The following is a 120,666-nucleotide window of genomic DNA, read 5'->3' on the forward strand; positions in this document are numbered from 1 at the left end:
GCGCTACCTCTGCGCGCATGCCTGCAGCCCAGGGATTCTTGGGGTCACAGGTGCAAGCTGGATTGTGAAGTGGTAGGGAGCAGGGGTGGAAGGGCACAAATGATGTTTGAACGTTTGCAATACAATTTTACTTCATCTATTATTTGTGACAAGGAAACAAAATGTACTTTACAACCCGCTCTGACTCAGTAAATTGAGCAAAACCAGACAAAGTGGCAGGTTGTCAAGGATATTTTGGGTGTTCCTTTAAAGCAGTTATTTGTGCAAAATCTATTGACAGCACAAGTGCACTTTATATATTACACGAAAAACCTTCCCTTTGAATTATTCATGTCCATTTATGAATGCCTCATATTAGTTTTTATTTTTGAAATAAGGCTATGAAACATATAAAAATCCATCAGAAAAGACTTGACACACAAAAACTCCAGACCTGTGTTTGGGTGGGAAGCCCCCGCTTAGGTGCTTTTAATGAAGACCCTGCACAGACAAGAGACCCCTGTATGCTGGTGCCTTTTCTTTTAACTGTGTTAGTACAGTCAACCTCAGTTCTTGAAGGTGATCCCTTGTGCTATTGATTTGATAGACAGATTTGTGCTTTGAGGAGTCCCTGGACCCAACTGTTGTCACCACCTTCATTTCACAATCCATAAGTGATTCTTATCATCCGATAGGATCTACCATCTGGGTTTCCCATTACGAGGGACCTTAAAACTTTCTTCCCTATTCCACAAGGCATTGCCATCCACCACTACTGTCCCTGCTTCTGCTTTTCATAATGTGTTTTTCATTCCACGAAGGATGTGATCTGCCCCACCATTACCACTCTTTCCGTTTATTTCATTCTGTGAGGACATTTTTCATCCCTCTGCATATTTGCCACTTCTGTTTTTCATTCTGTAAGGGGGTCCATCGCCCCACTACAAGCAGTTATTGTTCCCTGAGGGATTCTCCTGACCCCCATCACTTTCACCATCTATTTTTCATTCCAACCCTCCATGTTTACTCTCATTTCATTTTTCCTTCAATTAGCTATTTCTCCATCCCAACAAGTGTCTCCACATTGATTTCTCATCTACATAAGGATAATCACCACCCCATTCATCCCTTTGCCTCCCTTTCTGGTTCCACTGGGGAGTCCACCAGCCCCACCAGTGTTATGCTCTCCATTCCTTAGTGGACGTCTCAGACAACCGAGGTTGCTGTCTAGATGTCCTGCCCCATGACCAATTCCCTTGAACTCACTGGTGTAATCATTTGTGTTCCTTGATCTAAAATGTATTGCCCTACCCCCACAGATGCCACCATTACTGTCTAGTTCTGTGAGGGATTCCTCCCTTCTTACCACTGTCGTCACCTGTGTTTGGTACACGAGTGATGTCCTTAATACCCCTGGTATCACGGTTTCTCGTTCGATGGCAATTCCTCAGACCTGACCAATGTGATCGTTTCCAATTCTCATTCAATAAACTTGACCCCACCTATGTCACTGTTTCCGTCGCTCTTTCCAAGAAGCTGCAAGGGCTGCCACTGATGCAGAGTTTTGATACAGCAGGACACCAGAGAGAGTTAGGGCTGTGCCAGCCACCCCCAGGAAGCTGACTGGTCCCCCAAACAAGGCTTGGGATGCCACCACATTGCCCAGCACTACCAGATTCCCCAGTAGGTGTAAGGTGACCGCTGACGTCTGCTTGACCACAAAGAAGCTGGACAGGTTGTAGAGAACCGAGCTGGCACAGCTGAGCAGCAGTGAGAGCCAAAGTCGAGGACTGCCCCGCATAAGGAGCTCCCAGAGTGCTCCGCTCTCAAATAGCAGGGTTCCACAGAGCAGTAGAAAGAAGCTTGGCAGAGACATGACGTACAGAAGTAGTATAGTGTCGATGTTCTCCTCCTGCAGCAGAACTCCTGCAAAGAAAATACAAGAGTCATTAAGACAGATATTCAGAGTGGTAACAAGTGCACTCTCTTGATTTCTGGCATACATCCTCGTTCCTGCCACACATCTGTGAAATTAAATGGATCTGCGTGTGCACAAATCCTGGAAAAGTAGGGACAGAAATGTACAAATCCTGCTCTTAGATGATAGGTCATGGGAATTGTTAATTCTACGTGGGTTCCCTCCCGTATGAGATTACTCAAGGACAGTAAGAATCCACAACTTGCCCATGACCAGCAATGCACCCAACCCCTAAGCAACTCAGTACATTACCCATAGCCAACAGCTCAGGAAAGTCCCCCGAGCACTGTGCCAAGGAGGAATGGACATAACCTCAGAAAGTCCACGATGGTTTAAACCCCTCCCAAATTCTAGGGTTCCCTTACCTATTATAGCAGACCCTACTTCAGCTACACGCCTAAACATACAATATATTCTATCCTGGGAGGGGGATTCATTGTGTGGACCCGAGGTAGATCTGTGATTAAGACCTACTACAGAGCATGGGAACTTGGAAAAACGGAGAACGATTTGTTAATAAGCTTAATGAGAAAAGCAGCGAACTCACGCAATGCTCTGATGCATCCTGGGATATGGGGACGGACGGACGCGTGGGGGGGTTGTAGACTTTGTATTTAACATGTAAAAAGCAATAAAACAAGTTATCTGTGCCCTAAGAAATCGGAAATCACATCTCTTAAAATAGGCACAGTTAACATTACATCTGCTATCAAAAATACCAATAATGTCTACAAGAGTTCAATGTGCACTTCTTAGGAATTGCAGGAATATGGTTCACTGAAAAATACCATATAGTCAAACTGGCTATAAAATAATGCTCTCCATTAGAACGAATAAAAGAGATGAAAGAGCAGCTCATGCCTATTCAGAGAGATCAAGGCTATCCCAGGTTGGCATGCGGACCTCTCCCAGTTTTGAATAGTATGCCAATGCTACATCAAAAATAACATCTCCACTACGTTTTTGTGGTCTGCCGCCCTCGAGGTGTCAACCCCTCCTTTTCCTGAAATGGTCAGAGCTACCGGCTAGTGTACGAGCCTTCTCAAATAAAAATTCTTTTAGTTGGGGATCTTAAGCAATGGATCGACCAACCAGAGCAATCTAAAACATGCAGAGAGGACATCAAAGTCACTGAATGACAAACTGGTGTGCAAAATTAATAGCAGGGGCTTCCTTGGGACCATGGTAACAGAGAAAACAACTATACTATCACAACCATATCTCTTCTGCACAATAAAAGACCAAAGACGTTTTTCGAAATTAACAAATAACTAACCAACCCACAACTACCTACCAATCACCTCAACACCCATAGCAACTGGCAAACTTTCATGCTGGGTCGTTCAGGATAGACTTGCCCAAATGGAAACCTATATTGATCACCAGAAATGATCAGATGGAGCAGCAACCATAAACCAGGGCCATCCGCTTATCATTGCTATGATATGATGTGCTATTTATACCGCGCTGATTACCCAGAGGTTTCTAAGCGCGGACCCGGGACTCAAACCTGTGTTGCTCTGTGTCGTCTTGCTTCCAAGGCGAGCGCGTTGCGCTGCGCTATCCTCCCGAGACTTATGGAATTCAATGCCTTTACAACTGAAGAGCTAATTAATACTACTCAGATCATGGAAAACATAGGTAACCCAGTAATTTTGTAATGCATGTGTAGTTTCAAGCAGTATCCTGACATCACTAAATGCTGTCAGCATAGCGCCTCGCCTAAAGAGTTCACTGCAGACCCAAAGGTACCTGATAGTTACAGACCCATTTGTTACCATTCCTTACACTTCTAAAAAGATAACTACCACCCAACTCTACAGTGAAAAGCACCTCCTACATTATGAAAAACAATGTGATTGTCACTCAAACAGGTATATGAATATTCTAAAACGACTTGATACAATACAGCACCAGCCATAGTACTCCTTTATCTACAGGCTGCCTAGATACAGTCAACCATCAGACACCAATTCAAAGATTACAAGTTCAGATGAAAATAGATAGTCCTGCCTTGGATCACCAACTACCTGGATAATTGCATCCCGAGGGTCAAAATGGGAGACTTCCACTCAACAAGTTTACCCTTAAAGTGTGGCGTCCTCGAGTGCTTCTCTCGTCACAATTGCCATTTAATATTTGCATTAAAGTCAGTTGTGTGTTTGTGTGTCTGACAAGAGTGTCTAGACCCCTGTGCATTAAAAGCTGCCTTTGGAGAAGGGGTCAGACTAAGTGTGAGCAGAACGCACATACATGTTCTCAGCGGATGACGACTTAGGGGTCACATATCTTTGCTGCACTTCTAAATGGTCCTTTACTTGCGATCTTGCCCGTTGGGGAGCGCATCAGCAGCGTCTGATCAAGTAGCCGGCCCGCCCCATAGCCACACTGCTTCGTGTTGTGAATCTCCGCTTGAATACAGTTCAAAGACTTTTTGTAGGTCAAGACGTCCCCAGAATAGTGAGTGGGAATGGGTTAGAACGAAAAACCTCTTTACACTTTTCTATGGGCGAGCGAAGGAAAAGAAAGTGCAGTAAGAATCGTAATAAGGAAATGCCAAGTGTTTCCTGGAAGGGCGCCCGTGAATAGCAGTGTAGCTGGGCCCCGCTGGGATCCAGATAGGCAGGTGGATCAATGGGTTATTCATGCTCAGCTGTAGGTGCTACCAGACCTTTCAGGGACCATTCTTGGCCCAGTGCAGGCGTGTATCAAAGCCTTCTGCCCTGAACACACTCACTACAACCAAATCGCTGACCATCTACGTAGCTGCAGGCCCTGAAGCTCGCCTCTGCCAGCGATTGGTGCATTCATTTGGACTGGTTATTCTATGGCCCACATTATATACTCCGTTAATAACCAATGCAAAAGAATCCCTGGTCAACAAACACTTAGCCTTTGCAAACAGAAAGTATTGCACTTCTTTCCCTTCAACGCGTTGTGCAGGTATATACAGCTTATAAATAAAAACATCCCATGATGAGCGCAACAGTGAGTTTCCTTCACTGTTACAATTAAAGGAGTCTCATGAATCAAATATTGCTTTAAGTTTTTGGGTATCTCAAGGACACAGGCTCAGGAAGATGGCACCTGTTTTCCTCCCCAGAGCTCTGTTCACTTCATGTATAAATAGAAAAAGTGAAGTCAGTATTTTAAGAATGAAACCTTTATTAGATATTGGCCCTCATTATGGGTCCGGTGGAAACACTTGCCGGAATCATCGGGGTATTACAGCCCCCGGCGGTCCGGTTAATCAGGCGCCGGTAAAATGTTGATCCCCGGCACCATTAATGACGAAGCCGGTGCTTCCGTGAAAATCTGCAGGCGGGCGCCGTTCCGCCCGCCAGGTCTGACCCTGGCAGGTGGAACGGCACCCGCCCACAGACCCGTAGTTTGCCGGTCCAGAAACAATGGTGCTGGTAAACCTACCGGCCCCGGTGTTTCTGGATCAGCAAACGTGTGATGGGGGCCATTATCAGGTAAGTGTTTGTTGGGTTGCTTGCGCTTACCTTAAAGTAGACAGATCTACCCATAAGATTTCAATTGCATTATTTTATTGGTTCTAAACCAAGAAGACGTTGCAATTGATCACAGATTAGAAGTAGTTACAAGGTGTCACATTTCACAAATGGTTACAAGTGTCCAGTGTCACAAGCAGAGGCGGATTTAACACTCGCCATGCAGACAAACGGCGAGTGGGCCCCTGTGTCCTGCCCCACCCCTTGCCAGTCTCTCAGACACGCAGAAGCTCCAGCTCCTACTCCACCTTTCAATTTCCTCAATTTTTGGGCCAGTGGATCCAGGGTCGGACTGGGCCATAAAATGATCTCGGGCACCAATGAAAAAGTGGCCTACCGTAGCAAATGGCTAATCATTCCTTTTGAGACACTGTTTGAATAGCACCCAAGGGGGAGTTTTTTGATAAAATGTGGTGCAAATTATGAATTTTAAAGTATATTTATTCAGCAGCACTGGTCAAAACTACTAGCCGCCTAGTGAAGTAACTCAACAAACTGACCCACATGGGCCAAAAAATGGCCCACTTTGACCCCAAAAACTGTCCCACACCATAATTTTGTGTTTTTGGTTCGGCCATGGGCCTATTGGCCTATAGGCCAGTCTGAGCCTGAGTGGAGAGAAGGTGCAGCGGACGTGCCTCCCACAAGGAGGAAGGAGCTGCCAGGGCCACCAGGCCTATATTTAGCAGTGTGCTGGTAGTCAGGATCTGCACTCTGTACACGTTCCTGAAGGTGCGTGCATGCTGAAGGCCCAGGAGACACAGCAGAGAAGAGAGAAGTTTGTTTCTGTAGCATCAGATCGCACAGGCAGCCAGGAAAACCAAGTGTTACCCCTGTCTCTCCCTTCCTGCCTGCTTGCATTGCACACTTCAACAACGCATGTTGCTGTGATCTGGGCTCTGGGGGTTTAAAGGCCCAGCCCCACACCCATATCTTGGGGCCCTGTCCTGATTTCCTGGCATTTCTTCTCCTTTCTAACCCCCGCTGCAACATTCCCCCTCCCCTTCTGATTCACTGGGGCTGAGTCTATTATCTCATTCCCCTGGGGCCCTCTTCCATTTTCTAGACCTTTGTGTACCACTCTGAAGCCCCCCCCCCAAAAAAACCCCTGTTCCCGACCTTGGGGGTTACTTTGGCTGGGCCCACAACTTCAGTCCCCTGGGGCCCTGCCCAGATTTTTCTGTCCAAGCTGCACCCCTTCACTCTCCATTCCCAAACCTTGGGGGCTTCCTTTGCCAGCCTTTGTGCCCCATGCTATAACCCATCCCGGCCCCCTCCACCACATAGGGGGAGTCACCTTCCCGTGACAAAATAATTTTGCAGGCCACTTTAGGCCCGGTGGCAATGGCACATCAGAAGCAGTTTGTGGCGCTCACAGTTAGCAACATACAAACATACCTCTTATGGTATCATTTGTGGCAAAAGGCAGTTATACACAGCACAGTGAAATAACACATTAGGACTCTTAGGAATCCAAGGCACTGACTGTTCCATTTTTCTTTGTGGCCTGCCTGGGTTTTTGAAGGCGCTGTACAACAAAAGACATGCAGACTCCCTAATTCCTATGGTATGGCTTGACATGAGAAACATCACAGACAATAACATTACAAACAGTGACATTGATCTTCAGTACTCTATGGCATCATTGGGATTAACATTAAGAGGTTTTAATGTGTAAGCCAAGGGGAGTTTGTTGTGTACTATATGAATTGACATTATATATTTCATATGTAACAAGGTATTTCAGTGGGTTGAACGTTCACTTCTGTGATGTGTGTGATCTGAAGGTCAAATTCTCTAATACTGGCAAGGCCAACACAGCCCTTCATCCTCCCGAGGTCGATAAATCGGTGCCATCTTTGGTTGGGTGATAATTGTATGTGAATATGTTTTATGTATAGTGTTTTGGGGAAAGCAACATTTAAATAACCAATAATTATCATTAAGTAGAATTTAGTGACTCTTGAGAGTAGATTATATTTCATAGGAAAAGTTGTAAACTGAATTGATTTTTCGGGCTCCCAATGTTGGTAGATCAGCCCGATGAGATTGCATGATTTGCCCAGGATTATACACTTTAAGTAGTGAAACCAGATTGTGCCCCACCATGCGCTGTAAGAACCGGACCACATATCTTCCCAGGTATACTTCATATCAGTATTTACTAAGGTTTAGTAATCAAAAGGTTAAATACTTATTAGCCTAGCAATGCCTTGAAAAGTACACATCACATAATAAATGGACCCGACAATGTATATACATTATGGAAATGGGTCAAGCAAAAAGAATGTGATATGTTTATTTTTCCCCTCCTGGATTTAAAGTTTTCATGTGTAAACCAAGAGAAGTTTATGTTGTGCACTATATGAATGGACAGTATATTATTAATATCTAACAAGGTAGCTCAATGGGTTACGCTCTCACTTCTGCACTGTGTGTGCGATCTGATGGTCTAAGACTCAAAGGCCGGCAAGGCAAACCCTGCCTTTCATCCTTCCGAGGTCGATAAATCAGTACCAATTTTTATTGGGTGAAAATCTTATGTGAATATATTCTATGTGTAGTGGTTTGGCAAAAACACTACTTAAATAAACAAGAATGATAATTGACAAGAGTTTACTGACTTTTGAGAGTAGATTTTATTTCGTAGCAAAATTTGCAAACTGAATTGATTTTATGGGCTACCAATGTTGGTAGCGCAGGCATGATGAGATTGCATGATTTGCCAGGGATTACACACTTTAAGTAGTGAAACCAGTATTTTGTCCCAGGGAGAGAAGTAAGAACTTCACCACATATCTTCCCAAGTATACTTAATTTCCGTATTTGCTCAGGTTTCGGAGTCAAAAGGTTAAATCATTTTCTAGCAATGCCTTGAAAAGTACACAAATTACATAATACAATAACCTAACAGTATATACACATTGTTATAGAAACAGGTCAAGCAAAAGAATGTGATTATTTTATTTTACCCATCCTGCATGCCAGGTTTTCCTGTGTAAACCAAAAGAATTTTGTGATGTGCAATATATGAATGGACACTTTGTTATTCATATGTAACAACTCTATAGTTTGGGTGCACTCCTTCAATTACATCTGTGATGTTTAATGATATTTGACGTGTAAGGGGTAAGGACACCGGGCTATGCATAAAATGGATCTGCATGCTGTAGGAATTATCCTGTGAGTCACACCATGTGATGTCTTCCCATTGCCCATGTTCATAAGGCCCCCATTTTTCTTCTCATTTTCTTTTTAAGGCTTGCCCTGCCACGCACCCATATGTGTCAGTCATCAAACATTGGATCCAACTAATCTTCTTCGAGCCATTTGTCTAGGAAATTGTGTGGTCTTGATAAGCTGCTAGTGCCCTTCAAACATGTTCATTTCCAATATTAGTTTCAGGCTTGATCATCTAATATTACTATTGAGAGCAAAACCTGCTCAGGGGGCCTAGCTGTTTCCAGTTAGTCAGACCCCTAAACAGAGGTAAATATAATAAGGACAGCTTAATTTTTTAAAAAAGAACGTTTGTCCCGAGGTTCACCACTGTGCACTTGTGACCACAACTCCACCCACCCTAAGCTCTGCCTCCATTACCCCCCCAGCCCCACCTAGGGCCCATTGTCAGGTGCTGCCCACTGGGCCCTTTTCCTTCAATCTGCCACTGGTCACAAGATTCAAATGGTTTACAAAGTGCCAACATACAACATATTTAGAGGCACATTCAATTGTTTTGCCCTTTCCCGGGCTTTCTCAAAGCACAAGTAGAAAGCGCAGAGAACATATGAAGAGGCCATTGGTCTGGCAAGGGAAGGACAAAAAGGATGTGGGTGAGGGTTTGCCTGGAGGAATCATTGGTATAGGTGTCAGAAATAGGTAGGCCTGGATTGGAGACCAGGATGTCCTTTTTAAACTTCTTCCTACCAAATTTAGTTAGGAGAGCAGGATAGTGGATAGAGAAGCAGTTAGAAAAGATAGGAGAAACAGAGAGCCCCATAGAGTAGGTAGGGAGAGGAGAGAAGAAGAATGGGAGTAGGAGGGAGGGGGACAGGGAGCCACTAGGGAAGGACACAGGAGGGGTGCAAGCAGACGAGACAAAGAGGGACGAGACAGTAGACCAATACGACAAGAGCTCAGACAATAGTAGAACAGTTTGCTAAATGAACGATTTGCTAAGAAGACAAAACCAAAAACAACAAGGACAAAGCAGTTGAGATATGAGAACCTGGAGGAAGGAAGAGTGCAACGGAACACACAGCAGTAAAATATAGGACAGGGCAGTCAGTGAGGCGAATACAAAAACCACAAAAAACCAACACAGAAATCCTAGATGAGGAAGGAATATAAGGAGAAATACAAACAGTGTAAGCAAAACCGCAAAAGCGGACCTAGATGACAGAAGAAAATAAGGAGAAATACTGGCAGTGTAAGCAAAACAGAGCAGTCAGTGGGGAAATAACAACAGCAATGACAGTGATGACATAAGTAGGCAAAGATACAGCAGAAAACAGGAGAGTAGGACCAACAGTGACCAGGGCAGAACAGAGGGCGCGTGGGAGCAGGAGGGGTCATGGAGGTGGGGGGCGCGAGGAAGTGTGCGGAACACGCGGACAGGGAACGTGAGGAAGTTGCAAGACACGCAGTTAGGGAGTTGTGAGGAACCATGTGGTCCAGGAGTGCGAGGGACCACGCGGGTAGCATGAGGCAATGGTTGGGGCACGCGGTCAGGGACACGATAAGGGAGTTGTGAGGAACCACTCAGTGAAAGATTGCGAGGGAACAAGCGGGCAGTGTGAGGCAATGCGCGGGGCACGCAGTCAGGAAACACAAGGAAGTTGTGAGGTCACGAGGAAGGGAGTCGCGATGAAGTACGCAATCAAGGATTACGAGGAACCACCCGGGCTAGGAGCAAGGCAAACGCGGAGCACGCGGTCAGGGGTGCAAGGAGGAAGCGCAGACCCATGAACAGGGGCTGGCGAGGAAGGACGCAATCAGGGATTGTGAGGGACTGCGTGGGTTAGGGCGTGAGGCAAGCGTGAAGCACACGGTCAGGGGATTGCGAGGGGGTAGCGAGGACATATTATGTGAGAGCACTTCTTTCTTTTCTTGAGAACTATCCCAAACCCCTTTTTTATTAGTTGTGAGGTTTGGCAATACGTTTCTGAGTATAGGCACTTTTTATTTTGACACAACGCCTCTAGGACTGCCTTATTTTTCGTTTGATGGTCGACGCTTGCTCCCATCATAGATATAGGTTTAGATTAGCTGTTTTTCCAACCACCTGCATACAGCAGTCATTGTTCAATAAACACCCTTGAACTATGATCACTTGTGTCATACTTGTTGTTACCATGACTTCCTCAAAACGGGAATTTCCCAACAGAGACATGGCACAATCAATTCCATGAATACGTCTCTTGCCGCGCAATAGTGGGAGTGCAAGGGACTGCTTGCAGGTCGTCCCTCGGGGCGCCCACTTCTTCGCATGTTAGTCCCTATTTCTGGTGTTCAGCCCCCTTGCCAGCCCTCTGCGCAGGCCGCGCCCCCCCACTGCTCGTATTCTCGCGCAAGGCCCACAGTGGCTCACACAGGCGTGCCAGGCCAGTGCAAAATCCACGCACGTGAAAGGAAACATGCTGCGCACTCGATTCATGAATCAGCGAACAGGGTTGCGCACGCAGATCGGGACGGAAGTACCCTATTTTCTGCGCAATAAATTCCATGAATCGGCCCCATAATGAGCACAATGCATTAAATGTTATTAAAGTTAATAAGTGCAATGTTTTCTTTTGTTGTAACCTTGTGAGCTCAGGTTTTATTTATTGTTTCATATGTCCCTGAAGCAAATACCATGAAAATATTTCATGTCATGTGACCATAGATGAAGCAAGGAGAGACAGAAAAAATACACACATGCGCGCGCACACACACACACACATATATGCATACGCAAGTCGCTAACGCGGTCACAAAGAAGCTAACTATGCATGCCAATTAAAGAGCTGGCAGATACTTTAAATAATCTGAGCAAGGTGCACAGAGTCTCAGTTAACAGGAAGTGAATAAAAACAATACACACTTGCAGTTTAAGGGGGATTCTATGAGACTTAGAAAAAGTAGTGAAAGATTATTGATGGCGAGAGGTTTAGGGGGCTTTTTACTCACACTCGCAGTGTAAAAGACATGCTTGCACAAAGGTCCATTGGGCTGCATGTATGTAAAGGACATATAAAGGGCAAACTTAGTTGGGAAGCAACATAGCGCTACAAATAGGACACTTCCAGGGGGTACCAGCAGGGTGCAGGGCTAGCAGAGGGGCTTGGATATATAAGGGAACGGGAAGCGGGGCACCAGAAGAGGAGAATAGGGCTCAGTGGAGCAGCAGATATTGGCTTCTGCCATTACTTGACTAATCCTCAGGAATCAGCTTTCCCGGTCGGTATGGATTAAAGCATTAGCAGTGCTTCCCTTCATTTTTTATTTGGGCTATAAGTGGTGCTGAAAGTGCTACCTTTAAGATGAAACTATTGTCATTCAAATAATAGCTTTAACATAAGGGCTCTGAATTAGGGTCGGTAATGCTTTTCAATGGAGATGCCATTTGATGAGGGATACAAAGGGTATTTGGTGGTGTTTGATTATGTAATAATTCCCATTCCCTGCCCCTAGCCATGCTAATCCCGATGGCTAATCCGACCCATTCCTGCCCATTTCGGAACTCTTTCAGCTCTGAGCTCTTCCATGGAGGCAGCCATCTTGGATGACTGTCTCGAAGGAAGCTCTCTGGAGACAAGGCAACACGAACAGCCATCTTTAAATTGCCTTCATAAAATAGAAGGTTTATATTCCTTAGAATTTTGTATATTATTTCATGTAAGCACCCTCTTTTAAATGTACTCGGTAATCTAATAAAACACCACATTCCCGTCGTGAGTATACTCTGGAGTTTTCTCTGCATGCATGTGACTGAGCCAAAGTCTCAGCTTCATATGGAATGTGCATCACGGGTGCTTGACCCCTTAAGGTGCTTCTACGAGATGCAGGTGAAGTTCTTGCTTACGGGGATGGACATTGATACCTGGAGGCGTTGCCCTTGTGCATATGAAGCCCGAGGAACGTCCCTCCTTTGTGGGATGGATTGCTGTACCATATGATAGCTTGGTAGCCTGCTGTGCAGTGCTGCGTGGGGGTCTTCGCAATGTGGGCTCCTACACTCTGAGAACTCCTGCTCGTACAGTGTGCTAGGTCTTGAAAAGACCCGTGGTTACGCTGTCGGAACTGTTGGGACTGGGGGCTAGCTAGCCTTTTGGCTGTAGCTCCTGAGATTCTACCCGGGGCTACAACCAAAAGACCAGGGGCTATAGCCCCCTTAGCCTCCCCAGCAACGCCCCAGGGCTGCCCATACAGTGTGTGCAAGAAGGCAAGCCCCAGTTTCAAAGAGAGGGTGGAGTTAGGAGCAGCACAGCTGGTCTCACGCGCACTGCACGGTTGGGATCCACACTCTAAGATTGAAACGCGCATCTGAGGGGTGGATGCACACGAACCACTGTGGTGAAGTCCCTGCTTCTCTGGGTTGGGTGCATTACACACTGAGAGGCAGAATGCTTGCTGTGTGTTCCTTGTATCTGGCACATATACACCCCTAAGGAGGTCCCCAAGAGACACCATCCCGGCTGCGCTTCGTGTGCGTGCTGCGAGAGATGAACGAGGGCCACATCCATGTGCATACCTGCTGACTGAGTGTCATGCTAAGGAGCGCTGCTTTGACTCCCACACCACTTGTCCTTGGGAGGGAATGGAGCACTGGAAGGGACCTGCACCAGTGTTGCTGGGGCCCAAAATGTGGACTGGAAGTGGCGATGTTTTGTGCCGACTGCGGGAAGCCAAGGAAAGCAAAGGAGACAAGACCAGGAAAAGAGACGTCACTTGCATGTATGTCTCTGTTTGCGCACACGTCTGAATAGTGCACATTTGCACAACGTAAGCAGTGCTTAATTTGTGGGGGTGGTTGCCGGTGCCCAACACCGGCACTCGTTTTTGGGCACCGGAACTCATGCAGAACCAGCGCACTTGCAATTGCTTGGTTTGTTCTTCCACTTCGCTTTGCTTCGATTATAAATCATTGGGATTTGTCATTCTGATATCTCTTGTGCTTGCAGGTTGCAAGCCATGGCTGGCTGGACCTGGGAGGGGCCAGCAATAGCAATGAACAACAAACTGTTACAAACAACAGCCAATGAAAACTACCATTCTGTTGTTACTATGCAGCATTTGATCCATTCTGTATAGTAACACAGAATGTGCAGTTTTCATTGGCTGTTCTTCTGAGCCAGTGAAATTACATGGTGACGTTTTGTTGTTGCCACAGGAGGGAGCGCAGCGCCACCTTCATTTCACGAGTTAGTGTGAAGTGAAGGTGTCGAGGCGTGGCATCGTCGGTCCTGACTTGTGAGAGAGAGAGCCTGTCCTGCTGCACTGCGTGGTGCGGTCTAGTTGCTTCCTGGGGCCCCCTCTGCCTGCTTTTTCATTTGTGCGGGTGCCAGTGTGCACTCCCGGCCCCCCACCCTGAGGCCCGACAGGAGACCAAGTCCCAGCCGGCAAAGCAGGTAAGTCACTTGTTGAGTGCGGTGCAGCCTGAGCCTGTCACAGTCAAGTGATCAGGCAAGGAAGGCCCAGGTCGGGGCCTGGGCGGCGGCACGGTCCCCTGGTGGTGTCCTGACTGCCAAGGAGTCAGGACTCCACCAGGGGCCCGTCCGAGCCCGGGCTTCTGTCTGTGTGACCTGTGTGCAGTGTGCTGCTGACTGCAGTCAGTGCCAGGCCCAGGCCAATTTCTGTGACTAGGAGCTGCCGGCTGCCGCAGACTTAGTTGGGTGACTCTGCCGCGGGTAGCCGGGCCTGTGGATTGTGCCCAAACGTATATTTTTTACTTTTTTCTTTGAAAATCTGACCTTCCGTGGGGCCGGTGGCCGAGACCCCGCCCCACGGAAGGTAGCTTTTAAAAGAAATAACTTATTTTGAGTGGCGGCTGTGGCCCATCACTTCGAAAGTGTTGGGCCCCAGCCGCCCAAATATACCTTTTTTCTTTTAAAATCGTACCTTCTGTGGGGCCGCTGCGCCGCGCACCTATTTTTGTCATCATCAGGCTTAGCATGGCCATGGCGGTGGTGGCCCCACAGAAGGTAGCCTAAGTGACTGAGGCAAGGCAGTGCAAAGCCCAGGACCAGGTGGGGCACGGGTGGCAACATGGTCCCACCAGTGTCTGTCACAAAAGGAATGAATTGTCGTTTGCAACTTTTTAATTGGTGCCGAGCCCGACACGAGACAATTGTATGCCCCAGTCCGACCCTGGATAGCATTCATCTAAGCAAAACATGAACTGTGAATTTTTCCTGGGTGTTTCCGTTCTTCCTTTTAATGTTATCAGCCTCATTAGTTCACAAATGAGCTTCAACGTGGGGAACCGGAACGGTGCACGTATTGGGCCGAAACCGAACCGGCTGCACTTGGCGAGAAAGGCCCATGCAAAGACGAACTTCTGAAATGCCATTTCAGGCTTAAAGATACAGACATGGAAACTAGACGGGGATAAACGTGGTGCACGTGCCCACTAATCTGTCAGCATAAATAAAACCACTAGTTGAGTATTCATGTATAATTCTCAACCATCTTTTGCTGTCATTTGTTTACATAATTCCAGCACATGTTTTCTATCCTGATGTGTGGTTTATACACCAGATGTGGCTCCTAACCTAGGTACAATACGCTCCGAGCATGTGCTCCGAATGAGAGCACATGCAATCCTCAGATAGGAATCCTCAGATGGGGAGGTGGATGTCTGTTACACCCCAGTTTATTGAAGTATGTAAAGAACATGTCAATGGGAAGGAGATATCCGAATATGCATTCTCCTCTGGCTCCTGAATATTGGTTGACAAAACATATTTAGTTTTTTAATATGTGTTACGGTGGAAAGAGGCCCTAAAGCAGAAGTAGCACAGGCCGTTGATTTCACAACAATGTCTTGCAGAAATTACTTTTTCCAAGTTATACAACACCAGGCTCATGCTTGAAGGAAGGGTGAAGGGGGATGCATTTATGAGATGTGATAACTGATAAGGGCTTTAGAGTAAATTGATTACACAAATACCTGGATGGAGGTGACTGAAGATCGGGCTGAGGGGAGGGTGCTCTTCCTGGAGGTAACCGATTAACAATACTTGGTGTACTTTAACAGACTGTCAGATGGGGCAGAAGGGGTAGAGACAAATACAGTGCAACAGTGACTGAAACAGAATGCTTTTTTATTTATTTGCATTTTTAAAGCGCTCACACAGCCCGGGGGCATCGAGGGGCAGTTACAGGAGGAGCATGTCGTAGTTGCGTATTTACTACTACCTGTGCCAGCAGTTGCTGCAGCGCCAAACATGTGACATGGAGCAGCAGCAGTGTGATTGGCTGGTGGTGGGCCGATCTAGGTAGGTCTAGCACTGAACTGGTGCAGCCGGAGAGCCCGCGCTGAGTTTGGCGCCACGCCCGGCTGAGTGCGGCACCGCATCTGCACTGCGGGCAGCGCCGTGCCCGGCATTATGGGGCCAATATTTCTTGGGCACTGGCACTTATTTTTTTTACAAATTAAGCACTGAACATAAGGAAGTTGAGAAATTGTTTCCCATGCCCATACTAATGCCCAAGGCCTTTGCCACACACTACCTGTCCCTCCCTGCCCAAACCATATCTGGTGTAAATGCGCTACTGGCTTTAAAACAATACCTTAATCAAGTGTGACTTCCACCACATGATTCATAAGCAGTATGTGTGCCCTCACATTTGTTCCATGCACTGAAGTCCTGATCAGACCAAATTTGGCAAAGCCAACGGTTTCAGGTTCTGGATAGGTATTAGATGGATATTTGCCAATCACTGACCTTTTCTTCAGAAGGCTTTCAATGAAGAGAACGTCAGCGTTCATCTACCTGCTGTGGTTTCATCTGTGTGTGCGGTGCATGAAAACACGCAATTGTATTCCCCTTTCAGAACTTTCAATTACAGATGTCTTTCTATGGCTCTGTATACAGGGATTCATCGGATATTTCCTTTCAAGGTTTTGCATAATTTAACATAGAGCAACTAACAGATCACGTTAAGAACTTCATTTTAATCTGGTTTTATTCACTGAATTGTCCTGCTTCATGCCACCTTTTTATTTTGGGTTATTAGATGACGCTTACACCAACTATAAGCCAAAACGATTGCATTAGACTACGCATAGAGAGAAATGGCATATGAAGTGGGCACACAGCTTGTAGGTGTTTGGTTATTTGCACACCCATTGACTGCCCATTGCCATGAAAATCCCTATGGCTACCCCCACTCAGTTTCTGCCCCTCCCTGCCCGAAACACCTGCTCATGGGAACTTTTTATTATTCCCTCCTTAATCTAGCCTTACCATCAAACGTTGCACTCACAGTGCCTGTAGTGTTTTTTCAAAGAAGTCTTCTGAGAGTAAATGTCTTAATAGGAGGCGCTAACCCCTCTACTGGTGTAATAAAAATATCTTAACCAGGTCTGCTTTCAGCCACTCGATTTATAATCACTGCGAGTGTCCTTCACTGAAGTCCTGTTAAAAACAAGCACTGACCAAGCTAACAGTTTGGGCTTTTGTGTAAGTCTTAGTCATTAGCCAGGCACTGCTTTAGATGCCCATGTATTGGCACTATTTTGCACCTTTTACCATCAATGGCCAATTAATAACACAACCGTAGTGGCTGGAAGGTGCATTTCCCATGCCTACGTAAATACCCAAACTGTTGGCATTGCCAATCCTTGTTCAAAATGTTCCTGTATCTTTGGACAAAATACTGAACACAGTGTGTCATGTTTGCGTTTTTTTTTAATGAAGAGAATGAGAACTGCCTGTTCATAAGGCACGCTGTATTTCCGGGGTGGGAGAATAGCTCAGGGACAACGCGGAGCAACACAGGTTCGATCCGTGAGTTTGTGCTTAGAAACCTCTGGGTATTAAGCGTGTTATAAATATCCAATTATAATTATTGCATGTATAGTTTAATGAGTTGTTGATAGCAATGCCTAACTGAATGGGACATCAATTTGTATACCAAGTTGTAATCAGCACACTACATATTGCCCTCAATAACCAGGGAATATTTAAATAAAGCATTCACACTTAGGTCAGAGGGTCCATTTGAGCTCTCCTTTTGCTAATTTTAGTACTGCAGTTCCCCAACTTGTTGCTGACTTTTTGAAATCCTGGCTACATTTTGGTGACCGAAAGGCTCCCTGAATGGTTCAACCACATTTTGATGTGCTGCCCTTAGTAGCCCATACGGCAATCTTGGGCAGCCGTGGCAGAAGAGATTGCAGAGCACCCCATCTCGTTCCTGGGTGACTTTTCTCATCCAGAAAGTGTGTAGGATCACCAAAGAACTTGTCACAGCTACCGCTGCGTGAGCCACAACTAACCAGAGAACTTGTAGAAAAACTTTAAGAGACATACATTGTTTCCTGCTTTAAGATACAAGGAAACATACTGATGTATATACAGATGTTAACTGTGATTATCTGAAAATAAAATTTAACACGGTCCGAACGTGTGAAATAGTTGGGGCCTGGACTCGGAATACAAAGGTACTAAAAGGTATGCCGTTTATGTGGCGAAAATAATTAGGAGACAGCGAATCGCCTTTTGGCACAATGTGAATATTTGCTGAATTTGAGACACCTACTACTTATCCAGGCGGGCCTTAGGGCGGATCTAACAATGGAAGGAATGTGGTCCTTGTTCAGGAGTGGAGAACATGAAGTGTATACCATTTATTTTATTATTTTGGAAGAAGGTCATTGCCATTTTTAATATTTGAATGCATGTCTAAATTTAATTAGGATTTGAATGATAATTAATGAGTGATAGAGAGTTCTAAGAAGTCTATGTGATTATGTGTCAAGATGTGCTAGGATGAATTGCTAGCAGTTTTTAGTATGTAACTTGATGGTTTTAGGTTTGGATTTGTAACTGTGAAAAGTCTGGAAAAAAACGGAGTCACAGGAAAATAAAATAAATAAATAAATATACAGATGTCCTTTTCCCCACACTGCCCACAGTACAAGACAGATTGTAGGCACTGGGGCAAAGGTGTTACAAAGTGAAAGTAATGCATCCCTACCTAACGGAGCATGGTGTTACTTGTTTCATATGTGATGAATCTGATGGTGTCATCAGTCCTTTCCCAAGGGTAGCCTCTTCCCAAGTAGTTCCGGGATGGCAGCCGCTACCTGATCCTGACCCTGGGGGCGGCTACATGGAGGATCACATGGGTGGAGGGGACCTTCAAGGGGGTGATGCATCATCAGATGGAACATGGTATCCCCCTTTCCCTTTTAGGGATACCCTTTCTGTTCACCATGCCTTAATGATGCATTTCCATAACTCCCTTCCACTACCCAGAGAAACCAATGTGGATTTCTTCCCTTGCGTTAGGCATAAGTTTACTAAAACTCACTACCATTGCTACAAAAATAAAAGTACTGTGAAGAGAACATTTCTTAAAGCATTCAAGATCACTGACAGTGAGAAGCACAGAACACAGTCTAGCTGTGGAGAACTGCTGATAGGTGTTGAGACATTTAAAAGGCATATCCAGCAGGCCTGGGAGAGAGGCTGCTGCCATGCGGAGTCCCAAAGTCTCAAGACCGCTGAAGAGGAAGGACAGGAGTGAGAGGACGGCACAGAGACAAGGACCCCCTTGTCACGCTCCCCAGGGCAACCTTCTGTTAGAGCTCTGGCCTGTCTATGGCTGGGAAGCAGTATCCCCATACTTGATGCCAGCTGCGTAAGCGGCTATCCCTGAGAAGGAGAGCCAAACGGGAAGCGAGAGGCGAAAGAAGTCGCCTCCGAGAAGTGAGATCCCAATGGAGAAGTGACTGGGAAGCATGCAGCGAGTAAGCCGCCAACCACCGAAGTAACCCAAATGCCACTAAGCATAGAAAAGTATGTCTGCCTGAACGCTGCACACCAAACAAACAGGTACGTCGAGGGAGAGACGGGAGCTAGATGTCCAACGGCTACAGGTATGAGTGAAGAAATAAGAATAACAGGGGCGAAGGACCCCAAAGGAGAAAGTGAGCCAAAGAATATTAGCATAGAAGAAACCAAGACATTGTAATGAAAATAGGCAGGCATGAATTGTAATGCCACTTGCCCCCAAAGAGTGTGTCAAGAGAGACGTATGAATATGTCCTGGCAAGAGAGTATAGCAGGCACAGTGAAGTTTACAAGTATACTGAGTGAAGCACAAGAGAAAAGGCCTAGCAGAAGAATATACCAGGCCAAGCTAAGTTTACACGCATTGTTAAAAGAAGTATAAGCGAAAAGACCTGGCAGGAGAGTATACCAGGTGAAGCAGAGTTGCTTAACATACAAGTCACTTTTGTTGTTGCTGTACACAGACATTTAAGGAAGATGCCTACCCTTAAGAACTGTTGTGTTGGTAAAGAGAACACCTGGGGAAAGGAACACTCCCCTAGAACTGGGGGTTGTATCCACTGGAACCTTTGTGTTAAAGTTACGCCTTTACTTTTGAACTTGAACAATTTGTGCACTACCAAGGCTAAAGACATTACCTTTTCACCTTAAAGTTATGCTTATGTCAGAGGGCCAGAATAGGATTTCAGACAAAGAACATTTTGATTTGGATATCTTGACAACGGATAGATCCTTAGTTTTTGTTGAGATAGGGATAACACCTCCTAGCATAGAGATGGCAAGAGCTTTTGCAATCCCTTATTTGTTAAATGAATGTTTATAGCAAAAACTATGAGGTCTGTGTGTCTTCGTCTCATTCCTAGCACTTCAGACATAGGAATGTACCTGTGCACTGTTAGCAAGATAACACCTATCATTTTGTAAATGTCTATTATGATGGATTTCTTAAAACTGTCCTGTTGGACAGATTTCAGGAGGCCACCTTACTTATAGTGAACAGGGGAACTCAGAGGTTAGCCAAACCCAATCAAGGTAAGCGTGGTCAAGGCTTAGGGCCTCATTACACGGACGGCGTTGGACCAAGGTGCTATTAGCACCTTGGTCCATGCCGGTAAAATACCGGCACCGCCTTGGTGGAAAGGGGAATTACCGCCCTATTCCAAGGTTGGTGGGGCGGCAATTCCCCCTTCCCCCATTGCCCTTCCCCATTCCCATTTTTGCCCCATAGGGCATAATGGGAATGGGGAAGGTGCTAATTACGACACTGCAAATTGCGGTACCGTAATTAGCTCCCTGGTCCCTTTGCGGGTTGGTTTTTAACGCCTGCAAAAAGCAGGTGTTAAATTCCCAACCCGCAAAGGGACCTCGTAGTAAGGCGGTAAGCTTTTACCGGTACTGGTAAAATACCGGTACCGGTAAACCCTTACCGCCGTCCGTGTAATGTGGCCCTTAGTCTCAGGTGAGGTGAGTGGGGTCAGTGGTCCATAATGAGTACACGCAGTGAAATGCACAAGGATTATGCTTAGACGGGTAAGTACAATACTCTATTATAGGCCCCAAAACACACTCGAAAATAGAATGAAGCGGGTAATACTATCACACATCACTCAGTTATAAAACATATGTAGTCACCTTTGGTTTGTAGAAATGCAAACAATTCACTGAAACACCTCAAAGGAAGGTAAGTAATTATGCAATAGGAAAACCGGTTCACAAGAATGAAGACCGTCACTTTAGAAGTCCAATCCCTATATTGAATGGGGCTTTGTGCCCAAAAGTAAAAAAGTTCCTTCACAAGAGAGGAAACAAAGGCAGAAAAAGTTCTTGTGGAGAAAAATGTTCCAATAGACTTCTCAAGGTTTTACAGGTAAGTAAGATACTTTTTCTATCTCTCAGAACAGTTTTTATAACAAACATTTAAAAAGCAAAGGAATAGAATAAATCAAAGTTATTCACAAAGTTTATGATAGGGGAGATAGGGATGGATGTAAGTATTGTGATTACTCACCACGCTCACTCTGATTTTCCCAAGTGACTTAGCAGGTCGACTGGGAGTCGCTAGAGGTAGGTTTTCGCACTACTGGATCCAGGAGAAAATGCCCAGGAGCTGTAGGTGCAAAGAAGATTCGGGTCGGGCCCAGGAGCTCAGTGCAATCCTTTCTAAAAAAAAAAAAATTGCAGCAGGCACTGATGCAGGCCTCTTCAGGACACTCTACCGGACGGAAGGAAGCCAGTTCAAGCAACAGTCACTGCACATGGGCGACAGCAGGTGTCTCTTCAGTCGTGGTCGAAGAAGATCTTCCAGGACAGGATCCTTTGATGGCGGGAATCTGAAACTTGGCAGGAAGGTGACCTGTAAGACGAGCAGGCAACCACAGAAATTCCAGACTAAAAACACAGTACAGCAACGCTTCTGGCATGGTAGTCCAATTCAGAGCTGGTCGGTCCACCGGGTGGTCTAGGGATGATTCAGAGGGCCGTAGGCTACAAGAGCACAAGAAGACGTTGAGACTGGTGGGTCCCACCAGTCCAAGGATCAAAGCACCAACGAAAGCCTTTTCAGATCAGGTAGTCCAGCAGGGCTTCACTGGGGCAATTACAGGAAAGGTTGCTGGGCCTCATTCAGATTGTGCAAGTGTGACAATGCAAAGTACAAGGGGAAGGGAGAGGGAGAAGTGCCAGGGAGGGGGAAGTGCAATCAGGGCGGCATTGCTCTGGGTAGGTGCAGCCAAGGCAAGTGCAGGGAGGCAAAGGAATGTAGAGGTTACAGTTACAGCCCCTAAGTTCAAGGTAGGCAGTGCAGGGGAGACTGATCATGGAGGAGCCTGGTACCCAGTGAGACTCTGAGGGTACCAAGCAACCAGTCGGTGCAGCAGACAAGAAGGTCAGAAAGGGAGGGGGAGCAAGAAAGCAGAGAAGAAAAGGAAGTTCTTGAGCTGCTTCCGGAACATCAGGTGGTCCGGCTCAAGTTTGAGAGAGGCACATTCCAGAGGGACGCACCTACAGAGGAGAGGGATGTACCCCCCACTGTCTGCCTGGAGAAGCATCTGACCCTCGGGGAGTTGGAGGTAGCTGAGGGAAGGGCTCAAGTAGGAAGGTATTTTAGAAGAGAAAGTTGGATGTAGTGCAGCCCCTGCCCCAGAAAGCCTTGTGGACGATGCAGAGGATCTTGAACTTGATCCTTGCAGACACTGCGAGCCTGTGGAGAGATACGGTCCCTGGGCTTGAGGCGAAGGATAAGTCTTGCAGTCCTGTTCTGGATTAGTTGCAGAGAGTAGAGGAGGGCAAATTGAGAAAGAGGCTGTTGCAGTAGTCCAGCCAAGAGAGAACCAGGACTCTGGAGACAGTGAGCTTCTAGGGGAAAGTGAGAAAAGGAGGTGAGGAAAGGAAGAATACCTCCGAGGAGGTGCAGCTGGTAGTGGGCCTTCTTGGAAAGGCCCATGATGTGAGGAGAGAAGGAGTGAGTAGATAGAGTCGAAGATAACACCAAGGTTTTTTGCATCGCAGGAAGGCAAAGGAAGAGGGCCCAGCGAAGGCAGCCAGAGCGGGAGGGGTGAAAGCAGGAGCAGGGGTCCCAATGAGAAGGATCTCTGTCTTACTGGCATTAAGGCAGAGATCATTGGCGCTGTACCAATCTCGAATCCCAGACAGTCAGGAATGAGCAAGAGAAGACAGGAGGCGGCTCAAGTTTGAGAGAGGCACATTCCAGAGGGACGCACCTACAGAGGAGAGGGATGTACCCCCCACTGTCTGCCTGGAGAAGCATCTGACCCTCGGGGAGTTGGAGGTAGCTGAGGGAAGGGCTCAAGAAGGAAGGTATTTTAGAAGAGAAAGTTGGATGTAGTGCAGCCCCTGCCCCAAAAAGCCTTGTGGACGATGCAGAGGATCTTGAACTTGATCCTTGCAGCCACTGCGAGCCTGTGGAGAGATTTAGGGCTGGAGAGATACGTTCCCTGGGCTTGAGGCGAAGGATAAGTCTTGCAGCCCTGTTCTGGATTAGCTGCAGAGAGTAGAGGAGGGCAAATTGAGAAAGAGGCTGTTGCAGTAGTCCAGCCAAGAGAGAACCAGGACTCTGGAGACAGTGAGCTTCTGGGGGAAAGTGAGAAAAGGAGGTGAGGAAAGGAAGAATACCTCCGAGGAGGTGCAGCTGGTAGTGGGCCTTCTTGGAAAGGCCCATGATGTGAGGAGAGAAGGAGTGAGTAGAGTCGAAGATAACACCAAGGTTTTTTGCCTCGCAGGAAGGCAAAGAAGAGGGCCCAGCAAAGGCAGCCAGAGTGGGAGGGGAGAAAGCAGGAGCAGGGGTCCCAATGAGAAGGATCTCTGTCTTACTGGCATTAAGGCAGAGATCGTTGGCGCTGTACCAATCTCGAATCCCAGACAGTCAGGAATGAGCAAGAGAAGACAGGAGGCTGAGGGGAGCCTGAAAGAGAGCCGAGTGTCATTCGCATAGCACTGGAAGTTAGACGAGAAGGTAGAGATCAGGTGGGCCAAAGAGTCTAAGGAGACATTGAAGGTGAGAGGATATAGCACTGGGGGAACACCACATGTGGAGGGGGTGGTGGAGAGAAAGAACCCAAGTTGGACCTCGGAGGGTCAATCCAGGAGGAAGGAGGTCAACCACTCCAGGGCCTGATCTGTGATGCCCAGGTTCTCACACAGTCGATTGATCAGGATGGCGTGAATGACTGTGTCAAAAGCAGACAAAAGGTCAAGGAGGATGAGGAGAGAAGGGAGGCTGGAGTCAAGATCTGAGAGCAGATCTACACGGGTGTTCAGGAGAGCAGTGTCCGTGCCCCTGGCTGCTCTGGATCCAGACTGATGGTCATGGAGACAACCAACAGATTCAATGTGGAGAATAAGCTGGGACATGGCTAGCTTTTTCAGGAGTTTGCCCATTGCTGATCTAATGGAATGGCTGCAGGAGTCCTCTTATTATCCCAATACAGGCTCATGGCAAAATCCAGTCCGCCAATGGCAAGGATCTGCACCACTCACTGAGCCAGCAGTGGCCCACACAGGGACCAGTGTGGGTTTCACTCATGCATGCACACCAGACTTTCAGGCACCACAGTTTGTTGATTGGGACCAGACACTCCCACCCACTTCCTGTGTCCACACACAAACGGCATGCACTAGCCTGGGCCAATTCATGACCCTATAAGGGATTTCCTGACCCAAGAAGGCAGGAGGAAGGCCAAGAAACAATATGGCACAAGACTAGTGAAGAATCTCGTGGCACAGCCATTTTGGACCACTTGCCACTTTAGTAGCCAGACATGCTAAACGTGAATATGCACACTAAAAAAACTGCAAAACATGGTCAAAATGTAATTGCTGCCACCAGCTAAATCCATAAGAACACATAAAAGTAAGCAGAAATCTCAGTGTAAAAAAGACTAGGGTGATATAAAAGTATCCCCATGGACTGCAATGTAAGATGCTGTGTGTACTGAAAAGTTACCTAAACAGGAAAAAAGTAAAAGACAAAAGGGAAACAGTTTTCCCGTACTGACAGTCTGAAGGACTAGTCCGTTCCTCCATGACAAAAAAGGCCAGGGAAGACTTATCTGTGAAACGTCAGGACAGGTAAAAAACAAAAGCCACCTGTTTCGGAGTGCATAGAATATGGAGTGGAAAGTTGCCTAAAAGAGAAATCGTTCCTAACAACGTCTGGCTTGTATGAATGAAAGTTACAGAATATTTGTTAGGGAAGTTCCTACCTGCAAACATGCCTGGTATAATATGTTTGTTGTTGAGAGCAGTGTGTGATTGGCTGGCTTCTCTGTGACTGTCTTGCCTTCCCAATATAAAGAGCCCACTCTTGATCTATGATGAAACAGCAGCATCCTGAAGTGGTGGTGTGACACTGCCCTATATTTTGGATAAGTCTATGAAGAGACATCCCTCAGTGAATACTCAGTGAAAAACCACATCCACGTGCTCTTACTGATCAATGCTATTATGTGTATAAGAACCTAGAAATTGTGTACTTACTCCAGACAAGGGTTGCTTGTTTGTTTGTTTATTTTATTTATATTGCGCACCTGACCCGGAGGTAATTGGGCGTTTGAGGCTGGAAGTGGTTACATGGCATAGTATACGCAGTTGTAAGCATTAATACAGTTTGGAAAAATTACAATGGTACATATATACATTCAACATTATACATTGGGTCATAGCAGTAGTATAGGATGGGTGACACATATACTAGTTGAGCAGACCACCAAGCTATTAATGGTATCAAGAGCTGCTGTTTTGTGTTTTGTTAAGAATCCATGTGATCAGGGGAGTTGCTAGGTGTGGAAAAGACCCGGGGCTACGCTGAGACCGCCCACCATCAGAGTACCATCAGAGCACAGCTTGGGTCTTCAGCACTGATGCCAAATAGTGAACCAGGTATTCTAGTGAACCACTGGTTTGAAATTAGATTAGCATGTTCACATGCTGTGGCATCAGGGAACCAAAGGAAGGTCATCTGTCGTCCGCCCCAATTATCATTGGGAATTACAGACTAATTCCCTGTCAGTTTGGAGCCTTTTTTCAGTTCTCCAGGGCTTTTTCAGATAACTAATCACGGTTTTCCAGGTACTAGGGTTGGTGACTGGAGGTGCCACCCAATCCTTTAGTCTACAGTATCGTATTCACTACATCACACAGCGAAGTGTTGCAGTGAAATAAAATGCCACACCAATACACTCGCCCACTTGCGGGGCTGCAAAAGCCTTCACAAGGTAAACTGCATGGAGTTCAGGGATGCAGGTTTTCAGGGACTCAATCCCACTTTACCCCCAATGAATTGAATGTACCCATCCTCTTAACACCGGCAACTGAGGTCTCACCCAAACCATCGCTTATACGGACATTTGAGGAATTCAAAAAAATGACAGTAGTGTCCGAGTTGTTTGTTCATCCCAGTGTGTCAGCCAGGCAAAGACACAAAGCAATACAATTCTGGAGACACAGTATAAGATGTGCGGACATAGTAAAAGGAAGGGAGGAACTGCAATGGACAGTGGCAGCGAAACATACCTACATGCACACTGACAGAAAAAAGGTAATGGTGCGAGGGGACAGGACGTGAAAGAGGCAGTCACTAAAAGGCATGGATATGTCACACAATATGACTGAAATGCAGGCCTGGTTTACAGTTACAGCGCTGTTTTGCTTTTCATCTTAATGAGGTCACGGTGTTGTACTTGGGATTCCACTAGATTCCTGGTGATTGCATGTATTACCAAATATTGTGAAACCCCAAAGAGCGTGGGGCTACAGGAGTCCAAAGGGCGGGCTTGCATACTCTTAAAACAGCTAAGAACATGCAGTGGTCTGGGGGAATGGGAGGCTGTGGTCTAGTGTGAGATTCAACAAACAAAATTTTGAATAAAGTTTCACGTCGCCCAAGGAGAAGAAATCGTTATTCAGTATACTTGTGAAGTATAAGATGTGGAACCTGCAATCTGCATTCGGGCCTCCCGCTACCCTGCGTAACACAAAGAGGGGGAGGCTGAGAGGATCCAAACACGTCTTTATTTCAGTACAGCAAACCAGAACTAACTGTTCCCTCTCCTCGCCTACCCCACCGCTTCCCGTGTCCCCGTTTCTCTGTGAGCCTCTCCATATGACATTAGATGGTGATGACACCCCCCCACTGGATACTAAACATGAAGTCCTACTTTAGTTCATTTCTTCAATGAGCCTGTGAGGTTTCTTACGAGTTCTTTGGGGTTGCTGGTCCTTACATTCCTGAAGCGGCCAGGGTGCTGCTTCGGCACTGGAATCCTCCGTCTCCTTTATAGGGTGCATCCCACTCGGTGAGAGGAGCTGGTGATGGGCATGATTCCGGGCATCCGCCTGAAATGTGAGGAGTTCCTCGTCGTTGTCTTCCTGTCACCTTCAGCTGTGATGAGGGATCCCTTCACTTGAACAACAGTGAGGGGTTCTTCTGCAAATTCAGCCATGTTTTTGCAACTTTGGGTTTGTTTTGCAATGACCACATCCCATGGTTCGAGGTCATTTTTATTTTTTTTTGCTCTCCTCCTTTCATCGGTTCCTCTTTTCATTTCAGCTTTCTGTCGAGAGTCTTGCTCTCGCATTTCCTGATCGCTGCTGTACCTTTCGTCTTCTTGCGTTGTGTGTGGGAGCTGGGTTCTTGTGTTTCTCCCACACATCACTTCTGGGGGTGTTTTCCCTGTGGTGCTGTGCAGGCTATTTCTAGAATCTCGCATTAATTGACATAGCATCTTCTCCACGGGCTCACCTGTGAGTCCAACGATTTGAGCAGTGCGTTTGATGTTGCTCATGAAACGCTCTACAGTGCCGTTCACCTGGGGCCACAAAGGTGTTATTTTTCTGTGGTGAAATCCCATGTATTCTGACAATGTCTTGAAAGTCTTGCGCCGTGAATGGGGGCCCATTATCTGTTTTCACAACTTTGGCGATGCCATAGGTGGCGAACATCCTGTCGAGGGCGGGAATGGCGTGGTATGCTGAGGTGGACGGCACAACTTGAATGTCTGGCAATCACGAATATTCGTCAACCGCTACTAGTATGTGCTCACCCAATTCTAGCGGCCTGAAAGAGTTCACAGCAATTTCTTCCCAGGCTCCCTATGGCAGTGTTGTCATGCAATGTGGCTCTGTTCTGGTGCGTGGATTTATTACTGCGCATGTGGGGCAATTTTTAAGCAGCCCCTCCACCTCAGTGTCAAGATGAGGGAACCATAGTTTTTCCCTAAGCATCCTTTTTGTGGACACCATGATATGATATTTTTTTATTTTTATTTATATGCCCCAGTGCCCTTCGTGTGCTAGTTCTAGGACCTTGTCTTAGGCTGCGAAGGATCACTAATTTGGTGCCCTTAAGCAGCAGACCTTCCTCAGACTTAGCGAGTTCATCTTTGACAGCCAGAAAACAGCTAATATCTTGTTTAGTATCCTCCCCCGTGCTTTCCTTCAACTGCCATGCTTGCTTCCAGTATTCGGTCTCCAGACACCTCAGAATGATCTGTAGTCCTTGATCAGCGTTAGATTCCTGAGATATCTGGTGCGTGTCAAGACCCTTTGGTGTGTTTCCTTATATCACGTACCCGATGTACTGATCCGCTATGGATGGGTTTGCCAAGCATTCCTTGCTTGGATGTCGGGAGAGGAAGTCTGCTGGGTTGTGATCTTTCCCCGGCCTGTGAATTATGTTGAAGTGATAGTCTTGTAGCCTCACAGCCCATCTTGCTATTCGTGGTGGCATTTTGGCTTGAGGATTGCCGTAGATGAACAGTAAAGCCTGGCGATCTGTGACAATCGTAAACGGTTTTCCGTACAAGAATAAATGAAAATGTTCACAGGCCCAGACTACGGCTAGCCCTTCCTTCTCTGCCTGCGAGTAGGCTTGTTGAACCTTGGATAAGGTCCGGCTTGCATAGGATATGATGTGCTTGGATTGTCTGTCTCCCTCGTCAAGCTGGGTAAAAATGGCGCAGAGGCCAACTGGGTCTGCGTCCACTATCAGTTCAGTGGCCTTTCTTGGGTCGAAATAGGCCATGTTCTTGACATCAGAAATGCAGTCCTTTATTAGCTGGAACGCTTGCTTTACTTTACTTTATTGCATTTATAGTGCGCAACCATAAACCTGTAGGTGTGAGGGCGCAGACAGAACAAAAACAGAAAAGAGGAGACCTTGAGAACCGGGAAATGAGAAAGATAGGCTGAGGATCGTATACTACTACTTTAAGAGGAAGGTTTTTAAGTCCTTCTTAAAGTTCCTCAGGGCTACAGAGTTTCTCAGCTGACCTGGTAGGGTGTTCCAAATAGCCGGTGCCGCAAAGGCGAAAGCACCACATTGTGCTTTTTTGGTTTTGACTTTAGGTTGGTGAAGCATGTTCTGATTATTGGAGCGCAGATTTCTGAGATTGGGTTTTATTCCTATGTACCTTTGTAGGTAGGTGGGCATGGTGCCCTTAAGGCATTTAAAGGTGATGACCATGAGTCTGAAGGTAATACGCGCCTCCACAGGCAACCAGTGCAAGGCGCGGCGTGCCTCCGATACATGTGCTCTATGGGCAAGACCAGAAATAGCTCTGACGGCTCCATTTTGAACCACCTCAAGACGGCTGATGGTCTTTTTGCTGGCACCTGCTAATAGACTACAGCAGTAATCCAATTTTGAACCTATAATAGCAAGAGCGATGGACTCTGCATTAGGTTGAGAGATAAGTGGTCGCAGGTGGGATAGCAATTTGATATAATAGGTAGCGGAAGACACCGTGCTAGCGACATAAGAATTCATGGTGAGTGATTGGTCCAGAACCACCCCCAGAATCTTTACTTTGGGAAGAGTGGGGATTAAAGCATCTCCAAGATGAAAGTGTTTATAGGCTGGGTCTAATTTAGCCAGGATGCTATCAGAGGCCACGACCATGAGTTCCGTCTTTCCACGGTTAAGAGCGAGATTATTCCACATCATCCAAAGTTCAATAATGGTGAAGATGCGGTTAAGTTCTCTTTCATCCTGGTCATGCTGCCCGGTGAGAGGGATGACACATTGGGTGTCGTCTGCGTAGTTAGAGAATAGAATGCCCTCCTGGGCAAGGTAGACAAAGAAGGCAGTCATGAAGATGTTGTATATACAAGGTGACAAGCTGGCTCCTTGAGGTACACCAAAATGTATCTGAATTGCTGGGGCTTTAGCATTATGGGCGCATACTCTACTAGATCTGTTAGATAGGAAGGAGAGTAGCCAATTAGTGGCGGCCCGCAAGCAGTTAGCTACTGACATAAGCCTTTCTGCCAATATGGCATGGTCGACCAGGTCGAACGCTGCCGATTGGTCCAAAGAGATAAGGAGAGAGACCTTCCTATTGTCCATTCTTTGGAGCAATTGTGACTTGAGATCCAGTAACGAGGTCTCGATACTGAAGCTTTGTCTAAACCCTGATTGAAAGGGGTTAAGGATGGGGTGGGAGTTAAGATGTTGAGCCAATTGAATATAGGCAAGCCGATCCAATATCTTTAGTAGGAAAGGGGTGTTGGTTATTGGCCTATAATTGGTGGGTACGTTTTGATCTAAATTGGGCTTTTTCAGGAATGGGGTAACCCAAGCCTGCTTCAAGTCATCTGGAACCGTGCAATTCCAGAGGGAGGCGTAACAAATTTACATATGGCCTGTACCATAGTAGGGGGGCGAGTTTTAATGATAGTAGAGGCACATGGATCCCCTGTGCAATTAGTTGCTTTGAGTTTGTTAATAATAGAGGCTAGCTCCTCTTCTGATATGGGTAAAAAGTCAAAGATAGGGATGTCTGGATCCCTGGTAAAGGTGTTATTGACTATATGGGTGCCCTGTGTGCCGAGTGCACTTTTTTTGGTAGCTATGGATTCTCAGATACCATTCAGTTTATTGGCCATGGCATTCTGGCATTTTTCAGACCACTTGAACTCCGATTTGTGTTTGGTGAGTGCCCTGAGAGGTTCACTGACAGACTCAGTCATTTATGTATTGTGTACAGTACCTCGCTAGCCCTAAGAAGGATTTGAGGTCGGTTGTGGAGCTTGGTGGTTCCGCGTCAGTGAGGGCGCTGATCTTTTCTGATCAGGCGTCATTCCTTTGGAGGAAATAATTTGGCCGAAGAAACAAAGTGTCTGTTTCCTAAATTAACATTTGTCCTTGTTTAGGGTGAGTTGGGCTTCTTCCAGACCCATGCACACTCGCACGAGTGTGTTGTCGTGCTGTTCTTCGGTCTGACCGAATACCAGGATGCCATCCCTGTAGTTCAGACAGTTGGTTACATACTTGATAACATTATGGATCTCCGACTGAAAATGTTCTGCCGCTGACGAAACCCCGAAGCTAAGACGCTTATACCTGTATAGGCCCAGATGAGTGGCGAATGGGGTGATACATCAGGAAGGATTGATGAGCTCCAGTTGATGGCAACCTTTGTTGAGGTCCAGCTTGGAGTAGATAGTGGCTCCGTTGAGGAGGTGCACCATGTCAGTAATGCACAAAGCTTGGTGATGTTCTCTTATGAAGGCCACGTTTGGCCGCCGCATGTGAGACCTCAATGAGGTCTGCTTCCAGCAACTTATTCAGTTTGTCTTCTACTTGTTTTGTACGTTTATCGGGATTCCCTGATAGTGTTGCGCCACTGGAGTGACCTTGGTGTCAATGTGCAGTTCGATTTGGCGGCCTTCCACTTTCCCAAGCCCTTGAAGAGTGCTGGAAATACTTGTTCAATATTTGCGGTGGGATAAAGGTATTTGTGCACCATGAGTCTATAGAGGACATGGATGAGGCCCATTTCAATTGCGGCCTTGTAGCTCAAGATGCATCCGCTTTCAGTGGCAGCTTCCAGGACGTGCAGGGGGATGTCTTTGGCTTGTCTCTTGTAGCTGCATGACGCAGTGAAAAAACCCTTGCAGGCCAGGGGTGTCTTCGAGCCGTAGCGGAATATCAGTGCTTTTGCGGGTTGTAGACGGGAGGCGTGTGGTATGTTGTTGTATACCTCTTCACTTATTACGTTTATGGGGGCTTCAGTGTCCACCAGGAATTCTGCTGCCGTCTTATTGACTTGTCGGACTGTGCTCTTTTGCTGTCAGATTGCCTAAAGCATACAGGTATCCCTTTTTCTGTGGCTCTTCCCTTGATTTCTCGCTTCTTCGGGCATTGTCCTCCGAGGATGCGCCTGAGGCTCTGTCTGACTGAGTGTTCAACTAGATATCTGACGTATCTTCTTGGTCTGGATGTGGTGGGTTTACTGTCTCTCCAGTCACTCGAGGTTTGTTCCCTTCTTTTGTCTGGCTTGTCGTCCCTGTACCTGCGGTGGGCGGTGTCGTACGACTGGTTCATCATTCGGGGTGGACTTTGCAGTATTTGGTCCCCTCCTTGTGTTGGTCGTCCACTTCTTCTTTCGCCTCGTATCTTGCTGTGGTATATGAGGCATACCGCCCTGTAGTTCTCCCACCGACCCCTGCAGGCTGGACATTGTCCCTCATGCGGTATTCATGGCGACATCTGTAGCAGAATGGGTCTGTGTTGCCTTTTGAGGCTCTTTCCAGCCTGTTGACGCACTCCTGCTTTCCATGCATGATTCTGATGTCATCCATTCCCTCTACCTGTGATGCTAACGCGGCGCCTGAGCGAGCCAGGCGTAGGATTTCTTCCAGATTACGTGGCTTCTGCAGCAGCCATTTTCTTAAATCCACACTCTCATACCCGACTATAATTTGCAAGCGCAGCACCTCGTCAGTGAAATAATTGTTGAAATCACAGTGCTTCATTTTGAGTCTCAAACGCATTACAAAAGTGTCCATTGTCTCCCCTCTGGTTTGCTTGGTGGTGTGGAAGATGTGCCTCTCGTAATCTACGTTTGTGTGTGTGGCGTGAAGTAGTCTGTGAGGGTCTCCTTGCATAGGTATCAGTGAAACTTGTGGGGAGATCGTCCACAATATCCCTTAAATTTGAGCCTATGGAAAATGCTAGTGGACTATGCCTTTTCTCATCATCAACTGGGCCAATGGCTTTGAGACATACCTCAAAATCTCTCAGCCACCTCTTCCATCGTGGACCCAGAGTGCTGGTGTCACCAAGGTCGGAATTTGTGGGCAGTTGCATTAGCAGGCTGTCTTGCATCCTGGAGGGAGTGCTCGAGCCGGTGTTATTGACACTGTCAATGACTCATTTTCTGACATTTTGTCTCTAGGTGCGTCTATCAAACAGTTCAGATGATTTTGGATTGACTCTCCCCTTCACAGACCTTGCTTTTAGATGGGATGGCTGGTCATAGCTTGATTGCTTCCTCTGGTGCAATGGTATGTAACTTAGCAGGCTGGTGACCTGTCGGGCCCGTATGCTTCTCTGGCGTGGATTACGCTCGGTGAGAAAAAAAAGTTCTTATGGCCGGTTTGTGTGGCTATTGTGCCACACGCTGCAATGCGTGTGGGTCACATGCCACACTGTGAGTCAGGCTGTTTCCTGGCCCCAAACTGTTCCGTTGTAGGCGGGGCGCATCAGGCCGTGTGGCTCAGGTCCCGCAATGGCCAGAAAATGCTTGGCTTGATTTCTCTCCGACGAGGCCGTGTGCGCCTGCCCAGAGTGACGTGAGCAGCAGGGAGCCCTCGCGCTCCGACCCGCTTTGATGTTCGCGATGCCGTTGGCGGGAGGATATTTTTCTCGTGTTCCTCCGACCGCCCAAATGTAACGGGGTACCAGGGAGCCTGCTCAGACCTGCTGGTAGCCGTTGGCAGGAGCTGCTGCTCACACTGCCCAGTGCTTTGGGGAGACAGTGTGCCGCGCACAACCTGCTGACACGGAGCTTGCACGCTCCTCCTCGCCTTGTCTCCCTGCAGTGCTGGGGAAATCCTTCCATAAATGCTGTATGGGAAACATGCACCGCAGCTCGCCGTGGCATCCTTCTTCCCGGGCCACGATCGCGGGGGAACGAGCGTAGTCTTTTGGATACGCCTCGTCGCCAGTGTGAAGTTTAAGATGTGGAACTTGTAATCTGCATTCGGGCCTCCCGCCACCCTGCGTAACACAAAGAGGCAGAGGCTGGAGAGAGGATTCAAACACATCTTTATTTCAGTACAGCAAACCAGAACTAACTGTTTCCTCTCCTCGCCCAGCCCTCCCCTTCTCGTGTCCCTCTCCACGTGACGTGAGATGGTGACAACACCACAATACTGATAGCCATACGTGCACACGAGTCCACTGTACACACGAGATCACTGAATTTGCACATTAGACAGCTGCAGGCACACAGACTCCTTTGATGTTCTGCTACGTTCATTTTGTATGTGTAGTGCACACCGACATACTGCTGTAGCCTACTGGCTCTGACCCTATAGCCATCAGATGGGAAAAGAGGGTACGTAAGTTAAGATAGGCTTCCAGCCGGTTTGGAGGCAACGATGTAAACAAAATGGAGGAGGCGCCCTAATAACGTGGGCAGCGTCCGCTCCTCCCTCCCCCCTGGGTAAGGGGGGGAGGTGTGCAGGAAGCGGCCGGAGAGGCGGGAAGCCTATGAACTCGGACGATCTGTCCGCAAAAAGGGACAATAGGAGGGAGCGGGCTTGCAGAAGGTCACCCGCAGCATTGGAGGACCTGTTTTGTTTTGTTTTCAGAGAAGGAGAGGGAGAAGAAGGACAGGGAAAGGCCCAAGGTAGAAGAGAACATCCACAATTGGTTGGCAGCTTTCAGGATGCTGGCATCCATCATGATAGAAAAGTTCCCACAGGATGCGGGGGGATTATTTGCACATAAGCAGTATGTCCATACCTTATACCCGATTTATGTCAGAGATGCTTGGTTGAAATATGACCAGGGTTTTAGGCTAAAAATGCAGGTTTGCCTGCAATGTCTTGGGATGAGGTGGATGTCAGGGGTTACATTGAGAAGATGGTGCCAGCAAGGGAGACGGGGGACAAGGAGCAGGACAAGAAGCTGCATTATGAGAGGGAGAGAAGGTATGACGGGGACAGGAGGAGGGGGTCTTTCCGCAGCCGCTCCTCCTGGAATAGTCGACACAGTTATCAACAGGGGAGCAGGCGGTTTGCTGGAAGTTTGAGGATGGGTATTGCCCTTTTGGCAAAATCTGCAGATTTCAACACATAGGTGGTAATGATGCAGGGAACCAGAGCACGGCTTCAGGGGAAGGAAAGCAGAGGGGTGGCGCCAAACATAAGGAGAAGGCTAAGCATAATTGAAACTCACTTACCCATGCCCATACTACGGAATAATCAATGGCGTGGTGGGGGGGCTGGGAAGCTGGCAATTTAGAATTGGGGGTGAGAGGACCGGAGGTCGACACAGAGGTTGATGAGTAGTAAGTATATGAGGTTATACCTTAGGGCAAGAAGGTTGACAATGCCTCTTTAAATATCATGATTGTCGGTCACAAAGCAGTAATATTTTGGTGTATTTTGAGCGGGGGGGGGAGAAGCTAGGGGGGAATTAAACCTGGCCCGCGCTCATAGCAAGTGTAGGATTGGTGATGGGGTTAGGTCACATAGGAATTGTGTGGTTAGAGTTTAGCTTAATAAAGTATGGAGAGGACCAAGGCAAGAGGGAAGGAAGACAATTTAGGTTTTTAAAGTCCTACAAAGGAATAAAAGCCCAGCTTCCCCACGTCAGGAACGGTGCTCCCCAGCCTGGTAACTACTGTAAGGGCAGGCAGAGCAACAAGAATGGTGGTGGGGGAGTTTCTGACTATTTTTTTAATTTATTTTTTTATTGTGTTTAACCATTTAAGATTTTTACAACTTTTGACATTCGGCATTCAAAGTTTATGTATGGTACTTAAGACACCACTTTCATTTTTCTTTTCTCCATTCATTTTTTGTTTTCTTTTACAAAGCCCTTGATCAATTACGGGCTATCATTCGCGGAGTTTGCCTTTTTCAGTGCTATGTCCATATAGGATATAAGTGGTGCCAAGTACGCCTCGCTTTCCTTGGTCATTTCAGGACAGGTCGTAAGAAGGTGTCTTTTTCTATTTGCTCGTGATTTTCACAGAGACGGCATGTAGCTGTGGGAGATTGCGATCTAATAGCCAAGATTTCCCTGGTATGGAGCAGGTTTAGGAGGGCTCTCATGAAGAATTTTCTGAGCTCTTTGTCTGGACATTTGTCACAGTACCTCAACAGAGTTTTGAGTTTATTTTGGCCAGGTGGTAGGTGCTTTAATGACTTATAGGCAAGGTCTTTTCGTTGGTGGTGATCCAGTCTTGCTGCTCCATTTTGTTCTTCACTCTGTCCGTGTTTGTGATCAGGAGTTCTTCTGTGCAGGCTAACTCGGCTAACTCTTCCAATTTTCCTTGGAGTTTTCTTACCCAGGTGTTGAGTGGTTTGCATCCGCCGCTCTTTATTTCATCGGCTACCACCTAGAAGACTGGGAGAGTATTGGTCAGCAGAGTTTTTCTGTACAACTGCATTGCACTTTGCTCCACCATTGACGCTAGAGACAACAGGCCCAAGTCTTGCCGAATTGCCGCCATGGGTGCAGACTTTGGAAGTCCCAGGACCGACTTCCACACAAAACCTTCAAGCTGGATCCAGATTTCTGTTGGCAAATTTCAATTTGCGCTCATTCCGTAAGTTAATGCTGACACAACTTTGGATTTGTAAAATTGCAGTGCCGGCATCCATGAAAATGTTCCACATTTTTTGTCCACGGCTCTTGCTTGTGCCATCAGATTTCTTGTTTTGTCCCATAGGGATTTCTGCATGCTATTTTCTTTCAAAGAGTTATCGATCCATACACCAAGGTATTTGTATTCTTTTACCACTTCAATTTTTGTGTTTTCTAGGAACCACGCAGGAGAGGCAGGAGAGGCTTTACCTTCTTTTTTCGATTTGGAAAAGAGGAGGACTTTTGTCTTCTGTTTGTTAATTTCCAGGTTGTTGTTTTTCATGTAAGATGTTAGGTTTGCTAATTGACGTTGAAGTCCTATTTTGGTCTGATCCATGAGTATCAGATCGTCAGCGTACCACAATCTGGAGACTTTGCTCGGTCTAACCTTAGGAGGGAAGGATCGAATTTTGTTTTCGGTGACTTGGTAATCTCCAATGAAGGCGATAAAAAGCACTGGGGCCAGTGGGCAACCTTGCTTGACCCCTCGTTCCGAATAAATGATGTCTGAAAGTTGACATTGCTGACTCAATCGGACACGCATCGATGTAGCTGTTTGAAAAGCCATCATTGGTTCAAGCACTGGTGGGGGACATTTCCAGGTTCTTAGTTTTGTCCAAAGTTTATTGCGGTCCACCATGTCTTAAGCCTGCGAGAGGTCCACTAGCGCCAGATGGACCTTTGGGGCGCCTGCTTTCAGTTTACCTTTTGTGATGTTTAAAACTAGTAAATTAATCGCCGTACTGGCACCCTTCTGAAATCCTGTCTGAAACACATCGCCAGAGGGTGAGCTTCTGGCCCATTTTTGAAAGTGCAGTGTCGCGAAAATTTTGGCAATTGGCCCATAATTGGCCGGGTTTTCTCTGCATCCTTTTTTGAAGATTGGGACCAGTACTGCTTCTGTCCACGATTCTGGAATTTGGTTTGAATTTTGACAGTGGTTGAAAAGTTTGCTAATCACTGCCGCCCATTCTTCCGGGTGTCTTTTGAGGTCTATGTTAGTTAGGCCATCAGGGTGTAACGCTCACCTGATTCCCGTAGAGGCGCCGGTCTTGACTGGGCGTATACCGTATCTTCAAAGGTGATGTGTAACACACGGCTGGCTCTTTGGGCTGGACCTCTGTGCACTGTATGTTTGACTCGAAGGGTAAGATGTCTGCAGATAGAAAATATGGGATTAAGGAACTGGGTTATTGAATGTCTCTCTCTTCTTCCCTTTCTCTTCTCCTGTAGAACCCCAAAGGTTAACGCTCTCACCTTAGGTAAGTGAACGCCGTGCTCTCCATCTGCCTCGGGGCAGGGCGCTGTAACCAGTTTCTTCACTGGATAAGGGGAGCAGGCCTCTTGACTTCAGAGGACTGCTGTCCGTCGTTTACTGCACGAACGGTAAGTTTCGAGTAATTCTAATGTCTTTAAAGTCTTTAGTAATGATGTTTCTTGTTTTGCAGGGTTCCGGCGATGGCGGATGACGGGCTGAAGTGAGTTGAAGATGGAGCCCGTGTGATGAATAGAAGCGCCTGGAAGCACGTAAGTAAGCGCTAGTTGCCTGCTTCACGATGCGCTCTAACTGTCTTTTTATTTTGCAGGTATAAGTTCGGAGCGGCTGCAGGGTGCCGGAATACCCACTGGGTTAGATGTGGAAAGGAGTAATGGCACGTGAGTATTAAAGTTCCCCAATGTCTTTAAACGCCCCTTGTTTTGTCTTTCAGATGTGGGATGCAGCGCCGAAGGCCTCCGGAGCGTGCGAAGAGTTGGTAAGCTTTTGTCTTTCAGATGCCGGAATGCAGTGTGAAGACCTCCGGAGCGCACGAAGAGTAGGTAAGCCTTTGTCTTTCAGATGCCGGAATGCAGCGCGAGGCGTTGGTGACAGCCGATGGACCAGGTAAGTGAAGAGCTGTCACTGAAGACCGTAATGCTAACCTGTTCTTTCTTGTCTTTATAGGTGTTGCTGAAGACTGGATTCAGGATGGTAAGCCTTTTTCCTTAGGCCCAGGATCAGATGCAGAAGACACGATGAGCGTTCTGCTGCAGAGGATGCAGAATAACGCAAAGCAAGATTCATCCATCGGGTGTGGTTTAAATAGCCTCCTGTAGTGCTTAGGTCTCTCCTTCCACAGCCACGCCTAGGTAAGAAAAGAGTTCCTGCTTTCCAGAAGAGTTCCAGTGTTCTGAATCTGGGAGTGGCTCCTGCCCCACCCAACAGGAAAAGTAGTTCCAAACAGAAGAGGATCAGAGGCTCAACTGGCAGGCAAGTAAGCAGCATGGTCTGCTGCAGGTAAGTCCACCCAAGCATTATGAGCCCGGCGCTTCCAGCGCTGGGACTGGGCATATTTATGAGCCTGGTGCCACTGGCGCCAGGACTGGGTCCAAAAGGTCCCAATTGGGACTGGTTGGCACTCGGAACCTGGGTTATGGATCTGCTTCCAAGGGAGTTGGGAAAACCCTGACCTTTTGGAAGCAGAGATCATGACACAGGGCCTGGGGCTCTCAAAGACTTCAGTTTGACAATTAATCTGATGATATCTTCCACATCTGTTAGGGATATCCATGGTTCATGGCTTGTCAGTGTTTCCTTCACTTCAGGAGTTGAGGGGGGAACGAAACAGGTCAGTAAAGTGGGTGACCCAGTTTTGTTCTGAGACGGCATTTGAAAGTGAAGGCGCTTTCTGCCCGTTTATGCTCTTCATTAAGGTCCAGAAATCTCTTGTGTTTCTAGAGACCCAGGTATTCAACATGGCTTCAGCGTCATTTTGGTATAGAGTGATTTGTAATGCTTCGCTCCCTTGTCATATGCGATCCAGGCCAACATTTTTCAAGTTTCTCTTTCACAGCGCTTCGAGACCACCGTTCGATCGAAAGTATGGTTGTATTAAGGCTGTTTCCGTTTCTTTCCTGTGAAGCTCACCCTGTGGGGGAGACAGTAGAGGTAAATACTCAGGTCTCTTGACGACCGTACCTGGCAGTGTTGACCCTGGATCCATGCTTAGTTTTTCTTTTATAGCTCTTATGTTTCCTGAAGTGAGGCGAAGCCGTGTTTGCCGCTTGTTTGATTCTATTAAAAGCTGGAGAGAAGCATATTGAGCGGGAAGTATTCAAAACCTGGAAGAAGGCGGCGGGTTGCCACTTAAGGAGAGAGGTTGTATTGCATGTGGAGCAAAAGGGATAAAAGCCCTGTTTCCCCTGTCAGGAACGGCGCTCCCCCAGCGTGGTAACTCCTTCTAGGTCAGGCAGAACATCGAGAATGGTGGTGGGGGAGTTGTGCCTATTAAAAACTGGAGAGGAGCATATTGAGGGGGAGGAGGGAGGAGTATGAAAAACCGGGAATAAGGCGGCTGGTCGCCTCTTAAGGAGAGAGGTTATATCACATTTAAAGTTGGAACAAGGAGTAATAAGGTAAACAATGCGTGATTTGGGGTAAAGGTCTTAGTACAAAGAGGGTGGAAGCTGCAGGAATTATATGAGAAGGAATGGGGGAGCCACGGTGGGCGTGGACCCACCTTTGGTGTGACGGTGTTTGGGTGACCAGTGGTAAGATACAGACTACTAATGAGCCATGGGAAAGCCGGAAGGGTCTTCGCTCTTCTCGGGACCAGCGCCCCTTGGGGGCCTAAGCAGCAGGGGGGCTGGAGGTTGCAATGAGGGGTCAACTTCCCCAGACTAAACGGCACTCCCCCAGCCAAGGAACACCTGCAAGGGCAGGCTAGGCTCAGACAAGAATGGTTGGGAGAGCTTTGGCCTACGGTGGACTTGGTTGGGAACGGGGCAGTCGGCGGGTCGCCGCACCTACAGAACTATTTTCACAAAATTTGTTTGCAGTGTTTTGAGTTTATTATGTTGTGAAATTAAATCTGCAGCCTGTTTATGCCAACAAAGAAAGCCTATCTCATTCTACACCTTTCCTGACTGGGGTATCAAAAAGGGGCGAATAGAATGAGCAAGCGTGTTGGTACAAGGATGGACAAATGCCCAGGTTATGGAAGGGACTGTAAGCACTCATTCTGCTACATTTTGGTGATGTTGCAAACTACTGCAGCATGTGCTAGAGATAAGACTGTACAACGTGAGAAAAGGCATGGAAGGAAATCATTATAAGGGATTTGAGAAGAACAAATGCTTACTTAAACAATGTCTGGATCTGAGTAATCAAGCATGTATGAAGTCCAAATAAGCACCAGGACTGCAGTTTGAAAGGAAGCAGGCTGGGGCAAAGCATCCGGGGGCAGGGATTGCCAAAGTCAAACTTATGTTATTAGAATTTATTACAATTTCTACTTTTGCGGGATTTCATCTTAACATACGTTGATTCATGCCCTTTTGAATATCCAGCAGATAATTTGAGAAAGAGTGTATATCCACTGGCACAGTCTCTTTCGAAGTAGAATTTGTGCATAGCTGTAGGAAACACGGACACTACAATTATTACGGCTAATAAGTAACTGGACATATATGTTAAACAGCAGTGGTATCAAGTAGGTGTTTTGAGCAACACTGCAGAGGTTTATAATTCAGGTAGCATTAGAGAGGATGATCAAATGGTTAGAAATGCAAGCCGCCACCTTTAATGGCCGCTTCTTGCAGATGTTGCGCCAGGATAGTATGATGAAACGATCGAACGTGACCGATCAATCTAAGTGGACAAATGCTGCCATTTCATGTCCATCTACTGAAGCCCGTAAATAATCAATGACGGCAACACGAACACATTCAGCTCCATGACCTGGTCGTTAAACTGTGTCACACCTCAGGGAACCTGGCGGCTTTGGTCTAAATGGAAGCTGCATCCTCCATTGCTGGTTCCTTCACGCACGGCGAAGCGCAGAGTACGGGTCTAGTCTTTTTTTTTCTACGCATTCCGACGCCGGTTCTTTAGCCTCCCACTTCCGGTGTCGGATGCGTTGCACCGAACAGTATCTCCGATCGCCTGCGCTGCCGTACTCCTTGTACTTCGCTCCTCAGTGTTTTTGTCTCCTTACCGTTTCTAGTCTCCCCGTTCTATTTTTCCTCCCTTTCTTATTTCCAGCTTATCCTCTCGCCTCCGTATCCTCACCCTTCCTCCTTCTACTTTTCCGCTCCCTTCCTCCCGTCTTGTGTTGTTTTCCCTCAGGCTTGCCTTCTTTCACTCCTTTCTACTCCACCCCCCCCTTTCTTTCAGCCTTTGCCATTCTGTGCATCGACCTCCGTCTGTACAACGGACTGCCTTGCCTCTTCCTGATTGGCATTATCCTGTACTTTTTGTGTACCGACCTCTGCCTGTCCAACGGATTGCCTGCCTCTTCCTCAATTGATTTGTTGCTAACGGAACTCCCTACCTGTGTTTCTCAGGCACTCAACTGCAGTTTATACGTCAAAGTTTACTACCCCTGGAGTTTCCTGATCAACTCATCTCTTCAGCAGCTACCTTACTGGGGTTTTTTTATGCCACTGGCTTTTTCCCCACTGTTCAACGGCTGAGGAGGGTAGCCACAGTTCACCCATTGGGTGTCACTGTGGCGTCCTTTCACGGTCGTCCTTATCTACAAAAAAAAAAGGTGAAGACTCGAACTCAGGATAACCCGAAGCTTGCATTACACCGGAAAATCAGAGGTGAGGAGGAAGGGGAGGACAGGGAATCAGACTCTTCACAAGTGGAAGAGGATATAACAGACATATCTGACAAACTGCTTGGCATGAGTCCTGCAGGCTACTCTGGGTGCGCAGGGTGGAAGGAAGCAGGGTACAGGGCACCCCACAATAGGAAAGACGAACACTGTAAAAGTGACGTTAACAGTGCACTCTAAACATTGTGGAAACGAAAGCACAGGGACACGGGACATTTGAAGACTGTGTTCAGGCATAGGAACGGAGTCCTTGGGCACCTCCTAGCCACTACTTTCATCATGTTTTAATAATGCTCAAGTAACCACACACTTAACATTGGCATGTACTTCTTTGTGGAGGCCTGTTTGGTTTAAGGAAACTACCTGCACTGACTAGGAGCCAGCCATTGGACCGATGTTAACATTAAATGCCCTCAGTGTTCAAACCTCTTCTTGGGAACACCTCCAGGGGCTATGGTCAGGCAGCAGGAAGCTCATAACTCTGCCCAGTGCACCGAGGCAAAACTGAAGCATATTATCAGGGCCTCATGTCAGCACACCATGACTTAAGAGTATCTTCTTACTTTCCATTGCTTCAAAAGAGTGGCAATTGTAAAAACAAAAACAAAAACACACAGGCTGGTTCCACTAGTAAAAATAAGAAATAAGAATGAGGTGTGAAACACACGTGGGCATGATAGTCTTATGCCTTCAGTCACGAGGCTCTGACGTAGTGAGGAACTGACAACGAGGCACTGACATCATGGTGTACTGACACATGTGCACGGATAACAATCACACAATTCATTCTACATCCCTTTATGGCTAACATCTATTAGGATACAATGTGAATTAATATTGTATATTTGCATGTCCCTCACTATCGGGGCAGGAAGCTCCCAGTGTTAAGCTATGCAGATGACGCTGTGTTGCGTGCGAATACCACCAGAGCTTTACGGTCCTTGTGAATACTTAGGGTAATTATATGTCAAGTTGTGGGCTCACAGCAAATGCTGGGAAATGGTTTACCAATCGTTCACGTAAGATTCCTCCCATCTTACTGAATGGTCACCGCCTGCCGGAACGCACAGTTTTCTCCTATCTGGGGATTAGGTTTAATTGTAGATTGACCTGGAAAGCAAATGTAGAAGTACAGAGGTCACGGATGAACCAGACTATTGGAGGCTTTTTATATTTGTGCTTTTAAGATTTGCTAAAAAGATGAGGCAGTACTCGGTGAAACATATGTTGGAGGTATAGAGGGGAAAGGATCTGATGGTTGGGGCTACGGCAGCAAACTCTGGGCCTGTGGGATTATCAAATCATTACATAGTGTTAAAAATATCTGTATTGCCAGTCTCCTCTGGGTAGCCTCCTCCATATTATTCACATCCTGCACTTAGAGCGGTGTATGGATTACTTGACGGATGTGCTTTCACTGCGGCCAATTCTTTTATGGCAGGATGTGTGGACAAGTAAAGAAGGATTTTATTGTTAAAAACAAATTCAGAATATCGAGTGGCTTGCCTAGATCAAAAGTACCTTGAGTTCTACTGGTAGGTAAGTGAGACACCGAAGGGTATTCTCCCATGTAGACCCAGAGAATCCTCTATTCAGGTGGCCTGGGGACAATGTGGCCTGCATATCCCACACCATCACAGGGCCTTTCAAATGTTGCCCTGTGCTGGTGTAGCAGTGAAGCTCTATTAAAATGAAAAGTGTTGCGATGACTGGGCGTATTTGAAATCATGATAGAGGGGCATTGACAGAGTTGTATGGATGTGTCGGCAACCGGATACCAGTGCATACTGCAGGTTATGCAAGATGTCCTTTGTGTAAGCCCTGTGGATCGCTCACAACTGTGATAACAGAATGCACTTAAAGGCTGGATATGACGGTATTGCAAAAGCTCTGCAGAAGTCTCTATACTGGGAGACAGGTGTGGAAAGAAACACATTGAGGGAGCATGGTGGCTGTCTCAGTAAATATATACTACTATGTGATATAGGTCAAGACAGAGGTGGATTGTATGAGCTCTTTGGATGTCCCAGTACTCGGCGACAAGTGCATACTGCAGGCCAGGCAATCCGTGAATTGTGGTAGCTCTGAAGAGGCCTCAATACTCCGATGCAAGGCCTCCCCGAGGTCAGGCAAGATATACATTGAGAAATCTGTAAACCCACAGAGTCCACTCTGCATGGCCTGGTGCCACACCCAATAGACGCTGCCAGGCGAGGGGATGCCTTCAGTCCTACCCCAAAAGTTTGATCCTAACTGCAGTACATGCTGTTCATGGCCGCCTCTGGTATCTTCCTGTGAGACTAAGAGGAGATTTAGTGCTTTGGGACAACTGCAGAGGTGGCTACGCACAACTGTGACTCAGAAAATACTCAATCATGTTTGTGTGTGCAATATTCACAAAGATATAATGGATCTGGGTGACATACAAACAATAGAAACAGAATTCATCATGCGTACCGACGTCGAAAAAATAAAATGCTTTTTTTTTTTTTAACAAATGCTTGTGATCATCACTCGCTACAAAATAATTGGCAGATCATTTTACTCTGTGGTTTGTATCTGCAGCAAAGTCCCTGTTAAGAGGGTTGTAAAGTTTGTGAGATTTGTGGACAAAGAATGGTGGCCGGACACCAAATCTTTTTGGGACCAGCTATGCTCAGGTCATGAAAGCTTTTTGACCTGGGAAGTGGTAACATTTTACATGAACGGAGCATTCTGAAGTGAGACGCCAAATTGAAGGATTTTATACTCTGAACTGCTTTTCTTTTTCTTAGTTTGCTTCTGTTCTCTTTTCTTCTTTTCTCTTGTTTTATACAGTGATGATATATGTAATTTAACATTTACTACTATTTTAATTTTGTGAATAGTAGAGTTCTTTGACTAAAACACAGTAAATACATTTTTAGAAAAGCAAAGTCCTCAAGGTGTCCCCTATACCCCCCAGATTTTATGTGGCTTCCAGACCCATGCTCGGTGTGTATTATGGTCTGCAGCACGGACAGTAAAAACAGCACGGAATTGCAAGGAAAGTATATAAACTGAAAGCACATCTGAAAGTAAGACCGAAGCAGAAAGTGTAAAGGCTAAAAGTGCAGCTAAAAGCAAAAGCAAAAGGGAAACAGAAAGTATGAAAGTGACAGAACGGAGCAGAAAAAAAGCGAAAAGCAGATCGGATGCAGAAAGCAAGCCAAAGACTGATTGGAGCGGAAAGTGAGAGAAAGTAAAGAAAAGCACAAGGGTGCAAGTGGCCCATAACAGAGAAGAGAGGGGGACGAGTAAAGTCAAGAAAAGGTGCCAGGGGCATGATAAAAAGGAAAAGAGGGTGAAGGTAGCACGAGAAGATTAAAGGACAAGTGGCAGGGGCACGATATGAAAAGCAAGAATAAACAGTGCAAGCGCGCACGGAAAGGAAAGAAGAAGTAAAGGGGTGCAGGAAGATCTGAAGGAAAAAAAGGTATTAAGAAAACAAAGAGAGGTGCCAACGATCAGAGTGGTCGCGCGGAGGGAAAGCAATCCTGGCGTTTTCAAAAGCCTCTGATTCTACACCATGAAAGGATGGTATATGATAAAGGTAGTCAATAAGAAAAAGGTACATCCTGACCAGCTGAATTTGTGCTTTGAATTAGAGGGGCCTAAACCTGTGGAAGGGCACCTTGTGAAATTAAGGAGGAACTGTGATAGATTGTGTTTTGTGTTTGAAAGCTGAAAGAGGCCTGAGCTTGGGGGAAGGGAACCTTGAGAGGCCTACCAAGGAAATCAAAGTAAACAAAGTGTATCCGGATCAAACTGACTCAGTGCTAAAATATGGAAGAGGCCTACATTTGGGGAAGGGAACCCTAAGAGACCTACTAGAGAAAGCATCCCAATAACATTGATTTCGAGTTTGAAAGTTGGAAGGGGCCTGAGCTTGGGGAAGGGAACCCTAAGAGGCCCAACCAAGTTGGAGACTTGTTAGTTTAGTATTCTTTATAGTGTTGAAACAATTAAAGTGTGGGGAAGGGAAGCCAGAGAAGCTTACAAAAGGAACTGGGATACATTTCTTCCTTTTTGTTTTGAAACTTGAATAAGCTAAAGCTCAGGGAAGGGAAGGGAACCCCAAGGAACTCAAAGACAATGAAGGTTGTTGGAATAAATAGAAGGGCCCTGTAGAGAAGGACTTACGATCAGCCCAGTATTTGTGGGGCATTGACCAAATAGCAACTGGTAAGAAGACCACCTGAAAACAACTTTGGTTTCCCATTTTTTGTTGAACCACTATTTTGTTTCCTTTTTTTGAAAGACTTCCTATCACATTTTTGTACAGAGTGAGGGCAAGCATAGGTTTAGACACAGACAGACTTATTTTGGACTATTAGACAACGACGGCCATTAGAAAGATCAGTTAAGGGAATTACCCCATTAGATTTCAGGCCCGTCAGGCATTACACCAAACCAGGAACCTTAGTAAATAAAGGTTTTCAAACGTGCCATTTTAAGTCTGTCTCTCTTGATACCATGCCTGTCTCACATAGGTTAGAGCAAGAGGAAGGAGGATGTAGGACCATGAGGATGCGATATGGCCTTCGTGTGCAGTGCCTGGCATGATAGCCGCACCTGGGCCTAGCACTACAGTACCCTTATAAATATATGAATCACTCTGGCAATTATAATTTTATTGCTGATGTAAATTATGCCAGTTGCTGTATGCAGAAAGCTTCATGGTGCCCATAAGAGGAAAGGGAGGGATATAACGAAAGGTCATTTGCAGTCTTTGGAGCGTTCAGACGTGGAGAGAGGGGGAAGGTGAGAAAAGCCAAGGGCATAACAGTAGAAGTACATTAAGAGTACACTGTATAGGCCACCTGCGCCAAGTCACTTGGGTTCAACATGGACAGACACATCTCCTTTAACGGCACATAGAAAGTGTGACAAAGCAGGATTCAGTCACTTCTCTACAGGTGGGTGGGGGGGGCCTTTCCTTGTGAGGCTAGGGAGGAGAGCCTGACACGCAATAATCCCCCTAAGGGTGGCGTAAGCGGGACCTCACAGGGGGAGACCCAAGGACTCCCTGAAACCCTTCCCTTTAACACCACAGGGACAACATCAAACCACACTGCTGTGCAATATAGTAATACAAGATTCAAGATTCTGCTCGAAGAACAATAGATTGTAAACACCATGAAGAAGAAGAATGATGAAAGGGTAATAATTATTACTTCCTGGTATGGAACCAAGAGTACTGTGACAAAGAAGATTGAACCAGAATTAAGAGTGTTCAACAAACAGAGAGGATGGACTACGATCCTCCACTGGGAAGGACCCATCAAACTGTAATTAAAAGGGACGAAAGACTTCTATTAGAGAGACAGCGGTCAGGAGCCTCAAATCAGTCAAGTCGTAACTGAACCAGGAGAACAAAAGTTCCTCCGTCGGGAGGAAGGCAGAAGGTGCTGTCGTCCAGAAGATTCGAGGAAGCCTGAGGCCGACGAGCAGAGGTGAATAAAACCCCAACAAGGAGAAACAGGGAAGAGAGGTGGCATGCCCCTGGAGGCGTGGACTGGGGAGTCTTCATAACTACAGTGAGACCGTTAGAGCTTTGAAGCCGTAGAGATGAATCTGAAGCAGACGGAACGAGAAACCAAGCTGTCCTGACAACACACAAATTCCAGCTCCTGCTAACAGCCCAGTGACACCAATCCTCGAAAACCAAGGTAACAGTGATAGCAGGAGACCCGGCAGTAACACTGCAATAATAATACTGTCAGCCTACTCATCACAGTGAGTGACCCAAGTTAAGAAGAGTGACAAACACTCTGGGACTAAGCCTACTCGTCCCAGTGAGTGATCAGAAGAGAAAAATCATTGTGAACCCCATCCTACTAATCTCAGTGAGTGGACAGCAGAATTACTATCGTGTCTCTACAATAAGAATAGCAAGGAAGAAGACAGTGAATCAAAAGAGAAGGAATATGATATCAACTGTCGTATGCACAAAGAGTTGAAGAACTGTAGCAACAGAGAGAATAAGAACCACACAAAGATGGAATCAGTATCCTTAGTGGAGGCAGGAAAGGAAAGACATTTAGAGACACTGAAGAGAGCCATGTTTCCAGGATTTTCAAAACTAACCAGGCTGAGAAGGAAAGGCGTGCCAAGGGAACAAGCAGGGGAAACCAGGACTGGGAGAAGTCCCATAAAAGAACTAAACCAATTACTTCACGAGATAGCCAAGTAATATCTCATGATTGCATGCTAAAGCCGAAGCTCATCCAGGAGAAGGGAGTAATTCTCTTGGTCTTTTAGTGTTTCATATTTGTAGTAGGACAGAGTAGCTTAGAGTTGGACTGAAGGCAGAAGATTTTCTTTTGGACCTCACAGCAGACGACGAGCACCTTAGTTAGTTAGGTTAGGTAGGGAAACCCATAGACTAGGGATAGTAAGGAATTTTTCTAATAATACATCTTTAAATAACAAAACACTAGTCTGTCTCCTCCTTCTGACCTATGTAAGGAAGGCATGGTATCGAAGTAAGACAGACACAGGTGACCTCAGTTCAAGGGTGTTTATTGAACTTTCAAAGGGGTTTGATAGACACTTATCGAAACCTAAATCTAAAGATGGGAGCAAGCTATGACCATCAAATAATATAGAAGGCCGTCCTAGTGGACCTGTGTCAACATAAAAAGGGCCAATACTAAAAGAAAATCTATTGCCAATCCTTACCGCTAATTTACAAATATTGTGGGGAAATGTTCATGAAAAAGAAAGAAGTGTTCACAAAATGATAAGCCAGGATGTTCAGGCTGTTGGCCTCCCTTGCCCACGTTTTCAGCACGAGGCAAGGCGGTTCACTCGAGCCAAGCACACACTTTGGCTTCTTCGACACGAGGATCCAGTTCAACTCCCAGCATCAGGGCCTTCTGCGCCCAAGTCTCTTTTCTCATCAAAGTCTTTTGATTTAGAGAGCCTGATGTTCAAAACAAAATAGAAAGTTATTTTCTTCTTACAATTTTCTAATTTGGGTCTCTCACCCTCGATCCCCCTCAGCTGGGCTCAGATTCCTTTTCGGTTACTGCGGATATCCCTCTTCCAGGCTCAGATCCCTTTATTTTAAACGTTCAGAAAATATTCTCTCGGGTGACTCAGGATTCACCCCGGATACCCCTCAGCTGGACTCAGATCCCTTTATTGTATTCAATTAGTCTCCCTCAGCCGAGCTCGGACCAATTGCAGTTCACTTTACAGTTAGTTATCGAATGTGCACAGGGTTTAGCTTGACCCGTCGCAGGACCACTACAACACAATGTTCCTTTTACAATATGGTTGCAATTCAGTTGGATACCGAACAGAGATCTTCCAATTAGCACCCACGTGGCGCCGGACCACTCTATACACGGTATCTTACTTGGCCTTTCAAAGTACATTCACTACTTTGGTTTCCACTTGTTCGTGTTGCTCATCACATGCGCGTCAAACCTGTCCTTTGTGGATTTCTTCACACAATGTTGCTGCTTGCAACCTTGGTTCAAACACAAGCTGATTTTGTATCAGTCTCTCTGATTCACTGGCTGTGCTGCTTTTACTGGTGTGGCTTTGTGGTAGGAGCCAAGGACAGTACCACAGCAGCAATCGCTCCTCCCTGCCTGGGTTAGCGACACAGGAACAGCCCAGATACCTTTGATGCACGATGTAGGCTTGTTCAGCTTCAGTTCCAGGTCTTAGGCTTCTCACTTTCCAAGGTTCATGAAAGTTAACAGTTTCTAGAGGTCAAGGGCACTTCCCTCCTTGCAACCCTCTCCTGTCTGACCGCCTTTCTTCTTGTGTTAAACTGCCATTTTGGAACTGCTGATTCCTTGTCTGCTTTTCCTCACTCAAGAGTGTGCTTTCGTGCTCTGCCTTTTATCTCTGTGGGGAAGTGTGATGGGAGTCAGGTGTGTGTAGTGATCAGTAATTGCCCACCTTGCCTGACCATAGTGTTGGGACATGTCAGGTATACGGCTCTGGTGTTAGTCCGTTGTCGCTCACAGTGAACTGTCTGTGAGAAAGTGTTAGTGTCGGGAAGGGGTTAAGCTTCTAGATATCCTACCTGGTAGGATGGGGAAAAGATGTTACAGGGAAGGTGATGCCGCGTCTCACCCTTTGGTGTCCCAACTCCACTCCCCGAAGACCCCTCATCCAGGTGAACCTCCCGCACTGGTACACCCCCAGGAACTGGATCCAAAAGAAATGGCTGTGGCCTGGCCACCTGGACGACAGATCACGGGGACTAGAGGGTGAGACACCTCAGGTTTCTCACACCTACCACAAAAGGAAGACACACACAGCTTGGTACCAGCTTACTCTCCTGAAGAAAATCAAGCCATTCATCCCAGACAACAACTTCAGATCTGCTGCCCAAACCTTGGTCCTCTCCCACCTGGACGGTGGCAATACCCTTTTGGAAGTCCTTCGAGCGACTACCCCGGCATACCTGAGATGTGCCCTGCATGCTGCAGCACAACTCAAAGGACTCTGCAAATTCAACCACATAACTGCGACCCTCATCGAGCTGCACTGGCTTCCAATGCATCATCTACATGGCTGTCACCCTGAAATCCCCAAGCTACCTCACCGAGAAGCACAACATCTCTGGAGGTCTATGATCCACCAGGAAAAAGGACAAGTGCAGACTTGAACTCCACCAGTGCAGAAAACAAAGAGCAAGAGAGGCCTTCTCTGTCTTCAACCCAAGACTCTGAAACCTCCTACCTGTCAACATCAGACTCTTGACCCTCACTTCTACATTTCAAGAAGGAGTTCAAGACCCACCAACCCAAGGAACGGCTGCTCCCTAACACATAGGCTCACACACCCTCCATCCTACCTGACATTGGGAGATCTAATCCCCACGGTTTCCTCCCCTGGTTGCTTTTAGATCCGGTGCTGACAAGTTGCCCACTCTCCCCCTCCCCTGTTAGCGCCACACTACCTTGTTTCTCTGCTTCCCTCACCATATTCCTCCCCCTACGATTGTATAGTGGTACATTGGGTGAGGACTCTGGACAATTTGTCCTTCTCCCCAGATGGGAGCCACATGCTTTTGAGGATCGGTAGGTGAGCCAGCTACGCAACGCAAGCCCAGAGCCCTACTGAGGGTCAAGTGGGATCGCACTGAGAGTGACTCCCCTCTTGGGGACAAAGACTACCAGTCCAGCATGGAACTTCCTGTTCAAATCGCCCTTTCTGCACATATTGATGTCAGAGAAACGGATACATTCCCTGTTACAACTAGAATTCACAATTGGCTTCAAGCACAGCTGAATCTCACCTGAGTGCCAAGATCAATGAAGTCAGACAGCCATTCTTTAACTCTAGTGACATATGAGAAGCAGAGGCGTTGCTAAGGGGTGGCTGAGGGGGCTATAGCCCCGGGTCTTTTGGTTGTAGCCCCGGATAGAAGCTCAGAGGCTACAACCAAAAGGCTGGCTAGCCCCCAGTCCCGACAGCAGTAGCCCCAGACCCTTTCCAGACCTAGCAACGCCCCTGATGAGAAGAGAACGAACCATGAATGGACAGGTAACTCCCACGGTGGGAGGAGAGCTAAGGCTACGCAGAGGCAAGTCCCTTGAGCATCGACGTCCTGGAGGGACAGAGTCACGCGGAGCCCGCGGAGACGTGTCGAACGGGAAACTCACTAGCTGTAGGCTGGAAGGGGGGTACCTTTACCGAGCAAGAGGCTCTGGTCAAGGGGAACTAGAGGACAGAGAGACAACCATCTTCTTGGATGGTGCGACCACTAAAGAGCAGTGATGGGCCAGGCGCCAAGCAACAAACGCTTAGACCCTAGAAAACAGTGGTGCCCGAGAACCCAAGCTCCTGCCGACAAGAACCTTTCCCGACATGAGAGGAACAGATGCGGAAAGGAAAGCTACAGCCGTGCAGAGAGGAGTGAGAGATAACTGTGGATTTTCAGGAGCATCGAAACAGAAGCAGGTATGAAATCCTAAGAGACCATAACGGGCACATGGCCCAACTTATCCAGAGAGAAAGGGATATGAACAATGTAAAGTCAAGAGCATGTAACCGGCACACGTCCCCACTATCCTAGAGAGAAAGGAATACGAGCACTGTAATGCGAAGCTGGAATAGCCGACAAAAGTATGAAAATGTAAGCAAAGTGGGTGAGATCATAGGAAACTATAAAGATACATTTGGTCACAAGAAAACATTTCCACAGAGTTCCCAGACTTTGGGAAGTCCCAGCACTACAAAGGTGGGAAAGAAAAGTATATATTTTTTTGAGTCGTCCTGGAGGAATTGGTACATTGAAAAACAGAAACAATTTCCTTATAATGGGGAGAGAGAAACCCATATAAACGGTAATTGGCATTTTCCAAAATTATTTAATAATACAACTGCAAAGAGAAGCTGCAAGAGACTTAGGGCCTCATCACGAGTTGGGCGGTGCAGAAAAAATGCAGGGGTAATTGCGGTACCGTCACAGCACTCCATCACCCAATTAAGAGTTTGGGGGAATGTTGGAGGATTCACCTCCAACTCCGAGCCTGAAGTAAATCTGCCTACTTTCTGCCCATTTTGTGGTGCATTTACCACAACTCAATCACTGCTGCAGTAATTGCATCGAAAATGCCTCATTGAGTCCTAAGAAAATGGGGACTTACACCGCCACTTGTAGTCTGGCGGTATCAAGTGGCAGTAACAATAATTGTGTTGGGCGGCATTGATTTACCTCCGGAATACCGCCCAATTCATGATGAGGCTCTTAAAGACCGAGAGACAGTCATCTACAAGTGAGCCAGGCAGAAGGCCGTACTGAGGCTATCATAGAAGCACCCCTTTTCTTTTTCATGAAGTGTTTTTTCAAAGTAGTAGGGCCAGTTAGTTGCTTAGGTTTTGAACATAGGACTTGTTATTTGGACTCTGACGTGCACTCTTAGCTTTATTTTTGTTAGGTAGGGAGCTTCTCCCCCATAGCGATAGGGCGAGTTAGGAGTTTTTCTAGTCTTTTAAATAAGCCCTGTTCAGCATGTCATTAAGTTGTCCGACTGGTTCTTCTGGTTCTCCACAGATGCATCCTGAAGCTAGGACCATGCTCAATAAATAAGCTAATAATAGGCCCGTAAGAGCCAAAGTGCCATATGCCAGTACAGCAACAAAGGAGCTCCAAAAAGGAAGGCATGTGAGTGCAGTCAGAGAATCAGTCTTACTACCATACAATGAGAACCAAACCCTTGCATTGTTTGGTCCCCTACAGCTCCTGGGTAAGGGCTCCCTGTGTCAATGCGTGGGGCTTATGGCTACAGTTTCATTAAGTTGTATGGATTTGTTAATGTTCCTCTAAAGATTTAGCTGTAAATTGTTTGGATTTTTAACCACTTTTCGCTAAGTTTGTGCTATATAATGCACTATTTCAAAACAGTATTTTTAAAAATGTCGGGGGAGAATTCCCCCCTGCACCACCCAATACATGACTTAAACCACCCTTGCTATGCTCAGTCGCTCATTCAAATTTGTGGGAGATGTTAATGGCCCTCCAAAAAAATAGTCATTTGCCACCACTTGAATTGTGCTACAATGCCAGTGCCAGCTCAGGAGTCGATCCCCTCACCGGCACCTGCCGGCACCAAAAAGGTGCTTCCGCCACTGGCATGCACACAATAATGATGGTGTGCTCTTGGCAAGTCCTTGCTAAGTCTCCAGCAGTTTGGCATGGAGCCTTGCTGCTTTTTCTGCATTTGTGCTCGGTAGATCATTTCCCACTGAACACACTTGTTTGTGAACGGTTTAAAAATCACACAGCGTCACGCTGTTGAGCGTGTTCTTGCCAAGTCCTTGCTAAGTGTCCAGAAGTTTGGCAGTTTGGTTGGGAGGCTGCTAGCCCGTCCAATAGTAATAGTCTCTGGGAATCTCCTGCTGGCTACAGTTCTGGAGTACCTGGAGCAGTAATCATCTGGTCGCTGCTACAGTGTATGTTAAATGATACTGCCCATGGTATGGTTGGAAGCTTACGGCCAACCACCATGCCCCTTGTTTCTACTCTAGGAGAAAGATGTAAAGTTTGAATCTTTCGCCTAGTACAGCATGCATCTGCAGCATCATGATCATCATGCATATTGAGTATGTGTGTTGGGCCAAGCCTACACAGGAATCTGTGTAATGGCCCGCCCATCTTCAAGGAGCTTGGGAAGGACCCCTCTGATGGGCTTGCAAAGGGGCCTCCACTTTTTATGTTGCACATGGGAATCAGTGAGCCACAGCCAAAGGGTGGACGGGGAATGGCGAAGCTTCAGCAAAGCCATCCAGGACCAAGGCGGCAAAGCCAACCCAATTTGGATGCAGCCTAGTCTTGAGCCTTTTCTAAATTTCAGAAAACGTTCTTCAGATTTTTAGAACCGCCTTCACCTCTAAGCGACTCAGGTGTAATCCAGCCAATGGGGATGTCTCTGCTGCTCTCACCACTTCTGCCTTCCGCTGTGCAAGCTCTACACAACATACTTTCTGCGGTGAAGTGTTCTTCTCTCGTGTTTCCCGCTGCACAACCTCTGAAGGGGGATAACAAGAGGCACAGAGCCTCTCAGGACCCACAGTGGTCCTGGCGTCTTCTTGTTTCTCCAGACCCGCCTCAAACCGCAATGGTTCACACAGCATACACTGCTGCTTCTGCTTCCGCTTCTCTGGCTTCTTTGGCTTCTCCCGCTTCTTTAGCTTCTCTACAGCTTGCACCTGAAGGGGCCATTTAAGCCTCTCAGTCTCCCTCAGGTGCGTGTTATTTAGGTTAATTGGCTGACCACTAGAGTTTTGTTCCTCTGCATCCCTCTTCTCAGTACTGAGGGAATTATGGGACTTGAATGAGTTTTCTTAACCAATTTCATACTTAGTTTTTTCTCTCTCTTTTTAACAACCTTTACTAAGGGAATATTAGGTGAATCAGTCATCAGACGAGCTTGTAAAGAGGAATATAGGTATTTAGGTGAAATGTTATTAGCATTCACAAACCTCCTTCTCTTTCGAGAATTATGTGAATTTTCAATGGTCTGACTAATTCCATCCACACTAAGATGATGACCTCGTGCAACAGAAGGGTTATGGTGGCAACAAGCCATTATATATTGTGGGAGTGTAAAGATGTCTCCATTCAAAGAAGACAAATACTGGGTCTCATCCCCTGGATTCCTCTCACCTCCCACAGCCGTTTCTCCTCCTAGGTGATCCTTCCACAGAGCACCACCCCAAGGTCATTATCAGGAAGCGTATGCCTTTCCCTGACCACCTAGGAGGAGACTTTAGGCAGGGATTCAGTGAGGGATCCAAAGGATTCATCAAGGCTGACTTTGGGTTTCAGGAGCATTCACATAGTGGACTTTCAGTGGAAGTTGTGGGATTTATGGGGGCATCCACGTCTTTAAGATAAGCAGGGTGAGCAAGGAAGACACCACCCCCAGGTTGCCTGGGTGTGTTCTTAATGAGGATTTTAAAACCAAGAGGTAGCAAAGAATCCATCAACGTAGTAAAATTGGCATTGACCCATGCTTATGTAATTGCAAGAATGTCCATGTTAAGATAGTAAAGATGGTCATGGATGTCAGAGGCATGGCAGGCTGGAGAACGGCTGCTCATTGTGCCAATATCAAGGATCTTTATGGGCTTGATCTTTTTTACTTGCGAGATCTCAATCAGCAAGGTGGTGCTGGTGTTACTGGAATGTGGAAAGGGAGTGGGAGGTGCTAGGTCATGAGACCCATGAGTTATAACAAATGAGAGTAGCTTGTGACTGAGTATAAGACCATGGGGCTGTGGAAAAAGTAGAGGTGATTTTCCTGATTAAAACAATGGCAATTAACCAGTTGGTGACAGTAGTACCTGTGAGTTGGACTTGCGGTAGGCCAGATAGATACCCTAACAGGCCACTGAATGTTAGGAGGTGCGTGTCGCTCCCATGCACCATGATAGATCCGTTCTGTTGTTGAAGATAAAGAACTGGGTGAGTGGTACGGCATATTCCATCTTGTTTTGACATTCTTTGGAGTTGAGAAAAGTATGACTAATCTACAGCAGATGGCCCATTGCCATAGAGGAATGACATGAGAGAATAAGAATGGTAGTGATGGTCTTTATGGAGGACATAAAAATAGGTGCAGGCCATAGGACCCCTGGGACCACATCTGAAGAAAGGCTATTACCTTTTTTTCCATGGCATTGCTGTGACAAAAATATTAAGATTGGAAGTTTAAAAGCAATGCCTAAAGATGGGAGAGGCAATGCTGTATATTGTAGGAGATACAGGGAGAAAAGGAGTCTGGGCCAATAGAGCATGGGAAAGGTCAAGGTTAGTGACAGGACAAAAGCAGCCTCTTTTGGAATAAGCACTGGGCTTTGCTATTCCATAGACAGTAGTCTAGTACCAGAAGAAATGTAGTGATAAGTATTGAGCAGAAGTCAACTGAAAAAGTAAGTAACGGATGGTAGGTACTCCAGCACCAGGCACTGAACAGTAGGAGCGAATCCCGGATTGCCAGACCACTCAGGAAGTATAGGTTGGAGTTGCTATTAAGTCCCGAAACCAGGAATAAGATTAGCTTTAAGGCACGCAAGTTATGTTGGCGAGGTTTACTTATCAGCACCAGGGTAAGAGGACAAGTTATCTTTACATTATGCAGGTAACCAAGATCAGATTCACTTTTGAACAGAAAAGTGACCCAGCATCACATGTTCCTTTTAAACACACAAGTAACAAGGCATCAGATTTGATTTAGACCTATAGGTAAAAAAATAACTCAGAATTGCTTATACACAGCTAAAATAACCCGACTTGATTTTTTATAACAAAAAGGTAAAATAACTAAGGTTTGCATTTGAGAACTTAGATTTGCTTTCAAAAGCACTGGTAAAATGGCCCACATTTTGCGCTTGAATACAAAGTTTGATGGTGCAGAAGTAGGAGTCGGACACAAGATTGGCATGTTGATTGGCAGAGACTTTTATTAAAAGTAAAAACGGAGAGGATGAAATCATAACTAGCCCTAACTCTAGAAGGGGTTTCCCTGCATCAACAAAACTAACTAATGAAACTACCTGTGTCAGGATGTCCAACTCAAAGTCCACCGTCCTGTGTCCAAATACTAAACTATCCCTCACAAGATAAACTCAATAAATGGTGAAAAGGGGAGAAAAAAAAAGTCTCTTGGCTGCCCACCTGCAGCCCTGCTTTGCAGTTCAAAAGGAAAGATCCAAAGGTGTGGAAAACAAAACAATTTCACTGGAGCTCAAGGGTTTCACTCCCCCCTAAACCCCTTTGCCCCCCTGAATCTTTTCACGTTATCTCAAACTTTAGAGGGTCCCAGACCTGTATAAGCAGACCTGGCTCCCAGGTACTGTGACGAAGAAGAACAGTATAGATGCCTTCTCCAAGCTGTGTTGCGGATCCCAGGCCCTTATGAGCGTACCCTGCTTTCAGGCACTGGAACGAAGAACAGCCTGGATGCCTTTTCCAAGCTGTGTGGAGGGTCCCAGATCCTTGCGAGCAGACCCGGCTTCCAGGTACTGCGACGAAGAAGAACAGCCTGGATGCCTTTTCCAAGCTGTGTGGAGGGTCCCAGATCCTTGCGAGCAGACCCGGCTTCCAGGTACTGGGACCAAGAAGAACAGCAGAAATGCCTTTTCCAGGCTGTGTTGAGGCTCCCAGACCCTATTTCCAATTCCCAGTTGGTTCACTCTCCTGCGAAAGGATATGTTTACTGTCTCTCAATCTTTGCTATATGCATTCTCACTGACCTACAGCCTTGGTTTACTCTCCTGCCAAGTTCTGTGTGTTCCATTCACAATTAGCAGTTCGTATTCTCGTTCCTCGCTGTTCAGGAAGCGTTTTACCCAACTCGGGTCCGAGACTCCCTTCGCCTGGTTGCCTTTACATGGTGAATGGGCCAAACATTCACAGTTTGTTCTCTTTCCATTTGTCTCACTCACAGATGAAAAGTTCATACCCTTATTTGCTGTTTGGATGTGCTTCCCAAATATGGGTCCTCAACCCACTTCTGGGTATCCCAAGCCCTAGGTTGAGCCACCCTAGTACCTGCAGGGTCTTGGCTGTTGCCGTCTGGTTGTAGACGGGTCTCTCGGGATCTTCTACGTCTTTATTGGCGTACCTTTTCGGTTTTGCCCTCTTTCGGCTTGCCTGCCATGCGCTCGGTCCACTCCGAGATGCTGAAGACGCCATGATTCTCTTCCCTCTTCTTGCGAACTACCGCTGACCAACCGGCTTTCTTCAATGATTAAACCGTCCCTGTTGGTTCTCATTGTGGGTAATCTTCATGGTTCTTTGTATCTTCCTCGTCCCAGTATTATTACTAACCATCTTAGAGATAGGTCTGGTGTCGATGATTTCTACTTGGGATTGGTAATAGAAATACATGGGGGTCTCAGGAATTAAATGAGGGGAAGTCTGATAAGGAGAGGCAGGAGTGTCAAAAGGATACCGCATTCCCCTGGGATCGTCACTACCTTCAATGGGGTTTTCCCTCCCCATGCAATCCACCCGCTAAGTACCACCCCCAGGGGTACTTTTGGGTAGAGGCCTCACCTCCCCTGCCTCATGGGTAGGGGCTCCCCCATCCGAAGCAGTGACAATCTCTCGGGATTCATCATAAAAGGTAAAATAGATCAAACATATTTGAAAAGTGCATCAATAAAGTATATTGGAGTGGCCTGTGTATAACTCAATGCAGTTTGGCCTGTGTATAACTCAATGCAGTTTTGTGGGAGGCTAGGATAGATGTGACTGTGCACTTCAAGAATAAGGAAAATAACATGTCTCTTGCCAAGAGGGGCAGTGCAAGGGTCGGAGGAAAAGGTGTGGCAGTGATAAGGTGAAGAAATATTGCAGACATGTGAGGAAATATTCACATAACAATGACAGCTGCAGCAGGAGGCAGAGGGCAGGTAGCTGCCCTTGTCGGACCAGCCATTAGCAGAGACCCCAGGCACTGTGAAGTGTAAGGGTGCAGAAGTAAGACCGAGGAGTGATGGGGTTGGCTATAAACCTTTATTCAAAAGGAAAAGAACACCATAACTTGCCCTAACTCCAAGAGGGGTTTCCCTGCCTTAACGGAAATAACTAGTGTCAGAATGTCCAAAGTAAAAGTCCCACTGTCCAGTGTCAAAATCCTAACACTGTGCCTTACACACCAAGCTAACTAAATCAAAGGTGATGTCTTCTTGATCCAGAGGGGTGACTTGATCCAGAGGGGTGACTCCCTTCCCCTGGACAAAAGGCAGTCTTGATCAGATTCCCTTTATCCAACTACAGCCACTCCTTGGCTGTCGAAAAATTTCTCTTTTCCTGCCTTCCTCAAGCTTACAAAATCAGTTCTTTGAGGGTCCCAGACCCTAGTTGGTAGCTTTAGCTTACCCTCGCCAGCTATTGCGCTGTCATGGGTCCTCGACCCTTGGGTGCAGACCTCATTCCCTCTCACCAAGTGCCTTGCTGCAGAAAAAGTTGCCTGCATGCTCTCTCCAAGCTGTATGTGTCCCTGACCATTGGATGCAGACCTGGTTCCCTCTCGCCAAAGGCTGCGCTGACGAAGCGTTGCATGGATGCTCTCTCCAAGCTGCAGGTCATCCCTGACCCTTGGGTGCAGAGCTGGTTGCCTCTCACCAAGTGTTGCACTATAGAAGCGTTGTCTGGATGCTTGCTCCAAGCTGTAGGGGTCCCGGACCCTTGGGTGCAACCCTGGTTCCCTCTCACCAAGTGTTGCACTATAGAAGCGTTGCCTGGATGCTCTCTCCAAGCTGTAGACTCAGTTCACTCTCCTACCAAGCCTTAGTACACATCCATGTACGATTTGGGTGGGAGTCCCAGACTCGCCTTTCCAGCTTTTGCAACAACCTCCTTGAGGTTTCTGAGCCCCTGTGGCTTTCCGCGTACCTTGTGTTATATCTTTACACGAGTGCTGGCTCACTCACGCTACTCCGGTAGCTTTCGCGTAGCTTCCTTCCCCCCCTGCAGCGGCTCCGCAGGTTTCTTCAGCTCAGGGATGGCGTTCTGGTGTGCTTTTGTGGTTCCCAGTCTCTGGATCGACTGGAGTACCAGTCCGCTTCTGGGCCATGCGGTCCTCCCTTCCCGGACTCTCTCTCCCTTCTGCATGGCATCCCGTACTCCTCCTTGTCTCAGAACCTTCTGTTTAAGTTGCAGTATGCAAAGTAGATGGGGTGTGAGGGTAAGTGTGAAGAGGAATGATGAGAGGAAGGAAAGGTGGGTTCATTCTGAAAAGGGGCAACAGGGTCTTATGCTGGGTGAGAATACCACATTCTCCCTAAGTGGTCATCACTGGTCCCAAAGGGGGTCTACTCTCCCATGAGATCCACCCATCGAGTACCACCCCCAGCAGGACTATCGGGTAGCAGCATCACCACTCTAGCCTCATGGGAAGGGGCTCCCCCTTCGGAAGCAGTGACAGCATCATGGGATTAGTCACAGAAGCCAGAGAACAAGCTTTACAAGCTGATCACATGATGGAATAAGACGGTCCGGTCTATACCTGACCTTGGGATGGAGGTCGGCAGAACAGGAGCAGATAGACAACGGTGGAGGGGATCAGCAAAGCTAAAGCTCTGGACTAAAGCGAGCTGATGATAGAGTGAGAGGAAAGTGGTGGGAGAGAAGATGATTTATCAGATTGAATTTGAAGGCATTTTTCTCATTCAATGCTTGGTGGATTTTCATCCACTTGCTGTGATGTCGCTTCTTGTGTCATCATAGAGGGATGGGTCAGAGGATGCCTGATATCACTTCCACTATTCGGACTTCGGTTTCACCCTGAAAGTGGACGTGAAAGGTTGAGAGTTGTGCATTGGTGGCAATACTAATGCTGATGCCATACAGAAGTATGGAAGACTGCCCAGAGCAATGCCACTGGCTATGATGGATATAAAGCCTTCCCTCCATTACTTTTTGGCTTTAATGTGCATTCCTAGGTGAGATGTGTAAGATGAAATGCAGGTCCCTAGCTTGCTAAGCCTAGGGAATCAAGCTACTCCTCAGTGATTGGGTCCAATGAGGGAGATGTTCCGACTGGACCGAGCACACTGAAATGACTATTGCATTGCTTTGATTTGGTTTTATTTAACAAAATGCGTATATGTGCTGTGCTGGTGTTATCTGATTAGGAAGGTAGATTTTGGGGGGGATGCAAATGTGACAAGGGCCTGCACTTTGTGATGAATCACAGGGATTTGACACTTCTCCCCAAAGGGGAGTCTTTCTCTGTAAGGCTAGGGAGATGAGCCTGCTCCGCAATATCGCCCCTAGGGGTAGAGGCAAGCAGGAACTCACCGGGAGAGACCCTCCCTTTGGGTACATGGACTCCCGTTCTGATGTGGAACTGCCTAAGAAACATACCACCAACACGCCTCCAAAACAATCCAGTGAAGAAAGATATGAAGAACATGCCAAAATCTGTTATTGTCATCAAAATACTCTGATTATTCTTCCAAGGGAAGAACGATATGGTACTGAGGTGAAGTAAGAGACACATGGAGGAATACAGATCATGAAACAAATGGAAGTAGGCGGAGACTAGAAAAAGTGTGAGAGAACCGACAAGTTATGAACTTGCTTTGAGAAGCATATTGAAGAGAAGCTGGATGCTCAGCGTTCCATGCAAAGGCAGAAACCAGCGGAAGTGTCAGACTTATGGCGTTGAACAGAAGGGATGAGAGAAGCTGATGTCAAAGCGAGGGGTCCTAGTCCAGACCAAGAGCTAAGTGGTGGCGTGACTGAAGTCAAGCAGAGGTGGGCCAGCAGGTCAGCAAGTCAGTGAACAACACTGATACCATTTTATTAATGGAAGAAGAAACAAACCAGTATATCAGAGACTGCAGCGACTGTGTATGCAACCACAAGAGTTACAAGAGGCCAATCTGAAACACGAAGAAGAGAGTCCCAACCAGTCAAAAGTCCCAGTGATGTCGTCAGTAAGCACGAGAGGTAACAGGGAACATGGGAGACTGGGGAGGGGGACTGAAGAGAATCAATACTGGCACACTCACTCGTCCCAGTCAAGATCAGATATGGACACCGAGTGAAGAGAAAGAGAATCATTACTGGAACACACCCATACTTGTCCCAGTCAAGTCAAGACATTCATGTGAAATGATAATCCTTACTGGAAGGTTTACAAGCAAGGAAAGCAAGAAGACAACCCAGAGATACTACCGGATGAGAAATCTTGTGAGAAGGATAAACAGAAGGAGCAGATTGAAATAGAAAAAGACCAAAACCAAAGACTGTGAAATAAAAAGATTAAGAACTCAGGAAGCCAGGAAATAAGCTCCAAGTATTAGACACATTTACCCTACCAAATATGATGATTCACTAGGTGTTGTCACTTTTCCCCACGGGTGAGCCCCTCCTCAGGATGCTAGGGAGGTGAGGCTGCTACCCAATAGTCCCTCTAGGGGTGGTTTAATGAGGGAGGGCCTCATGGGGAGGAACTCTCCACCTGGGGACAAGGACAACAACTTAGGGTACAGGCCCTCCAATACCGTAACACCTCACGATCCCCTAACCTTCCCTTCTGTGCCAAACACCTTTAGTGAGGGTAAATCCATGTATTATTATAATGCCTTAAGTGTCACCAACCTAGAAAACACTAGGACGAAGACGAACATAGGAGACATGAAGATTGCTCCCTCTGCAGGTACTGAGAAGAGGTGACCCCAAGGAGCCATCAAGAGTGCTCAGGAGAACTGGAAGACCCATTCTAGTGCTCCACAGAGGAGTAATCAGCACAGCAACATAAAAACTGAGAACAGACTTACTGAAAGAGAGACCAATCCTAGAGAGTGTGCAGCCGAGTAGAGCAGCATGGGAAGCATTTGTGAAGGCTCCATGGGTCAGACACAGACAACAGGTTCAGGTTTTCTCAACACAATTTTATTAAACTCAAAAGGCAGAGTGGATGAATGCCTATGCAAAGGTGGAATTTACCTACCTAAAGAAAACTAAGAATAGTCTAAGTCAGGAAGTCCAAAGTAAAGTATCTGTCTGTGTCCAGAACCTACACTTGCCCTCAAAACTACCTGCATACAGTGTGTAGGGAAGGTCAGCATCAAAAAGGAAGTGTTCAAAGTAAAGTTCAGAGCTTCTTCTAGCTCTCTGGATTGTAGTCAGCTCCCCTTCCCCAAGTTCAAAGTAATTAATCAAATGCAGGGGTTCCCTTCCCCAAGAGTTCAATTCGTCCAGCTTTCAAAACATCACTTGGCTTCAATAACACAACAAGTCTTTGCACAACACAAGCTTTGTTATAGGTGTTTTCAGTTGCTTTTCCATTCAAGGTCACCCAGTCTAAGTGCAGTTATCGGACCACATGGTCCACCCATTACAGGTCTCGCAACCAGTACCCTTCCTTGACTGCTTTTCCTTTGACACCTGTCCACTGCTTCTCCTCAGCAATGAGGTTTGCCTCAGTCACATGTGTTACACTCTCCAGACACTGTATTGTGGCTTGGTTAACCACCTTGCACTTGTTAAACCTTCTGATATTTCCCTGGCCCTTGCCAATGCTTGTTTATACAGTTTTTTGCACCTGTTTTGTATTTCTTATATCCTGCATTAAATTCTCTGTGCTCTCTTGCCTTTGCTAGCACTTATTTCAGTTAATGCGGTTCATTATTCCCATGTGGTTCACAACTTGCCTTTCAGTAATGTTCATAATCTTTCTTCAACATGCCAAAGTATTTTCAACTTGCTTTCAATTTGTTTGTTATTCGAAAATGTGCTTTAACTGTGTTTTCGTTTCATTTAGCACCAGCTCCCTGGTTTCACTCACCGATCGGCCTTACGGCCCCTCGCAAGTCCTTCCACAGTCACAGGTTCCCGTTTCTCTGCATGGTTGCTAGCGTGTTCTCTCGGTGGTCTTCTTGTGGCTCGCGCACACATAGCAATGCTTTGATGGCGAAGCAGGATACCTAGGACCGCTTCCCTCGGTCAGTATGCCACCTTTTCACAGCTTGCCACTGGCTTCCAGCTTCTCCTGCCACCGCTTCCTGCTGTATACACTCTGCACCGCTTCACAGGCCTCAAGCACTCCTCTTGCCAGATTGCCTCAGGTTTCCCTGCACACCGCTGAATGTGCTCCCCCAGCTGACTGTTTCCACATCTGACTCCATTTGTGATGGGCTTCCAGTTTTGAAAGCTCCTGCCTCCATTTCCATTACAAAAATGACTAGAACACTCACCAGCAAAGCAGTGATCCTTCCTTGCTCTTGCTGTGCTCCTGCTGTCCTCCTCGTCCCAGTACATGGGGCTGATAAATGTTAGTATTTACGAAATGAGAATGTGTTGGTCTAGTTGTCCTCTTCTTCGTCCCAGTATCATACTGATGCAATTTGGGGGATACTTTAGGGGAGTCACAGTAAAAGGGCTTACAAAAGCCTATGAAGGCTTGACGGATGGAGAGTTTGTGGTGAAAGGGAAATGGGGGTATACCATATCTCACCGAAGGAGCAAAAGCAAACATGGTCAGGGAGACGAGGTCCGCCCGGCACCCGAAACGGAAAGCGGAGCTCCTACACCCGACGGCCAGGAGCTGTCCCACTGCTTGGCTGGAACCTGGGAAATGTTGGCGTGACCTTGCAGAGGTGGAGCAGGCGGTCCAGCAACAACACCAACACCGACAGCCCTGGGACGGCGAGAGGCCCTCGTAGAATGACAAAAGCAGAAGAATCAAATGGCAAACATGTAACGTGGACAACGAGACCCCATGAAGAACCGGAAGAGCATCCTGTGAGAAACAAAGGTGATGGGAATGATGCAGGAATCAGTAGGGGCTTAAAGAAGGGTTGCATTGGGATTCATCTCCCTCGTTGGCAGTCCTTGGCAGGGGAGTGAATCAAGTCTGCAGAGAAGGGGAGTGAATCAAGTCTGCAGAGAAGGGTCTGGCACCCCAACAGTTAGAGCACTTGATATTAGAGGGAGTCGCCCTCGCATCAGTGGGCCAGAAAACCCAACTGACCACCAGAGAAAGGTCTGGGCCCCCAACAGTAGAGAACTTGATATTAGAGGGAATCGCCCTTGCATCAGTGGGTCAGACAAACCCACTGACCATAAAAGAGGGGTCTGGGACCCTAATCCCAGTGAAACCTAGAACAAAAAGAAGTCACCCGTATTCTAGTGGCAGAGAAAGACCAGCTAGTCAGCAGAGAAGGATCTGGCACTCTCCCCAAAAGGAAAAAGAGTATTACATAAAGTCTTCCTTTAACAGTGGCAAGAGGAACGCTACTGGTGTACTGGATTTGGGACTTTGTGAAATTATTAAGGGTCGAGGACCCAATCCCAGAGAGTGATACAAGTCATCTTCCTCATGGCAGTACTTGGCAGGGAAGTGAACCAAGTGGGCCAAGTCAAAGAAGAAGAGAAACAAGGGTTGATGACTCAAACCATGAGCACAGGAGAAAAGCAAAGTAAGACAAGAGAAAGTAATGACGGAGTGCACATAAGTAGTGTCTCCGAAACCAGGGGAAGGGAATCATTCTCCCTAGTTCAAGTTGAGTGAACTTTTCAAATGACTTACGAATACCAGGAAAAGGGAGTCATTCTCCTGGTAATGAACTTCAAGTCATAAAGAAAGGTACTGTTTGAGACGTCAGTGGAAGGCAGTCATTCCACCTGGCCTAAATGGGCTGAAGAGACTATTTCTTCACTGAAAGATACACACTAGGGGAAGGGAGTCATTCTCCTGGTGTAAGACCTTTTGTTGGAGTTAAGATACTTTAATTGTAGTGTAACGGATAGAAGTAGGGTTTTGACAAAGGACTGTACAGATTTTTTTCAACTGACATTCTGGCAGACCTTTCAGGCTTTAGTTTGAGGTAGGGAAACCTCTCTTAGAGGTAGGAATAGGTAGGTTTCTTTTTTAAATAAAAAGATTCTAAATCCTTGTCACGCTTCTGTGCCCTTACGCAAAAGATAAATACAAATAGAGTAAGACAAGAGAAGAACAAGAAAGAAAGAGTAATCAAAAGAAAGATGCTTGAAACCTTGAAGAGCCATAGTAGAATTGTGTGACTTAATCAAAGTAGTGTAAAGAAGGCATAGTATAAACAGTAAGACAGACACAAATGACCACAGTTCAAGGGTGCTTCTTGAACTTGCACAGTGGTGTGATAAATGCCTATCTAAATCTAAACAGATGGGAGAAAGCTACGACCGACCATCAAATAATAAGAATGCAGTCCTAGTGGAGTCTTGTCAAAATAAAAGGGCCGGTACTAAGAAAACCTATTGCCAATCCTTACCACTAACTTACAAATAATGTGGGGGTAATACTCATAAAGAAGAAAGAAGAAGTGTTCACAAAATAATATGTTATGATGCGCGGGCCGTTGGCCTCCATTCCCCATGTTTTCTGCACGGTGCAAGGCGGGTCCCCTCGAGCAAAGCACACACTCTGGCTTATGAGGCACAAGGATACAGTTCAATTTTTCCAGTTCAGGACTTTGTGTCCAAGTCTTTTGACTTCTTGCAAGTCTCTTGACGCAAAGTGTCTGCTGTACCAAAACAACACACAAAGGTTATTTTCCCTTTTACAGTATTCAATTTGGGTATTCACCTTGGATCCCCTCAGCCAGGCTCTGATCATTTTCAAAACAAAAAGTTCAACGTTGGATCCCCCTCTTCTGGGGTCAGATCCCTTTATTTTATTCAATTAGTCTCCCCCAGCTGGGCTCGGACTAATTGTGACGTACATTAAACTATCGAAGACTTTCGAATGTGCACAGGGTTTAGCTTGACCCGTTGCATGACCACTTCGATCTCACACAGCATCCATTAGATACCTAACAGAGACTTTCGAATGAGCACCCGCCTGGTGCTGGACCACTCAGAGTATGGTATCTTTTCTTGGCCTCCCAAAGTTCAATTATAAAGGTCAACTATTTCCTTTGGTTTTCCATTTGTATTTGTGTCGCTCATCCCAAACGCCTTTCACACACTGCTCTCTTTATACGATATTGCAGCTTGCAACTCTGGTTCAAAACAAAAGGTGGTTTGGCCTCAGTCTCTCTGCCCCACCGGCTATGCTGTCTTTTCTGATGCTGCTTTGTTGTAGGAGACAAGGACAGTACCACGGCGGCAATCGCTCCTCCCCATCTTGGTTATCGACACGGGAGAGCCCCAGTTATCTCCGACACACTGAGCAGGTTTGATCAGCCTTAGGTCCTGGTCTTCGGTTTCTTACTTTCCAAGGCTCCCAAAAGGAACGGTCTTTGCAGGTCAAGGGTACTTCCCTCCTTGCAACCCTCTCTAGTCTTGCCGTCTTTCTCCAGAACTGCTATTTCCTCTTGTGTGTTGCCTCGCTCAGAGTGTGCTTTCGTGCCCCTCCTTTTATCTGTGTGGGAAGTGTGATGGGGTGTGTGTAATGATCTGTGATGGTCTGATCTTGTCTGACCGTAGTGTTGGGACATGTCAGGCATACAGCTCTGGTGTTGGTCCATTGTTGCTCACGGTGAACTGTCCTTGAGAAAAGTGTTTGTGTAGGAAAGGTGGGACGGGGCGGAGGGGGTTGAGTTCCTACGTATCTTACCTGAGAGGATGGGGAAAAGGTGTTACAGGGAAGGGGATACTGTATCTCACCATCCAATGTGCCACTTCACGCCCCGAAGACCCCTCATCCAGGTGATCCTCCCACACTGGTCTACCTCCAGGAACAGGATCCAAAAGCGATGCCCGTGTCCTGGACATCTGGATGACAGATCCCCGGGAACTAGCGGTTGAGACATCTTCAGGTTTCTCACACTGTAACTATGGCACAAGACCATTATACAAATTCTTTCAATCAAAAGAAGTGTAGCATTAAGAGGAGGGATTTCATATTATATAAATCATTCAAAATTAGGAGACATTGTTCTTCACTCTTGAATCAGAGAAGCAGATGGAGAGCTACCTGAGATAGGAGCCACACACCAGGGCCCGATGACAAGAAAAGGCTAGTATAAATTCTGAGCATCTGTCAAGAGAGAAAGATGAGACCACGCCCGTGCAACCTGTTGAGAAGAGGCTTTGACCTGCTAGACACAAGAGCTCCATCTTGACAGAGTTTAGTATCCCGATTCTCGGCAAACATACAGCCCATACTGAACAAAATAAAGTCCTGGATAACTGGATAACACCAGAGTCACAGATTGTGATTAGCAAATACCCAGAGAACTGATGCATCAACAGAGTCATGCAGAATGAGAAGGAAGTACACCAAGAGCAGGCAGTCGTAAGAGCCAGAGATTGAGAGAACTCAGAACCCTGAGACCCTGCTCAGAAAGTATAGAGAATGTGAAGAGTTGGCCAGAAGCCTAGATATCTTATTAAAGAAAGACAAAGCTCAAGAAGCCTGCTAAGAATCACTGAGCCCCGAGACCAACCACAAGGCCACGTACTTGGGCCCGGCTGACCCCAACCCAAAGGGCGGTAGATCGACTGGGGAGACAGAATACTAGTGACAATAAAACATTGGAGTACTTGAGATCTCATGGGCACTGAAAGGAGCCAAATTCACCAACTTAAATTTGAAACTGCTTCTGAAACCATAGAGTTCAATTCTACCCATTTGACAACTACAAAAAACATCATGGGATCATAAAGTCCCACGTGATCTGGACCAAATGGCCGGTATGTGAACAGACAACAAAGTCCAGGTATATCAACTTTACTTACACAATTACAGGCTAAAAACGTGGCTATTCTTGCCCTCCAACCTCCACTAATTATCCCTCATAAGATAAACTACCCTCGCATGTGCTGGTGCGCCGCTTATCTAGAGTTGGGGGATAGAAAAAGAGACCAGCCCGAAAAAAACCAATTTCTATAATTAGTTCATTGGCCATGCTGATAATTAATACCAAGATAGATTTCAAATCTGGGTTAAATTGGAGCTGGAGCATAGAAGGCAGTCACATTTTATTTCACCCTACTTATTTGCGCTCTACATTTTTAACAAAACAGAAATTTCACCAAGGTGTCCAATCATTAATTAGACATCCTATATATTTGTGGTTGACGGGTTTCAGTGTTTTTTTTAATGTCTTTTCACCCACTTTCTTTAGGACCCAATGCGCACTTGTACTTCATATGCCAAGAGTCACCTACTTGCAGGCTTCAAGGACCTAAAGTCCCACAACTTCGCCCACGTGGTGTACAGATTAATTAGTGAGGTCTCCTTTAAATGGGGCAATTGGTCATCTTATTTGTAGTTGCCTAATTTGCCATGACTATGATTTCAACTCACTCCCAGGTGTGGGGGGTGAAAGGTGGCAGTCTCTGTGTCTGCTGCTGACCTAATCTGCAGCTACTTCGTTCAATATCTATGAGCTCTCTGTCACATAGACCACACTGTTTTCGTCTGGTGGATAAGAATAGCCAGGTATTTAGCCTGTTGTTGCATCACTAAGGTCCCCGTTTGGCAAACTACAGAGGAAAAACGGAGAAAAAGGCGCTTCAACTTATAAAGGAGCTGAAATGTGTTTCTTGTACCTGACCCATTTGTGTGCTGTCACCCCACAGTATGCTCCTTCAATGTGGTTGATACAAAGCATATATTTTCCATTTTATCTCCCAGATTGAAATAGGACACAACTGAATCTAAAAAAGAAGAGCATCCATCTCACTTGGTGCTGAATTACATATGTAATGGATTGGAGATCCACTGCCTTTCCATAAAGTATGATTATTTCAAATGGGATTTTTTCATTTTTCAAATATTGCTTCCAAAGCTCTAAATCCTTCCTTTAATATGGAAAGTAGTATAGTTGCACTCAGCTGTTTTTGGCCTTCTACTGAAATAAGCCATATGGTACATACTACAGTTTTCCAGCATCGGGGGCAACCCAGCTCCAAGTGCAATATTTGAGTGATCAGCCTCCCAAAAGAGCTCTTTAGAAATATCTGACTGTCTTGATACTGGTGCAGAGCATAAAACTTTACTTGATTTCAGAAAAGTAATTGATGCTTTCTAGTAAAATTGCCAGTGTGTGAATGTATTGGTTAACAAATGTGGTGAGCAGGTGATCTGTTTAGGCTTGCGCTGGGAATCTTCTATTTTTTCCAAAGACCAGTGCTCCAATACCACAAGATCATCTTCAAGCTTGCAGAGCCTGAGACCCCCAGCAATAAAAAGGGAGTGGCTTCTGGTCTGCTGGGCTATATTTCAATAGGCTAGGTTTGGATAAACCTAAGTGACGAATCGCAGGAATTCGTCCCTTCTCCCCAAGGAGGAGCCCCCCCCACACCCATGAGGCTAGGGAGATGATCTTGCTCTGCAACAACCACCCTACGGGTCGAGGCAAGTGGGACCTCACTGGGAGAGACTGACCCTTTGGGGACAAGGACTCTGTAAGGGATCAAGAGTAAGAGTCAGACACGATAGCATTATGTTTTTGGTCAGACTTTTATTAAGATGAAATAAAGAAAGGGTTGCGAGAAAATCCTACCTCTCCCTAACTCTATGCTGGGTTTCCCAGCCTCAACAAAACTAAGTGCCGTCTGCCTCAGGATGTTGAACCAAAAAGTGTCCTTCGTCCCGTGTCCAAAAACCTTACACTGACCCTTACACGTTAAACTCCATATAATCTGCAACTCAGATATTTCTGTAAGCTATGCACTTATACCTTTCTTATAAAGTTCTAAGGTGCAGAAAAGAAAAGGAATAAAGTTCCACCATGAAACGGGGTCCTCCCTTCCCCCGTTTCTTCTGGTCTTCTACAATCTATCCAGTACATCGGGAAAGAGTCCATAATGTTCCACTGCGTCACAGGGGGACGACTCTTCCCCTGCATTTCTCCTTTCATACAATGTTTTACTTCACAGTTCTAAGAGGTTCGACTCCTCCCTTGAGTCTCCCTCAAGCACATAGTTCTTTTGAATGTTTCAATCCCTCACTCTGTGCATCTCAGTTATCCTTAATAGGGTATGGTTCTTCCCTTTTTCATTGATGGTCACTGTTCCACCATTTCAAGTAGGGGTTTTGACGCGTGAGCTTTCTTAATCCTTTTTCCACCCCTGGTGTACTCTCCTGCCAGGGTATTCGCAGCTTTATTACTTCTCTCGTTCTCTGGATCTTAATTATCTTTCCAAGAGGTATGGTTGTTCCCTTTTTATATTGATGGCCACCGTATCACAATTTCAAGGAGGGGTCTTGACCCCTGGGCTTTCTTAATCCGTTGTCTATATTTACAACTTTTTTACTTATCCTTAAAAGGGGTATGATTCTTCCCTTTTCATATTGGTTATCACTATTGCGCAGTTTCAGGATGAGGTTTTTACCCACAAGTTTTCTCACTTCTCTTCTTACCCCTGGTTTACTCTCCAGCCAGGGTATCGCACATGGATGTGGTTCCCAGACTCACACAATGCCTGGTTTGCTTTCCTACCAGGGCTTTTTATGTCCTCTCCTGGGTGTGAGTCCTAGACTCACTGTTTGCATGGTTCACTATCCTGACAGGGCTTTTTTGTTCTCCATGCAATCTCTCTTGCATCCAAGAAATGATGCTTTTCAAGTACTGGGTCACCAAACCTTTCTTAACAATGTTCGTATTTGTTTTAACTATTCCAATTAGTTAAACTCTATCGCGCTGTCAAAGTTATGCAGCATTCACCCTGAAGCGCCCGGTGTCCCATTCGCTCTCACTGGGCTTACCTGTCTTCACTAGCAGCTTCTGCGTTCCTCACGTCTCACAGTCTTCTTTGCTCTCGACCCACTGACTGGGAGTGTGTCCCGTTAGCCGCTTGGTCTTCTTCTGCTTTTGGTGGCTCCGGCTGCCCGTGGCAAAAATGCAGTGAACTTCTCTCAGCTCGGTTTCTCTGCACGCCCTTCTCGTCAGCCTCCGTGCTGCATCCTGCAGTCTGCTCACCTCCGGTGTCCCACCAGGAACAGAACAAGTTGGATTCAGCAGCAGCCTCTGTCTCATTCTCTGTTTCTATTCAGCTGTGTCAGTTTTAAATGTCCCAGCATTGGTTAGCATTTTCCAAAGGCTAGAACGCGACATTGGCTTACCGCTTTTAGTCATCCTCCCTCATTACTCCATCCCTCTTCCTCATCTCAGTACTATACAAGGGCGTTGGGGGTAAATAAGGTTCTTGGCCATGAAAACCCAGGAATTCTCCATCTACATCCCAAAAAGCAGTACAGAAATGTTGCATAGCATAGGGAAAGGTAGGCATTTTCCTTTATTTTGTTTAATAAAAACATTTTTGTTTTCTCAACAGTACATGAAAAGAAAAGAGCACAATAACCATAAGCAACATTGCTTGACATCGCAGCACGAACAAGCAAGCAATGAATAATGTGTAATTTCCGGGCATCCTGTGGGGATCCGGGAAGCCTGTCAATCAATGCAGTACTCGACATTGCCATCCATCCCAAAAACCACTACTACCCATTACCCCCCTCCTCCCATTTGTCTCATATGGTCCCAAACTTGCAGGACATCCCCTAATATTGTTACTTTTTTTTCCAAGGCCATGCACATGTCCATTTTGCCCCCCCAGTTACCCATATAGGGGCGATCCAGAGATCCCCACAGCGAGGCAATGACTTTCTTAATAAGTCCCAAGGCCACTGCTAGGAATGTTTTCTCATGCTTTGTGAGCCCCACCTGCCCCATACCCTGAGAAGCATACATTTCGGGTCAAAAGGGATCTCCACCTTCAGTACACTAGACATCCTGTTGATGCATTTCCCTCACATTTGTTGAGCCAATGAACATTCCCACAAGATAGGATAAAATTAGCCACCGGACATCCCACACTGCAGGCAACAATCACTGTCGACCCAACCCCAACCATATAACTTGGTCTGTGAGTAATAAACTTGATGTACAATCTTGTACTGTATAAGGCAGAGTCTGCAGCATATGCCAATTTCCCGCTGTGACATCAGCACCTCCACCCATTGTTTGGGTTCTATGGGGCCTATGTCTTCCCCCCCCCCCCCCCCCCATCTACACTTGAGGGCGGATAGTTCCAGAGCATCAGACTTTACTTGATACAACCTTGACGTGACCTTTGACTCAAATTCGCGCTGCTAGTAGGTTAGCCTCCAGCGGGGAGCACGGCGGGAGCTGACCAAGAATCGAGAATTGCACTTTCACCACATCGACAGCTGAATGTATCTGAAGCTCTCACCCCAGCCGAGGGCAAACCTCTCCTGCAAGGACTCAAACGGAAGGAGACTGTCTCCCTGGATCACATCCGCCAAGTTCAGAATCCTGCACTTTTCCCACTGACTGAAGTGACCCATTTTAAGAAGCTCCGGACGCAGAGGCGTAGACAGGGTAGGGCCTGAGTGGGCAAGGCCCAGCCAAAATCTGTGAATGCCCACTCAGCAGCACTGTGTGTGTATTTAAAGATGTTAATGTCAGAGCAGTAGGCCCAACTACATTAGTTTAAGGCACCACTTTTTAGACAATCCTGGCTAGGCCTCTGTCCGGAATTAGTGCATTAGCCCATAGAGACTAGCTTAGAGTCTGTCTCTCCTTCCAGCCGATATGCGCGTGTACCTTGTCCAATGTGCGCTGCACACTCTGTGTCATGAGTGGTAGCACCCTGCCTCCACTCGGTCTAGCATATAAAACCTGTACCGGGGTCCTCTCCCCCATCCAGGCAGTTCTGACTATGTGGGGTAGCCCTGGGTCCCCATGTAGCCGATCGTTAACAACTCCCAGCTGTGCTGCCAAGTAGCATTGTTGGAAACAAGGCAGGCCTATCCCCCCTCCCACACTGATTGTTTGAGAGTCGTAAGGGCGATCCAGGCTTGTTTACCCCCCACAAAAGCTCTCTGCATTTTCTTTATTTAATGAACTTGTCAGTGATATGGAACTCCCGCGTCCTCGTCCTTCTTCTGATCCACCACAGCTCCTAAACGCTCACAAACAGGCTGCCAGGTTGCCTCCATATTCATGGAACTAATTCACTGCCTTTCCTACAAACACCTCACTTTTCCTCATCATGACAACATATGCATTAGATGTATTGTGCAATGTGGTTAGATAACTGCTACAAGGAGAGAGGATTGAGCTTTTTGTGTACGTATTGCCCTTGGTACCTTCCACGTAGGGCTCTTGCAGCAAATACAGTCCACAATGTTTCTGGGTCACCTGGGGTTCCTTCCCCAAGCTTTACTCCTTCCAGTTCCAAACCCCAAAAAAACACAGTTCTGGTCAGGCATCTCAGGGTTCCCTTCCCCAAGCTTGTCTCAAACACAAGTTCACACAGTTCCTTTCGAAAATGCTGGGCTTTTGCTCCACCCATGCGTGAACACTGACCCCTCTCATCACGCTTATCTTTTCTTCTGTCCCGTTTTACCTTCCCCTCTCTTTCCACTTTGCAGTGCACTCCTGCACCTTCTTTCTCTTTGCTGGGCATCTGGCACACTCTGCTTGCTTTGTTGTGCTTCTGGCATACTCATTTCACTTTGCTGTGCACCCTTGCACTTCCTTTTCTTACTTTCGGGTTGCTTGCACCCTTTCTCCTGCTTTCGGTTTGCTGGCACCCTTTCTTTGCCTTCCTTTGAACTTTAAATGCACTTTTTCTGTCTTTTGGGTGGCTTGCACCCTCTCTTCTGTTTTCGGGTCACTCGCGCCCTCTATTCTGTCTTTTGTTCTCTTTGCGCTGCTTGCACACTTTGTTTTCCTTGCTTTCCATCTTCCGTGCCGCTTTCCAATCTCTGCTCCCGCTCCAGCCACACGCACAACACCGGGTTTGTCTCCCTCTCCTGCTACGAGACTCACTCAGACAGCACAGAGCTGGTGAGCAGCTTCTTCGGGTTCTGACGACCGAGGTCAGGGTCTCACCACCTGCCCCTCAGACACCCGTGGGACTGGCACACGTCCCAGGGGAACGAGCACTGGCCTGGACATGCCCAATAATTAGCCACTCGCCTCACTACGACTCCATGGAGACGCGGCTTCCTCGCCACGGTGTAACCCTCCAGCCACACAGGGTCAGCATCCCGGCGTCTCGTTCTCCTCCAGACTTTCCATGCTTCTCATGCCACAGTCTCCACGTTCCAACCAGCAACCCCAGCTCCCTCATCTTTTCTGGCAGTGTCACACCTTTTATACCCTAACTAAGGGTCAAGTGGAATCTGGTGTGAATGGTTAAGGTAAATTGCCTGACCTTACCTGACTATTAGTGGGACAGACTAGTGGTGTAATGTGGTAGGCTTCCCTTTACTTCCCAGTGTTATGTCTATGGGTAATCCTCACTGCTTTCGATCGCCTCTTCTTCATCACAGTACATGTTGGAAATGGGGAGGGGGAGATGGAATGGGATTGGAAATATCCCTTAAAAGCTGAGGGAGAGGGTTTTGGTGTACAATGGGAAAAGGGGGAATACCATGTCTCGCCTTTAGGTATTCTCCTCCCAATCCCCCAATGACCCTCCACACAGGTGATACTCCTTCCCTGGCCACCTGAATGGAGGATCCTGGGGGAGTAGATGGGAGAATACCATCAGGTTTCTGACAGCATCTACACTTTTTCTATATATAAATCCACCAATCCAATCGATAGTTGTGGAGGAAGAAGTGTGCCTACTCTGAGACAGCAATGAACACCAGAGCCATTTTTCAATCCTATTGATAACTTGGCATGGACCACCATATTTTAAGCCACAGGTAAGATGAGTGGTCTAATTTTGATGAGAAGATCCACTATGTCCTTGATAAGTGTGCTTTCAATTTTGAGCCACTAATTCTGTCAACTGTCTTGTCATCACTCTTTCAGGAGTTTCCTAGAGTATGAAAATTGCAAAACAGTGGCAATTTCCCTATTGATCCGCACGGTTTAGGCTATTAGCTGCTACTATTACATTGACATGGGTTCATGGGGGAGATGACATGTGAGGAGGGGCACACAGTTTCAATGAGACTGGGGAAGGCGCTAAGTACGGTACCGCAAATTGCGGTAAGGTCCCTTTGCGGCACCCTACTTTAACGGCTGGTAAAACCAGCCATTAAGGTCGGGTCCCGCAAAGGGACCTCGTAATCAGGCGTTAAGGGTTTAGCGGTGCCGACACCTTTTACGGCGCCGTTAAACCCTTAACGCCAGGGTCGTAATGACCCCCACTCTCTTCTCTAAACAGGGTAGCGTGTGCATATATATTTTTATTTCACTGAAAAAACCTTAGTTAAGGTGCAGTTAAGTTGTGCAGAGGGAGCGCAAAAAAACTTTGCAATTCAGGGGATGGTGGAAGTCATGACCAGCATAACTTGGCACGCTCCCGTTGATGTCCCTCATAATGCAATGTCCCCCATAGCGCCATTTTGTTGGTTATTGTGAATCCCTTCTCTTATATATAATATGTATGTACTGTAAGGAACTCAAGGTGGCAACAGTAAAGACAGACACAAGTGAACACAGTTCAAGGGGGTTAATTAAACTGTAAAGGTAGGTTGGAAAAACACCTAATCTAAACCTAATTCTAAAACGGGAGCAAGCGTCAACCATCAAACAATAATAAGGCAGTCCTTGTGGCATCTTGTCAAAATAAACTGGCTTATACTAAGAAAAACCTATTACCAATCCTTACGGCAAATACAAAACAAGTGTGGGAGGGAGAAAAAGAAAGAAAGAAAGAAAGAAAGAAAGAAAGAAAGAAAGAAAGAAAGAAAGAAAGAAAGAAAGAAAGAAAGAAAGAAAGAAAAGCAGGCGTCCCTGCCCCACATTTTCATCACGGGATAAGGTGAGACTGAAGCACAGCATAAGCTCGAGCCAACAGTTCTGCACTCAGCAATCAGGGCCTTCGGTGGTTTAGTCTCTTTTCCATACAAAAGAAGCCTCTTGCCTCCGAGGACCTGATGGAGTTCGAATAGATAAACAAAAAGTTCCTTTCTGCTTACAGGTTAGGTGATGCCTTTTCACCTCTGGATTGCCCTTCTTCCAGGCTCCGATCCCTGGAAATCTTATCCTCCCTTCGTCTGGGTCACTATATCTTTTAACACCAGTTCATCAGTGATATGCACATATCTTAATGTCTTTTCAACAGTTTATGGTGGACATCCCTCTGCCGGGTTCACTCTGGTCAACACACTGTTTTTGTGACTGTAGACCTCGCCCCCTTTCGTTGGCTTCCCTCGTTCGGGTTCACTCCTGCCAATCTTGTGAGTTACAGTTTCTGCTTCAACTTTTACTATGCGGGTTTCACTTCGCTTAACTTCACAATCATCTGTCGGTCAAAGACTTTCAACTGTACAGAGGATTTTACAAGACCCCTGTATGACCACTCTGACCCCCTTCTTGCCTTTCCCAAGGCCTTCTGGTTCAAGTAGTTTCTACCTTCGGTTAATCGCCCAGAGTTTCTTGAGTGAGCACCCAGGTGGTGCCAAGACTACTGTGCTCTGGTTTTCCCCGTTCAATAATAACAGTTCTTTGTTTGCTCCAAGTTCAATTAGCCACTTGCTACTTTTCGTTCCCCACAGTTCTGTTTCTTTATCGGCTCTCCCCTCAACTCACCAGCTGTGATGAACTGCTTTGCTTTCTTGTCTGTAGAGTCAAGGCCGGTACTATTGGGCCATACATCTCTCCCCGGCTTGGCCGTCAACGGAGGAGACGCCTGGGTACCGTTGACATCTGCTGCAACACACGCTGGCAATTGTTTGCAGTCTTACGATTCCTTCTCTTGAGGTTTCACGGATCTCTGTCAATAAGGGCAAGGTCACTTCTCCCCTTGACATCCTCTCAACTCGCGCCGTCTTTTTCCTCCTCATCTTGAACTGCCGTGCTGAGTTAGCTCTGACATCGTGGGGTCTGCCTTGCTCGTACTGTGCTGTTGTGCTCCACCTTTTCTCCCAGTGGGGAATGGAAAGGGCCGTCAGGTGTGTCTAATTCCAGTCAATTGCCTGACCCTTGTGTTGGGATAAGTCAGGTTGACGGCTTGGGTGTTTGTCCATCATCTTTCATGGTGCGCGAAAGTGTTTGTGTTAGAAAAGCGGGGGGGGGGCGGTAAAGAGGTTGAATGTCCTCTATAGTAGGAAGGGGGAAGAGGAATACCGCATTTTACCCGTAAGCGTTCCTGTTCCACTCCCCGAGGACCACCCATCCAGTTGATCCTCCCACACTGGTCCACGCCCAGGAACTGGATCCAAAAGCAATGGCCGTGTCCTGGCCACCTGGATGACAGATCCCTGCATACTAGATAGGGAGACATATTCAGGTTTCTCACAGTACTCATGGGGTTTGCAATGGGAACGTGCAGAGTTAAGTTGGTCACGTCTTCCCACATTCGCTCAATTGCAAGGGTTTTGTTGCGTTAAATCTGCACAACTTAACTGTACCTTTACTAAGGTTTTTTCAGTGAATTTCAAGGGTTTGTTATACCATGGATTTTTTAGTGGCCACTAAGCACAGCCTTTGGCCGTGTCCACTGTACATGTTGCCCCAAATGTTTCTTTTGGACCCACTAGGTGGACACGGCCTTCAACACACCCCACTGTAGCTGCAAAATTCCACTTTTTTTTTGTATCAATCAAATTTTGTACACTTTAAAAAAAATAACATTTTACCCATATTTGTGGTAATCTTAGCAATGTACTACAAATATCCCTGAATATCTGTAAACGCCTGCAAATAACGTGGTTATCTGTTTGACGCACTTCATTCCCAATCCAGTTTTCTACTATTACCCCAGATATGCGAAAACATTAGAGCTCTTAACTTGATCCCCAGCCACCCTCTATCCCCAACTCCCCAATTTCACATGGTATCCTGTTTCCACATCCCCACCTTTAGCCTGATGCCATTTCATCCTTTTTCCACCTCCAAATGGCATTTTTTAAACTTTTTGTTTTCGGCTAACCATGGTTATTTCGGAAATATTCGCGAATACCTCTTGCATCGAACAAAATAAAATGGCAGCTTTTTAATTTCTGAAAAGCCTCTCTGCTGAAATGCACCATGGGAGATATAGCTATTATTTTGGGAGAAGGGGGGCCACCCCATTCTCCAAATACTTTAGCAACTACTGGACAGAATAACCCCAGACCCTTAAAGGAAATCAAATCAGCGCTTTGTGCCCACATTCTTTCATACGTGGTCCAATTCCGTCCAGCGAGTTTTGCTGTGCGCTGCGCATAAATGTTGACTTTTACCTCTAGGGGAAAATGAATGGGAGTAGGCCGAAAACAGTATTTCTTTTACTTTCTTAGTACCGTTTTAATTTTTTAACAAGTCTTTCCCGTGACAAACGTTTTGTTTGCAAAATAGCAGCCGACTCCATCATGAGACTCAAAAGTTATTAGCAATTAAAATACACACACACACGTTTTTTAAGCACATAATAAAATCCACCATTGTATATTTTCATTGAGGCAGACGACATGGGTGGACAATCTATGGATTCAGTGTTGTTCCAATTTGCAAAGCCTGCGAATGGAAAAGGTGCTCTGATCTGGCTTTAATAAATAAACAATGAGCCGTTTCAACTAATCTCCATGTGTCGATACAATTTAAAGGGCCTATATATTTGATTGAGACTAGTTTTCACCAATGCGAGTGGAAGATGTCAATAATATCTCAGAAAATGTGCCCACGGGTATGGTGTACATCTAAAAGGTCTGCATGAATTCTACTTGGTTTCTTGTGAATGGAAATCAACCACATAGCATGTAGCCTTATTCCTGGTGGTAATATTTGAGTGAGGCAGGAAGGAATTGTATTGACCATGCTGTCTTTTTTAAGATTGTCTCCAATGCATTTGCCTCTTTTCAATGTATACGTTTTACTGGTTGTTACTACACCACTACCTGTGACCAGTTCCCAGTGTTTTTGATGAGTTCTTTAAGCTTTGGGGTACATCTAGAAAATGTTGCAACACATACATAACCAAAACTGATGGACAACACAATTGTATCAGAAATATATTCCCTATTCATGTACCAAGCTTTTATGGGAAACTAAGCTACAGTTTGACGATATCCAAAACGTCTTTTGGGGGTATGTTGGTGTACAATGCTGCTAGATTAAAAATGGCCAATATGTTATTTTCACTGTTGTACTCCACCCCTTCCATTTTTTTGGATGATATCTCTAGTACCGTGGAGAAATTATCTATTTTTCTTTGCTACTGGTTGAAAGAGCATGCCTATATATTTGCCTACTGGTTCTAATACTCAACCCCTGAGGGAAACAATAGGTCTCGCTGGTGGATACAAATGATCCTTGTGGCCCTTGGGTAAGGCATAAAAGAGTGGGATCGTAGTGTGCCGTAGTCTGAGGTACATGGCCTCTTGTTGTCTTAGGAAGCCATCTTCTATGACTTTGTCACAAGGAGTTTTCATATGCATCATTCACTAATCAGTGGGTCTTTGAACAATGTGTAGTGTTGTTTAAAAGTCCTCTAGCCATACAATCATACACTATGGCATCAAAAACGACTATACCCCCTCGCTTAGCAGCTGGCTGGTTTTACTGTAATGGGGCTATTATTTTTACGTGATTTCAAACCTATGTTTTCTTGTCTAGTCATGTCAGAAGAGGAATAGATGGAGTTTGAAAAACTACAATGAAATCTCACAAGACCACTTTTTCAAATGTTAAGATCTTCAATGGCATGTTTTGATCTGAAGGTAGATTTAGTTCTCAAATGTGTGACTGTCTCATGAATGTGGTCTTCTTTATTGCGCAAGTAGATCCGTAATCTGATTTTACAAACAAAATGTCTAAATCCTAAATCAGTTTGCAAAATATTACCGGACTGTGTGAAATATTAACAGACTGTGTTGATACAAAAGGCTGCTCTTTTGATAATACTTGTATGTTCGCTGCAATGCGTAAATGTTTTTATTATCCATCCACGTTTCCGGTTCACTGAGAATATGCCATGGTTTATTTAATGATGTGGCTAATAACAGCAATCCTCTGTATGCATATTTAAAAACGTTCTTCCATTCCTATAAGAATGGGTCTTTTCAGGACTAAGAAGATGTATTTCTGCATATCAGCACTATGACATGCATAGAGCATACATTATTCAGGGAACAAGTTACTACTTTGTTGTCTTTTGCTTACTTCTGAGTGGGAAAGTCCTGTCACTCCCCTTGTAAACACAAAAATATTTAGCACTTTTAAATTACAAACATAAAAATGGTTTGGAAATAACATTGTACTTTAGATGTATGCAGGATCTCTGCCGTTTTTTACTTGCAAGATGGCCCCTAAAATTGTCATTCAACTAGAGGAGAGCGTGGTCTAGTACCTGAATAGTAGTTAGGTTTCAATTTCAAACCAAACAGATTGTAAAATCACTGCACCGGCAGTATGCTTAGCATAGAATTTTAGCTGTCAATAGAGAATTGGGAACTCAATTCAAACCAGCATCTCTCACGAATCAAGGTAAGCCCACAAGACATTTTCATATAATACTTAGCTTATTTTGAAGAATATGTTTGCTTAACTAGTAGGCAATGCAGAAACTTCTTGTAACAGGCCGCTTAAAACTTTTTCTTTTTTCTAGAGGGACACTTAAATACAAAAAAAGTTGGGCAAGTACATGTTGGCATTTGCCTCTGGCTCTCGCTTTGTCAATACAACACTGGAGCATTTATTCAAGTCACAGGTTAGGTAAGAGTCTGCACTACTGTGATGTAATTACTGATACACACTAACTATGGCCCTCATTAGGACTCCGGCAGAAAACCATGGTGCTATTAGCACCATGGTCGATGCTGGAGTCCGCCATGGCGGAATGGGGAATTACCACCCCATTCCAAGGTTGGCGGGGCGGTAATTCCCCATGCCACCATGGCCCTTCCCCATTCCCATTTTTGCCCCATAGGGCATAATGGGAATGGGGAAGGTGGTAAGTACGGTACCGCAAATTGCGGTACCGTACTTACCTCGAGAGTCCCTTTGCGGGCCCCTACTTTAACGGCTGGTCTAGACCAGCCGTTAAGGTCGGGTCCCGCAAAGGGACCTCGTAGTAAGGCGTTACGGGTTTAACGGCGCTGACACCTTTTACGACGCCGTTAACCCCTTAACGCCTGGGTCTTAATGAGGCCCTATGTCTGTTAAATAGTGAATCCAGATTCTGTTTTCACTTGCAGATCCAAATACTCTTCCCTGTGCAATGTGTGATATAGAACACACAGACTGAAAATGTATTACAATTAAACTGTACTGTGCTTAGGGGAATGTAAGTTTCATAATTATTTACCATGAAATTCAAAATGTTTGAAATACATCTTCTTGATATTAAAATGTCTTTCTGTATTAACTGTATTCTAAAGCTATTATATTGACAACATAGTGAACACGTATGTCAGCCATGTAGGAAGCCTGGATAGAACTGTGAGGCAAAAATTTAAATTGGCAAATTTTTTTAATAATCTCATTTGGCCATCTGGCAAAATGTTGATGTGTAATTGTATTAACCACAGAATGACAACGTGAATTAATGGCAATGTAAGACTATTAGTCCTGTCGTCTAGTCTGGCTAGATGCAGTGCTAGGTCATGAAACATGGCTTATAAGTGCGTTTAGAGTTGATTTGTCAAGGAATAATCGCTTGGTATATTCATATAAGGGACAATTATGTATGTACAATGTTTTAGGACTCAAGCCCTCTGTATTTATTTTATTTTATGCTGTTGACGAAAAGATCTTTTAAGAGAATTCTTTGTAATTATTGTTCGTAATGTGTAGTATTTAAACGTGCCTTGAGGAACTTGCATTGATTATACTGTCAATACCCAAGTTTCAGGCGACAGGCAGTTTGGTTGGGGATACTTTTTGTAGTTGAACGACACTGGGAAGTCAGCTCAATTTTCTCTGATAATTGGGTTGATCCCCCGAGATATACTGGAGCACAAACATCACGTGTCATCCTGTAGTTCCTGTGAAACCTCTAATTTATTATGGCAGTAGCCAACCGTTGTGTGTATCATGTGACAATGTGGAATATCAGGGAAGATGCCCAGAATTTAGGCACGCCATGTGTACTCTGGACAAGGCTGCATGGAGTGGAATAACCTTTCTCTTGATCCCAAACCCCCTATGCCCTCATCTTTTTGCATTCTAGGAAAGACAGAGAATGGCCTCCATGGTTATGCTGAACACAACAACCCAACCTCAAAGCTGCTCCTATTAGGTAGTCACAAGCCCTTAGGACGTGAAGATGGTCTAGAGGTTTCTGAGCACATGGCTAAGGGCCACTGTTTATTTATTGAAAAAAATTGAAGATTCCCAGGCACTGAATCAAGAGATGGTATGATTTAAACATAATCCATAGGTCCCACAGCCCACGGCTGACCCTACAAGGAGTCCTTCCTCTGTTTTTATCAAATGTTGCTTGGTGCTCCACAGCACAGACTTGTAGTCCCTCCTCTATGTCTAATGGATGTTCTGCACCCTCAGTTTACTCTTCTTTGTCACTGTTTTGTTTCAAACTCCAAGTGCCACCTTGCGTAACCAAAGGGTGGAGACCCCTTAGGGATGGACCAGTTGCCAAGAGAAGAAGGGTGCAGGTTTAGAGGGAGATGGAGTTCCACAGACCCAGCAGAATCAACTGGCAGCAACAGAGGAAAGACTGTCCCTTGGGTCCTCCTGGAGGGAGACATGGACCAGTTTCTGCCAGCATTTTCCCGACATGTTAAGAGGTTCACAAAAACTAGAAACCGACCGCACCCATTTACAGGAGCAGAGTGTGAAGACTGAATTCTTTTAAGGTGAATTGTTACACAGATTTCACTGCATTGTGATATTTTTATCCTTCTTTTTACCTGATCGTATCTCGTTTAGACTGTAAATTAAACGTATCTATTTCTAATTGAATTATGTGGTTTTTACATGTCGGACCAAGGGTGTAAACTGCCTAGAAAAACATTCAGAATGGCACTGATGGTGGACCTCATTGTGGGGACTTAGACTGAACTTGCAGCTTAGCCATCTGAGCATCTTGACTGGCAGTATCTTAAGCACTGAAGATCATAAACATCCAGAGGCAGCATTGCTGAGATTGTGATATTCAATGGCAGGCACACACAGGAATATACTCCACATTGTAACAGAAAAAACGTGACACAAGACCCAATGACGGACGCCATCAAACACTGACATACACAGAGTGAAAAGGACTATGAGAGTAGAGAAGTTGATGAGGTGTATAAGTCACAATGGTACATTGGCAAAGCTCTGTGGGTATCGGTATATGGCACACTTACCCTGCTGGATGGACTTGACTCCCCTCAGGACCATGGTGATACAGATGTAGAAGCAGCCAGTGGCGTCAAAGTGCACCTCTCCCAAGACGCTGAGCGATGCTCCAAGGCAGACTGGCAGCATGGCAGCATACTCGACTGCACCATAACCAGGGCCACGCAACAGGACATGGGAAAGGCCCATGGTGACTAGTGGGTTTGCAGCATACAGCATCTGGGCGAAAACTAAGTCCGAGTGCCGAAGTGCCATGTTTCCACAGGCCACACTGGCGCAGAAGGTTAGGCTGAGCATCAAGACCCGTGGGGCAGCAGAAGAAGGTAGACGGGCAGTGGGCTCTCCAGGGCGAGAGCAGGTCAGGCCTAGACGCAACAGTGCAGCGTTAAAGAGGGCAGAGGTCAGCATGTGCAGGGCAGATAGGAAGAGGGGGTAGGGGTAGGCACAACCCATGAATACCCACTTATTGAGGCATGAGATCCCCACGCCGCTGAGCACCAAGGAAGTGGCGGAACACACCACCGGCAGCAGCGGCCTGCGGCCAGTGGGGGTGACTGGCAGTGCAGTTTCCATGCCCCCACTCTTGGTGTCATGCTCCTTGTTACTTTTGTCAGGTCTGCTGATAATCAAGGATGTCAGGACTGAAAGGCCACCCCTAGCTACCTCCCATGGAAGTTAATCTATGTCATCTATCCCAAGGCTCACCAGAGCACGAACCAAAGGTAGATCTAAGCTGGGATACTCTGCACTGATGGGTCACAGATACCATGCAGCTCACAATGACCATACCTGACCTTATTGACAGATGGAAATTCTATCTACGTGCTAGGTCTCAGTGAGGGCAGGATGCAGTAGGCACTGCTCTGTGCCAGACACAGGTTATTGCATCTCTGTACTGAGATTCGGTCACAGTCTAGGAGAAACGGCCACTGATCTGTACCGGGGTGGAGAGCCTGTCAGAGTTGTCTCTTCGTGATAGCAGGAACAGTGGGCCAGGAACAGTGGGCACTGGTCTGGGCACAGGGATGTTATTCTGTCTCTCTGGTGCCTCTCTGTGATTGTTGGGGAGCAGTGGCCAATGCTCTGTGATTGCATGGGTAGTCTTTCTCTGCGGTGGGGTTCAATGGTGGCAGGACGCAACTGGCACTTTTATGTACTCGCGGAGGATATTCTGATGCTGTGGTGGGTCTCATGATGGCAGGTGAGCAGAAATCACTCCTAGGCAGGAGTATGTGTCTCAGTGATGGTACCATTGAGGGCAAGAAGAGGTAGGCACTACTCTATGCTTGGGTAAGGTAGCCTGGTGGAGTGGGAGGCAGCGTTGGCAGGTACCCTAGGGAAGGGTCAGTGATGACAGATGCCCCCGCTCCCTGGGTATGGTACCCAGTGGGAACTGTAATGATAGTTGCCCTTGCAAAGGATAGCCCTGCTGATTAAGTAGTAGCAGGTGCTCATGGGCATCGTTGCCTGGTGAAGGTCAGTCAAGACAGGTGTTCCACTGAAGGATATCCTTGTGGGAGTCACTGACAGATGTTGCCCCCTTATGGATATCCTGGTGGGGATGAGTGATGCGCATCTTCTTTAGCACGATGGTGGCGCGCGCTGGAAGTTGTAATCTGGTGGGTCTGTAATTGTTGGTTTTGTAGGTTTATCCAGATGGGGGCAATGATGGCAGGTGACCCGTGGATCCTGGTGGACACACCGATAACCCGGGTGCCAGTCGTGTGTCTCAGGGGCACAATGTACGGCGCCTCTGCTCCTGTTGACCCGCCCCACGTTGTCCACCCCTTCCCTCTCTGCTGCACCGCCGTGTACCCCCTTGGATTACAGTGCCGTGGGGCCGCAGCGATGTCCTTCGTTTCCTTCCTGTCGGCCAATTGCCCTTGTTTCCAAGTTGTGGTGCGGGGTCTGAGGTTTTCCGATACAGCCCTCGCTGTATGCCCTACGCCGTCCTCGCTGTGAGTTGCCGTGACTTCGGTTTAATGTAACGCACCTGTCACTCATTGTCGCCTTGCTGCTGTGCGTCTCCTCTTTCGTCGGTTCCTTCCTTCTCTAGCCCCTCCTTCAGTTCTGGCCTTTCAGGATGATGACGTCATCCGGGTTGCAGCCGTACCAATGGGAGAAGGACAAGAATGCTGGCGAGGCGAGAGTCAGTCTGGGAGAGACAGAAGCGGGTGGGTTGGTGTGCGACTGAAAGTGATGGAGGGGGTCTATAAACAGAAGAGGTGGGGAGAGAGATGTACTGGAGTTGAGTTAGGGGAACAGTCAGAGAGAGAGGCTGGACTGTAGAGGTCGATAGAGAAAAAACAATAGGGCGAAAGTACGAAAAAGAGAGGATATAAACAGCAAGGGACCGTAACAGAGTAAAAAGGAGGCGAATAGACAATGTGAGAGAACCGGTGTAACCAGGAGCAAGAGCATATCAGGGAATCGGTAAAAGAAAAAAGGGGAAAAAGCGAAAAACGGGCGGGTGAGAGATATAGGTGGTGAAGGCGGGAATACAATGCACAAGAAAGAAGGACGACGGTAGATGAGGGGGTGATATAGAGAAAAGAGAAACAAAGAGGCGGCGGTAGATAAGGGAAGAGAATTTAGGGGGCTAGAGAGTAATGTAGAAGAGAGCTGTGATAGAGAAGAGAGTGGGTAAAAGAAAAGTGATCGAGTGAAGTGGCAATAGAACGATATTGTGCAAAAGAAAGGTGACAGGGAGAATTACAGAAAATAGGTAAGAAAGTGAGTGACAGACAAGATTTCGAGAGCGAGAGACAGGAGGGGCCTGTGGAGGGATAGAGACTGTTGGGATGAAGAGATTGATAAAGAGAAGTGACATAGGGTGTGAAAGCAGAGAACGAGTGAGCGTGATAGAAAAGAGTATTAAGGGGATGGGTTAATGAGAAAAATAGAGAGCTGGTGAGAGGTTGATAAAGATGAAAAATAATGAAAGTGGGCGAGGAGCTAGAAGAAGAAGAGTTCTAGGAAAAGAGCAAAAGAAACAGCTGATAGAGAAGAAACATAGATATGACCCAGACGAGAGGGAGGGCAGCATATAATTTTGTGTGTGTATAGGTTAGTCGCGGCCGGCCTCACAGGTGCCGGGGGGCCCAGTACCATCATGTGACGCGCGTCATGACGTCCCGCATCATGACGAAGGATAAAGAATAAAGGGACCCGCTTCGCACCTTCACTGCAGTTGCGAACAGGGCCGGTGAACCTCCACCATTTGTGTCCGTGTGTGACTCGCACGCCCTGCAGAAAGAGAGCTCGTGGGCTGCAACCTTCCCCCCTGCCACACCACGGCCCCCAAAGGTGGAAACATCAAAAAAATTGTGCCAGGTGTACTGCCAGACCCGCCTTGTGGGGCAGTGGCTCCTAAAGAACGCCTGTGCACCCCTCAGAAGGCCTTCTCACCATCCATAGGACAGGGGCAGCGGCTCCATTCAGAGTGCCTGTACATCCCTATACCTACACCCACAACACCACATACTAGACGCCATGTCGGCCGATGAGGCTGCGGCACCCCGTGCGTCACAACGACAACAAGGAGGGCCATCTCAACGCGGCATTGCTGGCTCCCTTATGTGAGTTTGACATTGATGGAGCCCCAAAGTCACTCAAACCAAGATGGGAACTGGCAGGAGCACTTAGATATGTATTTCAACGCAACCGGAGAACATGACGACCTCATGAAAAAATGTACACTGATATATTTAGCTGGACCAGCAGTCCACCAACTTTATAAAACCTTGCGCCCCGCAATGACTCGTATGATGCAGCTGTCAAAGTGTTTAAGGACTACTCTGCCCCTATGGTAAACACAGACTGTGAGAAGTTCGTGATGAGCACGGCTATGCAGCAGAGCGACGAAAATGTTGACAAGTACCACAGCCACCTCGGACACCTGGCATCGACTTGAGGGTGGGAGAATGAGGAAGAGGAAATTAGAATCCAGATTATCATTGGATGTCAATCAGCGAAACTTGGGAAGCAAATTCTGAGAGAACCAGGCATCACGCTTCCCAGGATTCTCGAGCTAGAGCGCTCCCATGAAATAGCGGACGCAACGGCCTCCAAAATGAGTCGGCCCTAAAATTAGTAAAACTGGAAGAAGTGTGCCTAGTAAATTGGCAACCTCCGAGGGGCGAAGGTGCGAGAAATGCCTGGCGGCAGAAAAAGCCGCGAAAAACCCCTGCACCCTGCCCACAATGCGGGTATGACTGCCACATGCAAAAGACTGCCCAGCAAAAGGGTACACCTGCAAAAGGTGTGGCATCCCAAACCACTTTGCAAGAGTATGCAGGGCCTCAGCCCCGCTGTAGTGCCAAGAGGAAAGAAATGCCCTAAGAGCCTCCTGCAGGACAAAATGAGCCAATCCGCCAACACAGCCTCCACTGGTCCACAAAGAGACCCCCTAGGCGCAAACCTGGGTGAAGAAGATGTCTTTTTCATGTAAGCGGTACTAACGGTTGGGGGTTGAAGTGAATGCCAGCCCCGGTGCACCGTGTCCATCCTTGATACCCCAGGCCACGTACTGTCACAGAGTTCCCCCCTTCTCACCTGAGCCCGATCTTTGTTGGATTTCTTGGTCGATGCCTTCTTGCAGACGGATCGGGTCTTGAATAAGGCTGCACGAGTCTCTTCCGACTCCAGCGTGCGTTCAAAGTTCCGGGATGCAACGATCCAGGAATCTGGGAAATGAAGAAAGTGCACTACTAAGCACACAAGTCAGGGAAGCAATACCGCGAGCTACGGAGCACACGTCTGGTCGCTACTTCACAATAGCATTGAGACGCGCGGAGCCCCGGGGGGCGTGGTCTATTAATAGAACATGCTACGTCCAACGTGTAGAGCGCGGAAGGTGTTTCACGCTGGACGGCCATGTTGGGAGTACCAGGCAGTGCAAGCCCCGTTGAGACAAGGACCAGGAAGTCCAAAAGGTTCCTCCAGGTTTGCCCGGGTGTATGAGGTGAAATTTTCTGAGTATTTGTGTGGCCTTGAGATTAGAAAGTGGTTCCCAAGTTCTTTCACTAGGAGGATATCCCTTCCATTCAACTAGGTATTGAAGCTGACCCCGTTTATACCTGGAGTCGCATATTAGGGACACTTCATATTCCAGTTGGTTGTCGACCAGCAGAGGAGGCGGTCTGCAGGATTTCCGGGAGGATTGGATGTAGGGTTTTAATAAGGATGTGTGAAAAACTGGGTGAATTTTCTTCCAGGAGTCTGCTAGTTTGATCCGGTATGAGTCTGGATTCATAATTTCCTTGATGGGAAATGGACCATAGTACCGAGGGGCCAATTTGGTTGGCCGTAGATGTCGGGGTAGTCATTTTGAGGACAACCAGACTTGATCAACAATTGCATAAGAAGGCTCTGGTCTTCTTTTGGAATCCGCATACCTCTTAGTCTGTGTTCTGGCCTTCTCTAAGTATTCCTTGGTCTCCTGGTGTACATTGATGAGGGTTTCAATCCAGGAGTTGACAGTAGGTACCGGTGTGGGATGAGGGAGAACAGAGGGTAGAACCGATGGATGGAAACCTTGGCTACAATAAAAGGGACTGGTCTTAAGTGCTGAATGATCGGAATTGTTGTAGGCGAAATCAGCCACGGGTATCAGGAGCAACCAGTCATCCTAAATCTTGGTGGCAAAACATCGAAGATACTGTGCCTGGGTCTGATTAGCACGTTCTGTGGCTCCGTTGGTTTGGGGATGATAACCTGATGAGAGGGCGCGTTGGATTCCCAAAATGCGAAAGAGATGTTTCCAGAATTGTGAGACGTATTGAGGTCCTCGATCAGATATGATCTTGGAAGGAAGTCCATGCAGACGGAATATGTGTTCCAGAAAGATACCAGCAAGTTCGGACGAGGATGGTAGCTTACACAGGGCTGTAAAATGAGCCATATGAGTGAACAAGTCAATGGTAACCATGATGGTCGTGTATCCTCGGGAAGGTGGTAATTGCACAATGTAGCAATGAATTCCCATGGCCTTGTTGGCAGTGTAGGTTGCAGTAGAAGACCCGCCGGCCTCTTGTTATCGTGTTTATTTTGACTACAGATAGCACAAGCTTGGTTGTACTGCTGTACGTCGGTCTTCATTCCAGGCCACCAAAACTGTCTTTATATGAGGCAGAGGGTGTTGGTTATGCTAGGATGTCCGGAGTGAAGGGTATCATGACAGAGGTTTATTATTCTTTGTTGTAATTTCTGTGTGGGAATGACCAGTGCATTGTCCTTGAATAAATATCCTTCCTTGACTCTTAGATTCCATTGATTCTTCCTTGAAATATCCTTCCACAGATCGGAGGATTGGGTTTGCACTCGAATTTCTTCCAGGAGATTGACTGCTTGAGCTACAAAGATCGTGTGGGGAAACATCTTAGGATAGGCCCTATCTTCAGTAGTTAAATAGTCAGGACGTCAAGATAAGGCGTCAGCAATCAGGTTTTGTGATCCGGGAACATGAGTGATGTGGAACTGGTATTGGGCAAAGAAGTAGGCACAACACGCCTGAAGACTGTTCCTACACTCCAATGACTGTAGAATTTGAAGATTCCGATGGTCCGTGCGGACCTGAACTGGATGTCTAGCACCCAGAAGTAGATGTCGCCATTCAGTAAAGGCTTGGCGGATGACTAACAGTTCCTTTTCCAGGACGGAGTAGTGTGTCTCACTGGGAGTCAAGGTTCGTGAAAGGTAAGCAATGGGGTGTTCCAGTTTATCCTCAAATTCCTGCTTCAACACCGCTCCTATGGCGTAGTTAGAGGCATCCGTTTCCACTATAAATGGTCGATTTATGTCGGGGTTGGGCTAAGATGGGGGCTTGCGTAAACTCTGCCTTTAAACGTCGGAATGCCTTATCTTGCGGTGTAGACCAGATAAAGGGGGTGTCTTTCTTCAAGAGAGCAACGATCGGCTGAACGATCTCGGAAAAGGTGGATATGAACTTCCGGTAGAAATTGGCAAGCCCCAGGAACGGATGTGGAAGCGGGCCATGCCAGTATAGCCTTTACCTTTGAAGGGTCCATACCAATTCCTTCTGGACTAAGGATGAATCCTAGGTAGTGAACAGAAGTAACATGAAACGAGCATTTTTCGGGTTTGGCTAAAAGTTTGTGTTCACAGAGTCGTTGTAATACTGCCTTTACATGTTCTTCATGCTTTAGAAGGTCCTTGGAAAAGATCAATATGTCGTCCAGATAGACAATGACGAAGAGGAATAACGTGAGAGAACACCCTATCCATGAAACGTTGAAAAACTGCGGGGGCATTAGCTAGTCCAAAGGGCATGACTAGATATTCATAGTGACCAAAGGGTGTCCTAAAGGCTGTTTTCCATTCGTCTCCTTCCCGGACACAGATCAAATGGTAGGCACCCCGGAGATCCAACTTCGTGAATATTACAGCGCCTCTCACAGCTTCCCGGATATCCGAGATCAAGGGCAATGGATACCGGTCTTTGAGGGTGCATTGATTTAAGCCACGATAGTCGAGGCAAGGTCTGAGTTCCTTGGTTTCCTTCTTGGGAACAAAGAACAACGAAGCACCAGCTGAAGATTTTGAAGGTCTTATGGTGCCATTTTTGAGGTTGGTATCCAGGTATTCTCGGAGGGCCTTTTTCTCCGGTTCGGAAAGGATGAACATTCTGCCGAAGGGAATCACTGCTGAGGGATCTGTATCTATGGCGCAGTCTTCAGGTCTGTGAGGGGGTAAGGCCTGGACTATGGCAGTTGAAAATACATCAGCATATCCCTGATAGGCCTCAGGGACTTGTATGATATTGGAAACCATGAGTGGTGTTTGCTGGTCTCTTGGTGGTTCTTTAGGGGGTGTCAAGTAGGGTTCCAGGAATAGACAGTGAGACATACAAAACTCTGAGCCTTGGAATAGTGATCCTGCTGTCCAATTGATTAATGGATTGTGCTTCTGTAACCAGGGCATACCCAATACCATGGGGTAATGAGCTGACTTAATGATGTCGAATCTAATCTGCTCTTGGTGATGGTTTATAGAAAGCTGGATCTCTTTAGTCTGCAGGCTTATGGGCCCTGAAGTGAGGGGTCTTCCATCGATTGCTTCCACCGGCTGCATGGTGCTTCGTGTCTCGTATGGAATGTGATGATTAATAACCCAATCTTGATCAATGAATATTCCCATAGCTCCGCAGTCTACCAAGGCCAAAATGGAATAGGTCTTATTCTTGGAGGGCGATAGGAAGGCCTGCAGTGTCACCAAATTGTTTTGTCCAGGAAAGTTCAAGGATGGAATTGATGTGGAGCAAACATCTCTCTCCGAAGCTCTGCTCCATCTAGGATCGGGAGATGGCATCTCAAACTGTCACAGAGTTCCCCCGTTCTCACCTGAGCCCGATCTTTGTTGGATTTCTTGGTCGATGCCTTCTTGCAGACACATCGTGTCTTGAATAAGGCTGCACGAGTCTCTTCCGACTCCAGCGTGCGTTCAAAGTTCCGGGATGCAACGATCCAGGAATCCGGGAAATGAAGAAAGTGCACTCCTCAGCACATGAGTCCAGGAAGTAAGAAAGAAAGGAGAAGGACTAGGAATGGAGTTAGTAGGGACAGAATCAGGGAAGCAATACCGCAAGCTACGGAGCACCCGTTTGGTCGCTAATTCGTAATAGCATTGAGAAGCGCGGAGCCGCGGGGGTCGTGGTCTATTAATAGAACACGCTACGTCCAACGTGTAGAGCGCGGAAGGTGTTTCACGCTGGACGGCCATGTTGGGAATACCAGGAAGTGCAATCCCCGTTGAGACAAGGACCAGGAGGTCCAAAAGGGGCGCGTTCTGTAGGTCATGACACGTACTCCTCGAAACAGGAGCATCAGTAAACATGATGGCCGACAACCAATACAGACACCAGCAGGACCGCCAGCACTTCAGGACACCAACGTGCACATCTTCACCTTTGGGAGGGAAACTCCTCTGCAGTGGAAGATGCCTTCATCGCCACCGTACAGCATCACAGAGTGTCCATATGGGCCAGGTTGTACGTCACAAAAGTGGCTACACTAATGCTACTTGGCTGCGCCACAGCCAAAGCCTTGGGCTAGTCCATTTTACCCACGGGGTATTTGTGGAAGACGTCCAGCTGCTGCTCCAAAGAGTCCCCGACATCTTCACCGTGATCGGGGAGAGGACAGGTAAACCCATCCAGCTGCACATACACGATACGGTCCAGCCAGTGGCCCTAAAACACAGAAGAGTACCCTTCCACCTTTGCAAGAAGGTAGAAAAAAAAATCCAAGACCTTGTCAACCTCGACATCATTGAGAGGGTAGAAGGGCCCACCCCCTGGGTTTCCCCAATCGTTGTGGCACACAAGCCTAAGCAGCCGGACAAAGTCTGCATCTGTGTAGACATGAGGTTGCCAATAAGGCGATCAAGAGAGAAAGACACTTGACACCCACCTTGGACGATATCATTGCAGAACTAGAGGGCGTCACAGTATTTTCAGAGGGAGAAGGGACAGCAGCTCATATAGGGGCAAGGCTCTCACATCTCCATCTAATCATGAAAGTGGATGGCATGGGCCATCCCTGATTGGCCCGATTACAAGACACTCCCAGAGGATAAAATAACAGCTGCTAACCAGGTTTCTATTGGTTGTTTCATAGAGCTGATCCCGGAAAGGAGAGGGGAAGGAACTGGTGGGCCTACCTTAGGAGAAAGCTGAAAAGGAGTAGTCTAACTCCAAGACTTTAAAACAGTGAAGTAACTGTTCTCAAGTCCCAACCCATCCTTACAGACATTTTAAGGATAAATAAAGTATCACTTAGCATCGCACGTACCGTCTCCTGTCCTCAATACTACAAAGTGGTGGTAGTCGGCAGGATTTGACAGCGCTATGGAGAACATAATAAGGACCCTGTCAGAGGGACAGAGGCAGCTGATCCAAATCCAGTCCCAGCAGGCTGTAGCCGACCGACAAGCGTTCCAACAAGCTATACAACTGCAAGGCTCGCTCAGACGCAGTGGCAAGTTCAAGAAATCAGCCATTGGTGACCTTTGCCATACTGCAAAAATATAAAGACGGAGAGGATCCGTGTTTTTTTTTACCAGCTTTGAGAGAATAGCCCGGAACTCCCAATGGCCTGCAGATCACTGGGGGCTGTATGTGGCCCCATGTTATGCTTGAGCTAAAACATGGCGCTGGTGCACAGTGTATTCTGGGGGCACTCAGAGCCATAACAGATATTTACTTCATGCCTCAGTGAAAAGCTGTACTCATTTTGCCGAGAGCTGAATTTACTTTGCTGAAGAAAACATGCTTTCCAAACCTGGTATGCAGTCAAGGACATTCTGCTGGGAAAGCTGGCTTTGTTATGTCTTGTTATGAGTTATGGGACTGTTTTCTGTGCCGCTTGTTCTTAGAGGAGGGAAGCGCTTTGCTCCTTGAGGTTACTGTCGGTTGACACAGCTGGAAACCAACGGTTGCCCATCAATGCGCAAGTGCATTGCCAGAAGGTTTGAGAAATTACCACCCCTTTTTGAGGAGTGCATATATGCGGAACCCCTCAACCGTCAGACGGGACAAGTACAAAGACCTCAGTCGGAAGGGGGACGCCTTTGTCCGGCATACCTGTGGGCTGTTGTGCTTTCGGCCTGGCTGTTATCGGGGTCTTCCAGCCGCTTCTGGCGAGATGAGGGATTCAGTTACGCCCACAGTGATGTATTTTCTTTTAAATTCTCTGTCTTTTCTGTGATTTATTTCTGTGTTATCACTTGTTGCTTCCAAGCTTTGAATAAATAGCCGTATAAGTGCTCATTATTTTCTAAGCATGTGTGTGGTTGTAAGTCATTGCCTTGTCTACCTGCGTTTAAAGTATTGGCTCTGCAATTGCGCTGGTGATTAATGACTGTCCGTGCACTCTTGGCGAGCAATACATTTGGCGCTGTAAGCAGGGTAATTGTGATGAATTGTTCCAAATATTAAAGAATCTGTTTGAACGCAGAATGGCTTTGTTTACATTGCAAGCGAATGTAATTTGGCAGCGAGTGTTGGGCTGTGTTAATCTGTTTTTTTTTTTTTTTGGTGTGTGCATGCCTGCGCGAGTGACTGCAGTGTGGAAAGGAAAAAAAATATATATATAAAGAGGTTGTGTACATTATTACAATGATGGATAGTTTGTTCAGAAAAAGAGCGTTCCGGCCGACGGTGAATGTTCTGATGTTATCATTCCAGGCTGGGCTAAGAGCCCATATGATAAATTGGCCCAGGTGTGGGCATGCGGGTGCAGGGCTAAGTGAAACATGGGATCAAGGATTGGGAGATGCTGATCCGTCTGATGTAATGTTGTGCTACAGCAAGTTTCAGTGGAAAGGGGAAGGGAATGCACTGCGCTGGGTAGGCGGGGTTGGGTCCTCCTGCATGCCTATAGGAAAATACATCAAAGGAATTTGGAAATGAAAAATGATATTTTGCGATTGGAAAGAGAGCTGGCTGCAGAAAGGCAGATTGCGTTAATGCAGCAGATTCAAATGAAACTTTTTAAAGATAAAGCCGACACATACCAGGCTGTGGCCGAGAGGGCAGCAGTCAGAGTAGCCCGGTATAAGTATAGGAAAAGACGGGGAGGGGTCAACCAAAGAAAGGTGGCAGCTGTAATCGCTACCACCAGTGTGGACTGGGATCCGGATAATTGGGATGGTGACATTTTTAACTCAACCAGTCCAGAGAGCAGTTCGGCAAATGAGTTTGATCCCAAAATGGAATTTAAGCAGAAGACAGTGGTGGCTAAGCCAGTTAGAAGATGGCGAGCCGGGCCCCACCCGCAGTATCCTGTGGGGGGGGTTGTGGATTTAACCACGCTGGAGGATTACACCCAGCAGGAGGTTGGGGAAATTATTACCCATTTGAGGCAAAAATCAGGGGAACCTTTATTGACATGGATGGTGAGATTGCTAGATGGGGGCGCTGCGGGGTTGTTGGTAGATTCCACGGACTCACCGCGTTTTCTACCCTTGTCAACTGACACCAATGTACAGGAGGTCTTAAGGACAGGGCCGCCCCCTGATTAGAATGGCCAAGATTCACAGGTGTCTTTGTTGCACCTAGCATCCCAAGCATGTAACCGTAAATACCCCATTACCACAGATTGGCCTAGCGAGGAAACAAAGTGGTTTAATTTGAAAGAGGCAATTCAAAAGGTCAGCGAGCATGCTATGAAAGAGGCAATTCACGTAGATGCTCCACGACACATGGGGGCCGTGCCGCTCTCAGTTTCAACTAGAAACATGGTGATCAGAACTGCACTGCCCGCGTACAAAATTGTCATTATGACTTTGCTCGTAGGTATGACGGGCAAACCCACTGATGAGGTAGTGGATGCCATTCGGCAACTGGCAGATTTAGGGGAGTGGGACAAGAGTGATGACAAGCCACGGGAGAGAGAGGGGCGTAGTGAGAGAAGAACTGAGGGCAAGAGGCAAGATAGTAGAGACTCCCGAGTGTCCAGAAAGGACATGTTTTTGGCTTTGCTAAAAGATGGTGTGCCACAAGAAGAAATTGATGGCATTTAAACTAGGGTAATGTATGAATTATAAATAAAGAGATGGCTTGCAGCCAAAGAGCGCTATACACAGGTTAAGAAACAGGTAGTAGCCAAGCCACATGGGGATACCTCACCTTCCGCTCCTCCTGAGGAAAAACAAGAAGAAGGGTCTATGGGGACACCTTCCCCGTACCAGCCAACATACGCTGATTTGAGGAAGGTGGTGAGTGCAATGCTAGAGGCAGAGTCAAGTCACACTCATTCAAAATTTGACTAGGGTTACGGCTAAGCTCTGGCAGCGTCTGCTCGCATAAAAGTTGATAGGCGGCCCCATGTTAATGTTAAGATTTTTTGGGGGCCAGGAAATACGCAAGGGGTGCGAGCATTGATAGACACTGGGGCAGAGGCCTCTCTGATTCATGGCAATCCAGCACGATTCAAAGGCAGACAATTTACTATTACAGGTCTCGGGGGAAAGGAGACCCCCGCAGTACAAACTGAAGTGGAGATGAAAATAGGCAATTTGAATAGGCAGAAATACCAAGTGTTGATTGTCCTGATACCTGAGTACATAATTGGCTTTGACATTCTGGAAGGGTTGACTTTGGGACTGGGAGGTAAAACGTACCAGTTTGGGGTGAGTGCATTGACCTCCACACCCATTACCGTAGGCAAATTGAAGATGCCCCCAGTGCAAGTGCCTGTGGCAACCAAGCGGGTAGCAATGAAGCAATACCGCATTCCTGGGGGGAACAAGGAAATTTCAGACACCATCAAAGGGTATGTGGAGGTGGGTGTGTTACGCCCTATCACTACCGCATGGAACAATCCTCTCTGGCCTATCAAAAAAGGGGATGGTCTTGGAGGATGACGGTGGATTACCGTGAGTTGAATAAACACACTCCTCCCTTAGTGCCCGCGGTCCCAGATGCCATTACCTTGATTGAGAATGTCCAAAAGTTTGAGGGGACTTTGTATGCAGTGGTAGATTTAGCCAATGCATTTTTCTCTGTGCCAATTGCTGAAGAGTGCCAAGAGCAGTTTGCATTTTCTTGGAGCAGGCATCAGTACACCTTTACACAGGTTACCTCTGGGGTACATACATAGCCCGACTATCTGTCACCGGCTGGTGGCCGAGCACTTAGACAAGATACTGTGTAAACCTGACATACAAATCTCTCACTACATTGATGATATTTTGATTCAGGGCAAGGATGAGCGCAGTGTGCAAAAGCAGTTAGAAGTCATTATGGAAGGATTGTAGAAGGAAGGGTGGGAGATTAACCCGAATAAAATTCAAGGCCCAGCTGAAACAGTGATATTCCTAGGGATTCAGTGGCATAATGGGCATCGAGAAATGGTGCCAAAGGACAGGCAGAAAATACTTGAGTTTACCACTCCAATGAACAAAAAGCAAGCTCAGCAGTTTATAGGGCTTTTTGGGTTTTGGAGACAGCACATTCCCCATTTAGGGCAGATACTGGCCCCCCTCTACAAAGTGACACGAAAGAAATATGAGTTTCAGTGGGGGGAAGAGCAGCAGAAAGCATTTGCTTTGGCGAAAGACACCGTGCAGCAGGTGCTTGATCTATGGCCATTGAAGGAAGGCGAAGTGGAATTGAATGTGTCTGTACAAGACAATTATGCTAACTGGAGTGTGTGGCAGAAACAGGACAGGAAACATGTGCTATTGGGGTTCTGGAGTCGTAAGTTACCCGATGCTGGTAACTCATACACTCAGTTTGAGAAGCAGTTGCTGGCATGTTATTAGGCCCTTGTTGATACCGAGCAAATGACAGTGGGCCATGATGTATTGATGAGGCCAGAAATACCGATTATGCAATGGGTACTAAGCTCTCCTAAAACACATAGAATAGGACATGCTCAAGAAGCCAGCATAATTAAATGTAAATGATACATTCAAGACAGAGCCAAATCAGAGAAGGGTGGAGTTGCAAAATTACATGAGCAAGTAGCCAACATACTGCCCTCAGATTACATACCACCGGAAGTGCCTGAAAAACGCGAGTCTCCCGTGAAATGGGGAGTACCTTATGGCGATTTGACCGTGGAGCAGACAGAGCATGCCTGGTTCACAGATGGCTCAGCCCGAAATGTGGGAACTGAGCGATACTGGAAAGCAGTGTCGTACAATCCCAAGACAAAAAAGATTTTGACAACATCAGGGAAAGGGAACAGCAGTCAGTTTGCAGAGCTTTACGCAGTTTACCAGGCATTGAAACAAGAGACCCCTGGTCGATGTCATTTGTACACAGATTCATGGTCAGTGGCGAATGGGTTGGCGGTGTGGTTGCCAACCTGGCAAAAGAATGGGTGGAAGATTCATTCAAAAGAGTTGTGGGGAAAAGAACTGTGGCAAGATATTGCAGAAAAATTATCACAAAGTGAAGTCACTGTGTATCATGTGGACGCGCATTTTGCTACAGACTCATTAGAACATTGGTTTAATTCTGTTACTGATGAACACACCAAGATTTCATCTGTGGATGCGGAGGCTCAGGAAGACGATTTGGAGGGTTTGGCCAAATGGGCTCACCAGAAATGTGGGCACCTTGGAGAAAAGGCTACTATCAGGTGGGCACAAGCTCGAGGAATCAATATTCCTTTAGAGGTAGTGAAAACGATCATTTTGCAATGTCCAGTGTGCCAACACCAACAGCATAGGCCTATCCCTCAGATTGTTCGGGGTACATTGCGAAGAGGAAAATTACCAGGTCAAATTTGGCAGATTGATTATATTGGTCCCCTGCCAATCAGTAAAGGTTGTCAGTATGCATGCACTATTGTGGATACCTACTCAGGATACATGATGGTTTTGCCATGCAAGCGTGCCACACAACTGAACACCATTAGGTTGTTAGATCAGATCATATTGCATTACGGAGTGCCTTTGCAGATTCAAAGTGACAATGGGTCACACTTCAAAGGCAAATTGATTGAGGAATATTGTCAGGAAAAGAGCATTGAATGGCTCTATCATGTGCCTTTTTACCCTGCCGCTTCAGGGCTGATTGAAAGAATGAATGGTTTGTTGAAAGAACAGCTGTGCAAACCTGGAGATGGCAATTTGGCAGGCTGGCGTGATCGTGTGTTTGATGCGGTGCAAGTGCTAAACAATAGGCCTGTGAATGAGCATGAAACTCCTTTGATGCGGCTAATGACTCCTGCTTTACAGATTCAACCCAACTCAGTCAGAGAAACCCTATTGTACTGGGAAATTACCCTGGGTTCTTTAGCTCCCTATCGGGCGACTCCAGAGTCAGCAGGGGTAGACTTGCATTCCCATGAGGAAATCAGATTAGACCCAAGAGGGATTGTTGTAATTGAAACAGGGATTGGAGTACAAATTCCCCCAGAGCATATGGGATGGATTGCCCCTAGATCTGGCCTAGCATTGAAGGGAGTTCAAGTGTTGGGAGGGGCAATTGATGCCGATTACCAAGGCGAGATCAGAGTCATCCTGATGAATAGTGGTGACCAATTGTTACCGATCCACAGGGGCGATCGGGTGGCCCAATTAATTATTATCCCCGTTAAGTTGTCCATGATTAAGAAGGGGGAGCCTCCTACTGTGTTAACTACCTGTGGGGATCGTGGTTTTGGCTCTTCAGACAGTATGGTACCGGGTGCGAAGGTGTGGGTGGAAAGGCCAAGTGGCCCACCAGTGCCCGCAGATGTCATTGCATCAGGCTAAGACCAAGTAGTTTTAGTAATGGAGCCCGGTAGAAAGAAATGGCAATATATGCCCGCAGACAAATGTTACCTGAGAGAGTGATTTACAACACTGATATCTTTTTTCTGGGTTTGCCTTTTAGATCCTGTGTCTGGCTGCTGTAATTGTGGGACTAAATGGACTCAGTTCAGGAGAGTTAAACGGCATGCTGCTACCAATGAAAAATGTCACATATGTGCCAGCGATCAAAGAGAAACTGATAATGATGAGTAATAATGTCCAAAAGCAGCCCTATGCCGATGCCGAAAAGCCAGCCAGACCGAAGACATGGATTCGTGAAATGCGGCAAACACGTCAGGTGCAAGTGAAAACAACATTGATGCCAGTTATGCGAGAGGCATCTTCAGGACGGCGAAAACATTCCCCCATGATCACCCAAACGGAGAATATGTGGACATACCTGGCACAACAGGTGCTCAACATTACGCACATTTGCCTTACTGACGTGCCCAATGCTGAAGCCTTACTGACTACGTGCTTAGTAGCAGTGCCGAAGCCAGTTCCGGTTCTAAAGCATATTTTCGGTGTCACGCACAATGATTCTTTGGTTCAAGATTCCGATATCAGGCAATCCTTTTCCGTCTATGAGTACTGCAGGTTTTGCCAGGAAACAGATCGCAAATGGAGAAATTTGATATGTATTATAACCTATAATATAACTCAAGGTGATATGTGTTACCTTATGACATGCTATGCAAAAGAAATTGGCAAATGCCAACAGCTCAATTTAACCAAACAGCAAAATCAAACTGTGTTCGAGAAACGATTGTGTTCACGAATTCCACGCACATGTGCCAGTGTGAATAACACTATGTCTCGTAATCATACAGTAATAGCTGCCAGTCATCTGAATCATGTGAAACTTCCAACAGGATGGCTCTTTTCATGTGGCAACATCACATACACTTATATTCCAGCTAACATTTCCGGAGGTCCATGTGCCTTAACTCGATTAGGACTAATGATGTTCCTTTTACACCAAGCGATATCTCGAGGCAAAAGGTCAACTTTTGAGTCTGTGGGTCTATCCCCCGATTGTGATTCACATGTGCATTTGCTATCAGAAGCTGAGGTTCTAGCATTAACCCTTTCATTAGTGGGAGTTTGGGGTTTAGCTGCTGGGGGTTACAAATCTTTAATCAAATTAGCATGTTTAGTAGTCAAAGGACTGAATCATACTTCTCAAGCATTAGAAGAATTACTCCTTGATAGCAAGGTTATTAGAAAAGCAACTTTGCAAAACAGGGCTGCTGTTGATTATCTATTGCTAAAGCATAATTTAGGTTATAACGCAGTTGAAGGTATGTGTTGTTTCAATCTAAGTGACCATTCACAATCCATTGAAAGTCATATTCGAGGTTTGAGGGATCTCATTTCCCAAGTGTTCCAAGATCATACTGGGATTTGGTGGGATTGGTTATTTTCATGGATTCCTGATATTGGGGGTACACTGCGTTACGCTTTTGCTTGTATTTGCATTATATTAGCTATCATAATAGCTTGTTGTTGTATTCAATGCATTCCCAACTTAGTTTTAATATTTCGTCGGTTTCAGAGACCGGCTCCTCTGCCACTGGGCTATGGAAGATAAATATCCAAGGGTGGAATTGTTATGCTTGAGCTAAAACATGGCGCTGGTGCGCAGTGTATTCTGGGGGCACTCAGAGCCATAATGGATATTTACTTCATGCCTCAGTGAAAAGCTGTACTCATTTTGCTGAGAGCTGAATTTACTTTGCTGAAGAAAACATGCTTTCCAAACCTGGTATGCAGTCAAGGACATTCTGCTGGGAAAGCTGGCTTTGTTATGTCTTGTTATGAGTTATGGGACTGTTTTCCGTGGCGCCTGTTCTTAGAGAAGGGAAGCGCTTTGCTCCTTGAGGTTACTGTCGTTTGACCCAGATGGCAACCAACGGTTGCCCATCAATGCGCAAGTGCATTGCCAGAAGGTTCGAGAAATTACCACCCCTTTTTGAGGAGTGCATATATGCGGAACCCCTCAATGGTCAGATGAGAAAAGTACAAAGACCTCAGTCGGAAGGGGGATGACTTTGTCCGGCATACCTGTGGGCTGTTGTGCTCTCGGCCTGGCTGTTATCGGGGCCTTCCAGCTGCTTCTGGCGAGATGAGGGATTCAGTTACGCCCACTGTGATGTATTTTCTTTTAAATTTGCTGTCTTTTCTGTGATTTATTTCTGTGTTATCACTTGTTGCTTCCAAACTTTGAATAAATAGCCGTATAAGTGCTCATTATTTTCTAAGCGTGTGTGTGGTTGTAAGTCATTGCGTTGTCTACCTGTGTTTAAAGTATTGGCTCTGCAATTGCGCTGGTGATTAATGACTGTCCGTGCACTCTGGGCGAGCAATACACCCCACTACTGTCAGGGGTGATGCAGGGAGCGTATCTGGCTGTTAACCCCAATGGGAACACCCCGTATGCTGAGATCAAGAAAGCGGTGCTGGACCGCTCGGGTCTGGACGAAGAGGCCTATTGGATACAGTTAAGAGACACTAGATTGAAATCCGGGGAAAGTGCCCAGCAACTGTTCTACAGGGTTAAGGACCTTGTGGAAAAATGGCTGAAGCCTCCTTCACCGCCGGCTCAAGACCTGCTGGATAAAGTCACCCTGGAGCAGTTTGTAGAGGCTCTTCACGCATCCATGCAGAGATGGGTCAGGCAGCACCACCGACCAACATTGGCGGAAGCCGTAGTCATCGCCTCTGCCTATCAAAAGGCTGGGTTTAATAAAACCCTTTTATCCAGCCCTTCCACGCGTGCCCTTCACCGAACCCCAACCCGGCAGGGGAATCCGAACCCTGCTGCCAAGATGGAGACAGTTGGAGGAACGGACAACTAGATCTAAAGAAAGGCGGAACATCCCAGAAGGAAAACCACCTACCCTGACAAGTGGTTTCCGTCAACCACACTGCTATGATTGTGGAGAATGGGGCCACATCGCCCGGTTTTGCCCTAAAAGAAGAGGCACAGAACCCATGGAGATCGGATACATGAAGGCAGACCCGGAGCATTGGTTCTCAGGACTGTACACCATGGATATCCTGGTTGAGGGTATTCCAGCTCGAGCCCTACTGGACCGCGGAAGCAGGCAGGCAGCCATCTCTACAACCGTAAGTGACTCGCCTTATCTACCTAATGTGCTTATTTCTATATGTTGCATACATGGAGATTTGAAAGCCTATCCAATGAAAAATATTAAGGTCGAAATAGGCCACGATGTGGCTACCTTACGAGCTGCTGTCCTACCTTCCTTGCCCACCCCGGTCGTTATCGGGATGGTTTACCCCACTTTAACCAGGCAATAAAATCCCTGGAACGTGAATGGTGGGCAGAAGCCCTGTTTGGCCAAGTCTGTGTGGAGGCAGGCACTAAGGGCCTTAACAAGACGAAGCGAGAAAAGAGAAAACCGAGTAGCAAGGTGTAGAGCCATGTATGCCTCCCGCCCCATTGATTAGAACCTGGAGGACCAGGAAGAATCCATATGAGGAGAAACTATGGATGACCCCACCCTTAAAGTGACAAGAGAAAGGACCCTCCAGGAAGTAGACCCTGACATAACCAAGGGACCAGGCTTTGTCTCCCGACAAGGGTTGTTGCATCGGGTGTACGGAGCAGAAGACGGTTCTAAGAAGGAACAATTGATCTTACCCAAAACTCATTTGAATGATCATCTACAACTAGCTCATAATTGCCCATGCGGAGGACACATGGCCTCGTTGAAAACCCAACAAAACATATTTAAAAGATTCTACTGGCCAGGGGTTTATGGAGACGAGTGCCCAACGTGTCAGCTAACCAGCCAGGGCCCCCTTACAACGCATGCCCCTCATTACGGTACTTTTCCAACGCATCGGCATGGACCTGGTAGGCCCTCTGGAGCCTGTCTGTAGAGGGTATAAATATCTGCTGGTTATTGTGGACTACGACACCCGATATCCGGAAGCGTTTCCATTGAAGGGGACGTCAGCAAGACAAATCTGTAACCAACTCATACCCTTTTTTTCAAGAGTGGGACTTCCTACCGAGGTCATTATGGACCAAGAGACACATTTTATGTCTACTACAATGCGCAAGGTCTGCGAACAACTGCAAATAAAACAAGTAAGGGCCTCTGTGTATCATCCACAAACAGATTGGCTCATTGAACGATACAACAAAACCATTAAGAAAATGTTGAGAAGAGTAACGGGCCCAGAGGGGAAAAATTGGGATCGGGTGTTAGCACTGATCCTCATGGTGATGAAGGACACGCCACAATCGTCAACCGGGTTCTCCCCCTTCGAACTTCTCTTTAGGAGACAACCCCAAACTATTCTGGACTTGGTGAAAGAAGACTGGGAAAACACCCAGGAAACCTTGATGACAGAATATACAGAAGAACTGAAAGAACACCTCTCTACACTGCCTTCCCTGGACGAAACCAATCTAGGGAAAGCCCAAACTAACCAGGAGAGAGCCTATAATAAAGGCAGCCACATGAGACGTTTTCAACCTGGCAAACAGGTATTTGTTTTTTTACCCACCAGTACTAACAAACTACTAGCCAGGTGCAGAGGACCCTATATTGTAAAGGAGGTACTAGGACCAGTTAAATATCGAATCCACCAACCTGACCGATCCCCTTCTACGAAGGTCTAGCACCTATTTAAAAAAATTGACAGAACCTACCGCCATGGCGGTCATGACCCCGTACCATACCGGCGAAGAGGAACAACACTTCATGGAACCACCCAGCAGCCTGGAGAAAGTACAATGGGAGGAAACATTGACAACCCCTATGAAGGGTGAAATCATTGAAGCACTTACGAATTACCACCAGACCTTCTCGTCCTTACCTGGTAGAACCCACCGAATGGGGAATTGTATTGAGACATACCTCGACAGACCGTCCGACTCCGGCCGTGCCGGATCCCTGAAGCAAGAAGACAATTAATAAAAGATGAAATAACAGAGATGGTACGAATGGACATCATCAAACCCTCCAATAGCGCCTGGTGTTCCCTCATTGTGCTGGTGCTCAAGCCGGACAAAACCATCCAGTTTTGTATGGACTATAGGCAGCTCAACTCCATCTCCCAATATGAAGCATACCCCATGCCTAGAATGGAAAAACTTTTAGAAAGACTCGGATCACTATAAGGTGCTACCCTTCGGTTTGCACGGAGCCCCCGCAACCTTCCAGAATCTAATGGACATCCTTCTGCAACCCCATGACAAATATGCAGCCGCATACTTGGACGACATTGTGGTTTACAGCATCACATGGGAGGAACATCATCTGCATCTGGAAAAAGTGGTTGGAGCCTTATGTCACGAGGGACTCCACATCAACCCAAAGAAAACAGTTTTAGGAGCCTGGGTTACCATATACTTGGGTCATATATTAGGAGGAGGAGTCAGCCGACCCCAATTTTAAAAAATCAAAGCGATACAGAGAATCCCAACGCCATCCACCAGGAAACAAATACGGGCGTTCCTAGGCATTGTCGGCTATCGCCGACGATTCTTCCCCAAATTCTCAACATTGGCTGCCCCCTTAACGGACGCATTGAAGGGCAATGCATCACCCAACCTGTCTACTAACATTGCTGCCCTGCAAGCCATCGAAGAACTGAAACAATGCATCACCTCATACCCCGTTTTGAGGTGTCCAGATTTCCTCAAGCATTTCTACCTGCAAACGGACGCTTCTGGCCAAGAGTTGGGCACAGTCCTGACCCAGGAATATGAAGGTATTCTATGCCTGATATGCTTTGTGAATCGCACGCTGTTACCCTATGAAGCGGCATACTCAACGATTGAGAAAGAATGCCTGGCTATTAAGTGGACCGTTGACTCTCTCTTAGGTAGGCGCTTCACGCTGTAAACGGACCATGCCCCTCTGCAGTAGCTCGCTAAGCATAAGGATTCCAACCAGCGAGTGCTACGTTGGTTTTTGTCTCTCTCCAGCCCTTTGACTTTCTTACCTTACATAGACCGGCTAGTTTCATGTGGTGGCTGAATACCTGTCCCAATGCTCATCCCAACCCGGGTATGTGAGGAAGGTATAGGAGCGGGTGCAGGCGGGGCGGGTGCAGGCATACCGGAGGTATGTCGGGCCCGGACTGACAGCATGATGCCTGTCATGGAGGTACGGCTCTCGGTGCCTGTGAGGCTTGGACAGCGTGAGGAATGGTACTCAGTGTAACGCTTACCTGGACTCCTCGGGAGCGTAATGCTTTCGTAACCTGTGGACCTGGTACTTGACACCTTTCGGGTTCTCTGCCTGTTTAAACAACAATAACAACAATAGAACACCATAACATCTATTAACTAAAATACTACTGCATGACATCTATGTTCCTTTAATCCCTCCCTTCTCACCTGTGTTTATATTTTGTGCAGCTCTCCATCCTGCTTTTCTACAGGGGGTGTTGAAGTGAAGAAACAATGGTAACTTGGGTAGCTGTTGTACTCTATAGCTTCTTGTCAAAGAATTTCTTTACTTTTAAGAATGAGTCTTGGGGTAAGTAGCTGGTGAAAATACTGTAATCATTTAGGGCTTAAATTAGATTCCTATGTTGGAGAGATCTCTCTTTCGAATAACTTGCTCTTTTTCTCTTTCTTTTGCAGGTTCTCGGAATTTAGGAAAAGGGCTTATGGCTAAGAAGGGCTGCAGAGTTATCCAGAATGAGAAAATGTCTTTAAAACGTGAGTTCGCCTATACGGAGTAACTGCAGCCTTCAGGGATGAGCACGGAAACAACTGTGAGGTGAAAACTTGAAGGACCTTCAGGTACATAATGCTTATTAAACATCTTCTTCTTTTAATGTTAATTAAAAACCTCTTGTTTTGTCTGCAGGTTTTCGGAGAGCTGAGTAAAAATACCTTTGGAAGATGCGGTGGCTGTGGAAGAAACTTCTGACTGAAGATGCTGCGACTACGAATGAAAACTGCTGACTGAATATGCTGCGGTGGTGAGTAAAACTTCTGATGGAAGATGCTGCGACTACGAGCGGAGACTGCTGACAGAAGATGCTGCGGCTGGAGGTAAAACTTCTGACGGAAGATAATCGCTTCGAAGATAACCTTGGTCAGGTAAGTGTTTTCTATTAACTATTGAACTCTGTAAATTGCTGTAAAGCTAATGTCTCTGTTATCTTCTTTTACAGGTTCTGTGAGGAGAAACGCTGGTAGCGTTACTCGCTGTCTGTGGATCAGACGCGAAGCGTGCTTTCCAGCGGAGGCAGGCTTAAGTAGCTCCCTCTGCAATATGAATAGAACGTGCTGCAACTTATGAATGGATCTTGCGGCGGCCATGTTAAGTGTATGGAATTTACTGTAAAACATCACAAAAGTCTATGGACGAGTATGCTGAGAATGATGTAAATGCCATGTGTGCCAAGCTAACACCCACCTTCGACCTGCTGGTTTCTGTAATGCTCCCAGCCTAGCCTGAAAGCCTGAATGAGGACATGAGGATATGTCTACTGACTGCGATCGTTACAGTTTCCCCCCCAAGGCCCCTCCCAAAGATGGACCCTCCGGCCCTGGCTTAGTGGGGTGATTCTGATGAAACATCTGAAGAAATTTGGGAGCATAAATATTTGAACTGGGTTCCCAAGTCCTGTCCTATGAGCCAAACCCTTTCCAATCCACAAGTTAGAATAATTTCCTTTTGACAATCTTGGAATCTAAGATTTCTTTCACTAAGAATTCTGGTTCACCTATGATCAGGGGTTTTGGGGATGGTTGTAGTCTGGTCCCCGGATTAATTGGTTTTAACAGGAAAACATGGAATACAGGATGAATTTGCATGTGAGCTGGTAGGTTCCATCTTACTTCTACAGGGTTAACAATGGCTTCCACAGAAAATGGGCCCAGAAATCTACGCCGGAATTTACGCGGGCCCTTAAGTGCAATGTGTTTAGAAGACAACCATACCTTGTCTCCTACTTTATACTCTGGAGATTTTTTTCAAAGTTTATCTGCAAATTTCTTTTGGCTTTCCTTTGCTGTAGTCAAATGTCTCTGGACCTCTTTTTGTATCTGGGTAATGTTCTCATGAAGATTCCGTACTGCTGGCATTTCTAAGGATTCTGTTGGATCAGAGGTAGAGGTTCGAGCATGCAAACCGTTAAGGACGTAAAAAGGGGTATAACCAGTGGAAGTGTGTTCAGAGTTATTATAAGCATACTCTGCTACCCAAAAGCCATCCACCCTAGAACAATCTATCTGGTGGAGAAGACATCGAAGGTATTGTTCTAGAGTTTGCTTTGTTCTCTCAGTCTGACTGTCAATTTGTGGGTGGTGGTTAGTAGATAAATGTACTTCAACTTTAGCCAACTCACAACATTTCCTCCAGAATTGAGGGACAAACTGACTCCCCCTATCAGAGATCACTGCAGATGGAAATCCATCAAGGCGCACAATTTTTCTAGGAACACCTTTGCTAAAACTGATGACGTGGGAAGCCCCTTGAAGGCAGTGAAATGAGCCATTTTGGAAAACAAGTCCACCATTACAAGGATTGTGTTATAACCCAAACAAGGGGGTAACTCAGTGCTAAAGTCCATAGAAATGGTATGCCATGGCACTGGTGGGACAGGTGATGGTTGAAGAAGTCCTGATGGTCTCTGATTTGAGCTTTTGTTTTGGGCACAAATTCCACAAGTTTGGATTAAATCTCTGATATCCTTGTGCCAAGTTGACCCCCAGAAATGTCTTTTGATCTTGGCTGTGGTCTCAGCGATAGTGGCCTTCTATTGGGGCTCTATGGTAATCTGTCTTGACCTTCCTTTGTAGCTTCTGATTCGGTAGGTAAAGACGACTCTGGAAATTAGGTAAGCCTTCTTGAATGCTAAACTTTTGTCCTTTTGACTTCCAGGCCTCTAATTCTGAAGTGGTCATGCTGAGTTGAATCTGTGACTTTAGGTCTTCTTCTGAGGATCCAGTGACTCCCAGCACCTTCTCTTCTGGAATTTTGTTTACTGGATCTGAAGTACTTTGGACCTCTTCTTTCTCTCCAATCCGTGACAAGGCATCTGCTTTACCATTCCTTACTCCAAGGCGGTAAATTATAACAAGATTGTATTCCACAAATAACAATGCCCAGCGGAGTTGTCGGGATGATTGAGACTTTGCATTGCGTAAATATTGCAGGTTTTGGTGGTCTGTGAAAACTGTGATGTATGCCAGGCCCCCAATAAATGGTGTCTCCATTCCTTGAAAGCTTGTTTTATTGCTAGTAATTCCTTATCTGTGATACTGTAATTTAGTTCTGTGGTTGAAAACTTCTTAGACCAGAAGGCCACTGCATGCAGTTGTCCGGTTTCGGTATCTTTCTGAGATAATGCAGCTCCTATTGCTGCACTGGACGCGTCAGTTTCTAGTACGAATGGTAGCTCAGGTTGTGGGTATCTCAAAATGGGAGCAGTGGTGAAATGTTTTTTTAAGTTTTGGAAAGCCTCTTCTGCTTCTTTGGTCCAGAGAATGTCTTGTGCTTTCGCAAAAATGAAGTTATTGGATGGAGTAGTTGGGAAAATCCTGCAACAAAGCATCTATAAAAATTTGCAAATCCTAAAAAACTTTGGACTCCTTTCACTGACGTAGGGGAAGGCCAATTCAAAACGGATTCAACTTTTCGATTATCCATTTGAATTCCCATTGGTGACAGGATGAATCCCAGAAATTCCACTGAGGTCGCATGAAAGGAGCATTTCTCCAGCTTGACAAATAGCCTGTGTTGCCGTACTTTCATAAGTACCGCCCTTATATGGGTTATGTGCTCTTGGACCGAGTTAGAATAAATTAGAATGTCATCGAGGTACACTACGGCACAGACATCTAGCAAATTGCGTAGGACATCATTCATTCATTTCTGAAAAGCTGCTGGAGCGTTGCATAAACTGAAAGGCATAATTTGGTACGTATTTTGTTCAGAAGGCAGTTTTCCATTCATCCCCTGCTTTGATTCTCCCTAAGTGGTAAGCTCCTCGAAGGTCCAGTTTGGTAAAAACTTTGGCATCCTTAACTTGGTCCGTTAACACTGGGATGAGTGAAAAGGGGTATTTGTTCTTAACTGTGATCTGGTTTAGGGCACGATAGTCTATGCAAGTACGAAGGTCCCCTTCCTTCTTGGGCACAAAGAACAGAGGAGACGCCATGGGGGACTTAGAGGGCCGAATAAAACCATTGGCAAGATAGTTATCCAAATATGTCTTCAAATGAATATTTTCTTGTTCGGTTAAGGCGTAAATTCTACTGCATGGGGTTTTTGAACGAGGGATTAACTCAATTTGACAATCATATGACCGATGTGGAGGCAATACGTTGGCCTGTTCTTCTTCAAATACTTCTTGAAAATCTCAATACTCTTGTGGAAGGGTTCCTACTAATCCAAGGTGAGTTTGTCTCTTGTAATCGCTTTTTTTTTCAAAGGTTCCACCTTGAACATAGCAGGGGTTATTGCATTCTTTGGCAAATACTAAGGTTCTGGCATGCCAGTCAATCTGTGGATTATGTTTCTCTAGCCATGGAATTCCTAAGATTACTTTAAATTGTGGAGCACTAATTAGGTCAAACGAGAACCTTTCCCGATGTCCCATCCTGGCAAAACAAGGTGCAAACCTCAGTACACTTCGTCACTGGCCCAGATCAGTTGAGTACCATCCACTGCGGTGACATTTTCCACCATAGCCTTTGGGTGCAGTAAAATACCCATCTTGCCTGCTAGTTCGTAATCCATGTAGTTCCCAATCGCACCACTGTCCACATATGCTTCCAGAGCATATATCTTGGAAGGTTGAAGGTCACTACTTAAGATAGCAGGAACAACGAAATGAGAGATCTCAATTTCCTTCTTCTGGCTTGACAAGTCGACCTCTACACTTGTCGGGCATTGGAGTTTTTCGTCAGTTCATTCTTTATTATATTCTTGTCTGCTTTGTCTACGGCTCTCACTGGTTTCCACGGCCGTTTCACTGGACAATTACGCAAGTGGTGACCAGCTGAAACACAATATAGGCATACATTCTGTTGTCTTCTTTTGTCTCTTTGTTCTTTAGAAATGGGACCCCGAACACCTCCTATCTGCATTGGCTCAGAGTGACTTTCAGTCACTTGACGAGTTCCACTGTCTTTTGAACGAACATAGATTGATCTAGTCTGTGATCTGGCCCGATCAGAGCGCCGGTCCTGCAGTTGATGATCCAATTGTATAGTTAGATCAATGAATTCGGCACAACCTGTAGGAGGGTTCACTACTTGCGCCAATATGTCTTTGAGTTCCCCTCATAACCCTCGATAAAAGAGTGTTGTTCTCTTCTCCTCAGGCCAATTAGTCTCTGCTACTAGTCGATTAAAGGAAGCTGTGTAAGATAATAGTTCTTGGTTACCTTGGTGTAAAGAGAGCAGCTCATTAACTAAGGCCTGTCCCTGAGCATGATGGGCAAAGAGTTTCTCCAACTCCTGCCGAAAACCAGGGTAGTTTCTCAATAGTGGGTCATCTCGATTGACTAAGGGTATCGACCAGTCAGCAGCATATCCACCCAGATATGATAACACAAATGCCACCTTAGCCTGTTCTGAAGGAAAGACCCCTGGTCTACACAGAAAGTGTAAATTACATTGGTTTATAAAAACTGCAAAACGCCTTGGATCTCCCGTAAACCTTTCTGGGGCTGCTAGTGGAATGTTCCCTGGTAAAATCACCTGTAGAGGAGGACTGGGAGCGGAAACCTGACCCTGTGGAGCAGCACCTGGAAGTGGTGGTTGTCCTGCTTGGGACTGTAGTAATTGGTGACCCAATTTATCAGTACGTTCTCTGTTAACTACCAACTCTCTCCTGAGAGAATTGGTTTCTGACCTAAATGCATGGACAATCTGGGATAAATTGTCTATTTCTGTGTTTTCCATTATGCTCAGGTGGAGTATTTTAAGTACTGGCTTTGCGTTCTGTAACGCCTACCTGGATTCCTTGGGAGCGTAATGCCTTCTCAACCTGTGGACCTGGTACTTGACACCTTTTGAATTCTCTTTCTGTTTAAACAACAATAACAACAATAGAACACTATAACATCTATTAACTAAAATACTACTGCATGAGAATGCTCCTTTAATGCTCCCTTCTCACAAGTGTTTATTTTTGGTGGAGCTCGCCATCCTGCTTTTCCACAGAGGGGTGTTGAGGTGAAGAAACAATGGTAACTTGGGTAGCTGTTGTACTCTATAGCTTCTTGTCCAAAAATGTCTTTACTTAAAGAATGAGTCTGGGGGTAAGTAGCTGGTGAAAATACTGTAATCATTTAGGGCTTAAATTAGATTCCTACTTTGGAGAGATCTCACTTTCTAATAACTTGCTCTTTTTCTCTTTCTTTTGCAGGTTCTCGGAATTTAGGAAAAGGACTTATGTCTGAGAAGGGCTGCACAGTTACCCAGAATGAGAAAATGGGCCTCATTACGACCCAGGCGCTAATGGGTTAACGGCGCCGTAAAAGGCTGCGGTGCCGTTAACCTATTAGCGCCTAATTACGAGGTCTCTTTGCGGGACCCAACCTTAACGGCTGGTTTTACCAGCCGTTAAATTAGGGGCCCGCAAAGGGACCTTGGTGCCAAGTACGGTACCGCAATTTGCGGCACCATACTTAGCGCCTTCCCCGTTCCCATTGAGCCCTATGGGGCAAAAATGGGAATGGGGAAGGGCCATGGTGGAAGGGGGAATTACCACTCCGCCAACCTCGGAATGGGGTGATAATTCCCCATTCCGCCATGGCGGAGTCGGAAAGTTACCGGCATGGACCATGGTGCTGTTAGCACCATGGTCCATCCGCCAGGGTCGTAATGAGGCCCAATGTCTTTAAAACATGAGCTTGCCTATACGGAGTAAATGCAGCCTTCAGGTACGTAATGCTTATTAAACGTCATCTTCTTTTAACTATTAAGTTTATTTATTGTTAATTAAATACCTCTTGTTTTGTCTGCAGGTTTTTGGAGTGCTGAGGAAAAATACCTTCGGAAGATGCGGTGTCTGCGGAAGAAACTTCTGACTGAAGATGCTGCAACTACAAACGAAAACTGCTGACTGAATATGCTGCAGCGGTGAGTGAAACCTCTGATGGAAGATGCTGCGACTAAGAGTGGAGACTGCTGACAGAAGATGCTGCGGCTAAAGGTAAAACGTCTGACGGAAGATAATCGCTTCGAAGATAACCTTGGTCGGTAAGTCTTTTCTATTAACTATTGAACTCTGTAAATTGCTATAAAGCTAATGTCTCTATTATCTCCTTTTACAGGAGCGTTACCCTCTGTCAGCGGATCAGACGCGAAGCGCGCGTTCCAGCGGAGGCAGGGCTTAAATAGCTCCCTCTGCAATATGAATAGAACGTGCTGCAACTTATGAATGGATCTTGCGGTGGCCATTTTAAGTGTATGAAATTTACTGTAAAACATCACATTTGTCTATGGAAGAGTATGCCGAGAATTATGTAAATGCCATGTGTGCCAGGCTAACACCCACCTTTGACCTGCTGGTTTATGTAATGTTCCCTGCCTAGCCCGAAAGCCTGAATGAGGATTATGTCCACTGACTGGGTTCATGACAGTCAGAGCGGCAGAGGCGGCTAGCTCGACGGCTAGCTGCGCTCTCGCTCTGGCAGGGATCGGAGGACATGGGACATGCCTGCATCCCTCTGAGTCCGACACGGCTGGGAGAGGCCAGCTACGGGGTCCAGACCCTCAGCAGACACACTGCTAGGAGGAACCCTTACCTGGGAAAGTTGCCCACACCGCATTCACCGATGCAATGGGGTTGGAGGAAGGTCCGGACATGGCACAGGCTCATGCTCATGCCGTCAGAAGGGGAGGGGAGGAGCCAGCCCTCTCGAAGCACGTCGGAGGCGAGGTCTCCTCAGAGAGGAAGTCGGAGCAGGCACAGCATCAGCATAGAGACTTCGGTGGTGTCAGGAGCTGGACGGGAGGAGCTTCCCAAAGCTCTGGAGCAGCAACAGAGGGAAAATGGACAGCAGCTCATATAGGGGGAAGGCTCTCACATCTCTATCCAATCAGGAAGTGGATGGCATGGGCCATCCCTAATTGGCCCGATTACAAGCCACTCCCAAAGGATAAAAGAACAGCTGCTAGCCCGGTTCTGTTGCTTGTTTCAGAGAGCTGATCCCGAGAGGAGAGAGGAAGCAACTGATGGTCATACCCGGTCTCGAGTACTTAGGAGAAAGCTGAAAAGGAGTAGTGTAACTCCAAGACTTTAAAACACTGAAGTAACTGTTCTCAAGTCCCAACCCATCCTTACGGACACTTTAAGGATAAATAAAGTATCACTTGGCATCACACTTACCGTCTCCTGTCCTCAATACTACAAAGAGGCATAAGCATGCTGGGCAGAGAGCATGTTCTTTGTCCATGGCACACAGGTGAAATGCCCATTTTTGCTGTTACATGAGCCCTGAAGTTCGCCGCTCAGAGGCAAAGGATCACCCAGAGAACCATGAGTATTATGCATTCATGCTGGGACGTGGAGCGGGTTCCATTTCACCGCTGTCGGGCCCCGCAGTCTTTCTCTGCAGCAGGACCTCTTCATCCTGCTCTGCCGTGGAGCGTATTAAAACTCACCGCTGTGAGGCCCGGGATCTCCCTGTGCAGGATCTCCTCAAGCTCCAGACTGGAGCACTTCATAATCTTCACCGCCGGAGGCACATGATCTGCAGGGGGCCATCTCCTTCCTGCTCTGAAGTGGAGCGTTTCACTCTTCATCAGCTGTGCGGGCCGGGATCACCGGCAGGGGCACCCACAAGGTGTGGGCCTCTTATTTTCATATGCTTCTATGCCGGAGCTCAAAGCGCTTCATTCCTTTCTCGCTGACAGCCTGGGCCGTGATCTTTTCTGAGGGCTTCAGGGGGCGGATAGCTGGAGGATTCGGTTGCCGCTTGCAGGGTGACACGGGCAGGCACTCACCTCCTCCTCTTCTTGGCAGGTACCAGCACGCACTCACCCCCATTATGGAGATTACTTTTTTCTTTGCTGGAGCGCCGCCAGCACCACTCTCTCCCTACCGTGGCAGAGGCCGCTTGGAGTCTTCCTTTGTTCTTCTCAGCGGGGTATGCCACCGGGGCTCCGGACGGACCCTCACCCTGGCCGCACCAGCACCCTCTTCTCAGGGGGCCACAGCCAGGGAGGATCCACCAGCCGTGCGCTGGGCATGGCATCCACCTTCTTTTCCAGGGCGGTGGATGCCGCCTCCTCCTTTCTCCCTCCTTATTTCTTTTTTAATGAGAAACAGTAGGGATGGGGGACATTGCAGGGGTTCTTCCTCTTCATCGCCATTATTGTGGGGCCGGGTGTGCTGGGGTCACCCGGACTTACTGGTGTTGCAGGGTAGGACCCTGTGAGGCTGTGGGGACAGAACCTGAGTGTTGGAGCACCTTGGATGCCGGCAGCATCCTGGATGGTGGGTGTCTGGGCTGGACCCAGGGCACCAGGCTGGTCGGGGGGGCCCAGACCAGCAGGGACCTGCAGCACCATGATCACATTGTATAAGCCTGTGTTAAGACGGATTTCTGAACTCTGTCCTGGTGGCGCAGAAGTTCAGAAGGCCAACCTAATTACTTGGAACAGGGTAACCTCTGGACGAGCCAGACCAATCAAGGTAGCGATCGCAGCGGTCAAGACTAGGTCTCAAGAGGGGTGAGGGTGACTGAAAGCCCGCAATGAGCACACAAAGCAAGATCACTTACAAACTACTCCAAACAGTTGTTATATTAAAAATATATACACATTTATTTCAAGGCCTTTACAACAATGACCGTAGCGAGAAAATCACAATATAACGATTGTAAACCAACACATACCATATCAACACAATATATATACAAATACAACAAGTCTCAAGCGTTATATGCACGAAATGTGTAGTCCACCTAAAAGGGAGGGAAAACAGGCAGTGCGCAATAATGCTTAGACCCCGTTCGCCTTCAGAGGCACCTAACTAGATGGAAGTCCGAGCCCTGCGAAGAGTGGAGCCTTGTGCTCAAAAGTACCTGCACGCGCTGGTGCCAACGGGCAAAAGGAGAAGCTCTTCGAGGGAAATCAGGCAGTTCAGTTTAGTGCACAAAAGAAGAAGAACAAGTTCCACGACTCAAGCGCAGCCTCCACAGTGGGCAGAAGCAGAGCGCGAGTACGGAAAAGGGTGCTGTTTGACACAGCGTGGAAAAGCAATGGGCTCCTGCAGGAGGGCGACCAGATCCTAGCTATGCTACTTACCGGTCCCCGATGCAAGCAGACCCAGGCTTCTCCGCGTCAGTTTCAGCAGCTGGCAGGTTCAGAAGAGCAGGGAACACCTTGTCGTCGTGTTGAGTAAAAAGACGTCCCAATCGAAGAAACCCGCACAGTTTGTTACCACAGCAGGGCAACGGAGCGGCCGTGTGTATCTGAGCCAAATGTACACTACTCACTTCAGACCTGGGAACGCCAAGTGTACGAAGCGTGTGAGAGTGACAAGGACTCGAAATACTACACAACCTGGCGGCGGTTACAGAGCAAGACTCCCGTGTAAGCTGGTCAGTCAGCTGGATGGCCCAGAGACGTTTCCGAAGGCTTACTGGCCGGAGATGGTGAAGATGCCGAGAATAGCTGTTCCCGCTATTCCAAGGGTCGAAGTACCAGTACAGGCCTTCTGGTTCGATCAAAGGTGAAAAGGGTTTCACAAGGCGACAGCAGTGCAGAGGAGAAGTCCTTCAGCGGGTCACCAGCGATTCCTCGGTCCAGCCTCTTGGTTGCAGGATACTTGGCTCCTGTATTCCTTCGTTCGTGAGAACTCAGGAGATCGACCTGGTAGTGGTGTTTCCAGCCCCCTCTTATCCACGGTTCCCTTTGCGCCAAAACGGAGGGGACCCAATGGGAGATCCGCTCATCAACACTCACACCATTCGTGAACCAATCACGGACCACGGTGGTCCCAGGCATTCACACCACCCTAGACTCTCTGGCACCCAGGATGTGTATTAGGACCAGACATCCCAGCCCACATCCTGGAGGCACACAAAAGACATGTAGAAGCCCGCGAAAGCATCCGTGTTTCACGGGAAAGTACATGCCCTAATAAGGAAGGCCCCGGGTCGGCTCGACCTGGGGAAGGTGAAGGGAGCAAGACAGTCAGCGGACAGGAGAAAGGAGCCTCGTGGTCTGGCCATTTTGGGAGCCAGGCCACCATTTTGGGTTAAGCGCGGAAAACGCGCTTAGAACGCCAAAAGGAGCTCAAAACAAAAGAAACGATCGCTGCCACCATTCCCGTCCCTGAATCACTTGCACCGATCAGATACAATCCTAAACGAGTATCTAGGGCCTGTAGAAGGCTAGAGCTGTAACTTAGCTTACAGTGCCCTCTTGTGTCATGTTGCACGAAAGCCGCAACATGATAAAAGAAACTACGGGAAACCGCGTTCCCCGGTACTGACTGTCTTAAGGGCATGTCAGTTTCCCCGTAAGAAAGGAGCGAAAGCCCAGAGGAGTGCGGCAGAAGGCTGCACTTCTCTGGCAAAGTCAAGAACAAGGTGAAAAACAACAGCAAAAAGTTTAGGGGTTGCCACATGGAAGGAAAATTACCTACAATTATGAAATATTTCCTAACAGCCTGCAGCCCTAAAGTGAGAGACAGGCAACAGGAGTTCCAGCCGTTCTGATGTACATGCCTGCAAGGGCTCCTTTAATTAGCTGAGGCCATGACAGAGTCATGGCCCACCTTAAAAGGGCAATACATGTGGGAGGGACACACATTTTAAAAGGGCAATGCACATGGGAGGGTCACACATAACATAGGTGACGGAGAGGATAGAGAGTGATCATCTGATTACTTACCGGTAATCTTCATTACTGCTAGATCTGCTCTTCATTGTCTCAGTCCTTAATTATGAGGTTATGGGCCTCCCAGACAAGAACCCTTTTTCTATTTCTATATTTTCCATGTCCCTCCCCTATTCCTGAGAGTATAACACTCCCCTTACCCGGCATACCCCAGTTTCTCCTATTTAACAACCAAAATGCTGAGAACCATTCCATGCCAAATAGAAGAGAGAGGCGGGTTGTTAGTACTGAAGAAGCAGGACTAGAAGTAATGAAGATTACCAGTAAGTAATCAGATCATAACCTCCACATCCCTCTTTCTCATCCAGTACTTACTTATAAGGCATAACACAGCCCCTAAGGAATGGGTTGAGAAATACGACTCTGACCAGGAGTATGCTGAGCGGAAAACTGCCACAAATGTATTTAAAGATCTAGCCAAATCTGATTACAATGTGCCAGCACTCAGAACGCCTCTACCAAATAGGGAAGCCCCTTCTTTGTGTGTATTCTAGCAATCATGTCTTGTAAAGGTGTTGAGATCTGTCCAGGTCGCGGTCCTACAAATGTCCTGCAGGTCCACGCCATGGGCCTCTGCCCAGGGAGCTGACATTCCTCTCATAGAAGACCCTTATCCAATTTGGGAAGGGGCTGACCGGACTTCTCATAAACCAGCTTAATCAAATCCCTCATCCAGCGACTGTTTGTTGGGACAGTAGCCTTTCTAACTGGGTTTGCACACAGAAAGGTAAGGTACAGGCTATATGATCTGCGCAGTGAAGCCGTCTTGTCCAGATATCTAAGAATGGCCCATCTTGCATCCAGAGTATGCAGGCGCATTTCCTTTTGGCGAACCTGAGCCCTGGAAGAAGGAGGAAAGGACAATCCCTGGGTCAAATAAACTTTGAGACCACCTTGGGTCTAACAGTTGGGTCACACCTCAAATACATCTGCTTGAATCGCCAAGTGGGGGGCTTTACACAAAAGGGCCCCAATTTCTCCCAATCTCCTAGCAGAGGTGATCACCACTAGGAACACCACCTTAAGCGCTAAAAATGTCAAGTCAATCTCATGCAGAGGCTCAATAGGAATATCAAGCCACACCTTCAAAACCAGTGGCAAGTCCCATTTAGGTAGTCCTAACACCAGGGACGTCATTTGGCGGTCACCAGGGGTCACAGTCGCGGCCTTTGTGTTCTTCCTTGCTACCCCTGCAATAACCCTTGCTACACGTGTTTTAAATGGAAGCTTCTGGAGTAACGGGCCCCCGCAGCCCCTGCGATGCGGGGGCCCTGACACACCAGGTCTGGGGGCACCCCGGCGCAGTCTTCACCCATCAGGGCTTTTAATTAACTGAGCATCTATGAAGAAGCAAGGATGATAAGTGTTCTTATGGGTCTAGACTGGCTTAAATTGGAACCAGTTTGGACATGTTTTCTTATTGTGACATGTCACATTTAATGGCCAAACCATTGGGAGTATTTTCTTACATATGAGTACTGGCATATATTGGCAGAGCCAGCTTTGTGCCTAGTGCCAATAATGATACTTTTTTTTTATTTTGTTGCTTATATAGCGCACCAAGCCCTAAGGCATCTGGGCGCTTACTTACAGTCAAGGTTACAGTAGTTTTACTTAAACAGAACTGTATGTTGTTAGTCTGCGCACTGGCCCTTAAATCAGTTCATCTATTCATAATCAGAAGTACACAAAGTCCTTATTAATCAGATCCAAGATTATCTGTTTCATATAGTTTGATGTATTGGTATATCCAACAAATCAACAGCCTTTGTTGGATATACCAATAAATCAAACTATATGAAACAGACAATCTTGGATCTCAAGAAAGGTAGCAAGCACTCCTCTCTAGAAAGAACATGGCATGATAACCTGTTCTGAGATGAGAGTTTGCAGCACACGCTTTTTGCTAACTGTACCTTTCACAGATGGGAAATATCTATTTGCATATCAGTCTTTGTCCCGCCCACATGGGCAGTCCAGCACCAAAATGCTATGGCAATTCCTCTCTGAACAAGAGTACCAACAGCAACCCCATACACGTGTTTCAGCCTTGTTGGGCCTCATCAGTGAGGTGAAGCTGTGCCTCTCTGAGCACAGTGAGCAGGGAGTCCACGTCTGGTTGCCCCCAGGTAACTTAGGGTGACCAACCGCACGTTCCTTGCAAATATTTCACAA

At 46.7% G+C, this 120,666-nt stretch overlaps 1 protein-coding gene across 1 annotated transcript; it reads right to left on the reverse strand.

Annotated features, from left to right (window-relative positions):
* Window positions 1–438: 438 nt before the first annotated feature.
* Window positions 439–86,428, reverse strand: LOC138513855 (solute carrier family 35 member E4-like). Its single transcript, XM_069628967.1, has 2 exons — window positions 84,365–86,428; window positions 439–1,905 (listed from the first exon to the last, which is right to left on the reverse strand). The coding sequence occupies exons 1-2, from the start codon at window positions 84,927–84,929 to the stop codon at window positions 1,487–1,489; spliced, it is 984 nt and encodes a 327-aa protein (XP_069485068.1). The 5' UTR covers window positions 84,930–86,428; the 3' UTR covers window positions 439–1,486.
* Window positions 86,429–120,666: the final 34,238 nt, after the last annotated feature.

The sequence above is a fragment of the Ambystoma mexicanum genome, chromosome 12 (assembly GCF_040938575.1).
Source record: "Ambystoma mexicanum isolate Mex_15411 chromosome 12, UKY_AmexF1_1, whole genome shotgun sequence".
Lineage (NCBI taxonomy): Eukaryota > Metazoa > Chordata > Amphibia > Caudata > Ambystomatidae > Ambystoma > Ambystoma mexicanum.

Excerpts from the sequence above, each read along its gene's own strand:
- LOC138513855 (XM_069628967.1), bottom strand. The coding sequence starts at position 84,929 with ATGGAAACTGCACTGCCAGTCACCCCCACTGGCCGCAGGCCGCTGCTG. Across the intron at positions 1,906-84,364 it reads AGTCAAGTCCATCCAGCAGG|GAGTTCTGCTGCAGGAGGAG; the intron begins GTAAGTGTGCCA and ends TTTTCTTTGCAG.